The 144179-nt window shown below is 43.8% G+C and overlaps 4 protein-coding genes and 1 non-coding gene across 5 annotated transcripts; 2 read left to right on the top strand and 3 right to left on the bottom strand.

Moving 5' to 3' along the window:
- Positions 1–5500: 5500 nt before the first annotated feature.
- Positions 5501–36848, top strand: FHL2 (four and a half LIM domains 2). The gene is made up of 5 exons (XM_049784436.1): positions 5501–5674; positions 20017–20191; positions 33114–33283; positions 35396–35582; positions 36402–36848. Exons 1-5 carry the CDS (start codon positions 5519–5521, stop codon positions 36551–36553), a joined length of 840 nt encoding a protein of 279 aa, XP_049640393.1. The 5' UTR covers positions 5501–5518; the 3' UTR covers positions 36554–36848.
- Positions 19528–19660, bottom strand: LOC126025436 (small nucleolar RNA SNORA51). The gene has a single exon (XR_007501440.1). It is a non-coding gene; the product is annotated as a small nucleolar RNA SNORA51 (small nucleolar RNA).
- A 5802-nt stretch (positions 36849–42650) lies between the features above and the next one.
- On the bottom strand, positions 42651–52409 carry C12H2orf49 (chromosome 12 C2orf49 homolog). Its single transcript, XM_049784439.1, has 4 exons — positions 52287–52409; positions 50890–51056; positions 48644–49007; positions 42651–45353 (listed from the first exon to the last, which is right to left on the bottom strand). The coding sequence occupies exons 1-4, from the start codon at positions 52383–52385 to the stop codon at positions 45297–45299; spliced, it is 687 nt and encodes a 228-aa protein (XP_049640396.1). The 5' UTR covers positions 52386–52409; the 3' UTR covers positions 42651–45296.
- A 6853-nt stretch (positions 52410–59262) lies between these two features.
- Positions 59263–99130, top strand: TGFBRAP1 (transforming growth factor beta receptor associated protein 1). The gene is made up of 12 exons (XM_049784397.1): positions 59263–59293; positions 73127–73828; positions 75954–76148; positions 78957–79111; positions 86670–86752; positions 88265–88606; positions 90439–90496; positions 94595–94738; positions 96342–96488; positions 96914–97085; positions 97668–98086; positions 98459–99130. The coding sequence occupies exons 2-12, from the start codon at positions 73144–73146 to the stop codon at positions 98633–98635; spliced, it is 2577 nt and encodes an 858-aa protein (XP_049640354.1). The 5' UTR covers positions 59263–59293; positions 73127–73143; the 3' UTR covers positions 98636–99130.
- Positions 99131–130464: 31334 nt separating this feature from the next.
- On the bottom strand, positions 130465–132074 carry GPR45 (G protein-coupled receptor 45). Its single transcript, XM_049784409.1, has one exon. The coding sequence runs from the start codon at positions 131977–131979 to the stop codon at positions 130687–130689; it is 1293 nt and encodes a 430-aa protein (XP_049640366.1). The 5' UTR covers positions 131980–132074; the 3' UTR covers positions 130465–130686.
- Positions 132075–144179: the final 12105 nt, after the last annotated feature.

The following is a 144179-nucleotide window of genomic DNA, read 5'->3' as shown; positions in this document are numbered from 1 at the left end:
TCTAAATATTTGTTTCACAAAGAAAATAGATCAATAATGACATAGCTTTTGGAACAAAGGATTAAGCCAGCCAGTCCAGGAGGAAGCAGGCAGTGTGAGAGACTGCCAGGAGTGATTTCTGTGCCAGCCCTCTGCTCTGAAGGAGAAGGAAGAGGGAGAGAAACTGTGAAGGAGAAGGAAGAGGCGGTCTTTGTCTTTGTCTTTTGTGGAAGTTGGGGATTGCCAAAGGAAAAGGCCAGCTGTTGAGAAGGCAGCAGACAGAAGCAGCAGGAAGCTGCCTTTTGGGGGAGCAGGAATGGTTTGCTCAGTAATGGTAGGATCAGTTCCTAACCACAACTGCATCCAGGTGGTAGCAGAGAATTGTGGCAGGGCTCTCCCTCACTGGGCCCTAAAGCTGAGATTTATGAACCTGAGACAGCCTGTCCTTCAATATGTTGGTTTTGCTTCCATTGAACTGCCATGTTCTGACATTAAATAGTAAGATAATATCTCAGAAATGTTATGAATTCTAAATTCTTTGGAGCTGGACCTAGTCTGGAACATTCTCAGAGCAAGTAAGTTTTCTGTAACCTAGCACCCAAGAGGCCCTTGGAAAATAGGAGTTAGACTCCTTTGTTGTTGTTGTTGTTGTCCTCCTCATCTGTTTTTGGGTCACACCATACAATATTTAGGGGTTACTCCTGGCTCTTCACTCAAGCAAATGTCCTAGACACTCTACTATATAGATCTGGATCAGTGTTTACATTCACCAATGTAAAACAGGTTTCACTGTTCTTATACTTATGGTCAATAATAGTGTCAGAAACTTGGCATTTCTTATTTTTCCATTTCTCTTCATTATTCAGTATTTAAGGAACGATTTAGGCTGGCCTAGGTTGTATTTTGTTTGGGGCCAGAGTGATAGCACAGCGGTAGGGCATTTGCCTTGCACGAGGCCAACCTGGAACTCAGCGAGATTTGATCATGGCATCCAATATGGTCCCCCAAGTCTGCCTGGAGTTATTTCTGAGCACAGAGCCTGGAGTAACTCCTGAGTGCCCCTGGGTGTGGCCCCAAAACAAAATAAAACAAAAAAGTATCATTCTTTTTGTAGAAGACTACAGATGACATAATTTAAGCATTTGGTCTCCCACAAATCTAATCAGAACCAACAGTAAGGCATGACTTTAACCTGTCCCACCCACCCACTCCCCCAAAACATCTATCAGAGACAATGACAGATTTTTTTTAATCCTTGAAAGTTACCAGTTTTCAGACTGAGATTTAACTTACTCCTGTCCCTGCCTGTAGATGTTCCCATTAAATTATCTTTTAGACATGTCATATTGCAGTAGGCAGAGACAATATTATGTCTCACCAAAATTTTAAAAGTTCATTTTTGGCTTATGTACTAGAGTACAATCCTAAATTTGATCCCTGGCACTTCCTGGCCCCTGAGAACTGCCAGTTCTGATCTGGTGGCCCCAGAAGGAAACTATCAAGTCTGACAAGGGCTGAGATAGAGCCTGTCCAGAAGGGACCTCAGGTTCTCCCTGTCAGCCAAATTGACATCACTGCTGGGTGTGGCCACTATAAAAAAGTCAGAGGATATATATAATACACATATTATATATAATATATCTATATATAATATATAATTATATCATATGTATATAGAGAGATACAGAAGTAAGGCACTTGCTTTGCACACAAGTAACCTGGATTCAGTCCTTGGCACTAAGGTAGTTTTTCTTTCTCACTTCTGAGAGAGAAGAGAGAAAAGAGAAGAAAAGAAAACCAGCCAGATGTATGAACATCATAATTTTCACATTTGAGGAAGGAGGCCCCCCCCATTTCTGGGCTGAAGAGCAGGAAGTGGTGCTATTCAGAAACTGTGGTCTATATTCCTTCCCAGAGGATAGCATTAAATTTCATGTGCTACTGCCCTTGGATTTGGACTGATAGTTTGCCTTTTTTCTCAATTATTTGAGAAATCTTATATCAAACTTTTTTCATTCATATTCCTGTGTTCCATATCTTTTCATCCACAAAATAGGCTCAGTTCATAGAATTTCAGGAATAGTTTCCAGCTTATAATATTCTATGGTATATTAGTTCCATCTCCTTACTTAAAATTTTTCAATCACTGTAGTCTGTGTTTATAGACTAGATAGTAAGTCTCTAGTTCCACAAGTAAATGAAAACCTTTAATGGAAAAAAGAGGTGCTAGAAGATACTGACACATCAAAAAGAACAAGAACAAGAACAACCAGTGCTGGCATGGATGTGGGGAGAAAGAAACTCTCATTCACTGCTGGAGAAATGTCAACTGATCGAGACCTTTTGTTAAACAATATGGATATTCCTCAAAAAAATAGAAATTGAATTCCCATATGATCCAGCAATACTGCTCCTGCTAATATACCCTAGGGGCCCAAAAAACAACCCAAGTGCCCTAAAATAGATGAGTGGATAAAGAAATTGTGGAACATCAACACAATAGAATGTAACACAACTATTAGGAAAAATGAAGTCATGAAATTTTGTTATACATGAGTGGATATGGAGAGTGTTATGATGAGTGAAATGAGTCAGAGAGGGATAGAGATAGAATGATCACACTCATGTTTGGAATGTAAAAATAAGACAATAGAGACAAGGGCCAAAATCACCAGTCATGGTGGAAGCTTACCACAAATAGTGGGAGAATGCAGTTAGGATAGAGAGGGTCCACTATGATAATGGTAATGGGAACTGATCACTCTGGACAAGAAATAGTGATAAAAGAAAGTAAAGTGTTATACATGATATTCTGTCAATAACAATATTGAAAACCACAGTTCCTAAAAAGAAATAGGGAAGTGAGAAAGGAGATAGAGATAGAGAGAGAGAGAGAGAGAGAGAGAGAGAGAGAGAGAGAAGGAAAATGTCTGACATAGAACCATGAAGGTCGGGGAGGGGGAACAAGAGAAAAACTGGGGACATTACTGGTGGGAAACGGGCACTGGTAAAGAGTATTAGAACATTATATGACTGAAATGCAAGCATGAACAACTTTCTAATTGTATCTTATGGTGATTCAATTAAAATTATAAATTAAAATAAAAAGAGGTGCTAGTGGGGCTGGAGAGATAGCAGAGTGGTAGGGCATTTGCCTTGTATGCAGCTTACCAGGGAGAGACCTGTTTCAATTCCCAGCATCCCATGTCCCCAGCCTACCAGGGGCGATTTCTGATCTAGGAGTGACCTCTGAATGCCTCTAGATGTGGCCCAAAAACCAATCAATCAATCAAGTTAAAAAAAAAAAAAAGAGGTGCTAGCATGACATGTCATGGATAAACATTTGGGAATAAGGGGTTCAGAATGATGTTTTGAGTCACACTTGGCTGTGCTTAAAACTTACCTCTGACTCTGTATTCAGGGATAATTTCTGGTATTGCTTGGGGATCCATGTGTTTGTTACTTGGGATTCAAACCAGAATGAGCTATGTGCAAGATAAATGTCTTAAATCTTGTACTATCACTCGGGTCCTGGATAGACATTTTCAAGATCAAGCACTACATAGTTTCAAAAAAGTGTTGCATCTCTTGACAGTATATATGCTAGAGCCTGAGATGGCCTTACTACAAAGCATATTTGTATGTTGAGTTTTAGAATAATAATTCAAAAGCTCAAACACCTCATTTTATGGTGTTATTACAGGAATGTCCAGACAGTGTTTCTTTAACTCCTGCAAGAGCTATTGAAAAGAATGGATCTTGCCACATGACTTCAGCTCTGTGTTTCAATCTATTAGATTAAAGACATTTTCTATAAATACAGTCAGGTCCAAGAATGTAAAGTTGTTCATTTCTTTGCTTACAGTTGTTCAAGATCTTGTTTACACAGTTGAACAAAATTAATAAACACTCAAATGTGTTGTTTTGGTAAGTCAAATCATAACATTTAAATTACATCCTAAAATATTAGTCAGTGCTCGCTTCGGCAGCACTAAAATTGGAACAATGCAGAGAAAATTAGAATATTATCTAATTCACTCTTCACTGGGAAATTATTGAGGACTAAATCAAATTTAGAATTAATGAGACATTGCTTAGTAACACAGTTGGTCTCTCTATACTTAACAATTTCTAAAACTTTCACATTGAGCAAATGGCCACCTTCAAGAAACATTACTGAAGAATGACTCCAATTTTATGGCCACAAGAGACTCGTTCTTTTTGGATCCTTTTAACACATTTTTGTAGGAATGGCAGGTGAAGATGAAGAGAAATAAATTCCCATCCTTATCCTTACTGCTTATGCACACTCCTGCTCACCTAGAAAAAGAATGCAGTGTCACTGGCCCAGTGACACATTCTTGCTCCGTTTTGGAAGGAGCAAGGTGTTGCCTGGAGAAGCCGTTGACTGTGGACACTGCTTTCCGACTGAGTGATAATCTCTGTTCCTGAAAGCCAGCCTTCCCTTGATCCTACTCTCAATATCTGAGCCACAGAACAATGGGAAAAATGACTTGCCCTGAGGGACTGTCCTATTTTTACTAGGGAAAGTTGTGCCTCCAATGCCATAATAAGACCAAGGTCATGTTCTCTCACCAGCTCACCCTTGCTGCTGTGATTTCTTACTGTTCAAATTCTCAAGTTATATGTGAAGAGCTCATAGAAAACCATGTCAGGAAACTACCAGCTGCCATTTCTTTGCTTGCCTCTCTTTTTGAGGAGGGCATAGGAGGGAGGATGCAAGCAAAAGACACAATCTGTAATGCCTTGTAAGGATGAAGCCTCTGGTGCTGTCTTATTTGTATACACAATTGAGATACATTCAAAAATGGTACTTTTTAACAATAGAGATGAGGGCAGGAAGGAGCAGTCCAGAATATGAAGCTTACTGCAGAGTGGTGCGTGAAGTTAGAGAAATAACTACACTAACAGCTATCATGACAATGGTAGTGAGTGAAAGAAATAGAATGCCTGTCTCAAATACAGGCAGAGGGTGAGGAAAGAGGGAGATGAGGGACATTGGTGGTGGGAAGGTTGCACTGGTTGAAGGGGGATATTCTTTTTTCTATAACTGAACCCAACTACAAACGTGTTTGTAATAATGGTACTTAAATAAAGATATTATTCTTTAAAAATGGTACTTTTTGGAGAGGAGGATACAGTCAAGCCACCACCCCCAACTGATTAAGAGACTGCCATGAGAATTGTATCTTCAAACCCAGTTTCTCCCTTGCTTGTCTCTAAGTAACTTTGCCTGCCTATTTCCACTTTTGAGCATGTACCTTTTCTCATTCTCCTTCCCTGCCCACTCCTGTATCTTTCTAAATAAGTTTCATTTAGTAAAAACTCTCTTGTTTTTCCCCCAAATTTGTATATATTTGAAACCTGAGTTTCTGTGATTCACCTAGAGGACACAACCTCACCCTGGCTGACAGTGACACCAGTCCTTTCTGCATTTGTGTCCTGGCACTCAGGGCATGCTCACTGGACCTGACCTTTTTTTTCCTTTCAATTAGGTTATAAACAAGCCGGTGTCAAGATGACTGAGCGCTTTGATTGTCACCATTGCGAAGAGTCTCTCTTTGGCAAGAAGTACATCCTGCGAGAGGAGGATCCTTACTGTGTGGCATGCTTCGAGACCCTCTTTGCCAGCACTTGTGAGGAGTGTGGGAAGCCTATCGGATGTGACTGCAAGGTATCATACCCTTAACCCCTTTGCATCTTAAAAACACTACTGTACTCTGGATCTTGATAACCTATTGACACTCTTATCTCTAGAACAATTCAAAAAAAAAACCTCTCTATTCTGTTCTTGTTTTTTGAGACACACTTCAGGATTTACTCCTGGCTTTGTGCTCAGGGATCACTCCCAGTGGGGCTTAGGGAACCATATAGGTGCTAGGAATTGACTACAGGTCAGGCAAAGCAAGTGCCCTATCCACTATAGGCCCTCCCAAAAGCTTTTCTGAACCCTTTATGCCAGCTGGTTTCCCTTACCTGATTCCATCAGACTTTGGCAGTGCTTTCAAAAATATTGGTATTTAGCTTCTCTAAGAACATGTTTATATGGTCTGGCTAGGGCATTTGCTTTGCATGTGGCTGACCCAGGTTCAATTCTGGCATCCCATGTGGTCCCAATAGCACCGCCAGAAGTAATCACTGTGGGCAGTCAGGAATCACCCCTAATCACTGCCAGGTGTGGCACAAAAGAAATGTTTCTCAAAGTGGCCCTGCATTAGCACAGTGCACAGGGTACATTGGGATAACTAGCATATATCCTATGCCATACCCATTCTAAGAGTCCAGTTCTGCTCCTTGCTTTACAAATACCACTCTATCCAGTTCACCTGTAGTTCTTCCCTCTTCCTTTCTGGCGACCATTAGTCTTCATCTGTTTTATTGATTTCATTTGTTTGGTTTTCCTAGAGTATGCATATGAATGGAAAAAATAAAAGCATTTCATTTTTTTCTCTTGGTGGTGATGGATGGAGGTTCCCAAGCAGCATCCAAAGATTTCTGGCTCACATCCAAGTCAATACTTTGACTCAGTCATAGCCAGGAGACTGGGTTAGGAGGTGCTGAGATGGAACCCAGCATAGTGCTTGCATTGCCAGCTCTACCCTTTTGAGCTAACTCCCTTGCCCCAGAATTTCATCTCTATTTATAGCCAAGTAGTATTCCATTGTGTATATATAGAACATCTTCTTTATCCACTTTGTCCTTGACACTTAGGGCTAGTGCCAACTTTTGGCTCTTACAAGTAGTGCTGCTGTGATCACAGGATGTGTGTGTCTTTGAATTCATATTTTTGTGGTCTTTGAACAGATAATCAGGGGTAAGAAATAACTGGGCTTTGGAAACTTCTTTTGGGGGAGCAGAAATCACCAAGCTGCTTTGCATAATGGCCATAGTGGTTCACATTCTCCCCACCTTGGAAGCCACCTCTTGAGTTCTAGTCCTACTGTGTTTGCTTACCTCCACCCAGACCCCCACTCTGCAGCTGTCATGAGGGCACCTCAGTCTCTGTCCTGTCTGCTCACTTCACAGGAATTAGGTGCTGCTCTGTAAATATTTGATAAGTAAATGCATGCCTGGGTGAAACACAACTGCTTCACAGATGTGCAAACCCATGCAAACACCCAATCCAGTAACACAGCCAGAGCTCTTTAGCTCAGAATTTGCATTTCTCTTTGCTGGAGGGGAAAGACTCATGAAGAACCAATTGTCACCATTTATGATGGGGAGGGCACATCAGATTCCACCAGGCAACCCCGATAATCACGTTGGGCTCAGAGGTATATTGAGAATTCTGGCCTAAATTTCTCTGCACTTCCTCAGTCCATCTTGAACTCCTAAAGGAAACTTAGCCACCCCACTTGGGGTGGGGCAGAACTATCCACCCTTTGAAGATCTTTGATATCTTCATCTTCAGAATGGTAATTCAAACCTGCATACCCAATCCATACCCAATACAAAATGGGCCAGAGATAGAGTTAAGATGTTTGCCCTGTGTCCAGAGAGATAGCATGGAGGTAAAGCATTTGCCTTGCATATAGAAGGATGGTGGTTCAAATCACGGCATCCCATATGGTCCCCTTAGCCTTCCAGGAGTAATTTCTGAGCGTCAAGTCAGGAGTAACCCCTGAGCAATGCCGGGTGTGACCCAAAAACCAAAAAAATAAAAAATAGATGTTTGCCTTGCATACAGTTAACCCTAGTTCAGTCCCCAGCACCACATGATGCCCTGAGCACTACTCCTAGCACTTTCTAATATTCCCTGAGTACTGCTAGTCAAGCAGTGCTTGACTATACCAAAGACTAAGAATTGATAAAAACAATTTTACATGAAGCTTTCAAAGAGCTTCTTTAAAAGACAAAACATACTTCTTAGCACTTTGCCATTAACTATGGCATTTTTTCATGATTGCCTTCTACTCGATTAAGAAAGGTCTATTTACTCCTACTTATGGAGGGCTTTATGCTTTTTCAATAATGAACTAATGTGGGACCATACGGGATTATACATGGGTCTGCCATGTGCTAGGAAAATGCCCTACCTGCTGTGCAATCACTCCAACCCCATTTTTCATTTTAAAAATAAAGTTTTTAAAAGAACAATCAGTACCAAATGGGGTCACTTCAGAATCCCTCCAAGAACTCCACAGTACTCAGGGTTCATGCTCTTCTCACTGCTCTCCTTCTTTCAGGGTTTTGATCCCTCTCCTTGGTACTATAACTATCAGCCCATAGCTGCAGTCAGGCAGGCCACAGGCCACACTGAAGCATCCTCAGTGCAAATGTTCAGATTTTTCCTTCATTTCTCAAAAAGGCAGGAAGATGTACCGAGGCCCCTCTACTTCTCTTGCTAGGTTTTGGTGGTCAAGGCATGATTTCCATCTTGTATAGAATGAAGGCGTTGCCCTGTGCAGAGGTGAGAATATACCGTGCGACCACTTGAAGTCAAGTTCCAGTTGCATTGTGCAGCTTCTGTGCAGGCATGGTATGCCCCCACAAAGAGAGATGAAACTCCTCCATCGTCCTGTATAACTGTACTAAATGCATAGGCAGGGGCTAGAGCGATAGCACAGCAGTAGGGCATTTGTCTTGCATGCAGCCGACCTGGGATGAAACCGGGTTCAATTCCTGGCATCCCATACGGTCCCTCTGGACTGCCAGGAGTGATTTTTAAGCAAAGAGTCAGGAGTAACCCCTGAGCACTGCCGCAGGTGGCCTAAAAACAAACAAACAAACAAAAAGCACGAGCAGGTCTGGGGAGACTATGTAGAGGTTAAGGCACTTTTCTTGTAGTTGACCCCATTACCACATATGGTCCCCTGAGCACTGCTAAGAGTGATTCTGAACAGAGAACCAGGAGTAAGCCTGAGCACTACTATGTGTGGTCCTCCACCAACAAACAATTCAATGAGTAAAATAAAAAGAAAACAATTTAAAAAAGCCAGACATCCCGCTTCCAATGGCAAAATTATAGCTGTTCTTGTGAATATATTCCCATCCTTGTTTGATCTGCATTGCATCTTGCTGGTCCTAACGTGACTTTCTCAAGTCTCCATTAATTTATTATAGACTGAGCACATGAGCTCAGACACTTAAGTCCCTGGCTTCTTTCTATACCTGCCTCATCTTGTTGGTGTGGGCATTTGGGCAATTACCTGACCTCTCTGCAACCATCTCACATAGAAAATGAAGATAAAACGGGGTATCCATTTGGTCAGGTCATTGTGATGTGAACCTTTTGTACACCAAAAATCAGCTGACGGTTCATACTATAAACTCCAACTTTCCTTATTTATCTTTCCACACCCCTCTTTATCATTTTGAATTACAGAAATACCCCTAAAAACTTTAGTTTTGAGAAATAACAATAGGCTAAGAAAAGTAGAATTTTATGAAAGCTTTAGCTGGAAGAGATGTCAGTTGTGACACAGACTGAGACTGCTTTAAAGGAGACCCTGGGTTGGATGGTTTGTCACCCTGAACTGTTGTCTGAATTTAAAGCATGTGTGAGCATTTTTCCAATATGATTAAATGGAAAGACCCTTGAAACTTTTTCTCTGTCAGCACATACTTTATGAACAAATAAACAAGAATCCCCCAAATGGGGCCAAAATCAACAAGGCTGCTGCAAAGTCGGGAGTTAATCATGCTGAACTTTTCAACCTCAAGGCATGGTTTATGGTATGTGGCGGCATTATGCCATGTTATTTTCTGCCTTTTTGGAAGAAAAAGATGTTGACTTGAAGGGAGGCCTTGCCATTTGAGGCTTTTGACTCTTTGGAATGGTTTTCTTGAGTTTCAGAAATAATTGGGTCGTTGACTTTGTGGAGGGAAGCAGTGACAGAAAAAATGTTTGTTATTTCAGGAAATCAAGCCAAAGGCCTGGCAGGCAGGCTCTCTACAGAGTGGCTGAGTTATCAGATCTGGTGCCATTCTCTTTGCTGAAAATAGCTCTAGCTCAGGAAGTCAGTCCACCTCCTTGGAAGGACTCAGGTGAAGTTGGTGGGTGGCTTTGTCCATGCATGTCTGTGTGTGTGTGTGTTTGTATGTATGTGGATGCATGAGTGTGTTCAGTTTCCAGAAGTCTGTAGGAGTTAAGTTGTACAAACTTCTCAGAGACTAGACTGTAGGGCCTCACTCCACATTGAGAGTCATACTTTTGAATATCATGTCTATGCAGTTACTCAGTTTTGTTCTTTGTTTCTATTGAGTTACTTTGAGAAAGTGCCAGAATCTCTCCCAATGGGTGAAAGTCCTCCATTGTTAGGACCAACAGAACCGTTGAGAACAGTTTCTTCAAAAACCGTTTACATAATCACCTCTGACATTACACTGGTCCTCGAGTTTTTCTTGGACACTGGCTGAAGCAAGTAGAATTTTTGTTTTTAGATTGATTATAAACTATTGTTTTTTGAGTGGGTCAAGCTAAGTTCTGGGGTTTAAAAGGTCAAGAAACATGCAGTGTCCCAGCTCTTAAAGGTCAAGAAACTAAAGAAAACACAGGCCAACCAATGATTCCAGAGCCTGCTGGTGGCCCTTAGATTTAACAGATGGATGACATCAACAGCTCCAACCCTGGACCTCACTCGGACTCTGTGTTCCCATGCCTCTGAGCAGAGACTAGTGTGTGACAATCCACAGACTTCTCCCCTTTAGAGGAAGAAATAGCACTGAAAGAAGATCCAGCTGAAGTTCTGTGTGTGAGTCCTGTAGTCTCATGGAGAAAACTTTTGTCATTCCACATTGTGAAGAAGTTAGTGAGGCTTGGAGAGCACAAGGATCACACCCAGGGGCTGGGGATTAGGAGAAAGTCCAAGTTGGGTTTGAACATAAAGCGGGGGGCTCTTCACCAGCTAGAGATGCTCCCTGTGTGGCCTTAGATAGAAGCTATCTCCACCATTCTCAAGCCACATGCTTATGGGAAACACAAAACCTCTGCCTGGCTCTATACCCATGAGAAAAGATTCTTTGCTTCTCTGCTTCCTTCAGAGGCAGAGTCTCTGTTCACCACTGACGTCCAGTTTGCTTCTAGAACAAACTCTGGCTAACTTCCTAGTAAAACAGGGTACATCAAATGAAGGGTCTTGTTGAGATAAACTCACTCATCTAAGATTAATGCTTCACATTTTATCTTTGGAACATTTTACAGGACACAAAACTTGTTCTTAGAGGAAGCCAGGGAACAAAAAAATAGGAGAGTTCAGTTTTTCGTATGCTCGGTTTAAATCTGGAATTTTCTGTTATACTTTGAGAAGTTCCTCACCCAGATTAGTTCAGTGGTCCTAGGCTCACTTTCTTTGGTCCCAACCCCTCCTGCTCACCTCTGGGAAGAGTGAGACATAGTCTCACTCTAACACAGCAACTTCATGAGGTGATTTTTTTTTTTAATTTTTTTTTTATTTAAACACCTTGATTACATACATGATTGTGTTTGGGTTTCAGTCATAAAAGGAACACCACCCATCACCAGTGCAACATTCCCATCACCCAAGTCCCAAATCTCCCTCCTCCCCACCCAACCCCCGCCTGTACCCTAAACAGGCTCTACATTTCCCTCATACATTCTCAATATTAGGACAGTTCAAAATGTAGTTATTTCTCTAACTAAACTCATCACTCTTTGTGGTGAGCTTCCTGAGGTGAGCTGGAACTTCCAGCTCTTTTCTCTTTTGTGTCTGAAAATTATTATTACAAGGGTGTCTTTCATTTTTCTTAAAACCCCTAGATGAGTGAGACCATTCTGCGTTTTTCTCTCTCTCTCTGACTTATTTCACTCAGCATAATAGATTCCATGTACATCATGAGGTGATTTTTAAAGCTCTTAATAAGTATAATAAATCATACACAGTTTTAGAGTTTTGGAGTAATGTTCACAGTTTTTTTAATGGGCACTGAAAATATGTGTGTAGAGGGTGTGTTTCTGGTAGTTTGCAGGTCTGGGAAGTCCTTAAAGAACCACCAGGGGACCAAAGCCAGGCTATGGAAGGTCTGGAAGGTTTGTGAACATCTGCTGGAGCTATGCCTCAGCTTAAGTATATGAATTTACTTAGTTATAACAGAAGCCACTTAATCAATCACACTGAGATCATCTTAAGGTGATAAAGCAATATATTTTATTAATGTTTGGCCATAGCTAGACAAATCAGCCTGAAGCTACAGCCCCAAATAGAGACACTGAGCATCTTACATAGTTTTTCTGGCAACTAAGCAAATTTATGGGACAATGAAAAGAACAAAGGAATTCAGTTTCTTTATTGGTTGCATCATGGCAATATGTCAAAGGAGGGGATTAACAATGAGCCCCCATTTCTCGGTACCTTTGTGTTTAGTATATTCTGTTTATATTTTTATATGGTTTATAGTTTTTTCTATCAACTGTTTTTGTGGTCAATCCCTTGCCTAAATAACTGGGTAAATCTGGCTCTTCTGTTCTTGTCAGCTTTATGATGTATGACCTATTCATCTTTGCCCAGTTCCTAGAATGAGTTCCTGCCTCTAACTACCTGCTTGTGTTTCTAGCTATCCCACCACTACTCTACATCAGATAAGGCATTTCTTAATTCAAAGAGTATAAGGAGAGTAGAGAAAAGCAGCAATATGACCCATATATGTCCTAGTTTAGACATCCTCCAATAAGAGGAAAATATGGGGTTCCATAGCCCTAGGACAGTAGTGAGGCACTTGCCTTGTAGATAGCCACCCAAATTTAATTCCTGCATCCTATATGGTTTCCTAAGCCCACAAGGAGTGTAGAACCAGGAGTAACCATTAAGCATTGCTCAGTGTGGTCCAGAAACAAAAAAGAGGAAACTCTGTCTCTGAATGGGAATTTAATGGAAGAGGACCCTCAGAATTGGGAACAAAGCTAATTGGAGGGTAATAGAAGAAAAAAAATTTACCTAACAACAGTGAATTGAGAAGAGCTTTTACTGGGACCACAGAGAAAGATTTTGGGGTTAGACAATTTAGTATGCCCAGAGCCTGTAGTTGGTTTTATGCCAGGTGCTTCATGGGTAAGGTCTCCCTGTTTTTAGGCCAATGGCTTTTCCTTTCTATTTTCCCCATATTTTGCCTGTGCAACACACACACACACACACACACCTCTACCTGCCATGCACACACCTTTTTTAAAAAATTATTTATTGTATATTTTTATCTCTTATCTTTTAAATCGGGGCCCTTGCCTTTTTCAGAGAATCTTGGGACATGGATTACTTTATTTTACCATATATTCCAACATTTTTCTTTTGTCTATTTTTTTGGGTAACACCCAGCAGCATTCAAGGGTTACTTTGGGCTCTATGCTCAGAAATTGCTCTTGGCAGGCTTAGGGGACCATATGGGATGCCGGGATTCAGAACCACCATCCTTCTGCATGCATAGCAAACGCTCTACCTCCATGCTATGTCTCCGGCCCCAATTCCCACATTTTTCTATAAAACTAAGAGGAAAGGAATAAAGAAAGGCTGGGGGCCATGGGTCAAGTGGTCTCGTATGCACTGGCAGGGAAATCAATAAGGACAGAACTAAATATCCAAGCCAAAGTCATTAATAATAGAATCAAGGGACCTAAACTTTAACCATCTGAACTCAAAGGGGCCTGTTACACTGGCAGGCCATGGGGTAAAGGGTGGTGGGTTAGGATGCACTCTAGGTACATTGGTGGAGGGAGGTTGACACTGGTGGTGGGAAGGTCCCTGACTCATTGTGTATCTGAAATTCAACTATGAAAGACTCTGTAGATCACAATTATTTTTAATAAAACTAAATTAAAAAAGAACTTTGGTACCTATGAGGTAATAGAGCCCATTAAGAGCCCAAAGGTCAAAGGTATAATATGGGCTGTGCACCTTGTCCAGTAGGTAAGACTTGAACTGCCTTGCCTGGGTGCACCCGCAACCAGCTGTGAGATATGGACCAGTGATGTTCCACACACTCCCAGGAGTCCATGCAGATGGGGCAATGCCATGGAGTGAGGCTGCCATTTCTTCCTTTTTTTTTTTTTTTTTTTGGTTTTTTGAGTGACACCCAGCAGCGCTCAGGGGTTACTCCTGACTCTATGCTCAGAAATCGCTCCTGGCAGGCTTAGGGGACCATTTGGGATGCCAGGATTTGAACTACAAAAAAAAAAAAAAAAAAGGAAGAAATGGCAGCCTCACTCCATGGCACTGCCCCAACAACCTTCTGTATACAAGGCAAATGTCTTACCTTCATGCTATCTCTCCGGCCCCGAGGCTGCCATTTCTTCTATCCCTGTGTATCCTTGTCTTTTTTCTGAGGAATTGAAGGAGCAGATTGCTGAGAATACTCTGATTTAATATTCTCAGAGTGGCAAGTAAGGATGGCACTGAGAATCCATTTCTTCAGGGAAGTTTGGAAGTTTGGGGAAACCGAGCCAAGTGGATGAGCATGCCAGAGTGGGATAGCTGCCCAGCAGAGCCCATCAGCTGGAGAAAGTCAGGAGACATTAGCCATTTTCTCCATCCAGACTCACTCATTTCCCCACAGGGTCACCCTGGGGCCCACCGCCAATGTTGCATTAGGAATGTTTCTCGAATGGAAAAATAAAAAAACAGAAAGAAAGTATTGGGTCTTATCAGTCATTATCAACATTTTACTGAAATTTATGGCATTTCTGTGAGCACAAGATTAGCCTTGGAATTTGGGGTGGTGGGGGTGTTTTTTATGTGTTTTCTTCTTTATTTTCTTTTACTCTCCAGAGAGTTTTAAAACTGAGCTTGTTGACTGCCTTTCCAGAACTCAGACCTTTCTTAGTATCTCTGGCATCTGAGTGGAATCCTTGGGACCCACAATGGTGAGCCTACAAAACAGGATTAAACTAGACAAGACCAGCTTGGTACTAACAACCAAACTGAAAATATGTGTAGATTTGTGAAGGCCAAGTTGAAAAAAGCCACTGGTCACTAAGATTTCATAAATTCAGAATATGGTAAAGAGTCCCTATTCAGGCTCATGGTGTTTGTGTGTGTGTGTGTGTGTGTGTGTGTGTGTGTGTGTGTGTGTGTCCTAGTTTCTCAACTCAAGGAACTATGTACTTAAATATTTTTACACTGGGGGCTGGAGAGATAGTGCAGTATGTAAGGAGTTTCCCTTGAACATAGCTAGCCGAGAGTGTAGAGCCAGGAGTAAGCCCTAAGCATCACAGGCCATTGTCTCAAAACCAAAAATAATTAAATAAAAATCAAATGAATAAAACTAGATTCTCACATTGAGACTTGGAATATGTTTTTGGCCAACAACTTCAATGAAACCTCGGAAGAGCAAAGCTGGCAGCATTAATTGACTTTCTCTTGTCATAAGCCGAGTCTCACTCACCATGTGTTGTGGATTTCTTAAGAAACTAGTCCAGGAGGAAGCTGTACAATGAATTTATTAACTTAACCCAGACAGCTCAAGAGAGCCCGAGAAAGAATTACGGGAAACTCAAGAGCACGGTTGCTTAGATAAGAATTGCTGTATATGATTTCATGGGCTCGTTACAGTGAGAAAAGGGGACAGAAGCCTTTCCTGCTACCAGTATCATTTATGGTTGGAGAATGTTCAACAATTCTCAATTTCAGCAAGTGATGTCTTGAGGCAAGTGTTTTCATCAGGAGCTGTGATCTGAATCATGATTAATGCTAACGCAATACAGCTATGATGATATATACATATATTTTATATATCCTTGGTATTTATGCTTTCATATAAAACTCAGAATAGGGGCCGGAGAGATAGCATGGACGTAGGGCTTTTGCCTTGCATACAGAAGGACGGTGGTTTGAATCCCGGCATCCCATATGGTGCCTCGAGCCTGGCAAGAGCGATTTCTGAGTGTAGAAGTGCTGCCGAGTGTGACCCAAAAACCAAAAACCAAAAAAAAAAAAAAAAAAAGCTCAATAAAATGATATGAGGGGACAGGATTAGGTACCTTGCAAGGGGCTCAAGGGGTCTGGGGACCACTTAGCAATGCTTAACAACTGGCCTAGTGGTTCGATGCTAGGGCCCAAGGTGCTGCTCAGGCACTGTGAGGCCAAAGTGACACCTGGCCATGCTCAAGGGTCCATGTGGTGCTGGGGGTCAGACCTAAGTAGATCACAGCTGGCCATGTGCTATGCCCAAGCACTACTCCATAGCCCTGCCATGCATTCTTGACATATTATAGCTAACTCATGCATCCTGTCTTCACAGCCTGTGAATGGCCACTCCTCTTTTTCCTATTCTCAGCCTAAGCAGCCCAAGTGAAGTCAGGCCAAGGACCTGTCTACAGTCATGTCACTGATTCAACTTCAGAGGCCAGGCTTGAATCTTTCATTTGCATTGAGGGTGAAAGGTATCAGGTCTTTCGGAGTGTGTTTCTACAGCCTATAAGGCATCGCTGGGTTCAGGAAGCATGCCTGCGGCCACCAGTACAGTCATGCACACGTCACTGGCCTTGACAGTGTTATCTGAGACCAGAACAGACCAGTCCTCATAACACTGAGAGGCACCAACATTGATAATGCAAGCCTGTTTAGGGCCTTTTTGTTCACTGCACACTAGGAAATCTCAACCGTGGTCTTAGCTGAGATTTCTCTTCAAGGGAAAATAGTGCTGAAAGTTTTGAAAATGACCCAGACCTTTCAACAAGGTAGCTCTAGGATGATGCAAGAGTGTGTGGGTGCCAGAGTCAGAAGGAGGCAAGGGGAAGACAGCCCTTGCACCCAGCTCACTGATCTGGGGCACCAAGGAAGCTTTTCTTGGCCATGTTGTGGGAACTTCACCACACAGCAATGTTACATCTGATCTGACTGTCAGAGTTTCTCACAGGGACCAGTCTAGGTACCTGCAGTGACAGCTATGGGCAGCGGCCTTGGGAAGGTCAGAAGTCTTACATCAGTGCTTAAGGCCTAATTAGGCTATGTTAATCAAGGTCCAAGTTCAAGGGATGCTGATGCTGATACAGCAGCAGATGACTCTAACATATCTGAAAGTGAGCATGGACTCTCCTATTTTCCAGCAGAACTGGCTACCATGGGAGACCTGGATCTCAGTGGTGCTCTGGATTCAGTCAGTGAGATATGGTGATTCTGGGACTATCCGGCCACCTTGGCCACTCACCAGGCAACTCTAGCTAGGGTGGTCCATGGGCTGCTTTCTGGGGCTTTTCATTCTGCAGAAGGTCACCCACTTCTTTCCTTCTCTGTCCTTGACCATGTTAGCCTGAGGTCTTCCTGGAAGCAGTCACTGCCATTTCCTGTCCCTATCCAGCCTGCACTCTGTCACAGCCAGGTTGAGTCCCCCACAATGTGGGGAGGGAGGGATGGCAATTTGTCCACAGAGGCATCCTTGCCTTTTGATTTTTACTTTTCAATGTTTTATTTAAGTGCCATAATTTACAAAGGTGCCTACAACATACTTTCAGCCAATACAATGTCCCATTTCATTCCCACCCCCAGAGCCCTCAATTCTCCCCCAGTGCCCTCAGTTTTCCTCCCATTCTCTCTCCCTAGCTTGCCTCTATAACAAGCACATTTGAGCAAGGATTTCTAGGGGAGTTTTGTTTGTTTGTGGGTCACACTCTGCTGTGTTTAGTGTTACTCCTAGGTCTATACTCAAGGATCACTCTTAGCAGTGATCAGGGTTCTATATGTGGTGCAGGGAATTGAACTTGGATTAGCAGCATGCCTGGCCTATCTGGTCCTGGACAGGGTTTTTGTTGTTGTTTTGGGCTACACCTGGTGATGCTCACAAGTTATTCCTGACTCTACACACAAGAATTACTTTACTCCTGGTGGGGCTCAGGAGACCATATAGGGCACCCAGGATTAAATCCCAGTCAGTTACATGCAAAGCAAACACCTCACTTGCTCTATTATGACTCTGGCCCTCTAGACAGGTTTTTGAATGGTTTATGAAATTTTATTTAAAGTAAACCAGGGACTGGAGAGATAGCATGAAGGTAGGGAAATTGCCTTGCATGCAGAAGGACAGTGGTTTGAATCCCGGCATCCCATATGGTCTCCCGAGCCTGCCAGGAGCAATTTCTGAGCATAGAGCCAGGAGTAACCCCTGAGCGCAGCCGAGTGTGACCCAAAAACCAACAACAAAAAAAATAAACCAGAGCAATGGCACAGTGGGTAGGACTTTTGCCTTTTAAGGGACTGACCTGAGTTTGATCCCCACCATCCCATATGGTCCCCTGAACCTGTTAGGAATCATTGCTAAGTAACATCTGAGCATTTCCAGGTGTGGCTTCCTGCAAAAGTATTTTAAGTAAAAACAAAAGTAATGTTGAATAGTATTCATTTGTTCATCTGGATATAAAACATGCTATCACTTATAATTATTTTCAACTGGATATACACAATCCCATCAGGGCTACAGTTTTGGAAGCAAAAGGTAGCAAAGCCTAAACTGGAATTTTACCTTATATAGTTCACTGGAAGTAGCTTTCAACTTAGAGAAACTTGAACTTGAGCCCTCCTTGACTGCTAAGTAACATTGGCAAGTTATTAAACTTCTCCAAGCCTCAGTAATAACTTTTACCCTTCAGGAAAGCCCAGTGTCTTGAACCTACCACATGGAAATAATTTCTTCTTCATTCTGCAGGAAAGAGAAAAACAGTACAGGTTGCCATTCACAGTGAGTTTACACATGTGGTCATGAACTCAAAGCAGTTTTGTTTTATTCCACTGTAATAATAACCAGTAAAGCACAGGTGACTGATCCCTCAGATTTCTAAAACCATTAGGTCAGAAGGGGTGGTACAGGAACACGCTTCAGAGTTTGGGTTTGCACAGGATGGAGCTAGATGAGCCCCACTTGTTTTCCTATCACTTTCCCCTTCATAGCTGGTGTCCTCTAGAGACGAAGGGCCAGGAAGGCTTCCCAGGACTCTGCTACTCAGCTGTTATCTGTGTCCAAATGACTCAACTTTTCTATATTTCTGAATTTCCTATACTTAAATCGTGTTTAGAAAATTTCTAAAATCACTTGTGCTCACTGCTTCAAGGATCTAGGAAAACACACCCACCCACCCTGGTATTTATTTCAGCAAAAAGAACAGTCTGTTCTGCATGGGTTCTGGGTTTACCATGTCTCGGGAATCTATGAGCAAATCCAAGAAAGGAGCCAGGAAGGACTCGGACGTCCCACATTCAGCTCGATTCCAGCCACCACTTGGCAGAAAAGTTTCAGGAAGGATGTGGCTGATGCTTCAGACTGCCCATGATTTAGACAGTGACCCAAGAGAGGGCAACATGGTTTCTTACTCCAATTCTGCCTCATTGATAAGAGGATCACAGCTTTGGAGAGGAGCAGGAAATATAAAGGGTGGGAGACAGAGTCCAGAGGTTATGGCATTTGCCTTGCATATGGACAACTCAGGTTCAATCCTGCCTCCACAGAGAATCCCCTAAGCTCCACCAGGAATGATTCCTGAGTACAGAGCCAGGAGAAAGCCATGATCACAGCCAGATACAGCTCCAATATAAAACTAAACTAATATGAATCCCCTTTAATTTTTTTTTCATTAGTTGAATTTCTTTTTATTTTTGTCCCCCAATTCACAATACAGACCAGGCAAAGGGCCTAGGTTGAGGTGTATATGGGGTCCATTTACTGTACCTCCTCTTTCTAAACAGTCAGTGTAAAGAACACAGCCTGTGGTAAGAATTTGGAGGCCTTATCTTTTCTTTTTTTTATTTTGTTAATGTATATTATATAAATATATATACATATAAATTCTTCACCCAGATGGACATAAGGGTTGTGTTCACAGTGATGTCTCAGTTTCAGAACATGTATGCCCTCAGAAAGATCCATGATGAGTTTCCCATTATTTTCTTGGTAAGGCCAAAGGCAGTGAAGCATTCCCCCCATCCACCCCTCTCTCCCTCTTTCCCTCTCCCTCTCTCCCTCCCTCCCAGTCTCTCTCTCTCTCTCTCTCTCTCTCTCTCTCTCTCTCTCTCTCTCTCTCTCTCTCTCTCCCAGATCTTGTCTGTTGTGATCTGTCCTCACTGGGCTGTGTTCCTCCTACAGGATCTGTCCTACAAGGACCGGCACTGGCATGACACCTGTTTCCACTGCTCACGGTGCAAGAACTCGCTGGTGGACAAGCCCTTTGCTGCAAAAGCAGAGCAGCTGCTGTGCACCGACTGCTACTCCCATGAGTACTCATCTAAGTGCCATCAGTGCAGGAAGACCATCATGCCAGGTCAGAAGTGCCATCCTCCCCTCCACCCACCAAACCTGTTCTCTGGGCATGATAAGGGGAAAAGCATGGTGTCCTCCTGGGGTAACCATAAGGCTGTGTCTGCCCCCAGTTTCATGGAGTTTGCTCTTGACATATGGACAAGACACTGTTTATGGCTTATGTTTTCCCACATGGTTGTTGGGACCTAATACTGGATATTACTCAGGGCTTACTCCTGATTCTGCATTCAGAGATTATTTCTGGCAAGGACCAGGGAACAAGTGACAGGAATGAAATCCTACTAGACTGCAAGACAAACATCTTTAATCTCTGTACTATCTCTCTGGCTCAAAAACAGAATCTGAAAAGTGATTATGATATATGGAATTTGTAAATAAAGAATTTTCAAATAGAAAATTAAAAGCTAAATTTTCTTGGCCAGAGTATATATAGTAGGTAAGGTGCTTGCCTTGCATGTGCCCAACCCAGGTTTGATTCCCAGCACCCCATATGGTCCCCAAAGCCTCTGAGCCAGAAATCCTGAGCATAGAGTCAAGAGTATTGCCAGATGTGACTGAAAAACAAAGCACTAAATTTTTCTAGACACATGTAGAAATAAGGATGAGAAGAGCAACAATACAGAGAGGCTAAGTTATCTCCTGGGTAATGAGAGAAAGGTACATCTGTCACTGTCTCTGGAGGAGGAGCCCTCAGAAAACAGGGCCCTATCATGGGCTCTTTGATTGGCTGCATTGCAGGATAAAAGACTCAGAAGCTGTGACTAGAATTAAAGACACACTTCCTGAAGCTGCATCAGCAGCTAACATCCAGCTGCTACAAAATCTTCCCAGTGGGTCAGAGAGATACTATAGCAGGTGGGCACTCTCAGCACTGTATGGTGTCTTTTCCAAACTTGCCAGAAGCAATTCCTCAGCACAGAGCCAGGAGTCAACCAAGAGCACTTCTGGATGTGGCCACAAACAAAAAAAATTAATTGGGCTGGGAAGGTGTCACTGGGCAGCCCATACCCCTTGCTATGTAGGATCTGGTGGTATAGCTGCCTCTACACCACATACATTGTTAGCAAAGTCATTAATCCTCAAGACAGCATTCCTCATGACAAGCTTCCATGCCTGGATGGAAGGCAGAATCAAGACTAAGGGTGTTGGGAACTAATCATGTGACTAACATAATAAAGGTCCTGTCAAATATTAGATAAAACATGTCCTGAGGTTGGGAAAGCATTTGGCCTAAAGACTTTGTGATTCTGTATTTTTGAGTATGAAATACTCTTCTACAAATGGAATCTAAGTTTAAAATTTTCTGAAGTGATTCACTGCTTTGATGTTAAGACTGCCTTCTGATTCAACCCATCAGGGTCATTTATTTCAAGAATAATTACTTTAAAACATGATATGCAGTTTGGTAGCTAAGGTTGTTAAAAAGGATCTCAGGATAAGGCTGACTCTGCTGGGCCCCTTAAGCTCAGCAGATATTTTGAGGCTTCTCCTGGCCTGCTTCAACCTGGGAACTTTGATCTTCTCTGGCACTCATCCCCTGATGGCTTTCCCCAGCTGAGGTGAGTCTTTCTGGGCCAGAGTTGCAGATAAAGTAGACTCTGCTGGGACCCTTAGGCTTGGCAGACATTATGAGGCTTCCCCCGTCCTGCTTCAACCTGGAAACTTTGGTCTTCTCTGGCATTAATCCCCTGAGGGCGTGCCTCAGCTGAGGTGTGTCTTTCTGGGCTGGAGTTGTGGATAAGGCTAACTCTGCTGGGCCCCTTATGCTCGGCAGACATTTTGAGGCTTCTCCTGGCTTGCTTCATCCTGGAACTTTGATCTTCTCTGGCACTCATCCCCTGACGGCTTGCCTCAGCTGAGGTGAGTCTTTCCGGGCCGGAGTTGCAGATAAAGCTGACTCTGCTGGGCCTCTTAAGCCCACCTCTTAAGGGGGTGAAGCCGCTTTGCTTTGCGACTGCGCACTCCACCTAGCCAATGAATACCACCACAACACGTAGAAAAACCCACAACACAAGCTTGACAATGGAGAAACTATGCAGACCAACATCAGGCTTAGAGAATGAAGATGGAAACTCTGATGACCCAACAATGGCCAACCACCTAGGTAGTCTTTCAGATATGGAGTTTAGAGAAGAAATATGGAGGATGCTCACAGAACTCAAAGAAAGTATAGATCAGAACACTAATAAGAATCAAGAGAATATGAAGATAGAAATCAGAAAACTTCAAACTGAAATATCAGGTCAAATAACAGGTCGGAAAAACTCAGTAGACGAACTGAAGAACATAATGCATGAGCTTTCCCACAGGTTAACAGCAGCTGAAGATAGAATTAGTGCGCTGGAAGATGCGATGCATAACAACTCCACACAGCAGAAGAGATTGGAAAGAAAGCCTTAAATCAAATGATCAGACAATGGAAAAATTACTCAAAGAATATGAGCAGATGAAAATAGAAGTCTTTGATAAGCTCAACAGAAACAACCTCAGAATCATTGGAGTCCCAGAGTCCCAAGAAGAAAATCTCCAGGAAGAATCAGCAGTCAAGAACATCATCACAGAGAAACTACCAGAGCTAAAAAATATATGTGACCAAATCCTGCATGCCCGAAGAGTACCAGCTAAAAGAGACCCCAGGAAAAGCACCCCAAGATACATCCTAGTCACAATGATGAATTCCACAGATAAAGATAGAATACTGCAAGCAGAAAGATCAAAAAGGGAAATTACATTCAAGGGAGCATCCTTGAAATTTACAGCAGACCTGTCACCAGAAACACTCAAGGCCAGAAGGCAGTGGTGAGATATAATGACAAAACTCAATGAAATAAATGCTTCGCCAAGAATACTGCACCCAGCAAAACTTACTTTCAGGTTTGAAAGAAGTATACATGGCTTCTGTACAGATAAACAACTGCTCAAAAACTTTACAGACTCAAAACCAGCCTTAAAAGAAAACCTGAAAGATCTATTCTAAAGACAAGACAGACCAACCAACACACCAAACTTCTACACAAAGATGGCAATAAATCCCATGACAATTATCTCTCTCAATGTCAATGGACTAAATGCACCCGTTAAGAGGCAGAGAGTGGCGAAATGGATCAAAAAACTGAACCCAACCTTCTGCTGCCTAGAAGAAACACACCTGAATAATCAGAATAAACATAGACTCAAAATCAAAGGCTAGAGAAAAATCATCCAAAACAACACCCTTAAAAAATCTGGGGTGGCCATACTAATATCAGATGACACAAACTTTATACTCAGAAAAGTTGTAAGGGACAAAGATGGACATTATGTACTAATCAAGGGATATATACAGCAGGAAGAAATCACTCTCCTAAACATATATGCACCCAATGAGGGACCAGCAAAGTATTTAATGCAATTGTTGACAAATCTGAAAAAGGATATCAATAATAACACAATAATTGTGGGAGACCTCAACACAGGCCTGTCAACACTTGATAGGTTAACAAAATTGAAACCCAACAAAAAAATACTAGACCTGAAAAGAGAAATGGAAGAAAGAGGCCTAGTAGAGATATATATGGGACACTCTATCCTCAGAAACCTGGATACACATTCTTTTCCAATGTACATGGGTCATTCTCCCAGATAGATCACATGCTGGCACATAAAACATACCTCCGTAAAATCAAGAAGATAGAAATTTTGCAGGCTACTTTTGCTGACCACAGGGCTCTGAAGTTAGATGTGAACTACAAAGGGACACAGAAGAAAAATTTAACACCTGGAAATTAAACAGTCTACTACTGAACAACCAGTGGGTCCGAGATAAAAATCAAAGAAGAAATTAAAAAATATCCTGGAAACAAGCGACAATGAAAACACAAGCTATCAGAACCTATGAGACACAGCAAAAGCAGTACTGAGAGGAAAATTTATAGCTTTGCAAGCACACATCAGGAAGGAAGAAGGAGCATACATGAATACCTTAATGATGCAGCTTATAGAATTAGAAAAATGATCAACAAAAGAAACCAAAAATAGGGAGACAGAAGGAAATAACAAAGCTGAGAGCAGAAATCATGAAATAGAAACCCAAAAACAATCCAAAAGATCAATGAAAGCAGAAGTTGGTTCTTTGAAAAAATAAACAAGATTGATAGACCATTGTCAAAACTCACAAAGAAAAAAAGAGAGAAACTTGATAATGCATATTAGAAATGAAATGGGGTGGGGGCCGGTGAGGTGGTGCTAGAGGTAAGGTGTCTGCCTTGCAAGTGCTAGCCAAGGAAGGACTGCAGTTTGATCCCCGGGCATCCCATATGATCCCTCCAAGCCAGAGGCAATTTCTGAGTGCTTAGCCAGGAGTAACCCCTGAGCATCAAACGGGTGTCACCCCAAAAACCAAAAAAAAAAAAAAAAAAATGAAATGGGGTAGATCATTACAGATACTGCAGAGATTTAAAAGGTATTCAGAAGATACTTTGTGAAACTCTATGCCACTAAATATGAGAACCTGGACAAAATGAATAAATTTCTGAACTCATATAACCTTCCACAGTTGAATAAAGAAGATGTAGCATATCTAAACATCCCCATCACTATCGAGGAAATTAAAACTGTAATCAAAAATTTGCCCAAAAGCAAAAGCCCAGGCCCTGATGGATTCACGAATGAATTCTTTCAAACCTTTCAAGAGGAACTACTACCAATCCTGGCCAGGCTCTTTTATGAAATCGAAAAAACAGGAGCACTTCCAAATAGTTTTTATGAAGCCAACATCACCATAATACCAAAACCAGATAGAGATACTGCCAAAAAAGAAGATTATAGACCAATATCCCTGATGAACACAGATGCAAAGATCCTCAACAAAATCCTGGCAAACAGGATCCAATGCCTCATCAAGACCATTCACTATAATCAAGTAGGTTTCATCCCAGGAATGTAAGGCTGGTTTAACATCCATAAATCTATCAACATAATACACAACATCAACAACAAGAAAAATAAAAATCACATGGTCATATCAATAGACGCAGAAAAAGCATTTGATAAGGTTCAACACCCATTCTTGATGAAAACTCTCAGCAGGATAGGAATAAAAGGAACCTTTCTCAATCTAGTTAAGGCCATCTACCACAAGCCAATGGCAAATATTATCCTCAATTGAGAAAAACTAAAAGCCTTCCCTCTAAATTCTGGTACAAGACAAGGCTGTCCTCTCACACCACTTCTATTCAACATAGTACTGGAAGTACTTGCTATAGCGATTAGGCAAGAAAAAGATATCAAGGGAATCCAGATAGGAAAGGAAGAAGTCAAGCTCTCCCTGTTTGCAGATGACATGATACTTTACTTAGAAAACCCTAAAGACTCTACCAAAAAGCTTCTAGAAACAATAGACTCCTATATCAAGGTGGCAGGCTACAAAATTAACACTCAAAAATCAATGGCCTTTTTATACACCAATAATGATAAGGAAGAAATGGACATTAGGGCCCGGAGAGATAGCACAGTGGCATTTGCTTTGCAAGTAGCCGATCCAGGACCAAAGGTGGTTGGTTTGAATCCTGGTGTCCCATATGGTCCCCCGTGCCTGCCAAGAGCTATTTGTGAGCAGACAGCCAGGAGTAACCCCTGAGCAATGCCGGGTGTGGCCCAAAAACCAAAAATCAAAAAAAAAAAAAAAAAAAAGAAATGGACATTAAGAAAACAATCCCATTCACATTAGTACCACACAAACTCAAATATCTTGGAGTCAACCTGACTAAAGATGTGAAGGATCTATACAAAGAAAACTATAAAACACTGCTCCAAGAAATAAGAGAGAACATGCGGAAATCGAAGCACATATCCTGTTCATGGATTGGCAGGATCAACATCATTAAAATGGCAATACTTCCAAAAACATTGTACAGATTTAACGCGATTCCTCTAAAGATACCCATGATATTCTTCAAAGAAGTGGATCAAACACTTCTGAAATTCATTTGGAACAAGAAGCACCTTCGAATAGCTAAAACACTCCTTGGGAAAAGGAATATGGAAGGCATTACTTTTCCCAATTTTAAGCTGTATTACAAAGCAATAGTTATAAAAACAGCAGGGTATTGGAATAAAGACAGACCCTCAGATCAGTAGACTAGGCTTGAGTACTCAGAGAATGTTCCTCACACATATAACCACCTAGTTTTTGATAAAGAAGCAAGAAATCCTAAATGGAGCAAAGAAAGCCTATTCAACAAGTGGTGTTGGCACAACTGGTTAGTCACTTGCAAAAAAGCGAACTCAGACCCCATGTATAAAGGTAAACTCCAAATGTATTAAAGACCTTGATATCAGATCTGAAACTATAAGGTATATAGAACAACATGTAGGTAAAACACTCTATGACATTGAGACTAAAAGCATCTTTAAGGAGGAAACAGCACTCTCCAAACAAGTGGAAGAAGAGATAAACAGATGGGACTATATTAAGCTGAGAAGTTTCTGCATCTCAAAGGAGATAGTGCTCAAAATACAAAAGCCACCCACTGAGTGGGAGAAATTATTCACCCAATACTCATCAGATAAAGAACTCATATCCAAAATATACAAGGTACTGACAGAACTATACAAGAAAAAAACATCTAACCCCATCAAAAAATGGGGAGAAGAACTGAACAGACACTTTTTAAAAGAAGAAATGCAAATGGCCAAAAGACACATGAAAAGATGCTGAACATCGCTAATAGTCAGGGAGATGCAAATCAAAACTACTATGAGGTACCACCTCATGCCACTGAGATTGGCACACATCACAAAGAAGAACAAGCAGTGCTGGCGGGGATGTGGAGAGAAAGGAACTTTTTTCCACTGCTGGTGGGAATGCCATCTAGTCCAGCCTTTATGGAAATCGATATGGAGATTCCTCCACAAACTGGAAATTAAGCTCCTATATGATCCAGCTATACCACTCCTAGGAATATACCCGAGGAACACAAAAATACAATACAAAAATTTCTTCCTCACACCTATATTCATTGCAGTGCAATTTACAATAGCCAGACTCTGGAAACAACCAAGATGCCCTTCAACAGATGAGTGGCTAAAGAAACTGTGGTACATATACACAATGGAATACTATGCAGCCATCAGGAGAAATGAAGTCATGAAATTTTTCTATACATGAATGTACATGGAATCTATTATGCTGAATGAAGTAAGTCAGAGGAAGAGAGAAAAACATAGAATGGTTTCACTCATCTATGGGTTTTAAGAAACATGAAAGACATTTTAACAGTATCTCAGAGACAAGAGAGATGAGGGCTGGTAGGTGCAGCTCATGACATGAAGCTCACCACATAGAGTGATGAGTGCAGTTAGAGAAATAACTACACTGAAAACTATCATAACAATGTGAATGAATGAGGGAAGTAGAAAGCTTGTCTGGAGTACAGGTGTGGGTGGGATGGGGAGGAGGGAGATCTGGGAAATTGGTGGTGGGAATGTTGCACTGGTGAAGGGGGATGTTCTTTTCATGACTGTAATCATACAACTATAATCATATTTGTAATCACAGTGTTTAAATAAAGATAATTTAGAAAAAGGATCTCAAGTATATTAAGATTCCAAGTATAATTATAATTTGTTTTCTTGTTTTGTTTTAATTTTTAGTCATATCCAGCAGTGCTCAGGGACTATTCCAGGCTCTACCCCCAGGGATCATTTCTGGAAGGGCTCTGGCGACCATATGTTGTTTGGGGGATAGAATTCCCCATTGGCCTCATGCAAGAAAAAATGTCCTACCCACTGCATTATCATGCTGATCCTTTCAAATGTAGTTTTAAGTGGGCTCTAGTAAATAAAACCAAACTCATTTCTCTCTTACCAATAGTTTTCTAAGTCTGCTGTGTTCACAAGTGTAGTGAGAGATTAGAGGAGAAACATGAGAGGATGGTGTTGAGTCAAGTATTGTTTCTAAAGCAAGAATCCAGTGGTGGCTCAGGCCAATGTACTCCATGGGCACATGGTGGTAGGGATCAAACTTGGAGATCGCACATGTATGGTACGTGCTCTTCCCTGTGAACTAGTTTCCACTACTGATTGTTGTTAAAAATAACAAGTAGTCTTTCCCATTGATCCTGCAACTAAGATGATACCTGGTGGAATGCTGTGCAGAGAATCAAGATTAAAAAGAGAGGAACCTAGACAAGGACTCTGTGACTTAAAGACTTGCAAGTCTAGAGTTCAAACCTGTGGTGGCTGGAACCTCTTGAAAAGAACTAAAGAGGCCACTCAGAGTTAGACTCCAAACCTCCCAGAAGACATTGCCGAGCTCCAGCCTGTCTGTTTTGTCTGTTTGGTTTAGTTTGGTTTTGTCAAATAAAGAATTTTTGCGTGGGAGATTGGCATGTAGGAAATACTATATATAATATATATTATAAATATATATATAAATATATATATGAAGAAATAATCTTTTGGGCTGAGGATAGTACAATAAGTTAGGTACTTGACTTGCATGTAACCAACCTGCGTTTGATACCAGGCATCATATAGGATCTCTGAGAAGAAAGGAAGGAAAGAAAGAAGGAAAAAAAAAGTAAAAGAAAAAAAAGTAAAGAAATAATTAGGACTTCAACCAAATATTTTTAAATCCTATTTGACATGATGCATTTACACGGAAGTTGATACTTACGGTCTGATGCAGTTCCTCTTCCCACCACCAATATGCCCCCAACCTAGAGGTCTCAGTTTGGATTCCAGCACCCAATGTTTGTGTTTCTCACTGCAATGCTCTAGTATAGATGTGGTATATTCTCAGTGTATCCAGAAACATTATATCAGCAGCATAATGAATAGAAAGAAACTTGGTTTGCAAATAAAGCTGATGCTAAGTACCAGCCACATGTGCATTTGGTGACAGGGAGGCAACAAGGCAACAGAACACAGCAATTGGCACAGCCTTGGGTCCTGACTAAGCCAATTGGTGACCAACACTGGGAGACCCAGAGGCAGGGTCTGGGGAGGGGGAACCAGGCCAGCCTCTCCCATGGGGACTCACAGGCAAGAGTGGTTTGGGAACTCTTTCCCCTTCCACTCTCTTCTTCTCCCCACTCTCCATTCTCTCCTATCCCTCCACTCCATCCTGCCCCTTTCTCCCGGTGGGTTCCTGCCCTGCCCTCCCCCTTCCCCACTCCTGCTTTCTATATATAATGGCTCCACCTTCTGCTTGTCTGACTTGTCCTCTTTGCTCTCTTCACACCATCCAGCCAACTTCTCTGCCTTTGCAGTTTTTCTTCCTTCTTGACACTCCCGTTCACTGGTCCAGGCTATGGAGTCGAGTGTGGAAGACAGGGGGCACCAAGGCTGGAGCTCTGGGGCACAGGGGGAAAAAGGGTCCACAGGGAGACCTAGGCTGGTTCATAAGTGTGCTGCTCCTTCTACTATGGCCCAGATCCATGTTAGATGATGCCTAGCTCAGGCACTCCCAATGACAATAAAGCTAAGTCATGGCAGGGCAATAGAAGACTGATGATGTTCAACTTAAAAGAACTTAAAATGTACCTCTTTCCTCTCAACAGTGAAGAAATCAGCTTCACTGATGAAGATGTCCTAATGGGCCAGAGAGATAGGCCTGGGGATAAGCCTCCTGCTTTGAGTGCAGTCAGGCCAGCTTTTATCCCTGGCACTGCATATGGTCCCCCGAGCATCACTAGGAGTGATCCTGGAGCACAGAGGCCAGAGTCAGCTCTGATCACAGCCAGATATGGTCCAACCATGCCCCCTAAAATAAAATAAAATAAAATAAAATAAATAATAATGACAGAGTAAAGGCCACATGATAACTCTTTCCTTGCTTTGTTCTGGCTCTTGAAAGCCCTGAGGCCCAAGGAGAAACACAGCACACCAGCCTAGCTTTTGCTGTAGCTTTTCCGTGCAGAACAAGAGTTGCATTTTAAGTGAAGTACTTACTGGCTCCCACACTGACAGGATCCTTCTCTGGGCCAGGTCAGAAACGTAGAACTTGATCTCCCCTTGGTGCTCAAGGGCTTGAGGCTGGTCGGCTGCTCTGTGCTGAGGTTATTCACAGAGGTTTTTGGCAGATGCAGCAATGTGTGTTCAAGCTCCCTACCCACAGGTGTTGCAGGCACACCTGTCCCTATCCCTGCCGGAGTATTGGGGTCCTTGCTAGCTTATCTGTTGATGAAGACACCATTGCAGAGGCCTCCTTCAGCGAGATTGTCTCTCGGGCAGCTTTAGTGGGTAAGCACTTTGCTGCCACCTGCTGACAGTGGCCTACCCCCGCACGGTCCTCCAGAGCTGGGCTGTCTCCCAACTAAAACAGGAAAATTCCCCAACTTCCATCAACCTCACTCCTCACCTGCACCATGCTTCCCATCCACTCCTCCCCATTTAGGCCCAACAGCTCCCCTGAGCACTAGGGTAGTCTTTATTATTCCAGAACATACCAGCTCAGAAGGTTTCGTTTGGGATTTTTAGAGCAAATCTCTTTTGCTCTTTTTTTCAATAAAATCCTTTGGCTCCTATCCTGAACTCTCAGAGGGAGATCAGAGATAAAAAAGAGTGTGTGATGAAATTGTGTGTGGAAAAATTAATTTTTTTCTTCCTTGGTGATCAGGGAAACTCATAGCGATTCCTAAATTGTCACCAGAAATTCAAGTAAAGCAACTGCTTTGTTTCAGGATTGATTTCCCCCATGGTTGAACTCCTTGGTTTTGAGGATGACTGTGTGCAACGCCCACACCCCAACTTCACTGCCCTATTAATCTGATCTAGGTGTTTGATATAGGACACCCATGAGTGACTTAGCAGAAGCACCCAGCTCTCCCGTCCCAGAGGTCTAAAATCCTCATTTAACCTTTAGGTCTCCCCAAATTTTATAAACAGCCTCCAGCTGACGGGCAGCTGTGCTGATTCCACAAGTGGTCAGTCTATTTATCTGTCATGCACATATTATTTGCCATATTCTTTCTGGGGGCACACTCCTTAATGTTCGGGGCTTACTACTGGCTTTGTGCTCAAGTGTCCCTCCTAGTGGGCTCAGTAGACCAGATGGGGTGCTGGGACTCTAAGTGGAGTTGGGTGCCTGCAAGGGTTTCCTTAACCCTTGTACTATTTCTGCAGCTCTTATTCACCATAATCTTACAATGAAAGAAAGACATTAGGGAACAGGTGAGAGAAAAACACTTGTGCTACTGGCTTGTATTAATGTAAGCCTTATTTCTCTGCTTAATCAAAATATCTACACATAAGCACACCCCCACAGCTCAAATGCTGGTACTGTATGTAACAGCAGATATTGGAGGGGGATTAGGATCCCTAGTGTCTGCTCTCAAGGGAAAGGAAACTGAAAATGTGACTCAAAAGTGACCTCAGGATATAATCTAGTGATGACTCCCCTATGCACATCCTGTCAGCAATCTCCATATATGAAACACCCATATATTAGGGCCTTGATATTGCATTGGGTTTACAGCTGAAGTGGGTGTGAAGACCTGTGGCCCTAAGACCCCTTTGTCCCTGGTCCCAATTTAAAGTCTGGTTTCCAAGTCCATCTTCCTTCAGCCAGTCCCTGCCCAGTAAATGAGTCTCTCTCCATTAGGAACCAGAGCTGTCATGTTGGTTCTGCAGGCTGGGCAGTCCTGATAACAACCACACCATCCTGCCACTGTAGCTAAGGCAGCCACAAATCAGAGTGGATGGCAGCTCTGTGTACCCCCACCCCACCATTTGTGTGTGTATGGAAGGTGGTATGGGACTGGCTAGGGACTGGACCCAGTGTGGTAGGAACAGTTTTCTACCTTTTCATGCTTCTTCCCCCTAATCCTTTACTTTAGCTTCACACAAAAGGTGCATATGGACCTGTCTTCTCAAACCACCTCTTTGTTACAAACACCCTTTTCCTGGTAATTGAGAAGAAAAGACATGCATCAACAGATACTAAAGATAGTAAACATGTGCTGTGAATGAGGCTTGGGTTGGTAGATGTTGGGAGCTAGTGAGAAGGAAGACTAAGACTTATTAACCTATTTAAAGAAATTATGTTCCTTTATACAGTGATAATACTTATTGAGAGATGTGATGCCATAAGAATAGGAAATTTCTGAATTGGATGTACAAGGAATACGTGGGGATCTTAATGATTTATGCAGTGTGTGAGGTCACTACAATTCCTCACCCCAGCTCAGTTTACAAGATCATTGATAAAAACTAAGCGACGCAAGACTCCTCACAAAACCATCCTTGAGATATTGGTTTAGCACACTGACCATTTCCATCCTACTGAGACACCAAGGGTCCACGAGTACCTGCCTGAGCAGTCATTATACTTTACACTTTGCAGTGCTGAGAGAGGCAGAGTTTTTCTTTTTTACATTTTTTACATTTAGTTTGTAAGCCTGTTGTGGGTGTGTGCTGATGTGGTTCCAGAAGCCTGGGTGCACAGCATTGAACTAAGACAGAACCCCTGCTTCCAGAAAATAGGAATTGTCCCCATTTCACGGAGCTTCCTAGCACTGTGATTAGTCTGCTTTCAAAAATAGATGGTGAGAGAGGCTCCATGCAGGTTTCCCAGATGCTAGGCCAGTCATTTCATTTTTCGTTTGCTTAGGGGAACACAAACAGCAGTGTTCAAGCTTATTTCTGACTCTATGATCAGGGATCACTCCTGGCATTGCTCCAGGACAATATGGCACCTGGTATGGAACCAGGGTTCTGTGTCCTTACCCTTTATGCTACTCTCTGGTCCCCTAAGCCCATTTGTTGTTTTTCACTTTTTGGACCACACCTCATAATGCTTAGGGCTTATGAATGGCTTTGCACTCACAAAAGTCACTCCTGGTAAGAATCAGGCAAGTATATGCAGTAGAGGGATTGAGCCTATGAATGCTGCATGCAAGTCAAGCCTCTTACCCCATATGCTCTCTCTGGTTTTTGGACAGGTACCCGCAAGATGGAATACAAGGGCAGTAGCTGGCATGAGACATGCTTCATCTGTCATCACTGCCAGCAGCCGATTGGAACCAAGAGCTTCATCCCAAAAGACAACGAGAACTTCTGTGTGCCCTGCTATGAGAAACAGTATGCCCTGCAGTGTGTCCAGTGCAATAAGGTAGCTCATTCCTGGGAGTTCACACTGGCCCTTAACCTTCTCCTTTCCAGAGGAGATTCTCTGTAGTCTTTATGGTCTAGCACAGTGTGGCAGGAAGGGGGACTATATCATTCACAGGTGCTCTAGCACATGGTATACCAGGGGCTCCTTTCAGGAATAGATGCTCAATTTTGACTTGATATCAGTCCCTTTATGTGTCCTTCTTTGAAGTTGCTTCCAAGTCTTGTTGATGATGGGGAACAGAAGAAGGGAGGACACAACATCCTGGAAATGAACTGTCTGTGCTCTCCTAAAATACCAAAGCACTTATAAGCATAGTGAGGGTGGAGAGGGGATGGTAGAAGCTAAGTGACAGGGAAGAATTTCCCCAAGATGAGGACAGACCTTCCACAGAGATCATATACAGTTCCTGCAGAGTTCACTCCTGCCTCCTCCTGGTACCCAGCTCCACCCCTTAGAATTTGTCACTCAGTTTGGGACCTCTCTCCTCTGCTGGCTCTTTTCCACTGGTTCTTCTCAAGAGTCAAGGCAATGAGTTGCTCCTTCTGACTTGTAAAACTCACAATCTGCTGGCCAGCCTTGAGGGTTCATCAATAAATGCTCTGGAGCAGAGCAGTGAGGACCAAGGACATAGGTGGAGCGGAATGGCTAAGGGGCTAGCAGTGATGGTAGCATTTAGGAAGATTCTCAAAGAAAACACCCCCAGATGGGAGCAGGTCTGAGTTAGCTGGGTGATGGCTGGGTTTCAGGCCCTGGAATCCTGGGAAGAGAGATGAAGAAGCATAGTCCACAGAGAGTAAAGATCCTACACCAGTAGATCATTGTCCAGCCCAATATATTGCACATAAGTTCAACCTTTAGGGAGGCAATAGGGAGATTATTATTAGCACATGTGTTAGTGGCAAAAATGCAGATTCAAAGGAAGTCCTGGATGCTAGCTCATTTTTGTTTCAGTTTGAGTTTGAGTTTGGGGGCCACACCTATACTGGTGAGACTTACTTCTGGCTCTGTTCTCAGGAATCACTCTTGGTGGGGTTCAGAGGACCATATAGGTGCCAGAGATTGAACCATGTGAGTCGTGTACAAAGCAAGTGCCCTACCCACTGTACTGTTTCTAGCTGCTAGAAACTATCTGATCTGTTGTGAACTAGTCTTGAGTGTTCCGATAGCATTACATTTGTCTGAGTCTCAGTTTACTCACCTACACAGTCTGTGTCCTTAGAGGACCTTCCTAGTTTATAACCTCTAGGAGGGCCTGGCAGATGTAGCAGTGCTGGAAAGGAAAATGCAGAGTTGAGGGCTTTCTCTACTTCACTTTCTATCTGGCTGAGATGCTCCAGGATGCCTCCCATATCTCATTTCATCCAAATAAAAAAAGTGACAGCATCAGAAGTGCAGGCTGAGGGCCCGGAGAGATAGCACAGCGGCGTTTGCCTTGCAAGCAGCCGATCCAGGACCAAAGGTGGTTGGTTCGAATCCCGGTGTCCCATATGTCCCCCGTGCCTGCCAGGAGCTATTTCTGAGCAGACAGCCAGGAGTAACCCCTGAGCACCGCTGGGTGTGGCCCAAAAACCAAAAAAAAAAAAAAGAAGTGCAGGCTGAGCAAGGGGCAGCAACCAGTTCAGCCCCCCGACTTCAACAGCTGCCTGTGGAAGGACAGGATGCGGCCTTCCCGAGTATCCACTGGGTCTGTCTATCCTGCAAGGTCTTTGGGGCCCACTCACTCTTCTTCCTTCCACACATAGCTATGTAAATCGAGTTGTAAGTGGTATTTGTAAGGCAGCTTCATAAAATCCACAAAAGCCCTTTACCCGGGCCTCACTCACCACTCCCGTGTCACAGTGAACAGGAACTGAGAGCTAGACAAAATTGCTGTCCGCAGGCCTTGGCACAGCCAGGAGCAGGGTGGGGTTCCAGCCTCCACCTGGAGTGGCCTGACAGTCCCCAACATTCGAGTCCTGTCTGTGAAGGATCAGGGCTGAGTGGCCTTGGAAACCAGCTCTGCCTTCTGGGCTGGAGACCTGGCGTTTAAGGATACGGTGCAGGGGGAACCTCAGAGAGTCAAGAATTGGGTTGTCCTTATCTCTGTCCTCTGGCTCCGCCGGTCCACAGCCCATCACTACTGGCGGCGTCACATACCGTGAGCAGCCCTGGCACAAGGAGTGCTTCGTTTGCGCGGCCTGCGGGAAGCTGCTCTCAGGTCAGCGCTTCACATCCCGGGATGATTCCGCCTACTGCCTCAACTGCTTCTGCGACCTGCACGCCAAAAAGTGTGCTGGGTGCACCCATCCCATCAGCGGTGAGTCTCAGGGACCGCTATCCCTTTGCATGTGGTGGGTGGAGGAGGTCCAGGGAGTGCCTGAGGAAACTCACGCTGGCCAAAAAAAAAAAAAGTTTTAAAAAAGGGGCTGGAGAGATAGCATGGAGGTAAGGTGTTTGTCTTGTATGCAGAAGGTCAGTGGTTCGAATCCCGGCATCCCATATGGTGCCCCGAGCCTGCCAGGAGCGATTTCTGAGCGTAGAGCCAGGAGTAACCCCTGAGCACTGCGTGGTGGACTCCAAGCCTCAGACAGAACCCATTTCCCCACTTCCTCACTTCCCCATAAATGTGAGATGAACTTCCTGCCCCCAGTGTGGCTCATGGACTCCCCTCTCAGCAGCTGTGTCTTCCGCCCCCCTGGCCCTCAACTAAATTCATGTTTCCATAGTTTGTCTCAGGCCATCTCCCCACCCTCATATGCAAGACCTTTTATGGCCCAGTCCAAAAAAAAAAAAAAAATCATCCTGGTAACTTCCCTCACTAGTCACAAAACATGCAAGCAGTGGACATCAGATGCCAAGAACAGGAGAAACCAAATGTGTATCTCCTGTGTTTTCACACATCCTAAATAACTACATGCAATAGGAGATTCAATGTGAGACCACTGATATGAGCATAGCTTTTCTGCCAGAATTCTCAAGTGTTTCTAGATATTTGCACCCTGGAATTTCTGTATAGAAAACTGGTGCCCAGCCCCAAACACATAATTCCTGTCGCCCACTCTGGGGCTTTGAGAGAGATCCTGCTCAAAGTCCTTTTTCAGTACCAGCTTTTCATCCATCTTATTCTCTGCTGTAGGACTCGGTGGCACCAAGTACATCTGCTTTGAGGACCGGCAGTGGCACGACGACTGCTTTAACTGCAAGAAATGCTCCCTTTCGTTGGTGGGACGGGGCTTCCTCACAGAGCGTGATGACATCCTGTGTCCCGACTGTGGCAAGGACATCTGAGAGTCGAGGCCTGTGAGCAGGCAGGGCCTGGTCCTCTGACTCTGCTCCCGGGTTCGTGACTTGCACTCAAGTCCTTTTCCTCTAGTGCTGTCCCCAGAAAGCACTAGAAAACCCTGCTGTAGGCCTTTAGGCAAGATGCTGATTCTAAATTCTCATAATCAACCCAGCAAAACCCTTTCAAATATTCTTTCTGAATGTCTCTCTTCCACTGTGTATTTAATTTTTAAGTGCAATGAACATGCCATGAACTTGAAAGGCAAGTGTGGATGTTGTCAATTGTGTGACTTCCTGAGAGTAGGCCCGAAGGCAAGATTTATGTCTCTTACAATAAAGTTTTTTTGGGCAAAACCTTTGCCAGGCATGGCATGTGAAGTCAGTCATGATTCAACATAGAATTCCTAGTAGTCACACTTTCTGGCCTGTGCTCTGATCATGGTATGGCTGGCAGTTCTGGTATGATTTGAATGTTCACTGGAGCCATGTCCCACCTTCTACTGGAAGATTCCAGTCCAGTTGGCTAAGTCTCACTGCTTTACCATTTTAGCCACAAACCAGGTTTCAGATCTCCAGCTGTCCCTTGGCAGAAAAGTTGCCAAGCAGCCCTAAGGGAACCAGCATTATCATTCTTGCCTCTTGCTCTCCATCCCCGCCCCTCATCCTTTTCCTCTTAACATTTTGCTTCTGGTGCAGTAATCTGAGCACCAGTGTGAGCAGGAACAGGCTGAGGATAATGGAGTCTGCTCCAGCCACTTTTCATCTTCCAGAACTAGAGCTCAGCATCGCCCTTGTTGGGATCCATAGATTCTCCTTTCCTCCCTAAAAAATGAATGTCAAAGGGGAGCACAAGCACCTGGGGGAGGATGGAGCTCCAGAGTGCTCCTAGCTTTGTAGGAGCCTGTTAGCCTGTAAAATCATCTTGGAGAGCATATTGCACAGTTAGGATGCACTGAGTTTTCTTTTTTAAAGGACAGAACACTTTTCTCCAATTGACCAGTTTGCTAAGCCTGTTACATGTTGATGAGAAAGTCAAAGTTAAGAAGTCTTTTTTTGTTTAGTTTTGTTTGGGGGCTACATCCAGTGATGCTTAAGTTACTCCTGGTAGGAGGCTCAGGGGACCATATGGGATGCTGTGGATCAGAGCTGGGTTGGCCAGGTACAATGCAAATGCCCTCTTCACTGTGCTATCACTCTGGCCCCAAGGAGAGGAATCTTGAAATACACAGACTTGAGATTCAAGAGAAGATGAAGGCTCAGTGCAACCACATAGAACTTGGCCCTGGCTCTGACACTGACACCCCCCAACTTTCCCTACATCTGTGGAAATCCCAGCAGTGAGCCAAGTTTCTTCCTGGCTCTACAAGAGTTCTGTGAGAAAATCTTTTATTGAGCAAAGCTTCTTCATAGACTAAAATAAAAATACATATATAAGGACCAGAGAGATCATACAGGAGCTCAGGTTCTTGTCTTGCACACATCCAATCATAGTATGATCCCTGAGCACAGAGCCAGCAATCAGCCCTGGGCATAAGGCTCTGGAGTGTTTACCTTGCAAGCATGAGGCTGTGAGGGTACAAGTTTACTCCTCAACACCACCCCATATACAGGGGCAGGGGATGGAGGAAGAATGCTGGGACACTGCCTATAGAGGTCCCATGGAGCTGAGTATCAGCACAAGTACCATGTCCTTCAGCGAAGAGATGGCGGTGCTGGTGAGCATAACAAAGTGTGCAGCCCCACCACCCAAGAAGAGAAGCAAAGCCTTTGGCCAGGACCTTCACCAGAGAAAAGGGGCCTGGAGAGAGAAAGGAAACTAAAATAAGGTTGGGAAGAGAATGCAAAAGGCTGGAGCGCAAGTTTTCCCTGCAACAGGTGCAGGTTTGATCCCTTGAACACGGAGCTGGGAGTAGTTCCCGAGCACTCTAGGTGTGGCTCCAAAATCACACCACACACCCATCTCAGATAATTCCTGAAAATGTATTCTTTGCTGAGGAGACAAGAGTCCTTGGAGGGTGACATTTTTAAAACAAGTGAAGGCATCAGGCAAAGACCTGAGCATGCTTCTCTGCACTCTCCTTTCCTTTAAAATCAAGATGGCAGTGGCACACCACTTGCAGAGCTCAGGAAACATCCTGGCTGCGCATGAAAATTGAATGTGATGTCAGGGATCAAATCCAGGTCAGCTATACGCAAAGCAACCTCCCTCCTCCTGTGCTCTCCAGTCCCTCTTCTCTCCATCCATTCATTTTTGTTGCTGCCACTGCTGCAGTGACTGGGGTAGTTCAGGCACCTGGCTGAGGGGCTCACCTGGATGTGCACTGGGTTAAGGTCTAAGTTATGGTGGGTGGTGCTCTCTGGGGGCTGCAACCACCTCTTTGCAGAGTCAGACTTCTGGCCGTGGCATTCAGTGTCTAGCTGCAGAAACTCACCAATAGACCAAACCTTTCTTGTGTGTGGTATGTCTAGAGATGGCTTAGGATGCCAGGGATCTCACCTCACCCAAGTGGAACCCCAGAGATTGGAATTCTCAACCATATAGATGGACCAAAGTAGGTGTTCTAAGACCCTCAGCTCATCATCTGGGTCCTCATTCTGCTTTCTTAAAAATCAGCCTGAGGGGCCATCGCTGTAGCTCAATGATAAGGGCTCAGGCCATGTATGAGTAGAACCCTGGACTCAAGCCTCAACACTGCAAGAAAAACTTTAACTTTTGGCCAGGGAGAGTTAAAAAACGAGTTGGCATCAGGATACTCGATCTTCCATTCAGTGTTGCTTCTTTGTATGTTTGGGTGATTTTGGTATCTGGGCCTGGCACCAAGTACCCGAACACTCCAGGGACAGGTGTATAGCCCCTCAGCACTGCTGGGCCAGTGCAATATGACACAACCTGACTGAATCCCTCAGACTGTGTCCAGGACTGGTCCAGAGTATGGACTGGAGGGCCCTACCCCAAGAAGCGCCTTCCCTTACACAGCCATGCCCACTCATGCCCACACTGTAGAGTCCATCAGGCTTAGACTGGTACTTTCAGATCTTTAATATTTGCCAAATCTTGTTCTGTTCCTTAGGATTGAGGTTACATGTCTTAACTGAAAATACTAACTATACTGACTTTTGAATTATAGTATATGTTAGGACACACATGTTATAGATATGTTATATGTGTGTATATATATTCACATATGTTATAGTGTATGTTACAACACAGTAAAGAATAAACCTAAGTGTATGCTCCACTGTAGTAAATCATTGCAAATTTTCTTTCTTCCTTTGGCACTGCAAGCAAACTTCCTTCATCTCCACTGCTTGCATTCCTTCAAATTTTCCATTTATGTTGTTCCTTTTGATGCCTGAGTAAATTTGATTCATTCTAGACACTGCCTTGATAATAATTTCCAGGCTGTATCACTGCACTGTCAGCACACTGGGTCCAGCCTCTGTTCCCTGCCCCTCAACTCTGCTCGGAGACTTTTTCCCTGCCTCCCTCAGCAGAGCAAATTCACTGTGTGATCCACCTCAGTGATGTGATGAAGCTCTGGGATAGCAGCAGTGTGGCTTACACTTCTTTGAAGAAGGTGGTTGGGTAGACAGATCAGGTTGACAAGTAGAGGCAGGTGAAGAAAATACTCTTTTTAGACTAGACAACCATGATATTTAAGCTCCTATGCTCGCTGAAATAGCCCTGCTTTTCTCCCCCTTTCCTCCATGTACTAGGGGGTAGATATACTGACATTTTCCAATTTTCTTCCCTTTTTTTTTTTTTACTGGGGGTGGAGAGTTGGGGGCCACATCCAGCAATGCAAAGGGGTTACTCAGGGAGTATTCCTGGGACTACTTGGGTTATCATTTGGTGCCAGAGGGTGAACCCAGGGCTATCACATATAAAGTATGGGCTGAAGCACGTTGGGCCATCTCCCTAACCCTTTTCAGATTCTTAAGAAAATCTTAAGTCTCTTTTTTTGGGGGGTGGGGGGGAATAGGAGACCTATGTTTGTACCACACCCAGAGTTTGTCAGGACTTACTCCTGGCTCTGCACTTGGGACACTCCTAATGGGGCTGGGAAGCTCATATGAATGCCAGCGATCAAACCTGGGTCAGCCACACAAGGCAAGTGTGTGGCATCCGCACTCTGCCCCATCCTACTTCTCCAGCCCTCTAACCACTTCTTTAAAGTAGCTCGCATTCTTCCTTCTGTAGCTCACTGTCCTTTCTGTATTTAACTCTATCAAATTTCACTGCTCACTCATCTTTCTTCTCTATAGGTCAACCATTAATACACACCTTTATTTTTTCCGCCTCTTAGAGAAGACAATGACTGTAATAACAACTGGCAGAATAGACCACTTTTCTTAGTAAAAAGTAGCTGTGAAAACAATCTAAATGGAAATAAGCCTTTTTTGTTCTGTCCAGACCAAAGGAGGGGAGAGGTGGAGGGAAAATATCTAGCTTCTCAAATTTAAGGCAGAATGCTACTTACCTAAGACTTTTCCAATTTAGTCGACTTAGAGCTGCATTATCCACTGTTAAGGTAACAGTTAAGAAATGAATTGAGGGGGCCGGGCGGTGGCGCTAGAGGTAAGGTGCCTGCCTTGCCTGTGCTAGCCTTGGACGAACCGCGGTTTGAGCCCTCAGTGTCCCATATGGTCCCCCAAGCCAGGAGCAACTTCTGAGCGCATAGCCAGGAGTAACCCCTGAGCGGTACCGGGTGTGGCCCAAAAACCAAAAAAAAAAAAGAAAAAAAGAAATGAATTGAAGGGGCCGGGCCATGGCGCTAGAGGTACAGTGCCTGCCTTGCCTGCGCTAGCCTTGGACAGACGGACCGCGGTTCGATCCCCTGGTGTCCCATATGGTCCCCCAAGCCAGGAGGGACTTCTGAGCGCATAGCCAGGAGTAACCCCTGAGCATCACTGGGTGTAGCCCAAAAACAAAAAACAAAACAAAAAAAAAGAAATGAATTGAAGATCACCCCTTTCACCAAACCTTGGTCGGTCCCAGTTAGGAAGTTCATAAAGGGAAGAGTTTGGTACAGCACTAGAAGCCAGTTGAAGTCATGGCAGCCCAAGGGCATCTTAGAGGGGCTGAACTCTTATCCATCATGATCTCAACCAATCTGGGCACAAAAGAGCTTTAAGGAATATATAATACTCTTAAGGAAAATACAATTTTCATACTGCTTATTTGAATTTAAAAAAAAGAGAACAAGTAATTATTTTTCCTACTTTATTTTATGAATGACAGACCTACTCAATTATTTGTATTCAGTTTATTTAAATAAGGATAAAGCTACTGAAGAGTTTTTACATATAAAATGTACAAGGCTTAATAACCTTTTTGTACCAAATTATAAAACCTACACAAGCATTTAATAAAAGAGCACACTTAAAAAAACACTTGACCTTTTGTAGCCTCAAAAAATTACTGAAGTTCTACAGTAGTAAATAGAGAGCACTCTTACATACAATTTAATCTACTGGCAGTTTTACTTAATGTAAGTTTTTTTTAAGGTCATTGCTATTGAATGAGTCTCTAGATCAGTTTTAGAATCTTCTCTCAAAATTTAAGTCAATCAAAATATTTTCTCAAATTACTAATACTGAAGAATTTCAATACTAGTCAAAAGTACTATGGTCTGCTTCAATGTTCCAAAGTGCCTGGGAGCTGTCTAAATTAGTAGAGCTATTCTGACCAACTGTGCTGCCTTCACACCATATGCAGTGCTCTCCTGTGACAGGGTCCCAAGGTCTTCCAGAATCCACAATGCAGTCAATGACCCTTCAAATTTAAGAGGATGGGAGCCAGCCTCTCTGCACTGTACAGTGAACAGGTGAGACCAAGCAACATAATTCTGAAGCTTGGGATCCACAGAAAGGAAGAAAGAAACAGAAGCAACAGAAGTAAAAATGAGGGACAGAGAGTAAGAAGAAAACAAGACACAAGGAGAAGAGAACCACAAAAACTGCTGGCAGTGGCAAGAGGTGGGAAGTGAGTGACTGCTAACCACACCTCTGAGGGGTGCCAAGGCCATGTATCTACCTACCACATTAATAAAAGCTGGTTGAACTAAAAAAAGAGAACCAATCAAGAGGCAGAATTTTCATGGTAAGAAGTAGTATTTCAAAATTTTCACCTTTCCAGTCAAGTCCTTCTAAACTTTATAAGAATACCAAAGCCACATCATCATGTGAGATTCCCTCATTACTATTCAGATTCCCAGCTATACTGAGAAACATGAGGGATATCTATATACCAGGAGAAAACACAACACCCCAGGGTCATGATATACATGGTACACTTTCTCACTGCTCCACACCTCAAACTCAAAATAGCTCACTCAGTAATATGCTGCTATATGAGTACTGATTCTGAATGTTTGTGATAAACTTCAATTTGAAGCAACAATGTTACACAGTTCAGCTGTTATTATCAACCTACTCTGTAGTTAAAGATACAAATTAAAAATTAATTTTGAGTAACTAAAAATAAGTCTCCACTGACTTAAGAATTGTCAAATGGTTAACCTCTCCCTAAACTAAGAGAGAAAATACAGATGAATGCAGAGGGGACAACTGAATATAAATATAAAATAGAACTCATCATTCCAACCCAAAAATCTGCACTTCAAAAAACATCTCTTAACATAGTTACATATAGAATCACAGTGTCCTTCAACAGTATTACATACATCAGCCCTGCAAATAACTACATATTTACAAATTGACATTACAAATTGACAAATTACAATTGATGTAATATTTATTAGGTATCCATTTTGTCTTATATATACAGATTTATAGTCTGAATAAAGGCATAATGGCTTAAAGCTATATGATCTATAGGATTAAATTTTTAATACAATATATAGTACTTACCTGCAAGGCTGAATGAGTTTTTTGCAAAGCTATTCAATAGCAAATGAAAATGTTGGGTGCTTTTTTTGTTGGTTTTTTAGGGGGGTTTGAGGGTTAGGGACTGACCCCACAGCCTGATGCATGCAAAGACTGCATCCTACCACTAAGCTACAACCATGGCCTACATGCTGTTTTAACAAATCAAAAGAGGATCTAAGACTCCTCTAAACTACTAAAAAGGCAAACCCCAACTTGAAAATCCATCACACAAGGCATAAAGTATCCTCTGTACTTGGTTAGAACAAAGAGCAGAAAGACAGAACTCAAGAATGTCAGGGATACCTTATTTCCCAGGGAAACATCTTCCAATACATGGCTGGAATGATAATACCTCTAGGACAAAACTGCAGGCACCAGAGTGGATGCAGTGTGGTAGCATGACCCAAAGTATCCTCAGCAGGAACAACAGCCCTCAAGGGAGCTCTGGCCTTTACTACTGGAGAGAATCAGCCCCACAGCACCTCTCACCTCAGGCCACATCCAGTTTCCCTGCTTGATGATTCTACTTTCTGAACTCTGTCTCAAAATTCTACCCTCCTCTTCCTACCCTCAACTTTCAGCCAATACTTATTAACTTTGATAATGATTACCTTACCTGACAATTTTATATCAGCTTCATTTTTTATATATTAAGCTCCTAGGAAGGAGACCCAAGATCACAGAGTAAGATCACAGATGCTCAGAGGCAACTCCATGGAAAAAGAATAGGACAGGCCAAGTACAAAACTAACCAATCAGCTCAAAAACCACTTTTTTTTCAGTCACACCCACTGACACTCAGGGGTTACTCCTGGCTATGCACTCAGAAATCACTCCTGGCTTGGGGGACAATATGGACAACATTGAACAGTGGTCAGTCCTAGGTCAGCAAGGCAAATGCCCTACCGCTGTGCCACCGCAGCTCTGGCCCTCAAAAAACAATTCTGTTAAGAGTTGAAGGAGGCCAAAAGAAGCAGATGACTTCCCTTTTGGTTCTGATGGGAAGCAATGGAAGCAATTAAAGCACAGCAACTTTGTGTATTTTCGATCATTTTTCTGCCTGTACTACAAACAACCTTTCTTGGTACACCGTTAGGGTCAGTGGGGCCACACCTACTAAAATACTAAATCTAACCATGAAGTGTTAGATTATAAACTAATACAGGAACGTAAAAATTGTGAACTGCTAAAAACTTGAGTTTAAAAGAAAATCTCAAATCTCCCCTAATGACTGAAGCTGACTAATGAAAATTCCTAAAATTCACTGGGTGTTTTACACCAGCGTTTTTCAACCACTGTGCCGCAGCACACTAGTGTTCCGTGAGATATTGTCTGGTGTGCCGTGGGAAAAATTCCAATTTCATCCGTAACATGCGGCTTCGGCTCACAAATAGACCAATCATTAGATTATTTCATTATAAAGTAATTATAAAATAATTTCTTTGTGTTTATTTTATTCTTATTCAAGAGAATTACTTTAAATATAGTCAATATAGGCACAAAGTTAATTTTTTTTTAACATTTTCTAATGGTGGTGTGCCTGGTGATTATTTTTTTCATGAAAAAAGTGTGCCTTTGCACAAAAAGGTTGAAAAACACTGCTTATATTATACTTGCAGCCGTTTGTTTACAAAATAAATTCTAGATCAGGGCAGAAAAGATGAGTATTGGGGGGAGATAAAAAGAGCAAGTAAAGGAAAACTTTTGGGGCCTAATTTTACACTTAAGAAAATTCCACCAAAATCAAGATATTTGTAAATACTGTTAGTATATATGAATTTGTCTGAAAAACTACAATTATATATATGCATATATATACTATACATATACATATATATACACTTTTAGAAACTTTCCTTCATGGCCATGTAACATGCTGTATCTTCCTCTTAGCTTCTGGGGGCTTCAGGTTGCTCTGTAAAATAAAAACAGATATCAGTTCATGACTGTAGAAACATCAGGGGAAAAAAAATCAAACAATGATTTTAACTGTCCCCAAAACACTAGCCTATGACTAGCAAGACAGTGCTGCCACCTAGTGGGGAAGGATTTTTAGATTTGGTTGGCAAGGAGAATCAGTGGAGTTCATGGATTTTTTTCCCCCCTTTTCAGTACGGAGGTTTTAATCCTCAGCAAAGAACCCAGAGCCAGTTTTGAACAAAATCTAGGCCAGAAAGTAAGACTTGATGCTGCATGGGCCCAGCGGAACTGGGAGGCCACCAAGGCCACAGCTAGCAGTCTTGGAGACCTGTTGGGTGCCAGAAATGGAATTCAGGCCACACACTAGGAGGCATGTATTCCAGCTCGAGTCATCTCTCCAGCCACATTCTAACTATAGCTGTCAAGTGTTTCCTTCTCATAAGATATAAGTGCCTATGGCATATGCAAATATGCAGGCTCTGAATCTTATCCCAGAACCAATAAAATAAATCCACAGGCAAGTGGGAGAAATGTTGACTTTTGTTTAGTTTTCAGTTTACTCATAGCTGAGAGCCACTCACAGCTCCAGATTTACCTCCTTCCCCCCACAGCTCATCATCCAAATCTTAATATATAATAAAAAGTTATGATATATCATAAAGAGTTATGATTTATCTTGGATTTACCCCCAAAGGTGCTCAGAGCTTACTCCTGGCTCTGTGCTCAGGAATCACTCTTGGCAGGACTCAGGAGATGATGTGTGATCATAGGTATCAAATCTGGGTTGTCTGTGTACAAAGCACCTTAACCCACTACCTCTCTGGCCCATTCCACATGCTTGTAATCTCCTTCTCCTCTCTCCCAGAAGTGACCGAATAGAGAAAGCCCCTATTATAAGCAATGCATGAGACAGTGTCAAACAGACTTAAATTCAGGCTACAATCTGGCCACTTACTAACTGTGGAACCCTAACACAAGTTTTTCTTCATTTTCTAAGCTTCTCTATTTCCTTATCTGTGAAATGGGAGTAAAAATTATCATGCCAAAATCATGAGGTTGGTTGGTGAAAGGATACAATTAACCAATAAAGATAAAGCTTGAAGGTCAAGGATTTAGTTCAATGGTAGAATGCCATGGCTTGTTGAATAAGACCCAGCCTCCCCTGACAGACATAGGGATACAGACACACACAGACAAGACACACACACACAAGGACAGATACATAAACACACACACAGACAGATACATAAACACACACACACACACACACAGCTGGTCAACTAATTAGCAACTTTATTTTGACCCCTTTGGCATAATCTGCAATTAAAAAGTCAAAGCATTCCACAGGAATAGTATAGACTGTGCCCTTCAAAGTCACAAAGTGGAGGCTGGGGGGTGCAGTGGGTGGTACAGCAACATAGCAAAGAAAATGATCTACTGGGGCCAGAGAGATAGCATAGAGGTAGGCGTTTGCCTTGCATGCAGAAGGACGGTGGTTCAAATCCCAGCATCCCATATGGTCCCCTGAGCCTGCCAGGAGCAATTTCTGAGCGTAGAGACAGGCCACTGCCAGGTGTGACTCAAAAAAAAAAAAAAAAACACAAAAACAAAAACAAAGAAAATGATCTACTGACATCAGGGATCTGAGGCCCAAGAGAGGAGATTCCTTCAGGAAGGAGGCAAAGCTGGAATGAAAGGAACCGGGGTCCATCGGGAGAAAACAAGAGCACCCTACCCCTTCTATTATTAGGGTTCCCAGTTAGTAGAAGTTGACCTAGTCCTGGCAGCAGAAGGCCCTCAGCAGACTATGAGAACACCAGTGTTGGCCCCAGTACTTCCCAGCCTCCTGAACTGAAGATGTGTACACCTTTCATCTGAGTACCCATTCAAAGTGAAGAAGCCATTCACTTCATTCAAAGTGAACAGATAAAGAGGAAGAAAGACCAAAAAGTGAACATATCACTTTTCTAAAAAGCCTTAGAAAGATTATAGCCACATCTATCCATCAGTCTATATCACAGTGTCTATAAACCATCTCTTCATTTAACTACCAAATTGGCCAGCATATAAAATCCATATATGTAAATGCTTACATGGAGTAGGGCACACTTTGGGAGATAGTATAAAACATATATATAACATATATACTAACATATATAATTTAGTAGATGCCCTCTCCTAACTTACTCCAGCCTGCCAAGACAGAAACATTGGTGGGTAGGTTCAGGAAACAGTAGATCCTCAAGATTAGGAAGTGATTTAAAGTCCAAAACAGAGTTACAGTCAAAATTTTAAATGGAGATAGTACAGTAGATAAGGTATTTTGCCTTGTACACAGTGAACATGTGTTAGGTCTCTGGCATCTCAGATGGTCCCCCAAGACAACCAGGAATAATTCTGAGTACAGAGCCAGGAGTACTCCCTGAACACCACTCAATATTGCATAAAAACCAAATAAATAAAATACTACTTAATAAGTGTCTGTACAGAAATAAAGCAGGATCCACAAAACTATTGCACATCAGTAGATTGTAAACATCAGGCCCCCTGCTCAAGGTGCATAAAAACAGCTCAAAGTGCATAAAAACCATCCTGGCAGTTTCCAGCACTAACTGGGAGTCAGGTCAAATAAGCATCAGGTTGTACAAGTGTCTGGTTGTTTATGCCAGGATGTATAAAAATTATACACACAGAAATATATATACACACATATGCATACATACATATGATGCTGTTCTGTATTCTTTTCCATCATTTCTCCCCCCATATTCCCCCTTCGGTTCTTTGGCAAATCTCTCCAAGGCAATGGTATTGCAAGCTGAATATAAAGATCAGTAAGATCGTCCTTGTTTATTCTTATATACATATATGTGTGTATAGATGTATACATATGTATGTATGTATGTATATATGTATATGTTAGTCTGCACATACATCAGATTATATCCACATCAGGTTATACAACTGGGCCTGTGTTGCAAGAGCAACACAGCTCCAGAGCACTGCTAGAAAGAGACCCCCAAAGAAATGACAATGTCCAAAACATTCACAAGCATGACCCCAGATAAATTTCTTAATATTCTGACCCTGCTGGAGTCTCTTTACACTTTCGAAGCTAAAATAAACAAAGTGCACTTTTAAAAGAATGAGCTCATCACCATGGATCTTAAACACCATAAAACGAGATATAAAACCCCAGATAAATTATCCAAAGCTCCCCAAACAGCCGTCCCTTCAAGTGAGGTCAAGTGCTTCATGAGACCCCCACCCCAGAACAGCACTTACCACTGTCTCGGCTTCCTCTTTCGGAGCCACTCTCTTCAACTTCACTGGAGTCGTTCCAACTGGGGACAAAGGTGGCGACTTTACAGGGCCTGATGGACTTTTCCTATGTGTTAAGTCATGGTTCTGTCTACTGTCATTATCATGTTCCATCTTATTGTTCATAGGCAAATTGGAAGACAAAATTGAGGATGAGGAGGAATTGACCAGTTTTCGAAAGGCATTATTGGTAAAGTTTGCTTGAGGAGGGGGTCTGAGTCGGTCGTTATCTCCATTCTCAGTCTTTTTCACTTTTATACTTGTACTGGTTGAACTGCCATCAAATACAATCAGGGGTCTTTTCCTTAACCCATCCACAGTGCTGTTCCTAAAACCAAAGAAAGGTTTTCTTGAAAAATAGTTGTTGATGAAGAACAAATTTGCTGGAACTCAAAACAACAACCTGGGCAGGAGACAGAGATCTGTAGAGAAAAACCTTGCAGGTATGAGGCTTGATCCCCAGTGCCCCAAATAAAACAATAAAACAGAAGAATGACCAAAAGAATGACCAAATAGTATTTATTTATTAATAATTCATCTATTATAAGCAGAACTACCTAAAATAAAAGTTTCTATGTGCATCTGAAATAATGCAATAATCTCATGTTTTAGATTTTTAAGTATTTGCTGACAAGAAACTTAGTTACCTATGATGTATGTATCACTTTCTCTTTAAAATATCTAATTCTGTTTATGTGGGGAGGGGTGTCAGTCATATCTGGCAGTGTCTGGGGGGGGGCATGTAGTGCAAGTGGGATCCATTCCTTGGTGCATTATCAAGATGTAGATACCAGCTAATTGGAGAGCTTAACCTAATTTCTAGCAATAAATTTTGGGGAAGGGGAAAACATCCACCAGTGCTCAGAGTTCAGTCCTGGAGGTGTGCCGGTTATCAAGCCCAGGCCAACACCTAGTAATATCTTTTATTAATTCACCATCTAATTGATAAGTTTATCTTGACTGAATCACTGACTATCTAGGCACCAGAGAGATTATACAGCAGATCTGAGATCAATCCCCAGCATCCCGTATGGCCCACAGAGCTCAGCAGGAATGATTCCTACAGCAGAGCTGAGAGTAACCCCCAAGCACTGCTGGGTATGACCAAAACACAGAAAACAAAAAGTAAACATTTTTTACTTGAAAGCACCGTGATTTACATTGTATTGGGCTTCAAGCATATAATTTTCCAATCCCATTATCTCCACCAGAGTCCATTTCCCACCACTATCTCAGAGACCCACCTTCAAACCCCACCCTTCATCTCTGCAATCCTCCCAGCAATAGCTGGGGTCCTTTCCCACTATCGCTTAATCCCAATCTTAAGGTTTTTCTTAATAACTCAGCTGGTTCCAAAGAAAATGTACTCTCAAATATATTCTCATCAATCTGCCCAAATCTTCTAATTGCTCTGAGCTGAGGCCACCTCCTTGACTATTAGCCTCTAGATGCAAAGTCAGAATTCTTATATATACAATATTGCCCCCATTTCAACTTGTAATTCAACTTCAAAACAACTAATCTCTTGTCCTCATAGGTGTCTCCACTCTTCTCCCCACCCCTCTACAAGTGAAGTCCTAAGGCTTGATTTGGGGAGAAAGGTGTGAAGAGGGGGTGGTCTGCATTCTACCCGATGGTAGATGACTATACCCTCAGCAGGCTGCAGGTTTGTTTTATTCAGCTCTTCTAGTTCCTACCAGATCTGTTCTCCTACTGCTAAATATTATCCGCTTATTTCTTTAACCGTTACAATGTTTCTCTCAAAACATTAGCAAGATATTCCATGTTTTACAATGATACTATCAACAGCTGCTAAGTAAACATTTTAAAATATAACTTTGCTTGAGGAAACAAAATAACCAAAACTACTGTTAGGGGCTAAGGTAATAGTACAAAGTATAGGGTATTCTTGCACATAACAGAATTCTATGCCCAGGAACTTAAGTTTCCTAAGTCCTGCCAGGAGTAAACCGTGATGTGATGTGATGTGATGTGATGTGATGTGATGTGATGTGATGTGATGTGATGTGATGTGATGTGATGTGATGTGATGTGATGTGATGTGGTGATGTGATGTGATGTGATGTGATGTGATGTGATGTGATGCCAGTAGTAAACACTACTGATGTGGCCCAAAAATAATTCCAGGAAAAAAACCCCAAAACTTATTCAGTCTATGTAAGGTGAAAGCCCAATCCACTCATGATTACCTTTTAGTATCATTTTTTATCTCATGCTGTTCTCTCTTCTTTTCCATCATTTTCCCCCATCGGTTCTTTGGCAATTCTCTCCGAGGCAACGGTATTGCGTGCTGGACATAAAGATCAGTAAGATCGTCCTTGTTTATTCTTACATCATTTTCAACAGCTATGTTCTTCTGTGGGACAGAAAACAACGAAGACTTCAAAACAGCATCCTTCCTTCAAGGACCCACCACCTGCCTAACAGGGCCCAGGTCATGGGCAACCACACACCTTACAGTCTTCAGCCCTGTAAGATTCTGGGAAAGCTGTGAATGCTGCCTAGACAGTTTGAGGTAAAAGAAAGGGAACCTTTCCTCCCGGATCAATATAGGAAATAACAAGATGAATTTGGCAAAGACATCAGAATGGCTTGTAGGGCTGTGGGGATGGAGTAGGGAGGATAGAGATCGCCTACAGTAACTTACAGATCCCTAAAGTAGTTCCATAAGGAAGGAGCAGGGGCAAGAATCCCAGGGTGGACCTATGGCCTCTCACTTGAATTCAAACTTCTTACTGTACCCCTGGCCTCCATCTTTCTAGAGCTTCCAGCATCACCCAGACCTTCCTATTGTAACTCCTCATAGTCAGCTCAGATAAGAGTTGGGAGCGCTGGCACTGTAGGCAAGGGAGCTGGGCACTGACTGTCACAGTCTCTAGCACAAACCTGAAACCTTTGCATTGAGTTGAATCAAGTAGGACCCCACCCAATCACACACCCACGATTTTTCCAGGGTGACTTGTCATTAAAGGATTCATACCAGATCTCCACAACATGCCCTGGAAAAGGCTGGAAACCATAGATGGGCGGCGACAATAAGTACTGAGCCATAAGCCCGAAAAAGGGACGCCAGGACCAGTGAGCCAAGCACAGCACCCTCAACCCAAACCCCAGAGCAGCCAGCTAGCTGCCCAGGGGATAGAGGGGGTGGAGGGGGCGGGCACATCACACTCACCCACTCCTGGGGGCGCATAGTTGGGGTGCCTCAAATAGTAACTCCTTTCCTTCCTGCGGCCCTGTGCAACCCCAAGGCCAGACCAGGCCCCGTGGTCCTGCAACAAGCCTCCCCGGTGCCTAAGAGCTAGGTAACGGGCAACATAAATCCCCGCCCGCTTCAGGCCTTTCCTACAGACTGTGTCTCCCCAAGATTCCTTTTTCGAAGCCCTGCAGGTCAGTCAGTATAGGACTCGGACCCAGGAGATTCTGCAGATGACTATCCCAAAGCAGCAGCTGCAGGCACAAGGAGCGGGGCGCGCGGCCCGGCTGAGCGGTGCACAGCTGGGGGTCCCAGCCCACCCCGGGAGGACACAGCTCGGGGCGACCTCAAGTCCCCAAACCTCCACCGAGGACTCCCACTCCGACCCACCTGCTCGAGCGTGAGGAGCAAGAACTCCTGGGACAGCAGCTCCGGGTGCAGCAGCAGCTCCGAGTCGGTGCAACTGCGAACGCCTGCATCCCCCGCCATGGTCCTCTCCAGGAGACCCGGGCCGGCTACCCACAAGGCTCCGCGCGGGAAGACTTCCGGAAGTGACGTTTAAAAACGGCGCCGGAGTCGTTGATGAAGGTCTGGAAAGGAGCAAGTGGTACACGCAACACGTCCAAGCTCATTTCCTCTGCATTCTAACCAAATGGAAACAGTTTTGGGGCCAGAGAGAGGGCATGGAGGCATGCAGAAGGATGGTGGTTCGAATCCCTGCATCCCATATGGTCCCCCGAGCCTGCCAGAAGCGATTTCTGAGCGCAAAGCCAGGAGTAACCCCTGAGCGCTACTGGGTGTGATCCAAAAACCCCAAAAAAGAGGGAGACAAAGGGAGGGAGGGAGGGAGGGAAGGAAGGAAGGAAGGAAGGAAGGAAGGAAGGAAGGAAGGAAGGAAGGAAGGAAGGAAGGAAGGAAGGAAGGAAGGAAGGAAGGAAGGAAGGAAGGAAGGGAGGAAAAAGTTTTAAACAGTAGTTGTCTATTGGCATATAATCCCTGTAATTGCTTTTTTTTGTTTGTTTGGTTTGAGGATTATGTCTGTTAGGATATAATCACTGCAATTGACTTTTTTTTTTTTTTTGGTTTGGTTTTGACATCTTGGGTATCAAGATGCTAGGGGTGCTTGGGACAGGGGACATGGTGCTCAGGATACCCAGGGGACATGGAACCCAAGACTTCTGCATAGAGAGCCTGCACATAAGCCATGGGCTGTCTCTCCAGCCCCTTATAGTTAACTTACTCTGTCATCCTTTGTGGAAGAGATATACACCTCCAAATACTTAAGAACAGGTTAAATAAGCTGTTAGAAAGGACTTGAGGATCTCCAGCCTCTGAAAACTAACTTTGTAGTTAAGTTAAGGCCACTGTCTATATACAAGGAAATAATTAAAATTTATAGCAATATGGGAATGGGATAGCATAGCAATAGGGTGTTTGCCTTGCACACGGCTGCCCAGGACAGACCTCGATTTAATCCCCAGCACCCCATATGGCCACCCAAAGCCAGGAGTGATTTCTAAGCGCATAGCCAGGAGTAACCCCTGAGCATCACTGGGTGTGGCCCTAAAACCAAAAAGGGGGGGGGATGCTGGAGCCGTGGCACAGCAATAGGGCGTTTGCCTTGCATGAGTCTAACCAAGAAAGGACCTCGGTTGGATCCCCAGCATCCCATATGGTCCCATGAGCCAGGAGCATAGCCAGGAGTAACCTCTGAGCGTCACCGGATGTGCCCCTCCAAAATAAACCAAAACTTACAACAATATGAAATAAGTGTTCCTAGTATTATTTTCCTTATTCGTCACACCAGAAAGTACTGTTTTTAGTGGTAGAAGTAGCTGCTTTGGAAGGAGCCTGACATTTTGTTTTGCACAGAGACCTGGGCAGAGTACTTACTCAGTTTTCTCAGCCTATCTTATCAGAGGAAAGACACTGCTAACAACCTTCTTTGTGGTTTTGGGACCAAACTCAGGGCCTCACACATGCAAGGACTATACTTTACCACCAAGCTCTATCCACAGCACAGTGCTAACATCTTTTCGTTTGTGGGCTGTACCTGTTGGGGTTCAGGACTTTCTTCTGACTCTGCACTCGTATTCTACTGGGGCTTCTGAGACCATCTGGGGTGCCAGAACTTGGATTAGCTGCACGGAAGACATTCAGTACACGCTGCACTACTGCTCCATCCCTTATGAGGTTTTATTTACTAACCATACTAACATGGTTCCGTAGACAAAAACAGGTAAGGGAGATATAAATACTACTCTATCTGGTGTCCTCTCTGCCCCAGCCTAATAAGTTTTCAGGCAGGGCCCAGCCATTGCCTTTAAGTTTCCCAACTGCTCATGTTCACATTACTAGCACTAAGGAGGTAAGTGCTCAATGTTTACTGAATAAATGTACATACTGAGAACTGAGACTGTTGATGTCTCTGGTAGTGTAATGTTTGAGATATTTATGTTATCCGTATTTTGTTATTAGTTGAGCATATATAAAAGATCTTAACAGTGCCAAAGTAATAGTACAGTGGGTAGAGCATTGGCCTTGCATACACCAATCTGGGTTCTATACCTAGTATCCCATATGGTACCCTGTGCCTGCCAGGAGTAACCCGTGAATGCTGGTGGGTATGGTCCAAACCCCCACTCCCCAAAATGAAATAAAAGAGCTTTCTGGGCTTAATAACACTGAAAACATGAGATCCAAGATGCAACCACCAAGCTTTGTAATGTGCCTATCAAAGTGAGGGATGGATGTCAAAGTGGAGGGATGGGTGTTACTGAGTATGGAAACACTGTTGATAAAAGTTGACACTGATTATGGGGTTGGTGATGAAATATATGCCTAAAACTCAACTATCAATAACATTGTAAATCACAGGGTTTTTTTTTAACTAAATAAAAATTACTTTGAAGTGCCAAAAGTAAAAATGTTTGGACCCACATTTTAGCAGTGTAGAATGATTTCTACTTTGCATTTCCAATAACTACCTTCAAAGGCCAGAGCAATAGACAGGATGTGGGTCTCTTGCCTTACACACAGATAACCTGGGTTCAATCCCCAGCACCCTATATGGAACCCTGAGTACAGAGCCAGGAGTAAGCCCTGAGCAGTATTATGAGTTGTGGCTCAAAAAACAAAATTTAAACCAAAATTAATGTGCTAGATGTGAGGTCATAACAATAAAGATTACAAATTTAAAATAAAAGAATTGGGACCAGAGTAATAGCACAGTGGGTAGGACATTTGCCTTGCAATCAACTGACCTGGGTTTGACCCCCAGCATCTCATGTAGTCCCCTAACTTGCCAGGAGTTATTTCTGAGTGTATATCCAGGAGTAGCCCCTGGAAACCACTGTGTGTGGCCCAAAAAACCAACAATTAAAATAAAAACAGTCTTAAACATTTATTCTAGAGATAATCTGGTTTAATGAATATCAGTACATTTTTTAAAATGGGTCAAGAGATCAGAGAGATAGTACAGTGGCTAGGGTGCTTGCCTTGTGTTGAACTTGGGTTCAATTCCCAGTACCCTATATGGTACTCTGAGCCTATGAACAGTGTTCTCTGAGTTCAGAGTCAGAAGAAAGCCCTGACTACAGCCAAATGGGACCCCAAAATTAAAAAAGATTTTTTTAATGGTTTGAATGTTTGCTCTTTGCATAGACACTGCAAGGTCTTGATGGAAAGGGCTGCCCTTGGAGGCTTTATGTCCAGTAAAAACTTAAGAAGCCCATGATTCATTTGACAATGTTAATTCTGAGACATACATGATTACTATTATGGCATAAAACTTTATTCACATGTTTAGTTTCCTAAGCACCGCCAGGAGTAATTCTTGAGGACAGAGCCAGGAGTAATCCGTGAGCATCACTAGGTATGGCCCCCAAACAAAACAATATTCTGTGGTAAACTCTTACTGAGGTAGTTATTTCTGAATATTTTTTTTTACTCCCTTTCACATTTTCACTCCAAAAATTTTAAAGCAGTAGCCTTTAACCAGAGGTCCATAAATTGGTACCAGTCCACAGTTACAAAAAGGGCGGAATCTCTGGTTTCCCCCCTTAGTTAGAACTGCCAGTCCCTGGCTGGGTTGCAAGGCAGGTGCTAGCTAACAGGTGTAAAGTGGATGAAGAAGGCTGATTGAGAGCGGAACATCAATGTTGTTCTATAAATTATGCAATTTGTAGACTTAATTTTCTATCTAACCATCTGATGCATAAATTCCTAATGCCTAGTTACATCTTAGACCTTTTAATGTACCATTTGAAGGCATCCACAGTCTCTTGGGTCTCACTTTTACTGAGTTTCTTGATAGTATCATTTCCCTTATGTTTTATTTAATCTCATGTTCCTTTGTGTAAGACTACTGAAGCAAAAAATCCATATCACCTTCCCAGAACAACACAGTCACTATGATCCCTACTTTGTGTAAGAGAATTCAGTTAATTATGGTTTTCTGACACATCCCTCTCCTTTCTACATGGAATTTTAGATAAATTACTTATGTGTCTCTAGTTCTGGCACCTAAATTGTAAAATGGAGAAGTCAACATTCCCTATTTCATAAAGACATTGGAAACATCTCTGTAAGGTCCTGAGCCCACTGTCTGGCTATCAGTAGATGTCACCTTTGTATCTTGTCTTATGTTGCCCTAAAATGGAAAATTTAGTGATAGAAATAGAATGCCTGTCCCAAATATAGGCAGGGGGTGGGGGAGTAGGAAAATGAGGGGCATTAGTGGTAGGAATATTGCACTGGTGAAGGGGTGTCCATTTTTTTTTGTGGTTTTTGGATCACACCCGGCAGTGCTCAGGGGTTATTTCTGGCTCCATGCTCAGAAATTGCTCCTGGCAGGCACGGGGGACCATATGGGACACCGGGATTCGAACCGATGACCTTCTGCATGAAAGGCAAACGCCTTACCTCCATGCTATCTCTCCGGGCCCAGGGGTGTCCTTTTTTTATAATGAAACCCAACTACACACATGTTGTAATCATGGTGCTTAAATAAAAATATTGATTTAAAATAAAGTTAAAAAAATAGGGGGCCGGGCGGTGGCGCTAAAGGTAAGGTGTTCCTGCCTTGCCTGCGCTAGCCTTGGACGGACCGCGGTTCGATCCCCCGGTGTCCCATATGGTCCCCCAAGCCAGGAGCAACTTCTGAGCACATAGCCAGGAGTAACCCCTGATCGTTACCGGGTGTGGCCCAAAAACCAAAAAAAAAAAAAAGTTAAAAAAATAAATAAAATGGAAAACTGCCCAGTGTGGATTCTAGGCCAGGACAGGCAACAAGTAGCTGATTACATGATTCTGAGCAAAATTAAGGAAAGCTGATGGGATTGGCTTTGTGCTTTTTTTGCTGGCTCTCAGGGCTGCTGGGCTGCTATAAACTGGAGACCTCATTCACTCTTGTTTCTTTGTCACTGTTATTTTTTTTTGCTATTGAATGCCTTGGTTAGTTTTATTTGGGGGCCATATCTGGTTGTATTAAGGAATTACTCTGGCTCTATGCTCAAAGGTCTCTCTTGAAGGGGTACAGGTGATCATAATGTGGTGCCTGGGATTATTAAATTTGTGTTGGCCATGTGCATAGCAAATACCTTACCACTCACTGTACTATCTCTTGAGGCTTCAAGCTTGCCTTGGGCAATTATGGTTTTCAAGCTTGCCTGCAAGCACTGTTGTTGCTCATAAGTCTACTCTCCTGGGAAAACTTACATTGATCCCTGAGACTGACACCAAGACACCTTGGTTCCTCAATACTATCTGGTCATAGAGCATGTGCATGGTCCTGAAATTTCTCTAGGGGAGAAACTACACAGAAATCTCATTCACATTTTCTCATAAGTGTACAAGATCATAACATTTCAGAGTGAGGAGATTCATTCTTCTTAATGGTTATTTCCTTCATTTAACTTTTTTGGGGGGAGTTATTTGCTTTTTTTCATTTGAAATCCAAAGGCCACACACAGACTGTAAACTGACTTCTGCCTCCTTGCTTTGTTCTCAGTCTCCAGGAGGGAAAATGAGGGGGATGGTCACTTGTCCTTGGTGAGTTCTAAAGGCAGGGAAAACCATGGACACACTTAGGCTTTTTATGTGCTCACAATGAGTGCTGACAACCAGGGGATAAGGCTTTAAGCCTTTCATCATGACATTGGATCTTGGCTAGGCATTGAAAAGAAGGTGGGTTCCTAGTAATGTTGTGGTGTATTGACCCATAAGGTACAGCAATGGATGGGCTTTTGCTAAAGGGACAAAATCGGCTCATAAGTAACTTTCCTCTTCAAGTACGGGGGATCAGGGAGCACTTTCCCAGCCCAGACCACTGATTAGTGGCGGTTTGGCCAAGAGTCCCCTAGGATTCATGGGTTCTTTCACCCATCCACTTACCATTTGTCTGTTCATCCACCCACCCATCCACCTATCCATCCATCTACACTCATTCACCCTTCTACCCACCCACCCATCCATCCACCATTCATTTGTCCATCCGTCCATCCATACCCTAGGATTCGTGGATTCTTTCATCCACTCACCCACCATTCGTTTGTCCGTTCGTCCATCTGTCCGTTCATCCATCCATCCATCCATCCCCCAGGATTCATGGATTCTTTCATCAACCCACCTACCAACCCACCCATCCATCATCCATCTTCGGACTCATTCACTCTTCCATCCATCTATCCACCATTCATTTGTCTGTTCACCCACCCATTCATCCATCCACTAGGATTCTTGGATTCTTTCATTCACCTACCCACCCACCAATCCATCCATCCATCCATCCATCCATCCATCCATCCATCCATCCATCCGTCCATCTACGGACTCATTCATCCACCCATCCATCCACCATTCATTTGTCCGTCCGTCCGTCCGTCCATCCATCTATCCATCCATCCATCCATCCATCCATCCATCCATCCATCCATCCATCCATCCATCCATCCATCCAACCATCCACCCCAGCAGTAGGTAACTCCCCTAGTACGCACTCATTCACCCTACCATCCACCCCCTCAGCAGGTAACCCCCAGAGTGAGCCCCAGTGGAGTCGTGTTGGGGGCTGCAGTAGGGAGCCAAAGAGGCGAGGCTGAATTGGGGTGGGGGGCTGCAGAGACGGCCGCAGCTGCGTCCCTGCTGCTCCCCGATCACCCAGCCCGCCCCAGCGGTCCCGGGCCCCGCCGACACCTAGGCTCCCAGCTCGCTGGACGCCGGCGGCCCCGGCTCCCGATTGCGGCGGGCGGGCGGGCGGGCGCGGGGACCCGGCAGCTCCCGCCCTTGCCGGCGCTCCGGCCCCACGTGACGGGAAGCGGCTGCGCAGCCGGGAGAGCCGCGGCGGAGCGCGGGGCGGCGGGGCCCAGGCCGCGGGGCGGCGCGGGGCGCGGGCGCCGGTGAGTGGGGCGGGCGCGGGGTTGGGGGGCGCGGACCGTGTTGACGCTGCGGCACGTGCGCGCGAGTCGGGGTGCCCGGGAGGGACCCCGAGACCCCGCTCTGGGTTTGGGGAGGACCGGGGTGGGGGTTCCGGCACCCCGCCTGGAGGGTCCGCTGGTCTCTGCAGGTTCCTGGGACACCGGACCCCGAGTTGGGCAGCCCCGGGGCCGGGTGGTGGCAGGGCTCTGGTGGTGCCTGCCGAGGTGCGGGGACTCTGCCTGCTCCCGGCTTGGTTCTCAGCTTGGCCTCGCCCGCCCCGACCATCGCTCCTGTCCCGGGGTGCTGCTATTCCGGATCCCCGAAAAAGTGGGGGTTCGCCCAGCGTGGAGGGAGTGACAGCAAAGGCCGCGAGTGCAGTGCGCTTTGCAAGCCCAGTTGCGGGACCACCCTGGGAGCCACCACGACAGCCCCAGAGGCCTGCGCAGACAGACAGACGGACGGACGATGGACAGACAGGCGCTCCTGGCTTCCCCTTCCTGCCGCCTCCCATTCCTGCCACCCAAGTCACTCACTCACTGAGTAGCCTTGGCCTATCCCTGGAGAGAAACCGTGGCGCACTTTTGGGACCTGCACCCCCCACCCCCACCCCTCTGTACCCCTGTACTCTGGGGCTGATACCAACCAAGCCTTGGAGCCAGCCCTGGATCTGCCCTCCGAACAGCTCAGGCATTCTGCATCCTCCCTTGCTTCAGTCCCAAGAGAGCAGTTCTCCTAGAGAAAATGCCTGCACATTTTGTTGTTCTTTTGGGGCCACACCAGGTGTTACTGACAGGCTTACCCCTGTCTCTAAACTCGGATCACTCCTGGTGTGCTTCTGGGGATCTTATGGGGTGCTGGGGTTGGAATCCAGGTTGGCTCCATGGGTAGGTAAGGCATGTGCCCCACCCGCTATACTATCACTGAGGCCCACTGGGTGCAGCCTGATGGGAAAATATGTATTTGGCACTCAGTGGGTACTTGATAAATATGGGGGGTGGTGTTTGAGTGTCTAGCCACACTCTGGGGACCATATGGAACTGGCGTTGGCCGCATGCAAAGCAAAGGTTTTAACCCCAGTACTGCCTCTCCGACTTGACAGATGATAAATAAATCAAGGAAAGGTGGTAGGGTTCTCTCAACTCTGAACATTAATGACTTGATGCTCAGAGTAAATTTGTGACTCCAGAAACTTGGCTCTGGAGTTAATCATCCTTGGTTCTGAGGATCTTAACCCACTCTCCCTCCCCCCCCCCCACCACTTGTGGCCTGTTTTCTCTGCTCTTGGAGTTCGGAGAGTGACTCCCCAGCATTGCTTTCTACCTCTGCTCTGCTCCCTAGCTACAGAAATAGGGCCTAGTCTACCATCAGGCCGTGCCAGGTGACAAACTGGAAGAGTACAGAGCTCATGGTTTTAAAAATGCTACACATTTAGGGGTTGGAGTACTACTACAGTGGGTAGGACACTTGCCTTACAGGTGACTGTCTCAGGTTTGATCCCCAGCATCATCTGATCCCTGCCAACAGTGATCCCTGAGTGCCGAGCCAGGAGTGACCCCCATTAACACAAATGCTACATTTATCTAGATTCAATTTGCAGTTAATGTTTCTCTTAAAACAAAAAAGTGGGGGCCGGCGAGGTGGCGCTAGAGGTAAGGTGTCTGCCTTGCAAGCGCTAGCCAAGGAAGGATCGTGGTTCGATCCCCCGGTGTCCCATATGGTCACCCCAAGCCAGGGGCAATTTCTGAGCGCTTAGCCAGGAGTAAGCCCTGAGCATCAAATGGGTGTGGCCCAAAAAACCAAAAAGAAAAAAATACATTTGGTGTGGCATATTTTATGCTAATATTACAATTTTGTATAAAACTGTAAGGAAGGTTTACTTATTGGATTTAAAATTGAAGTAATTTACTTATTACTTATTTACTTCTTCATCTTGGTCTAAATCCAGATCTCATTAGAAATACATTAAATCATCATTTGTGGCAGCCAGGTGTTTGGATGCTCAGATAATTTGGTGCATTCTGCACAACTCGCCTTGTTTGTGGTAACCCTGACCCCCCTTTTTTATTTAAATTAAAACTTGCATAGCTACTAAAGGAATATTTAGAAATAATGATTTTATTTGGGACTACCCAGAGTAATGGGTGTTTTAGCTATTGAGCTATGAGTTGTGAAAACTTGAAAATGGTCCAGAGGCAGAGGTAATGGATCTGGGCCACACCCAGCTCAGAGTTCACTCCAAACTGCACTCAGGGATCACTTCTGGCAATGCTTGAACTCTTTGTGGTGCTGCAGACCAAACAGGGATCAGCCACAGGCAAAACAAACACTATACCTCCTGTACTGTTACTGTCTCTCAGATCCTTAAACTTGCTGATGATTCGAAATAAAAATCTTACCTTGATAATCAAGATGCTTTTGAGAAAATGGAAGATGCAAGAAAAGTAATGTTTATTAAAGCGGACACTTGCTTAGCCGCTAGTAGATACTTGAAAATTCTTTATGCCTGTTTGAGGGTCCAGTATTGAGATGTTAGAAAGGAGGTGTCTGGGGCCGGGCGGTGGCGCTAGAGGTAAGGTGCCTGCCTTGCCTGCGCTAGCCTTGGATGGACCACGGTTCGATCCCCCGGTGTCCCATATGGTCCCCCAAGCCAGGAGCGACTTCTGAGCGCACAGCCAGGAGTAACCCCTGAGCATCACCAGGTGTGGCCCAAAAACCAAAAAAAAAAAAAAAGAAAGGAGGTGTCTAAGGCCTCAAAGTTCCATTCTGTTCCTCTTCCACCTCCCTTGCCCTCTCCAGATCTCTTCAGTTGAGGATATTGCTGTTACAGGATATATATGGTTGAACATAGATTATACAAACATATATATATATATATATACACATACCTTGTATATGAATGTATATACATAACATTGCATATAGCTTACAAGTATTATGTATATACATGCATGTATATTTGAAGAACTTTGATTAGTTTGCACTGGAAATATTTATCAACAATGAATAGTTACATATAGGTATGCACCAGCATACTACTGAGCTGATAAATTAGATGTTAGGTCTTAGCTCTATTAATTTTTTTACACCCCTCCCCATATGTTTAAGGCTGCTGACACAGATTAGTACTATTCATGCGCTATCTCTACTACATTTGTGGGCAATGACAGCACCCCTTAAGAGGGCTGGAAAGTAGTGCCCTCTTTCTCTGACAGGAAAGTCTGAGTTTGGTCTTGCTCTGGCAGGACTTAGATGGAGCAAGTGGCCGTGCAAGTTGAGAGACACCATGAGGGTCATGTCACTATGCAGTTTCACTCGATGTCACAGAGATGGGTATATCCTGTTTTGATAAGATTACTGGATTAATAGAGAAATATGTAAACAAATGACTTGGCATCAGATTTTGCAAGGCAGTGTTGGCCTGAATCCTATTTGGGCATTTTTTTTAAAAAGAAAGTTTCCTGGCAGATATGCTTTGGGACAGTGCAGTAGCAGAGAAGCTGGGATATGGGATGGGCTTCCTCTTGCATCTTGCATCAGTGGGAATGAAGGTCCTGCATGACTGGGGCCTGAGGAGGAGCCTGTAGGGCCACTGGCCCCAGGCCTCATGCTGGAAGCTGTCTTTTCTTTCAGACTAATTCTAGCAGAGGACCTCAGGCCACACTTGCCTGCTTCAGTGGAACAGTCCCCCTCCCCCAATGATGTCTAAGATAAGGAGACTTCTTTCCTAAGGCCATGTGTGTCTGTGGCCAAAGAAAACTGTGTCAGTTTGTGGTTCTAGAATGATGATTACTGGGTTGAGTGGTGGCACACATTACTGGGTTTTTGGTGAGCCCAACTTCCTTTTTCAGTACCACACACCATCCCACCCCTCCAGGTGTGACCTTCCATCTGCACACACATGCATGTGGGTCTACATCTAGAGGTCAACAACCATCACTGGTGATGATTCCATTTTAATAATTGCCACTTGCTCTGAGTCTTCTAGAAAAATCTAGTTCATTTTTTCCTCAGGTCAGAAATATCTGTGCATGTTTCTCTGATCTCACACTGTGGATCTGTGTGTCTATAACAGATAAGTTTCTGCTTGAAACTAGTCAATAAGTGACAGTAAGATTGTCACTGTGTTTTTGACTACTGGTTTTGTTGCTGTTGTTTGTTTGTTTTTGTAAAGGCCTTGCTGAGGTTTGGTATAGAAAATATGACAGTGGGATGAAGATAATGACTAAAAATGCCAGAATTGATTAGTATTTTGGGTGCCACATCTGGTTGTGCTCAGGGATCATTCCTGGAGGGGCTTAAGGGACTGTAATTGGTGCCAGAGATCAGGCTGCGAAGGCCGCATACAAGGCAATCACCTTCCCTGTTGCATTTCTGGCTTACCCCACACCTGAATGGATCGAAAAATAAGAGTGGTGAGCTTCATGGAAGCTGAGGAAGAAGAGGGGCTAGGGGTAAAGCTTGATCCTAAGGGTTAGGCCCAGCTCCTAAAGGCCACTTTCTATACCATCCCTTACCTGGTGTCTCCAAGTCATGCACATGGAGGTGGAGGTTGGAGGAATCCGATAGAATGCCCTCTCTGTCCAGCTATGTAAATATGGATACATGTTGGCTAGTAGGAGAGTTAAATAAGAAATTACAAGCAGATAGCTTAATTATATAATCAGCTTTCCTCTCAGTGATACTTTCAATGGGACCCTTTGTTTTGAGATTCCTATACCAAGTTTATTCAGCTGAGATTCAGCACCCTCTCTAGAGTAAGCTGGTCTAGGTAAATGGTAGTGTTTTATATGCACACTATATTTGAAACTAGTATATATACATGTTTATAAGTGATATTATGTAGTCTACTAAAAACAGTAATAGAAGTAAAACAACCCCAGTTTAAGAAATGCTACATAATTAATCTTTGAAATTTAGTGTATGCCTGCTCTGTGTCTGTCTTTCCTGGATTTATGCAGATTATTTCCTTACTTCTCTATACTATCTTCCTATCCATGGTTGCAACCCTGATGGTCATGTTAGTTGGGTTTTCATACTTTGAGGTCTTACAAGTCCTTATGTGTCCTTCAGCATTTGAATTCTGCCACTTTCAGCACTTGTCTTTGGGAGCAGTTTGGCTGCTGATAATGCTATGTCCTCTTGAGGAAGTTTGAATTGTTTCCAGTTTCCCTGTTTTGAACAAGATTGCTGTACCCTTTCTTGCTTACGCTCCTTTGAATGTAAATTCTGTAGAAGTAGAATCACTGGCTTAGTCATGCCAAGGGCTTCCTCATTCAACTTCTCCTGTTGGCAGAATTCAGTGCATGAATGGTTTTTGGCAGTTTTAAGGCTTTTACCAGTGGACAATTTTCACTATTCTATGATCTAGTAAACACATGTTCTTAGCAGCCTTCTGATGTTTTGTCAATGAAGACTCATTATTTATCATTTGCGATTCCAGCTTATTAATCAGGTTAAACATTCTTTCTAGTCCTGGCCTGTTCCCTTCTCTGATAAGCTTGCACATCTATTACTCATTCTTCTATTAGATTACTTGTTAGTTTCTTACCTTAAACATTCCCCTACATCACCTAATTATTTTTTTGTTTTCACCCCCCTCCAGACTTGGGCTTTTTAATATCTATATAAATTCTTTCCTGCTGTGGTAATAAATCTTTTTTTCTCATATTTTCTTAAGAATTTTTCTCTATTCAGGGCCAGAGCAGTAGCACAGTGGTAGGGCATTTTCTATGCCACGAGACTGACCCAGGACGGACCTGGGTTCAATCACTGGTGTCCCAGATGGTTCCTTGAGCCAGGAGTGATTTTTGAGTGCACAGCCAGGACTAACCCCTTGTTGTGTATGTAAATATTTTATGGGATTATTATGTTACTGACCCTCCCCTGATCCAATGATTGTGCCCTACCCTAGGGTGTGAACTGGCATTCTACCTCCACCCTAGGGTGGTACCTGATTCTGCTTCCACCATTGGGTGGTATCTGATCCCACCATTGGGTGGTACCTGATTCTGGGGGATAAAAAAAGGATCTGTGGAAGGTGAGAGACCTTTTGCTGGAACTGATGCTGAGGCTTTGGCCTTCAGTCTTGTCCACCGAATAAAGCTAATATTTCCACAAGCCTGACTGTCTGCGAGCTGTTTACCCACCATTTCACCTCAGAACCGTCGGCTGGACGGGGGGCAGACGCGTTCTTCGAGCTGGAGGGGAAAGACCTCATCCTCCATCCCTCTATCAGTCAACCTCTTCAGGGGCTGACCTGCAACAACCCTTGAATATTCCAATCCAAACACAGCCTCCCCCAAAAACCCCAATATTCATCTTTATTCCTAGTTTTTATATGTAAGTTTTACACTTCTATAAGTGTTTCTCTAAAGTGTTTTTAGTATTGTTTTAATTTTTTGCTTTGTGATGGACGTAGACCTTGTCCAGAGGTGCTTGTGAGGTACTTTGGGACTTGTGCTAACCTGGGGGTGGGGAGGTGACTCGTGCTGGGACCGTGCTCAGATGATCATGTGGTGTCACAGGTGGCACCTTTCTCTTGCCAGGCATCAGCTCAGCTCTTGGATTTAAGATTCTTTTTGTCTTTTGTGGGGTAGTGTGTGATAGGTTGGGCCATACCCTATGGTGCTCAGGGCTCTGATACTGTACTCAGGGATCACTCCTGGCAGGGATTGGAGAGCCATTTGTGGTACTTAATTTTGAACTTTGGCTGATAGTTGATTGCAAGGCAAGCGCTCTAATAGCTGTACTATTACGTTGATTTTATTTATTTTTTGATTACTCCTGGCTAGACTTGAGGGAACCATATGTGATTCCCAGGGATTTAAACTGGGGCCAACCACATGCAAAGCAAGGATCTTAAGCCCAGTACTCTATCCAGCTCTATATATTCTTAATATGGTGAATAGGAATTACTAGGATCCTTTTTTTTTTTTCTTTTTGGGTCACACCCAGTGGCACTCAGGGGTTACTCCTGGCTCTACGCTCAGATATCGCTCCTGGCAGACTTGGGAACCATATGCGATGCCGGGATTTGAACCACTGTCTTTCTGCATGCAAGGCAAATGCCTTACCTCCATGCTATCTCTCTGCCCCATATTGCTAGGATTTTTATTTGAGTCCTAGAAAATATTGTTTTGTGTTAATGGTTGTTTATTTTTCAGGTCTTATTACCTTAAAGAGATTGGAAGACTCTTAGGAGATAAAGTTTCTCTAACATGTTTTCATGTTTATTACATTTATAGTATTATATTTGTTTATGTTATAAATAATAGTAATAATATAAATAATAGTAAACAGAGTTTACTAAGATTGTATGCATTTGGAAGTTTTGATAAAATATTGAAGTGTTAATTTTCAAATGATAAGCCATGCTTCTTAATTATAAAGAATTTTTAACTTTAATGAATTTTTGTCCTGTTATCAGAGTTCCAGGTATAGCCATATATTTTTAAATGCAGATCTATATTTTAAATTGATTTTGTTTTGCTCTTTGTATGCTAGCCTGTTGGTACCTTGATGATTTGTTTGTTTTGAACTATATACTCTGTGGTGCTAGGGCTTATTCTTGACTCTGAATTTAGGGATCACTTCTGATAAATATTTGGGCACCATATGTGGTGCTGGGTTTTTAACACTTGTCAGTGGTGGGTTTTGGGGTACCCAGCAGTACCCAGGGGTTGTTACTGGCATGATGCACTGTACAAGGTACATGTACAAGGACTGTACATGGTACTGGCTGTTGAACCCAGAGCCCCACTGCATATAAGCTTTTACTTCTTTTACTTCTGCTGTGTCTCCAACTTACTAGATTAGTTTGAAATCATAGATACCATATGAATTGTGCAGTAAAAGATATTTAAAATTTTGGGGGCCAGAGCAGGTAGGACAGGTTCAGGAATGCCTAGCACAAGGCCAATACAGGTTCCATCACTGGTATCCATGTCCTCCAAGTCTTCCTGATCCCTGAGATCAGGGATAAATATTCCTGAGAACCAGGAATAAATCCTGGACACTGTTGGGTATGTCCCCAAAACCAAAAAAAAGAAAAATCCTTAAGTTTTATACTAATTTTATTTATTTATTGGCCACCCCCAGCAGTGCTTGGAGTCTATTCTAGCTCTGTGCTTGGTGCTTGCTCTTTTTTTTTTTTTTTTTTTTTTTTTTGGTTTTTGGGCCATATCCAGCAGGGCTTAGGGCTATTCCTGGCTCTGTGTTCAGAAATTTATCTTAGCAGGCTCAGGGGACCATATGGGATGCCTAGGATCAAACCCAAGTCTGTCCCTGGAAGGCCATGTGCAAGGCAAACACCCTACCACTGTGCTATCACTCTGACCCTACTCCTTTAGGCACTTGCACAATGTGGTGCCAGAACTTGAGTTGGGGTTGACCAAGGGCAAAGAAAGTGTATTTTACCTTATACTTTCTCTCTGGCTCCTAAAACTTGATTACTATTTTTGGTGGTTTGGGGGTGATTTAAGGACATACCCAGCAATGTTCAGGACTTTCTCTGGGTTCTATGCTCAGTAGTCACTTCTGGGAGCTAACTGGATTAGCTGTACTCAAAGCATGCACCTTACCCTCTGTGCTGTCTCTTTAGCCCATGTTACTATTTCAGGACTTTTGTTTTTGTTTTTGTTTTTTGGTCATACCCAGCGGTACTAAGGGCTTACTCCTGGCTCTGCACTCAGAGATCACTCCTGGCAGGCACAGGGGACCATATGGGATGCTGGGATTCGAACCACCATCTGTCCTGGATCAGCTGTGTGCAAGGCAGACATACTACCACTGTGCTAATCTCTTTGGCCCATTCAGCATTTTTTTTAATTCAGACCTTTGGTATTTGTATTTGTTCTTTTTAGGAATTCCTTTGGAACACATTGGCTGTCCTTGCTTTTTTTTAAAAAATTATTTTCCTTAGTTTTTCTTTGACTTTCATTTCAAAAATCCTATCTAACTTACTTTATTTTTCATTTGTTTACTTTATATGTTCTATGTTGTTTATTTTTATTGTGTTTTGTTTTTTAATTATTATTTGATTTTGTTTTGAGGCCACACCAGGCAATACTTGGGTTACTCCTGCCTTTGCACTGAGAAATTACTTTTGGTTGGGCCAGAGAGATAGCACAATGGTAGGGTGTTTGCCTTGCATGCAGCCAACCCAGGACGGACGGTGGTTCGAATCCAGGCATCCCATATGGTCTCCTGAGCCTGCCAGGAGTGATTTCTAAGTGAAGAGCCAGAAATAACCCTTGAGTGCTACCGGGTGTGGCTGAACACCCCCCCCCCCAAAAAAAAGACGAAGATGAAGAAGAAAAGAAAAAGTTACTCCTGGCAGTGCTCTGGGGACCACCTGGGATACGGAGATTTAACCCAGGTCAGCATGCAAGGCAAGTGCCCTCCCTATCCAGTGTACTGTCTCTCCAGCCCCTAGTTATTATTAGTTTTGTCTCTTAGTTGAGAATTTTATTTTGGCTGGTATATTTTTCAAATGTTGTTGAATTTTTTTTGTTTTTCTTATTTTTTAATTTTCTTTTAGTTTATTGAGTTACTTTAAAATATCTGTTTCGAGGGGCCAGAGAGGTGCCACTAGAGGTAAAGTGTGTGCCTTGCAAGCACTAGCCAAGGAAGGACCGTGCTTCGATCCCCCGGCGTCCCATATGGTCCTGCCAAGCCAAGGGCAATTTCTGAGCGCTTAGCCAGGAGTAACCCCTGAGCATCAAATGGGTGTGCCCCCCCCCCAAAAAAAAACCTAAAAAATAAAATATCTCTTTTGAGGTGCCAGAGCAATAACACGGCAGGTAGGGCGTTTGCCTTGCACGCGACTGACCCAGGACAGATGTGGGTTTGATCCTCAGCATTCCATATGGTCCCATGAGTCAGCAGAGATTTCTGAGCACAGGGCCAAGAGTAACCTCTGAGCACCACCGGGTTTGGCTCCCCCCCCCCCCCAATACCTAAAATACCTGCTTTGAATTCTTTTCTTTTTTGTTTTGTTTTTGTCTTTTGGGCCAAACCCGGAGGCGCTCAGGAATTACTCCTGATTCTGGGCTCAGAAATCACTCCTGGCTTGGGGGACCATATGGGATCGCAGGGATAGAACTCACGTCTGTCCTGGGTCAACTGCATGCAAGGCAAACGCTTTACCGCTGTGCTACCACTCCAGACCCTGCTTTGAATTCTTTTTTTTTTTTTTTTTTTTTGCTTTTTATTTCGAGGGTCACACCCGGCAGCACTCAGGGGTTACTCCTGACTCTACGCTCAGAAATCGCTCCTGGCAGGCTCGAGGCACCATATGGGATACCGGGATTCGAACCACCGTCCTTCTGTATGCACGGCAAATGCCCCACCTCCATGCTATCTCTCCGGCCCCTGCTTTGAATTATCAGTTAGATCATATGTCTCATGTCTTTGAACTTGGTCTTTGAGAATTGTTTTTTCTCTCTGTGATATCCTAGTCCTTGGCTCATGTTCCTGCTATAGCATTTACTGTAACAGACATGCCATGTAGTCCCTGTTAGTTGTCTTTGGTTGAGACAGTTGTTTGACAGTGTCATGTTGTATTGGGCACACTTGTTCCACCTATTTACTCCCTCTGGTGGCAGAGTTTAAAAGCTTTTATGTTGTCACTGTGATCTCATCTCACCTGGAAGCTTCTCTTTTGTTTTCCAGAAGGTGGTGCTGTTGCTTTAGCTTGAGCTTCACACACTGCGTGCTCCTTGTAGCCTGCTTTTTACCTGTAGGAACATTCTGTAAGCGTCCGTGTAGGGCAGTGGTTCTCAAATAGTGGGGCTCGCCCCCCATGGGGGGGCGCGTTTGACCTCAGCAAACACTGTCATAACATGCTAAGCCCCGTGTTTATGTCTCTGGACTATAAGCTGTGTCCTGCTTCAAACCCCACTTCAAAGAAGCTATGCATTGCAAAACATGCTCATTGTAGCCATTAATCCAGACATCACCTCTGATGAAAAAATCAGCTCAAATTATTTTATATATTTTTGTCTTGCAAGTTAAAGTGTTTTTTAATAAAGATACTATTTACAGTCACGTGGCGGTGGGTGCAAAAATGTTTTCTTCTTCCTAAGAGGGCATGACAGAAAATAATTGAGAAGCACTGATGTAGGGCCATGTGCACAGAGCCCGTGGGCTAGTATGGGCTTCACACTCGGAGTGGGTATGCAGGGCACTGCCTGAGACTTTTCAGTGCTTTTTTGCAGCACTGACCCCATTGGAGTTCTTTGCTAGTCTGAGCTGCTTCTTTCCCAGTCTGCCCCTGCAACCTGTATGCTTGTGGCACTGCTCCAGCAGCAAGATAAGCCCTCTGCGTGGCTGGCATCTTGCCTGCACACTGCCATCCTTGTTCCCCAAGGAGAGGTCCACACTTTAGCCACATGCCCCATCTTCTTCAAGTTCTATCACTCATGACCAGACTTAATGTTTTGGTGGGTTTCTCCAGCGATCTACTGAGATCGCCCTCGCCTCCCCCCCCCCCCCCCCAGGAACTGAGGGCCCTTCAGATTCGTCTCTGGGCCGCTCTGTCTGGGTTCCTTCCCACAACAATAGATGCATGTAGGGAGCTTTGCTGGCCTCCAGGCTCTGTGGCCCATACCAAGGTCTATGTACCAGCAGCTGGGCCCAGTAGACAGAATGTTCTCCTATTTCCTTTAGCATGTGACACTAGATGCTAACGTGTTCAGGGAGGGACGTCTGATATGCTTTGTGGAGAGCCAGACAGGCAAAGGAGGATTGGCTGAAGCCTTGGTGATGTGAATGTACTTTATGCTTCTCATTGACTGCTGATGAGGTATGAGAGCGGGTCCTTCACCGAAAGGCCTCTACTAGCAGATTTTTCTTAAAGCATCAGTAGCTGTAGATAATGTACCTGGTGGTAATGAAATGATGCTGTATTTCTTTTGAAATTTTTTCTCCCTCTCTGCCCACCCCAATACTTATTATGTGAGGTGTTTGGTTTTTCCTCACAACACCAGTATGTTCATTTATTTATTTTTCCTGTACAAAATGAAGAACAAGGCTAGGATCATAAATACTATACATTGAAAAAGGCAAATAAGGGGCCAGAGTGCTGGCACAGTGGTTGGATGTTTGCCTCGCACGTAGCCGAACTGGATTTGATCCACAGCATCCCATATGGTCCCCTGAGCCTGCCAGGAATAATTTCTGAGAACAGAGCCAGGGGTAACCACTGAAGTGTGTGGTCCAAAAAACCAAAGCCAAAAAAAAGGAAGTTGAATGATTTTGACATTGAGTGCCCAAAACTTGCTTTTCCAAGCATTCTGCAAGGGGTGAGAAACAACTGATTTTTATTTTTTTGGTTTTGGACATGGGGTTCCCCACATCCTGCTGTGCCTTGTCCTTGCTCTGTACTCAGGGATAACTTCTGGTAGGTTCAGGGGAGCCATATTTCTGGGGATTAAACCCAAGTTGGTGACATGCAACGTAAATGCCACACCTATTAGACTAAGTCTGTGACCCTGATACACATTTTAAAAAACAGAATCACTTGCTTCTGCCATTTCAAAAGATAACCTTGCCTGATGCATGAAGGAAGAGGCATATCATGAGTTTTTCTTTTATAGACTCAGGCGTTTCTAAGCTTCCCTTTCCCTATGTGGGTTTTAGCTGGTGGCATTTAAAGGGAAAGCATAGCTTCTCAGTTGGGGTCAGTGAATTAGATGCCCTGCCGATGAGATGGCCATGTTTTGAGAATGGTTTGTGTCTCAGATCAAAGAGAACACTTCTTCTTGTGTCTCCCTGAGTCCTCAATGCTTTTCAAGCAATCTTGGAGAAATTGGGAGTGTGATTCCCAGTCTGAGTCTGGAGTCCACACCTCACTCTCCTAATACCAGACATAGCTCGATATCTGAGGTTTGTGAATGGACCTAGCACCCATGGACTCCTACCAAATGTCCGTGGCTCATATTTTTTGTGCTCTGGGGAAATAAGGGGCTGGCGCACCTGAGAGCCCTCAGTATTGTTGCCTCTCTCCAGACCCAGGCTGGCAAGTCAGACCTGAGCCAGCCTTGGGGTCCTGATTGAGAGGCTTTTAGATTCCCTGTCACTCGAAGCTATCAGGAGTATTTTCTTTGTCCAGTTGTCTGGAGAATGGAAACCAGAATGGATGATCTTTTCTTCCTTTGCTTTGTATTGATCATGACAGTGACAACTTAATCTCCCCCATTCCCCGCCCTTTCATGCTGCTGCTGATGGCTGGATGCACACGCTTCTGTGCAGGGTGGGGGTCCATATGCCTGGGGGAAATGCTTGCTCACTAGCTCGCTCCCACCTGTAGTGTCGGTTCCCTCTGGGGTCCACATGTGCTATTTGCAGTAGATGTGTGTACATACATACTGGGAACACCTAAAAGTAGCTGCAGGGACACTCTGAGCACATGAGGGTAGGGAGTACTGGGAGTTGAATTTGTGCTTTGGGTTTACAGGACTGCCGTTTTCGACTCATCCATTCTTGGGCTCCTCCCTTACTCTCTGTTATTTTAATTTTAACTTTATTTTCAGGCCATACCTAGTGGTGCTCAGTGCTTACTCCTAGCTCTGCTAGGGGGTCACTCCTGGAGGGGGCTCAGGGGACCATATGGGATTCTGAGGATCAAATCCTGGCTGGCTACAAGCAAGCACTTTAACCACTGCACTATCACTCTGGCCCCCTTGGCACTTAGGCTTCCCATGTCAGGTGTGCCTTGATGCTGACATTTTGGCTGTGGAACTTACGCGTGCTCATAGCAACCACAGGGATGTCTGTTTCCACCTGGCTGACACCTTTTCTTCCTTTGGCCACAGATCTCCAAGCAGGCAGGATGAGCATCAAGGCCTTCACACTGGTCCCTGCGGTGGAACAGGAACTGCTCATGGGCGACAAGGAGCGGGTCAGCATAGAGTGCGTGGAGTGCTGCGGCAAGAACCTCTACGTGGGCACCAGTGATGGCTCCATCATCCACTTCCTGCTGGAGGAGCAGCCTCTGCCCGCTGGCACGGTCACTTTCTCGGCCTCCAGGCAACTGCGCAGGCACCTGGGCTCGAGGAAGCCCGTGGAGGAGCTGCGGGCGGCATCAGCCCTCAGCCGGCTGCTGGTGCTATGTGACAGCTGCATCACGCTGCTGCACATGACCAGCCTGGAGCCTGTGCCCTCAGGAGCCCGTATCAAGGGGGCCGTGGCCTTCTCCCTCAATGAGAACCCCGTCAGCGGGGACCCCTTCTGCGTGGAGGTCTGCATCATATCCGCCAAGCGCAGGACCCTCCAGCTCTTCCTGGTGTATGAGGACCGCGTGCAGATCGTCAGGGAGGTGTCCACGCCCGAGCAGCCCCTGGCCGTGGCCCTGGATGGCCATTTCCTGTGCCTGGCCCTGACCACTCAGTACATCATCCTCAACTACAGCACCGGCACCTCCCAGGACCTGTTCCCTTACTGCAGCGAGGAAAAGCGTCCCATTGTCAAGAGGATAGGGCGACAGGAGTTCCTGCTGGCAGGCCCCGGAGGGTTAGGTGAGCAGGAGGCCTCAGGTCACTGTCAGGTTGTGGAGATGGCAATAGCTTGCTTTGTTTGTACATGAAAGAGATCATGACACAAAAATAGAAGTTTGATTTGGGGCCAAAGATAGGTCATGGAAAAAAACAGGTAAATACCTACATGTGAGCAGAATTTTCTTTGGGTGGGTGAGGTGGATTGGGATCATACCCAAAAGTACTCAGGGCTTACACATGGCTCTGTGCTCAGGGATCATACCTGGTGGTGGTCAGGTGTCCATATGTGCCACCCACATGCAAGGCAAAGTTCCCTGCCATGCTGTCTCCCTCGTCTGCTCTGATTCACTACAACTTCCTCCACCAAAATGCTCACTTACAACCTCCCTGCATACTCTGACTGGTTCTGAATGCCTTGACAGGCTTTCATCTTTACTATGATGCTCTTTAACCTTGGGCAGTTTAAGTGTGAGCATCTCTTTTTCAGGGGTACTTCTGAGTCATTGTAGGTGGGTGGCCCAGAAACCTCATGGTGATTCTTTTTGTTGTTATTGTTTTGTTTTTTTTTTTTTTTTTTTTTTTTTTTTGTCAGACCCAGCAGCACCCAGGAGTTACTCCTAGCTCTATGCTCAGAAACTGCTCCTGGCAGGCTCAGGGGACCATATGGGATGCCGGGATTTGAACCACCATCCTTCTGCATGCAAGGCAAACGCCTTGCCTCCATGCTATCTCTCTGGCCCCATCTCATGGTGATTCTTTCCTAAGGGCACCTTGATGGAAGGTGAGGCCTGAGGATTTGCTGCCAGGGCTTATCAGGGCCACCCTGGTAGCATAGTCCTCAATGTTCAGGGGACTGTGTGGTGCTGGGAATGGAACTGGAATTGTGTAAACGCAGGGCAAACAGTTTAATCTTTGTACGACCCTCCCCATCTTCTACATGTTCCTCCTCCACATTTTCCTCCCAGTACAGGGATCAAATCCAGAATCTTCTACATATAAAGCAAGCACTGTCCCTATTGAGTTACAGTCCTGACATCTCATTTTAAAATCATGAGTGCAAACAAATTGTCTTGTGATAAAAATTTATAGTGCACTTTTTTTGATATTCATTTACTCTTTTGTTTTTAATGGGGTAAGGGTCACGTGAACCCAGCAATGTTCAGAGGCCACTCTGGCTTTGAGCTCAAAAGTCACTCTAAGCCATGCTTGGGATCATACGGGGTAGCAGGGATTGAACCTAAGTCAACCATGTGCAAGGCAAATACCCTATCCACCGTACTATTGTTCCATGCTCTTACACCCAGTTTTCTTAATACTCCTATTTGTGATTTTGGATGCTTGTAAGTCAATTGAAGGATTAGGTGTCAATGCTCTCATATGTTGTCTATATGCAATAATCACCATCATCATTTCCATTGCCACGGAAATAAAGGAAGGCCACAAAAAAAAATAAGCTGAAAGCCAGTGTACCTGAACCACTAAATCTGTGTAGTTAGACTGTGTTCAGTTCATTTGTCCCCACCCCTTGTGTCGTGAGAAGTCGTGCTTATCTTTTGCTATTCACGGTTTCCTTTTATAAGCAGTACTTTATATTACTGTCGACCCCGATGACTTTAATCTCTGAGACCAAGCAGTCCTTACTCAGGCAACTTGTGTCATTTGGCAGGGCCATACTGTGGGCATGTAGCAGATATCTGAACCGCTGAATAAGAGCTGTCAAATAGGGTTGTAAGGACTGACCAAGAAAGAGCTTATACAGCTTAGTCCCTTGAATGCATACAATAAACCCTTCAGTGGGCATATGCCAATATTCTTTAAACCTCATTTTGGGGGCTCAGGAAACTTAGAGCCCAGAGGGTCAGAGGCTTGTCCAATGGCTCTTGCCAGCCAAGTTGAGCAGCTTACTGCTTTGAGATGGTGTTGGTCTGACCCCATAAGGCAAGTGCTGAACTGAACCCCAAACACCTGCACTCCTTTTACCTGATTCTTGCTGGGTTCTTACAGCAAAGCCCACTCTGGGAAGATGCTAGTACTCTTCACAAAACCTGACTCACTCCCTGAGGCCTCTTCACCAGCCTAGTGCCATCGAGGGGGGGGGGGGGACAGAGTTACAGAAGGCAGCCCGCTCACCATAGTGTGTTTGTAGGCATGTTTGCCACCGTGGCCGGGATCTCTCAGCGCGCACCTGTGCACTGGTCAGAGAGCGTGATCGGGGCCGCTCTCTGTTTCCCGTACGTGCTTGCCCTCGACGACCAGTTCATCACGGTGCACAGCATGCTCGACCAGCAGCAGAAACAGACCCTGCCCTTTAAGGAAGGCCACAGTCTACAGGATTTTGAAGGTACTGATTTATGCACCGTTTAGTTTGTGGAGTTTTTGGGTTTTGTTTGTTTGTTTTTAAATAATATTTTATTTAAACACCTTGATTACAAACATGATTGTGGTTGAGTTTCAGTCATGTAAAGAACACCCCCTCATTTAACAAAGATATTTTTTGTGTATTGAGGGCCCTCTTTTCAAAGCTGGGCTTTATGCTTAACATGGAAAGAAGACTCAAAGGTTGGCTGGGGATGTGGCTCAGCAATGGATGGCAGACTTTGCATGTGTGAGACCTGGGTTTGCTCTTCTGCTCGGGAGGGGTAGGATAGAAAAGAAGATTATAATGATAATACATTCTGTGGCTTTGGGCGCTCAAGGTTAATGGGGAGATAGACCTTTAAAGAAATATCTACAGCAATTTAAGGGTTGGAGTGATGTACAATAAAGTCACTTGAAAAAGTAGAAGGAAATATATTTTCTAGAACTATTCTGCAGGACTTATTGAGGTGGTGGTATTTGAGCCAGTTTTTTAAGGTGTAGGAGTTGGCGCAACAGGTGAAATGTGAAAACCATCAGGGAGGAGGAAAGGTTCTTTCTGTTATGCTCAGAGGAGACCCTGGACTTCAGCCACAGAGTGATTTCAATGCAACTATAGGGTGTAGTTTCTATGTCCATATGCATCTGTACATGCACATGTGCATGTCACGTGTACCCTGTGTTTATATGGAGCTTATGTGCATGTATGTCTGCTTGTGTGAGGTGACATGAATGAGACTACTGCAGACCAGGGCAGGGCAGCAGACTCCCTCTTGTGTTCTGCAGCAAACCAGTCAAGGAATTCATTTTATCTTTTCTGGATTTTACTGTGATCATTTTCCAATATATTAAGAAGTTAAAAGAAAACCAAAGTAAGCCACAGTGCTCCCTCCAGCCCATTCAGCACTTGTTGGCTGAGCCTTTGTTTTGCTGAGTTATTTGTAACTAGAAGACAGGACACTCAATCTGAAATTTTAAGAATAAGAGTGATTTTTGTTTTTTTTTTTTTTTGGGGGGGGGGGTTGGTGGTGGCTTTTGCGCCATACTTAGTAGTGCTCAGCTCTTACTCTTGTTTTTGTGCTCAGAAATCACACCTGGCAAGTTTGAGGAATCATATGGAATACCAGGAATGAAACCTGGGTTGGCCACTTGCAAGGCAAATGCCCTACCGCTGTGTTATTCTTCTGGTCTCAGGGTAGATATTTTTAATTTAAAAAAGTTGGGGAGGGCAACACCCAACGTAGGATCAATTTTGGCAGGGTTTGGAGGCTATATAGGGTATTTTAGGAATTGATTCCCAGTTGGCTGCATGCAACGCACTCTACCTGCTGTGCTATCTCTCTGACCCTAATAAGGGTATTTTCCTCAAATCACTCACATCTTTTTCATATCTTAGACAAGGAATTCAAATATCTTGCCCCTGTTTGGATTTGCTTAGTGGTCCCAAGAATACTGCGTGGAATAGGATCAATACTCGATCTGTGCTCTGTATTGGCCCTTTATATACTTCAGGTCACTGGACATTGCCTTCCTGCTTCAATGGGCTCAGGCTTACCCAAACCTTGTGCTATCACTTCAGCCCGAGACTTTTATTAAAAAATAAATTACTTGGGCCCGGAGAGATAGCACAGCAGCGTTTGCCTTGCAAGCAGCCGATCCAGGACCAAAGGTGGTTGGTTCGAATCCCGGTGTCCCATATGGTCCCCCATGCCTGCCAGGAGCTACTTCTGAGCAGACAGCCAGGAGTAACCCCTGAGCACTGCCGGGTGTGGCCCAAAAACCAAAATAAATAAATAAGTAAATAAATAAATAAATGAATGAATTACTTAAATAAATTACTTAACTTAATCAACATGAGATACACAGTTATAAAGTTGTTCATGATTGAGATTCAGTCATACAATGTACAACATTCTTCACAGGTACACAGTCATTACTGTGTGCTCTGATGAGCCCTGACTCAGATGTTGGGGAGAATAATTAGTTACTGCAGGGTCAGGGTTCTGTGAACATTAGGTGCTAGCAAAACACAGTGTGGGCTGGTGGCATGTGCCCTGCTTACTGGGGTGGGGCAGAGACTTCCTCAAAAGGGGACTCCAGTGCTGCTCAGGGACATGGTTTCATCTGGAAAGGGGAGAGAAACCACTTTGCTTTGATCTATAGGATCATGTACTCAAAAGAGAGGAAGGGGAAAGATGCAACTGTGCCTCTAACAAGGAAGATGTTTGGGGTGTGTTTTTTTTTTAAGGTTTTTAATTTTTGGACCACATCTGGCAACACTCTGGGTTTATTCCTGGCTTTGCACTCAGAACTTGCTCCTGGCAGACTCAGGGAACTATATGGGTTGCTGGGGATCAAACTCGGGTTTGTCCATGTGTCCATGAGGGGGAGGGGGGGAGAGAGACTTGCTTTGCGTGGAGAGAGAGAGAGAGAGAGAGAGAGAGAGAGAGAGAGAGAGAGAGAGAGAGAGAGAGAGAGAGAGAGAGAGAGAGAGAGAGAGAGATGTGTGGCTGTTTAAGGCATTCACATCCACTTTTTAGTGGTAAGTTCATCTGTTTCAGTAAGTATAACATATATAATATTCTCTAGAAATACTAGAAATGCTTTCTAGAAAGTATTCTGTACTTTGGAAATAGAAGTACTTAAGTGAACTGCCATTTCCAATTGGAGGGAGTCTGGTCACATGTAATCTCTGGGGAATGGCTGTTGAGCCCACCCACAGATCAGGTGACCATCTTCCTTGGGGTCAGCATGTGTCTTTCCCCCTTGCTAATGGTGATGGATCTCTCCTTAGGAAGAGTGATTGTCGCCACAGGCAAAGGAGTTTACATCTTGGTTCCGTTACCTCTGGAAAAGCAAATCCAGGATCTCCTTGCCAACCGGAGAGTGGAGGAGGCGCTGGTTTTAGCCAAAGGAGCCCGGAGGAACATTCCAAAAGAGAAGTTTCAGGTATGCAGCCTGTTCGCCCAGGAATGGCCTGTAGTCACCAGATAGAAACCCATAGGTCCACCGCCATATTGGCACTTCCAAATCTCTCTGTTTGTCACTGACACATGTTCTCTGCACATCCCCACAGCACAGAGAGGTGAGCATTGTAGAGCAGCAGAGCAACAGGGTTGCTGTAAAGACTTGCCAAGACGGGCAGATAAGAAACCATTAATCTTCCACTCTAAAGTTGTGGTTTTTGCTTTTTGTTTCTGGGCCAGAGAGCAATGCTCAGGGGTTACTCGGTTAACTATATACATGTTCTGGAGACCACATGGGGTGTCTGGGATCAAACCAAGGCAAACACCCTACCCCCTGTACTATTGCTCCTCCTCCCAAAAATGTGTTTTGAATGTATTTCAGAGACATATCTGGGTATAATGCTTATAAGCAAAAAGAAGGGCATTAAGTTCATCTTTTTCTTAGATTTTGTTTTTGCTGAGGAGTTGAATAGTAAAATATCATAATATGTATCTGATTTATAGTCATGAAAATCTTTGCTTATAGGCTTCCTGATATTATAGGATTCTCATCTGTTTTTCCATTAGAAACAAATTTTTGGTTTTGTTTTGGGATCACACCCAGAGATAGTCAGGAGTTGCTTCTGGCTCTGCACTCAGGGATTACTCCTGGTAGTACTCAGGGTATCAATTAAAACTAGGAATTAAAACCATGTCGGCATGTGCAAGGCAAATACCTTACCCACTGGACTATTACTTCAGCCCAGGAGACTTGTTTTGTTTTTGGTTTTAGGCCACACCTGGCAGTGCTCAAGGGTTACTTCTAGCTCTGCACTCAGAAATTGCTCCTGGCAGGCTCGAAGGACCATATGGGATGCTGGGGATTGAACCTGAATTGGCTGTATTCAAGGCAAACACCTTACCACTGTGCTATCACTTCAGCCTGAGACTTTTATTAAAAAATAAATTACTTAACTGAATCAACATGAGATACACAGTTATAAAGTTGTTCACGATTGAGATTCAGTCATACAATGTACAACATCCTTCACAGGTACACATTTCTTGCCACCAGTGTCCCCAGTCTCCTTCCTACCTTCTGTCTGTGGCAGACATTTTTCTTCTCTCTCTCTTGCTCACTCACTCTCAGTATCTCTCTTCTCCTCTTTCTTTTTTTTTTTTTCTTTTAGACACCGGTTTGCAATATAGTTCTTGAAGGAGTATCATGCATATCACTTTATCTTCTTTCAGCACCCAGTTCTTGTCCAGAATGATCATTTCCAACTGTCACTGTCATAGTGGTTTTTTCTTTGTCCAAACTATCCTGTCCTGCTATTTGTAACTAGCTTCCTTCTATAGACTGGTCTTCTGGCCCTCTGCCCCTCGAGGAGATAAATTTTAATGCACTTCAGAAACAGTAATTGACATGGTTGGTGTAATAGGTATAGTTGATGTAATGAGTTGTATGTCTAGTGAAGTCAGGTCCCTTAAAAATTTCTACATGATGTTATTAGATTAGTTTCTATTGCTCTGTGTATTGGAGAGATATGATATTAGGTCTATTGTGCTTCTTATAAGTACCTAAAAGTTGTCATTGAGCAGTCAGAGAGATTTTATGGCAGATCAGATGTTTTCCTTGCATATTGCTGTTCAGGTTTGATATGCAGAATCCTATGTGGCTCCCTAAACTCCACCAGGAGTGATCCCTGAACATAGAGCCTGGACGGAGTAAGCCCTAAGTACCACTGGGTGTGAACAAACAAATAAATAAACAAACAAATAAAAGTTGTCAGAATTAAGGATTCTGCTGATTCTTTTTTGGAAACTCATATTCACAGGCTTACATGATTGTCATGGAAGAAAAATTATGCTTTTTTTAAAACCCTCACAGCAGATTTTGAAGGTGGGAGAGACAGGAGGGGTTACCTGTATTTATGTATATTATGGTGTTTCTGCACCAATCTAAGGGCTGGCCTTTCTGTGGGTAGTCAGCAGGGGGCAGCAAAGACAAAAAGAAGAAAGCGCCTTCTTGGTGGTTCAGGGACTCTTATGAGCCAAGCTCCAATTTCTTTGAGGCTTTGCCTGCACTCTGATGCCTGGCCATGCGGGCAAGGTCACAGGCTAGCAGTTTCAATTCCCACACTCTGCTCTTTCTCCACTCATGGAAAGCAGCCTCCTCTGCACCCCTGTAGACATGGTAGCTACATTCAGAGCCTCATATTGCTTGGGAGATCATTGCTATCAGATGTTTTTTTCTTGTCCACTTTCAGCTTTCACTCCCAGATCTTAATCTTGCCTTTTCTTCTCTTTCCGTCAAGAGCAGCAATACACAGTTGTATTAGTCACCATCTTTTGCTTTTACCACGGCTCTCATTTCTTGCTGTATGCTTTTCTTTCCTGACATGCTTTCTCCTTCTCCTTGTTGTTCTGACCTCAGTAGGAACCTGGAAATCTGTCCTCTGAAGGACTTTCAGTCTGGCCCCTCCAGCCTGGCTCTTAGCTCCTGCAATTGCTGCTCATGTGTGCAGAGCCCTCTCCTGTTGGCCCCTGAGGTTCCAACAGCCCCTCAACACCTGATCCTTTGACAGGGAACTGGAGTCCACACTCCATACTGATGTAGGGTTTTGCATTTAAGTTCCATAAAACACCCATAAATGCCATAAAATCTTCCCATCTCCAATTCTGTCCTCGCCTCTGCCTTTTGTGGGACACAGGCCCCAACCTGCAGCCCTCAGAAGGCGGGCAGAAATAGCTGGGCACATGGGTACACAGACTCTCTGTGGAGCCCTGTAAAGTGCATTTCATTCTCCAAACAGTCCATAAAGAATCAAAGCGGGGGCCGGAGAGGTGGCGCTAGATATAAGGTGTCTTGGGCCCGGAGAGATAGCACAGCGGTGTTTGTCTTGCAAGCAGCCGATCCAGGACCAAAGGTGGTTGGTTCGAATCCCGGTGTCCCATATGGTCCCCCGTGCCTGCCAGGAGCTATTTCTGAGCAGACAGCCAGGAGTAACCCCTGAGCATCGCCAGGTGTGGCCCAAAACCCCAAAAAACAAACAAACAAACAAACAGAAAAAAAGATGTAAGGTGTCTGCCTTGCAAGCACTAGCCAAGGAAGGACCGCGGTTCAATCCCCCGGCATCCCATATGGTTCCCCAAGCCAGGGGCAATTTCTGAGCACTTAGCAGGAATAACCCCTGAGCATCAAACAGGTGTGGCACAAAAAAAAAAAAAAAAAAAAAAAGAATCAAAGCAGGGGAGACTCCAAGGCTCAGATCCTTTGTTTTTGGACACATGGCCCACTGAGGGCCAGTTCTCTCTGCTTGTGGGACCTGCCTGCAAGCCATGACCTGCTCCCTCTCTTACTTCCTTTTTTTGGATAGGAGTGCTTCCATGCTCAAAAAGATTGCTGCTTTGACTCATTGCTTAAATGCGTCTCTTACTGTCAGTCCTTCCCTGTTTTCTTTGACACTCCGAGACATTAATATTTTACACAGAAAGTTTGGTAACCTGGTCCCCAAATGTGTGAATGGTTTTTTGATGCTTTTCTTTGAAAAAAAGCTGTTCGGTGCATGTTTCCATACCACAACTGCCAACAGTGCCATTATTACTAACACTGGTCCTTGAACCTCTCCACACACCTTTGACTCTCCCTTGACCCTTTGAAAGCCTCCATTCTCTGGTCAGAGATCAGCAGTCTGTCTTCTTTGGGCACCATCTCTTTTACTGTGTTTATATCACACAGGTGTGAGGTCATCTGATATTTTTCTCTCTCCTTCCAACTTATTTCTCAGCATGACATGCCTAGTTCCATCTATATTGTTGCCACTGGCAACACCTTTCTCCTAGCTAAGTGGTATTCCCTTGTTCATGCTAGCTGGTGTACTTATATTTTTAAGGACTTAATGTGAGGCTTAGATGGATAATAGATAGGAAAACAAGAGCAGGTCAACAGATGTTTCTTTTTCTTCTCACTTCATTACAAAAGTGCGAGCTTGGCACTAGTTTTGCTCTCACACTTATATAATAGTTGCTCCAGGGAGAATTTTCTTAAGAAGCTTCATCGGGCATCTAGGATGAAGGGAATGTGTCTTCAGTGTCAGAGGGTTGAGGTTAGAGAAATGGGGCAGTAGATAAACTGTGTGTCTTGCAAGTTGCTGACCTGTTTTCAATCCTTGGCACCACATGACCCCCTGAGCACTGCCAAAGTTGATCCCTATGCACAGAGGTTGGAGTTAAGCTCTGAGCATGATCTGGTTGTAGCCTCCCAAAAGAAGACAGAAAAATGTGTGAAATGATTGTTTAGAACTTTAAGTACAAAAAATACGTTAAGGTATAAGGATACACGGAGACAAAGTGATCATGCAGTAAGTAGGGCACTTGCCTTGTATGTGGCCAACCTGGGCTTTATCTCTAACGATATTGTCTCCTGAGTGCAGAGCCAAGAATAATCCCTGTGCACTGCTGGGTATGGCCCCTAAAGAAATAAGTTAATTGAAGTCCCAAGATTCATAAAGGAAAACAATTTAATTAATTTTATAAAAATTTATATATAAATCCTGCTTTGTTTAACCTACTATGAATTAAAAGACAAATAAAAAATTAGGAAAAATATATATAGTGCAGAGATTTCCTGAGCCACACCAAGGTGAGCCCTAAGCACTGCCAGGTATGTTCCCCAAGGAAAGAAAAACAAAGAAACGATATCATATGAAATTTACCTTCCTCTTTTTAAATTTTTTGGCTTTTGGGTGCAAGGGCATTTCAAAGTCTGTGGTCCAGGCATCACATGCAGTGTTAGGAATAGAACCAGAGTGGGGAGCAAGGTCAGCAGCCTTAACCCTTATACTGCCTCTTCAGCCTCCAAGGTCTCCTTCTTAGCCATTTTTGAGTTTGAGTTAATAGTGTGAAGTAAAAGCTCAGTGTAGTATAAGCTGCGCCACCATCATTTCTAGAACTTTCTCATCCCCCAATTGGAAACTTGTGCCACTGACTTCCATTCACTGCTCCCTATCTTCTTAAGGTGGTGTGGATTATGGATGCATTATAAAACCAGCAAGCTTTGAACTTAGTGTTAAAATTAGATGGATTCTTATCTCCAGAAACTCTTGTGCCATTGAACTGAGTATAGCCTATAGCCTGGGAGGCAGTTAGAGGAATCTTTAGACTCTTTCATGAAAGTTCCAGTTCAGTAGATCAGAAATGCTGGCTGTCCTGATCAGAAGCCCTTAGCTCAGACATGGATTTGCTCTGCTTGTTTTATCTTGCTCGCAGGGCACTCTTATGCCAAACTTGTGTTGACATAAATCCCGGGCTTTGTACAGAGCCAGTCTGGAACAGCCCATGTAAAGGTCTTTGTGCTAACTGACTCTTTGCCTGCATGTCTGAGAGCTGCCTCATACTGAAGAGAGCAGTAAGGTGAGAAGAAAACTGGAAGTCCAGTGCCAACTCCCAAGTGGGAAGGTTGGTTTTCTTTTCCCCTGTCCCCTGCCTGTTCATATGGTCATGTTTTCCCTTTGCTGCTGCCCTCTTGCTTCCAGGACTCCAGGCTTGTTGTTGAGCATTCTGCAAGGAGGTCAAGGCAGAGGAAATCGTTAGAAGACATGAGACAGTCGGGGGCTGTGGGTTAGATTTGGGGACTGTGGGACAAGGACCACTGTAGTAGTAGGCCGGATAGAAGAAGGTACCTAAGAGCCACAAGGCTGCATTGGAATATCTCTATGGGATTGGGTTTATTAGATCCCCTTTGGGGCTGTTTTCTGTCATCCAGGATGCCCACATGCACTAGATTTAGGTGAGGGAGTCTGCCTGCATCACCAGGTCTCCAAAGTGTCTTCAGACTAGAAACCAAAGAGCCCGTGTACCCTTGGAGATGGGGAGCATGGCCTGCAACTGTCCTTAAATGGAGTCACTGTAGATGATAGTTAAAACTCAGGGTCATGGGGATGAGACCTTGTTAACAAGCCCGAGGGTGCCTAGGATTCTTCTTGGATCCTCTTGACTCAGTGGGGTTCTTTGCTACTTGTGCTCTCAGAAGTAGTTTCAGTAACATGGCCTGCAGGACTTGACCACTGCTCCTTGCTTACTGTCAGACAGTGGAAATAGGCCCAGTGTGAGGGCAGACATGGTAGGTGTTAGGGGGAAGATGAAGGCAGCTTGTGAGAACCAAATGAACCTCACCTCTCTTGAACTCTCTGAGGAGTGGGTTTGATGCTTTTAGACGTCTTCATGTCCCAAGCCCCTCTGAAAGCTGGTCTGAAAACAGATATGGGGGCCTTCTTGCCTCGTTTCCTCATCAAAGTCATAACTCCCCTAGTAGTTGCAGAGAGTTGGGGTCTAGATTCAGGAAGATCTGGTTTTAAATCCAGATCCTAGTGCCTGTTACTTTTGTAGCTTCAGGCAAGAACATGGTGCAGGATGTTCTCACATATAAAGCAGAGCTGGTGAATGGCCCTGAAAGTTATTCCGTGAAAATTGATGAGGTGGTCCTTCTGATCAGTGAGCACGCAGTGACAGATGTTAGACGGGGGGTGGGGGTGGGTGGGGGGGGGGAGGTAAGAAGGTGGGGGTGGATATGGAGAAAGACTGTGTGTGTTCTACCACCCAGAAATTTCTGGCATATAGAGTATGGGCTGAAAGGAAGAGGAATTGAGAAGTAAAAGATTCTTGAAGATATTTAATCTTAATTGTGAATTAATGAAGGCTGGAGCTGAAATGAACAGACAGGATTAAAAGTGATTTCAAGCCCAGGAGAGATAAAACCCTTGAAAACCAACCAGGTTGAGACAATGGTTGGGGATTGGTGAGAACTGTATCAGTGCTTTGTTGGGGCCAGAAGAGTGGAGAATGCACAGGGCTCCTCCAGATTGGTCTGGAAATTTCTGCTTAGGGTCAGTACTGTGGTGCTCACTCGGGAATGTTTATGTGACGTGCCATTACCACTAGAGTAGCAGAAAAAAGGGGCAGCTTGTAGGACAGAGCTTCTGTAGAGCAATCAGGCCTAGAAGCAATTGCAAGTTAATGAAGAAAAGGAAAGATTTGGGAAGGACTGAGAGTTTGGGGATAGGGAAGAGGAAAGGGGTACTGACAATGAGAAGATGAAGTAGGAGTAAATAGAAAACTTAATTTCAAGCACAAGGAGGACATTGTCTGTTCTTGGGAAAAACATTTTTTAAATTTTATTTATTGATTGATTAATTGATTGGTTGTTGGACCATACCCAGTGGTGCTCAGGGGTTACTCCTGGCTTTGCATTCAGAAATTGTTCTTTGGCAGGATTGGGGACCATATGGGTACTGGGAATTGAACCAGGTCCCTCCCAACTTTTTTTTTTTTTTTAACCTTGCTCTCTTGTGTCTTTCTTGTGGTGTTGAATTGAAACCCAGGCATGGCAGGTGTGATCCCTGGCACCTGTGCCCCTCGCCCTCATGCCTAGTTCTCCCTTTTTTCTTTAAAGACCCCAGATGGTGACCTCATAGTGTGGTTTAGAAATCCCAGTCCAGTTTCTCCTTGCCTTGCTGGCTCTGAGGTGTCTCTGGTGAACTCAAGCCTGTCTTTTCTTGCAGGTGATGTACAAGCGGATCCTGCAGCAGGCAGGATTCATACAGTTTGCACAACTTCAGTTCCTAGAAGCAAAAGAGCTCTTCAGGTAATTGGAGGTGTGGCCAGCAGAACATGGCTGGTGCTGCCCTGGGATGGGCTCCATTGGGGTGAGAACAGGAGGCATGTTCCCAGCAATGGATGCCACCCATGCTCACCATGGCCTAATTCCCCACTCTGAAGAAAGTGGGGCAGAGACCTGAGCCTTATAAAAAGAAAGGTGGGCTTCAGGGACTGTCTGTCCTGGAGGGAACCGGGAAAGGCAGGTTTCCTAGCAGTGACACTTTCTGGGGAGAATATGGCTGTAGTTCTTCCCAGCGTCTCTGAGCTCAGGTTTGAAAACACAGGTGTTTCTGGGAGGGCCTTGTCAACGGATCCTTCTGAGACATCTGCAGTGGCACATGCTTAGCTAGCACATTCTCAGAGAAAGCCTGTTTTACTTTCTGTTTTCTTTTTTTTTTTCTTTTTTCTTTTTTTTTTTTGGTGGGGAAGGATGTTGTGGCCACACCTGGCAGTGTCCAGGAATTACTCCTGGCTCTGTGCTCAGGAATCACTCCTGGTGGTGCCCCAGGGACCATCTGGTATGTCAGGACTGATTTCAGATCGGCCGGCTGTGTGCAAATAGGTGCCTTTCCTGATATATTCTCCCTAGCTCCAAAAGCCCTTTTTTTTTTTTTTTTTTTTAATGCAGGTCCTCCTGGCACAATGATTATTCTTGTATCTGTGGCGTGGCTCCCCTCTTTTTTAAATTTTATATACAATAAAATATCAAATAGTAAAGAGCACTATATGGCATATGCATACATATCCTTATATAATTTTTGCTTAAGTAAAAGTCATTTGTTTTATTCTCCCCTTTTCTTCGAAGAATCAGTAGCTTTTGTGCTTAACTGAATTAGGTCATTTTTTATTCTCCTTTGTTTCACTCCTGCCGTGCCAGAGTGCCTCCCTTCTTTAGTACACCTGAGCTACTCAACATTGGGCCACTCAACATCTTTTTCTCTCTTTTTTCTTTCCCTTTTTTTTTAGCAAGAAAATTTCTATTTGGAACTTACTTAGAAACTATGGGGTGAGAAAGAGGAGTTCATGGGAGAATTAGGCTTCTCCAGAATGGAAATAAGCAAAAGAACATAGAGACAGGCAAGTGAGATACTTGTTCAAATGAGCTTTCGAGGTTGAAAAGGAGGAGCAAGCCACCATCACATCGTTTTCTAATGGGGTGCCTTGGAAACATTTGGTGGATGACAGTAGATGCCATCCTGGAAAGCTCTCAGATTTTATCAGCGACTAAACAGAAGGGAGCCCTGTACTGACCTGAGGAAGCTCAGCTTGTTTCTGGGTGTCACAGTCCATGCTGCCCCTTGTCATCTCCCTTCCTCCCATTTCTGGGGGCTGGTGAATGGTGCAGCCTGAAGTGACTCACTCCTGCCTTAGAGCATGTGCTGCCCGGCGGCCTGTGTGGTGACATCTAAGCTGCATTGGGTGCCTATGTTCTATGTTCCTGTCTCTTTCTTTCTCTTTCTTTCTCTCTGCTTCATCTAGTTTAACCCTGTAATTGCAGAAGCGGCCAGCTCGACGTCCGGGAGCTAATCTCACTCTACCCCTTCCTGCTGCCCACCTCATCTTCATTTACGCGGTCTCACCCCCCTCTCCACGAATATGCGGACCTCAACCAGCTGACCCAAGGAGACCAGGAGAAGATGGCCAAATGTAAGAGATTCCTCATGAGCTACCTGAATGAAATACGCAGCACAGAGAGCTCCAATGGCTACAAGGAGGACGTGGACACAGCGCTGCTGAAGCTGTATGCAGAGGCTGACCACGACAGCCTGCTGGATCTGCTGGTCACCGAGAACTCCTGCCTGCTGAGTGACAGCGCCGCCTGGCTAGAGAAGCACAACAAGTGAGTGTTGTCCCACATCTGTGCTGTTCCCAGAGAACCAGAGATTGCCGAACCAGAGATTGTGCTCAGCTGTAGACCTTGGGGGACATCCAGGCCTACTCACCAGCCTGCACTCTTGCAGTTAGGTTTTGCCATGAGCACAGAGCTGCTTCCGTTCCTTAGGGATTCTTCCAGGAACAGATGTGCACACTCAGCGTTCTCCCTTGTTCGCTGCCCCCTTCAGTAATGGGTGCTGAGGACCCAAAGGAATGGTTGTGTAGACATAGGAGTAAATTGGCAGAAGGGAAGCTTCTCAGTGGTGCTCAGAAGTTAGGGCTTAACCTCTGCTTCTTCATGTGCCTGAGTGAGCGAAATTCTCCTCTGCACAGGGCCAGACCCATGGAGCCATGGCCTTATAAAGGTCATCTGGTGACCAGATCTTTGGAGCTGGAAGATCCCTAGAGTCCCCTGGGCACTGAGGTCCTTTGTCTATAATTTGTCTATGGTCAGGGCATTGAGTGCTGCTGAGTCCCACAGAGCCTCTGGCAGTTTGGCTACTAGATCCCCTTCACCTGCCTCAGTGACACTGGCTGGGAAGGCACTGTGGGGAGTGCTGATTGTTCAGCAGTTTCTTCTGGCCTTTCCAGTACACCAGGGAGGAGGCATTATATTGTTTTGGAACCAGAAAATACAGAGGCTCATGGTCCTACAGGGAATGATTTGTGTGTGGCAGTCAGTGAATCCTTGTCACTTTGTCAAAGAGGGGGGCTTCCAGAGAACACGTAGGCTGCTTGGAGTCTGCTTTTGTTTGCTTAGTTGATTTGTTTTTAGACCACACCTGGCAGTGCTCAGGGGTTACTCCTGGTGGTTCTCAGGAGACCATATGGGATGCCCAGGATCAAACCATGTCAACTGCATGCAAGCCAAGCACCCTACCCACTGTACTATCTCTTTGGCCCTGAGACCAGCTGTTTTGGGGGGAAGGAATCTGACCTTTCCTCTGGAGTTGATACATCTATATCTGCAAGCCAGCTGGGTGGAACCAAGAATTTCCCGGCTAGTACCCAGTGTGTGTGGGTGTGTGTGTGTATAGAGGAGTGTTAAGAACCTCCCTGCTAGTACCCAGTGTGTGTGTGTGTGTGTGTGTGTGTGTGTGTGTGTGTGTGTGTGTGTGTGTGTGTGTTAGGTACCCAGTGTGTGTGTATGTGTTAGGTACCCAGTGTGTGTGTATGTGTTAGGTCCCAGTGTGTGTGTGTGTGTGTGTGTGTGTGTTAGGTACCCAGTGTGTGTGTGTTAGGTACCCAGTGTGTGTGTGTGTGTGTGTGTATGTTAGGTCCTGAATTGCTTGTGGTCATTTGTGGGGAGAAGATGGGAGTATTCAGGAAGCAGAGGCCCAAGGTCCTATTGTCTGTACCAATGAAACCTGGACTTTTAACTTCAGGCTTTGAACCCTGGAGGCTGTCCTCAACTCCCCAGCCCTTTTTCCCCCAGTTCCCAGACGCTGCTGACTTTTACAGTTTCTCCGTTCAGATTCTTTCTCTTCTATCAGCAGTCACTGAGCTGCACTCCTGTCCAGCATCCTTGAAATACCTCACCTCAGTGGCAGGAGAGGACATTGAATTAATATTTATAGCAAGTTATGAAGGGATTCCAAATGTGATTCTTCATATTAAGATTAGAGTTATAATTCTTGTCTTATTTGGAAGTAGGTTTTTCACACCATGTTATAAGTATGGAGAAAGAAGAGACTTTCTTGTTGCTTGAAAACTGGCATGGAAAAGACTAGCAGGGGCGCCTTGGACACACAGGGGTATAGGAGGCGAGAGTGTGCTTACTACGCTGTTCTCTTGCAGGTATTTCGCCCTGGGGCTGCTCTATCACTATAATAAACAAGACTCCAAGGCTGTCCAGGTGAGTTCTTGAGCTCTCCATCATCAGGCTGTGCCACTTCTGTAGTCTGGGGAAATCAAATCACTAGTTTGCTCAAGGCCACTTTCTGTCTTATCTATAACTTTTACTACAAAAGGAAATGAAGACCCAGTTCAGAAAGCATGTTCCTTGAAAATGTGGGATAAGAGCTTTCTTTGTCCTTGTGTTCTTTTGAAGGAACATTACCCAAGATCAAGTTTTTGAAAATCTGAGGCATAGTTAGGGACAGAGTACATAGGTTGTTTGCCTTGGACTCATCTGGCCCAGGTTCAATCCCTGGCTCCCCATGTTGTTGCCTGAGCCTGCCATGAGTAATCCCTGAGTGCAGAGCAATACCTGAGCACCTCTGAGTGTAGCCCCAAAACAAAACAAAAGTTTAAAACATAGAACCTTGTCTCAAATATGTTTCTATGATGCTCATTGGAAAATATGATTTCTAATGGAGCCACATGAGTTGTTTAGTGTTACTGCCTCCCAAAATTTGAGGTGTGAGTTGCAGTTTGTGATTGCCTCTGTCTGCTCTCACCACTCTTTTACACCCTTAGTATTCATAATAGAATAAGCTGACCAAGGTCACCCATTTGCCCATCTGTACTCAGTGGTGAAAGCAGGACTTGAGCCTAGGGTGATGAGCCCAGAATGGTGGCAACCAAGGCACTAATTCCTGGTATTGGATCTCCTGCTTGGGACTGAGCACATTTCAGCTCCAAAAGATGCCTCCCTTCCTGACAGGGGACTCTCTCTCTCTCCGAAGGGCATTTCTTTACCCTGCTTTTGTAGGCCCAGAGTGCCACTTTTCAAGCTAAGGTCAACATCTTGCTTTTGGCAAAGCTGCCCTTTTCTTCGGTTGCTTAGAGAAACAGCAACTGCTAACCCTAACATGACTGTGATGGAAAGTTAGAAAAAGGGGTATGGGAGTTCTGAATACACACACCTAATGACTAAGAACCAATATGAATATCAAAGAGTTAAAAAGTCATTTTCTAGGAGTTGCAGTTTGGTCTGAGTGTGGTAGTAATATTAGCAGAGCTCTGCAGAGAGGGGCTAGGAAAGCTGACCTCAGTCCCCCAGGAACACACAAGTCTGTTCATTAGATGGCATGTTTCAGGGCAGGTCCCTTTAGCTTGTTTGGTTGATAGGAGCTAGAGTTATCAATGCTGGATTCCTAACACCGCTGCTCTCACATTGATGGGATGAGACTGTGGGACCCGCTTCTTAGCCTTGTTTGCTGCAGCCCCAAGTTCAGCAAGGTTACTGTCAACACAGGGTGTGTAGAGTTGACTCTGGGGAGCCTCCAGGGCTCGGGGCAGCCCACACTCATTCTGGAAGTCAGGTTCAATATACCCAGCAGGTAAACTGAGGGCTGTGAAATAGTAGACTTTTATTACTAAAGAAATAAAATGCATTCTTAGAATACCTGTATTCTAATTATGAATATATTCCTATTACTAGAGTAATCTTGACTTTAGGGCAAAAGGCAAGGCTGGATACCAGAGGACAGACTAGGCCAAGTCTGGGGTGGATGCTGGATGTGAGGCTGGGCACTTCTGCCGTGGAGGACAGAGCTGTGTTTCTCCTGTGGGAAAAACACACCACGGTCTTTTTGTTCCTTTTGCTTTTTCCCAGGCCTTGTATTTAACATTTATTTTGCTGGGAGTGATTACACAAAAGGAAAGAAAAATAACTTGGTATTTCATTCTTCTTGATGCCCTAGACCACACCTTGTACATTATCTTTCTGAAAGAATTAAAGAATTAAATTAAGCATTTAAATTTTTTCCTATTTATATATTTGCTTTTGATTTATTTTTGGTTTGGGGCCACACTTGGCAGTACTCAGGATATATTTCTAGCGCTGCTCTCAGGGATCACCTCTAGCAAGTCTCTGGGGGATCTGGGGCTCCAGGGATTAATTCCGGGTCTTCCCTAGCTGCTGTACTATCTCCAGCCCTTACTTCTATATAACATTTTTTTTGTGGGGGGGGGGGTGTTTTGGGCCATACCCAATGATGCTCAGGACTCACTCCTTGTGGTGCCCAGGGAACCATATGGGATGTTGCAAATTGAACCGCATGCAAGACAAATGTCCTACATACTATACTATTGGCCTGTCTCCCATTTCTATTTACTTTATATCTAGTTTATTCCTGGGCAGAGGTGTTTGCTTCTTCAGATTCTTCTGTGAAGTTTTTTTTTTTCTGTGTACCTTCCTTTTTGGGTTGAAGATCAAACTGCTCTTTTTCAGTAAGGATCTTCTCCATGTGGCAAGAGAACCATGAGGATTGGGTCTTGCCACAAGCCCTGTAAGCTATGCTCAGTGACCAGAGGCTCTTCCTTTAAACCCTGCTTTCCTTCTTTCTTTCTTTCTTTCTTTCTTTCTTTCTTTCTTTCTTTCTTTCTTTCTTTCTTTCTTTCTTTCTTTCTTTCTTTCTTTCTTTCTTTCTTTCTTTCTTTCTTTCTTTCTTTCTTTCTTTCTTTCTTTCTTCCTTCCTTCCTTCCTTCCTTCCTTCCTTCCTTCCTTCCTTCCTTCCTTCCTTTCTTTCTTTCTGTCCTTCCTTCCTTCCTTCCTTCTTCCTTCCTTCCTTCCTTCCTTCCTTCCTTCCTTCCTTCCTTCCTTCCTTCCTTCCTTCCTTCCTTCCTTCCTTCCTTCCTTCCTTCCTTCCTTCCTTCCTTCCTTCCTTCCCTCTCTCTCTCTCTCTCTCTCTCTCTTTGTTTATTTGTTTCTTTCTTTATTTCTTTGTTTGTTTGTTTCTTTCTTTATTTCTTTCTGTCTTTGTTTCTTTCTTTATTTTTTTTTGTTTTTTTTTTTGCTTTTTGGGTCACGCCTGGCAGCACTCAGGAGTTACTCCTGGCTCTAAGCTCAGAAATCGCTCCAGGCAGGCTCAGGGGACCATATGGGATGCCGGGATTCGAACCATCGACCTTCTGCATGCAAGGCAAATGCCTTACCTCCATGCTATCTCTCCGGCCCCAAACCCTGCATTTTTTAATTATTAAATTATGACATCTTTATTAACTTTCACATATCTAAATACAAATGTTTAATTCTAGAATCTAGATGAATGGATTTCCTTACTAATATTTTACTTACCACATTTCTACTTTTGTTCTTTTGCTTTAAACCTCTCCAACTGGCTGGTAGTTGTTCCTGTTTATTAATCAAAACCAGCCTGGCTTACACTGAGTCTGTGTTTTTCAGCATGTGCAGCACTCCTTTTGGGCCTCTGATCCCCGCCAGTGCCACCATTGTCATACAAGATGAGCACACATGGCTTCTGCAGAATGACAGCCCTCAGAAACTTGGTGGCTTTTCATATATGCACAGTCTTGTCCCAAGCACTTTCCCAAGTGTCCTTAAAGAGAACATAAAAGTTTGAGTCTCGGGGCCGGAGAGATAGCATGGAAGTAGGGTGTTTGCCTTGCATGCAGAGGTATGGTGGTTCGAATCCTGGCATCCCATATGGTTCCCCATCCTGCCAGGAGCAATTTCTCTGCGTAGAACCAGAGCGTTTTTGGGTGTGACCCAAAAATCAATTGGCCTGATTTCACAGGATTTTTCAAGTTAAGCAAATAATGCAGCATCTTGGGACCACTTAGGATTGCTATAACTTTTAAGTGTGGTCAGACCCTCTCACCACAATTCCCCATCAGTATACCCAGGTGCATGCTGTCAGCACCACCACACATACAAAGCCTGAGGTTCCTCAATGCCATCTATGAAATGCTGTGGTCATTGCATTTGTCTTATACACATTCCGTCCTCTGCTTTAGTTTGACTGTAGGTTATGTGAAATGCTAAACACAGTATACATGCAATGTGGAGAGGAGTAATGCCCTATTATATTAGTGTAGAACCATAAGAAAACCAATACATGTTTAGTGTAGATACGACCACTGCAGGCCCAAGTCTGGAATATGGATTTTCCGCCTGGGTTGATTAGATCTGCAGGAGCAGAAATCTGGGACACAGAGACAGAGCTTCACCTCTTATGAAAAGGCCAGTTAGGAAGCGGTTCTTTCTCTCAGCTGAATTTCCAAAGTGTGTGATGTTCATCTCTTTTTTGTTTCTGCCCCTCGTCAGCTGTGGGTGAACATCGTGAACGGGGATGTGCAAGATGCCACCCGCTCGGACTTGTACGAGTATGTCATTGATTTTCTCACCTATACCTCGGACCAGGAGCTTGTGTGGAAGTATGCCGACTGGGTCTTACAGAAGAGCCAGGAGGTGAGTGCGCTATGAGCATGTCCTTACCGGGGGCATGAGCAGGCAGCTGGCGAGGACAGACAGGGACTGGAACTTCAGTGGAAAGTCTGGCCGTGCTATAGCTCCCTGCCTCCTCTGACTCCTCTGAGCACTCCTTCCCCTCCCCCCATGCTCCCCACCCCCATGCTCTTCCATTCTGGCTCTCAGCATTTCTCTGTTTCAGTGCTTATTATTGGGCATTCATTGTCAGGGGCACAGAACTTTGGCCCTTTGGTTTTCTTCAAACTGGAACCAGGTTGTTCAATTGTTGAAGACTCTTCCTACTCTTCCATAATGTCTGCAAATGGAAGTTGTGGGGCCCAGAGGAAGAAAGGAGCTAAGGGCTGATTCAGGCCCCTGTGGGAGACTGGGCAGTGTTAGGTATAGGGGCAGCATGCCTAGGCAGAGGGACAGGATATTTGTTAAAACCTTGATGAGAACAGAAGGAAAAAGTTCTCACTGCTGAGAATAGCTGCTTTCCCTAGCAGTCCTCAGGAAAGCCAGGCTCAGCTTTCTGATGCAGGCCCATCGTAATGTCAGAGTTCTGAGGCTCTGAATGTCTTTCTAAAGATGGTTCTCAGTGGAGGAGCATCTCTGTCCTTCTAAAGATGGCTCTAGTGCAAGTGTACCTCTGCCCTTCTGAAGATGGCTCTCATTGCAGTTACCTCTGCCCTTCTTGAGAGGGCTCTTAGTGTGGTGCCATTTCTTCTTGAAGGTCAAGGCTGAGTGCCTTCTGTGCCTTTTATGGACTCATGGCGTTGACTCTGGGCACATATACATAAGCATGTGCTGCCAGGCCTCCACATGCTGGTAACATATAGGCAGGCTGGGCTCTTCCCAGTACCAGTCACTCAGATGTGCTCCCTCTGAAATGTTACAGTAGCCCACAAGTTGGGTGCTGTTTGGAGAGGAGGTAATAGGCCCAGAAAATTTAAGAGAGTTGTCCAAGCTTGTATGGTTGGAAGAGCTAAGTCACTACCTCTCCGGGCACTTGGAACAAAAATCTATTGTATGAGCTGGGCTTTTTTTCTCATCACGGGGCTGGTTAATGAGCACATGAGTGTGTTGTGTGTTCATAGAATGTGGCACATATGTGCCTAGAGGAAAGACAGTGGGGACTTGGGAGAGGACCTTCAACTCTCTTTGGCATGGGAGCAATGCCTGGAAGGTTATTCAGGGACTGGTTTGGGGGGTCTTGTTCAGATCATCCACAAAATCAATGTTAGTGCCCAGAGAATTGAGTTTATCCAGTTTTTTCATTGTTCACTTCATATAACTTGTGTTTCATTGACCATCCACTTTCTTAGGTGAGTAGTTGCTTTGGTGGTCTGATAAAAAACTTCCTGCTAGCAAACCTTCCATCTGCTAATTTCTGGTCCTTTTAAGAGAAAAGCCTCATGGATGTGTGAAGAGGGTGCTTGCAGTTTAATCTGCTTTTGCTGCGCTTTGGTCTTTGTCTGTGCTTCTCACAGTGCTGCATTTCTCTGTCATTACAAGATTTTGACAGCTTTCTTTTCCTAGCTCATGAATGTGCAGTCAGCAGTGACTTAAATGCTTAATGATGAGCTTGCTGCTTTTCTTTCAGGTTGGAGTTAAAGTGTTTACCGGGCGACCCTTGGATGAAGGGCAGAAGAACAGTTTCAATCCCAACGATATCATTACTTGCCTTAACAAATACCCCAAAGCTCTTGTTAAATATCTGGAACATCTAGTCATGGACCAGAGATTGCAGGTGAATATATAGCACAGATGTGGTACCTCGATGCCAAAGGGAAGGGGAGAAACTTCAGAGATGGAGCCAGCTGGCAGTGGATGATAAGGGGGGGGGGGATGTTTAATGGGAAATCAGGATTTGTGGAAGGGACAACAGAGCTTTTCACTCTGTCCTGGTCCATACTGCTTGGGTTTTGTTGTTTTTTTTTTTTTTCTCCTTTCCATCACCTTAAGAGATGAGAGAAGCTGCACCTTCTTTTTGGAGGATGATGCCTAAGTTCTTGGTTGTCCCCTCTTAAAAACAAGATGGGCCCCTTTCCAGTTTTTTGGCTTGTGGAGTTTCCGATTGATTCCCTGAGAAGTGCCGACTGGCCTCGCACAGTTAGATGGCAGGAGCTCCTGCTGCCGGGGCAAACGCTGTGTGTGTGCTTGGGTCTCCTGCAGAGGGAAGAGTTCCACACGCGCCTCGCGCTCCTCTACCTAGATCAGGTTCTGCAGCTCCGGCTCCCGGAGGGCAGCCCCGATGGTAGCCCTGGGGCAGAGGTCCCCGAAGTGCAGAAGAAGCTCCGCCTCCTGCTCCAGAGATCCGACCTCTACAGAGTCCACTATCTGCTTGGTGAGGGGGCACTCTGTGGGGGAGGAGCTGGGAAGAAGGGAGGTCTGAGAACCAGGTTGTGTCCATGGGAGTGGACCACAGTGGCCTGGAGTAGGGCATGCAGCTTCTTGGAAACGCTCTCTGCAAAGGCCTTTCACCAATGGCCCAGCACGATGCTTGTCTGAAGCTAAGAAGCTTGTGTGAGTTTGTGTGTGTATGCATGGACTCTTGAGTGTGTTACTAAGTGCGTGTATGTGTGGTTATAAGTGTGTGTGCAACTATGCCTAACAGTGTGTGAGGGCAACTGCATTTGTAGATTGTTACTCAGTGTATGTGAAGCTGTGAGTGTGTGACTGTATGAATAGTGTAAGGGTAAGTGTAAGTGTACATATAAATGGCTGTGACCGACTATGAGTAAGTGTGTGACTATTTGAGTGTGTGACTAAGTGTGTGTTTGGCTGCAGAGTGGGGCTCGAATTCAGACTGGGAAGGCGAATGTTGTGCCAGCTTGAGTGGGTTGGGTGACGGCCCCTGGGGGCCAGCATGGGGTGAAACTGGTGGGCCCCCAAACCAGGCACGCCTCTAACAGGCCTGTGTACGCAGATCGGGTGCGCGGGGCCGGGCTGCCGCTGGAGCGTGCCATCCTGCACGGAAAACTGGAGGAGCACGACGAGGCTCTGCGCATCCTGGTGCTGGAGCTGCAGGACTTCGCAGCGGCCGAGGACTACTGCATGTGGCGCTCCGAGGGCCGCGACCCAGCCTACCGCCGCCGCCTCTTCCACTCCCTGCTCAGCCTCTACCTGAGCTCCGAGCTGCCTGTGGCTGCCACCGACCTCCTGAACCGCCACGCGGCCGAGTTCGACGCGGCGCAGGTGCTGCCGCTGCTGCCGGGAGCCTGGTCGGTGCAGTTGCTCTGCCCGTTCCTCACGGGCGCTGTCAGGGACAGCGTGCATGGCGGCAGGAGTGCGCAGGTCGCTGTGGGCCTCGCCCGCTCCGAAAACCGACTCTACAAGTACGAGAAGGTGAGGGGCACCTTGCTGGGAACATGTTCTTTCTCAATTGCTTTCAGCGAGGCCTCAGGAGTGCCGAATGAATATCCCAGCTCCCCATGGAGACCAAGGGCACAGACTAATATGTGCCATCTTTTGACCTTTCTCTTTGCACTTCAAACGACATACACGTGGCCAGAGTAGCCCCAACCACTCACCCAGGTGTTCCCTCCCCTCCACCATTGTCCGAGGGTCTCTCCGCACCCTCCTCGCCCTATTGTAGGCTCCTCCTGAAGATCAGCTCTCAGTTTCTGTTGCCTTTGGGCCTTCATTCCTGCCCTGTTCTGTTTCTTTATGGCCCCATATCAGAGAGATCATCTGTTTCTTTTTTTTTTTTTTTTGCAGATGAAGCTGAAAGGAAGCTCAGTGTGGCTCTCAGACAAAAAGCTTTGCCAGCTGTGCCAGAATCCTTTTTGTGAGCCCGTGTTTGTTAGATACCCAAATGGTGGCCTCGTACATATGCACTGTGCAGCCAGCAGACACAGGAGCCCCAGTCCCCCCACCCCTGGCCCTCGGACTTGAAGAGGCCCACCAAGGTGCCAAGGGGTCCCACATTCTTCACCGAGCCAACAGGGTGCCGGGAGCAAAGAGTCAGGGTAGGCTGGGCCTGCCAGGATGGAGACATGACACATCCGGGTGCTGGGGACACCCCCAGGACTTGTGTGCTGCTCCACATTGAATGTAAACGTACAGCCCCCAGGGAGACAGCAAGAGCCAAGCCACGGAGCGGAGCCCACTGCTGCCCAGCAGGACATGAACGCTGCTGACCACCCAGGCTCTGCCTCCAGGAGCCCGTTTGTTTGCACTGGAAACATTGGTGGCTAGAGACAAGGCCTCTTCTGGGTGCCTGCCCCCTCCAAGGCTGCCTCTCCCACCAGCCCTGCCTTGCCCATTACATTACACTTTCCTCTGGGAAGTGTTTCACCCCTGTCCTGTACCCAGCTCTCCCCAGTGGGCTGTGGTGCATCTGGCCACCTTGCAGGTGTCCCTGGGGTGGGGACTTGGGAGAACAGCTCCTCTACCGAAGGGAAAGGAAGGGACAAGAACCCTGCTGTCTTGGGCATGGCTGTCCTTCCTCCACCGCCTCATCTACTGACCCCAAACTCCACAGCGAACATGTCTACTCGACATCCTCTCTGTCATCTGTCCTAGTTAGGGAATTAACGTGTTATGTTCTGGAGGGAGGGACTTTTCCTCTTCGTTCAAATCATACCTCCTGTTCCACACTCGGGGAATGAAAAGGGAAATGTTTCGAGCACAAGCACGTGGATCTCAGGAGCATCATGAGCAGGGCACAGGGTAGGGGACAGCTCCCTGGGTCTGTTCCCAAGGCCATCCTGCCCAGCAACCACCATCTGCCCTTTTAGGGAGCCCAGCCTGCAGCCTTACCTCCCAGCACTTTACATGCCTGTTCCCATGGCTCCTGAGGACACAGGAAAATGCCTTTTTGTGCATGCCTGTCCAGGGATTGATTTGTGTTTGTTCAGAAGCCGAAGCTGTCGTTACTTCACTGCCCTCTGAATTTCTTCATTGCGACTTTTGTTTCTATTGGGAACTATTGAGAAAGACGCTGTGTCGTCTGAGTTCATGTTCTCCACCCCACCCCACCCCAACACCCCAGCCTTGGCAAATGAGTGTGGGTTATACAGCGGTGGATGGAATATCCTCTTCATCAGCCTAAGCCTTACTGAGGGGGAAGCACATTATCTATTCTTTGAAAAATGTGTTCCTGTACCAACAATGGTCAACATTCTTCCTTTGGAGACTAAACGGGCCAAGAAGGCAGAGCCATCCATGCGTCCTTTGGTGACCATGTCTCAGTTGTCTGGAGAAGGAATGAAGAAGATTCCCTAGTCTTGACCCACCTGCCCTGTCAGTTGGGCTGACCTTATAAGCTTACTCCAGAATTATCTGTACCCTGTGAATGACTGGGAATGATCGTGTGTTGGTATCCATAATCATTCCAACTTGTGAGTTTGACTTTACACCTCAAAGAACAAAGTAATGCAATATTGCACTTTTTAAGGCACTGTTTCTCTGTCTACGAAATGGGTAAAAATCTTTTAAAAGCCTTGTGATTGCTCATTCCTAACTTGCAGACACAAGTCTTTTTTTTTCCTTCTGAACATTTATCAAATTTTGAAATATTTGTTATCCTTTAAAATAATGGGAATTAAAACTGAACAATTTTCCATCTGTACTGAATCTTACTAACATAAAGAGCAGAATGACACTGGAGAACTGGCGCTTCTGTTCCAAAACCATACCTTTCTCCGACTCCTACTAAATATAAACCTTTTCTCAAATATTTTTGAAGAAATACATGTTTCTTTCTAAAGCCTGCTGTTTTGTGACTGTGCCGTTGAATAAAGCAATTAGAACCATTACTCAGCCCTTTTCCCCCCTCTTTGGCTTCAGTATAACCATTCTCATTAAAACAGCATGAACTGAACTCATCGACATTGATATTCTTGGGCAATAACTGTTTAATTTTCCAAACTGTTCTCCTGCTACTGCCTGTGTGGTATTAGTGGAGGCAGGGACTGCTGGCCTGAGCTCGCAGAGGCCAGCTCGTGCCCATGAACTTGGTGCATTCCCTGCTGACCTCAGGGTCATGGGCTGGACTGCAGTGCTGAAACAATCTGCCTCCCTAACTTTTTTGCTCACTCTCCTACAGAAACTTTTGTCCTTGTAACTTGACTCTTTGCCCCTGGTTGGGTCCCAGATATACAAAATGTACAGATGTAAACATGATGGTTTTATTAAAATTCTTTTAATTATTTGTTTTCTGTCATTTTTCACATATAATCTTGGTAAGACCCCTGGTTTTAACCAAGTTCAAGTTAAACTTAGTTTAAAAGTTTAACTTTTTAAGGTTTAAAGTTAAAAGTTTATAAAATTAAACCTTGACTTCAAGAACCTAATCTAACAGGTTCTAGAACTTGGTCCCTGAACCAACACTTACAAAGGTGACCCCTGGAAGTGCTTTGTTGGCTCTTTTATTGACTGTCTACTTCTGATTTATGGCCCACTGTTTTTCTAAGATTCTAAGACCTGCCATTGGTCACTTCCACCAGTCATGCCCTGAGAATTGGACAAAAAGGATTTCAGATTACTCCAGGCTTTGCCTTTTAGCTAAATAAATACTCCTCCTTGAGACTCTAAGGAATCATTTTGTCCTATTAGTCTCACCTTTTACATTGTACTTCATTTTTTAGAGCCATGTTCAGAACAGATTGTTAAGAAATTTCATCCTGTGGAATGGAGTTCATGGGTCTTATGTTGTTTTGGTCCAGCCTATGTCCCAGCCATGAAAAGCTGTGCATTCCCATAACCAACCCCACTTCTGATCTGTGCTGCTTCTGGCCTGGCTGGTTCTGCTGATTGTGTGTGGGGATCAGGAATAATAGCAGGAGGTTCCATGAGCCTATTTAGGAAGACACGGAAGCGCTGTCTCTTGAGTGATGAGTCCCAGCAAGCCACAGACATCCCTGGCTGGTGCCTCACCAGCCACAAGTGAGAGGAAGCCAGACACCAACTCAACAGGCTGTTCTCAGACTGTGATGTTGCTACTTTCAAAGGATCCTAAAACAGCAGCGCAAATATCTTTATTTCCGTATCATTGTTATCTTTGGTCCATTCGAGGTTAGAAGCAGGCGTGGTTAGACTTGCAAACCTGATTGGAATGGAAGACCCTGGCTTCCATGTGGTGGAGAGGGGAAGGGAGTTCATGGCTGCATTTCCTGTGTGGGTCGGGAGAGATGGGCGCCTGACTTGGTGAAATGAACTGTGATTTGTGGAGGAATAATTAGATATTAACTAACACCCCATTTGCTTGTTGCAGACCTGTCAGCCTTAGCGTTTGAAATGAAAATGTACAAGACTAGACCATATGGACTTGAGGCCCTTTCACCTTCTCCAAAGAACTAAATGCCCGCAGCATCTCTCAGCTTGTTAATACCTTGTTCGGAGATGAGCACTGGAATTAATGAGGCCTGCTTTTCTTTGGCTTGTCGCTGGGGAAAGGCAACAAATAGCTGTAATAAAGTCTGCAGTACAGAGTTGTAAATTAGTTCAATGAGACACATGGCAGGGAGGGCTGAGAAAGCAACATGGAACTCGGCGATTACTTGAGAGGTAAAAGTGTCCACTGAGTCTATGCACAGAAACCAGGTAAGTCCTGTTTTTAGGTCAGTGTGTTGTCCAAGCTGCAGAGGGGTGGTGGTGACACTGAGGGACCTTCTGGCCTTCTAAGAAAGTAGTCTTATGCCAATGATCTACCTGCTCATTAATTTTTTTTTATGAATTTGAAACCTCACCCAGCAGTGTTCAGAGATGAGTCCTGGCTCTATGCTCAGGAGTGACCCTGGCAAGAATCAAGAGACCATGCTGTGCCAAAGATTTGAATCAGAATGGTACTCAGGAATCAGAGAGATAGCATGGAGGTAGGGCATTTGCCTTGCATGCAGAAGGATGGTGGTTCGAATCCCGGCATCCCATATGGTCCCCAGAGCCTCCCAGGAGAGATCTGAATGTAGAGTCAGGAGTAACCCCTGAGCGCTGCCAGGTGTAACCCAAAAACCAAGAAGAAAAAAAAAGGATGCTACCCAGCCTCTTGTACTGTCTCCCACCTCTTGTACTGTCTCCCACCTCCTGTTTATCCCTGGAGCTTGAGGGCAGCATACTTTAAGGCAACTTTGCTCCAGTGATGTGCCTCAGTACCCCTTGAATCACAATCCTGCATCCTGTGCCTTGTTAAATGAGTAGAGCCATCCTGAGCACTGCCCAGTGCATGGGGAGACACCTGGTGCTCTGAGTCCTCAGCAGTGGCCACTTGACCACCAGCCCTGCCTATCGTGTTTCTGACCATGGTGTAGTTTTATTCTCCTGTACCATGGCTGTCCACCTTTCACATCCTCTCTTTCTTGACAGCATGTTATGATTGGTCTCACTGAATTCGGCGCCTGGCAGCAAGAGAGGTAGATCAGCAGCCAATAGGCAGGAAGAAGGGTGTCACCTGGACCAACTGTCTGCCTGCCCCTCATCTCAGCCCCTTTTTAACTCACATGCTCAGGATTTGCCTGTGCCAAGTGGGAGCTCAGCACCCCTCATCTCTGTGGTCACAAATCTCTCATCTGTTTCTCAATATGTTGCTGATTCAAAATTGTTGGCTTATGCTCATGAATAATCTAAAGTGCTAAGCATCTCAGATTAGGATACAAGAGTTGCCACCACCCCCAATTTGTTTGAATTTCTATAGATTATGTCTTTGGTTTCAGTTAATTTACAAGAATATATTCATCGTGGGGCCAGAGAGATAGCATGGAGGTAGTCATTTGCCTTACATGCAGAAGGACGGTGGTTCAAATCCGGGCATTCCATATGGTACCCTGAGCCTGCCAGGAGCGATTTCTGAGCATAGAGCCAGGAGTAACCCCTGAGCGCTGCCAGGTGTGCCCCCCCAAAAAAAGAATATATTAATCGTGTGTGAATAATCATGATTTTCATGGTTTTCTCCCTTCTCTCCACAATTGTGGCTCTATGTAAATATATATTCCTTGTATGTTAGTCTTTTTAGAAGTTCCAGGGAAGTCCTTTTCAACACCTACAAAGCACCAAGTCTTTGGTGTCAGTTTCTGGGATGGTGAGGATTGCCATTCCGAACTTAATGACTGAAACACCAGGAGCAAGAACTAGCCCCTTGGGCCGGGCGGTGGCGCTAAAGGTAAGGTGCCTGCCTTGCCTGCGCAAGCCTTGGACAGACCAAGGTTCGATCCCCCGGTGTCCCATATGGTCCCCCAAGCCAGGAGCAACTTCTGAGCACATAGCCAGGAGTAACCCCTCAGCGTTACCGGGTCTGGCCCAAAAACCAAAAAAAAAAAAAAAAAAAAAGAACTAGCCCCTTTCCACTGGTTCTGAAGCTTCCTCACAGCTCAGAGGGATCTTGATGCTGTTAATTTCTAACATGGCCCTCTCAGTGAGAAGTCCTAGTAATCCTCAGCCAGGGAGATCTCGATATTTGCTGTATTTTGGGGCCACACTTAATGATGGTCAGAGGTGCTCGGGACCTGTGAGATCAAACTGGGTTCAGCTGTATGCAAGGTAAGTGCCTTAAAACCTGTTCTGTGTCTGGTAATAGCCATAGCTACCATGTCAGAGGGAAGAGGGATGTTCTGATACTTGGAATGTCTGTGCACCTTGTGGCCATCACCATCTCTGTTCCTCAATTGCAGTTTCATGTTGCTAATCATTGGAAAATCCTCCCACCCATTTTGTTGTTCATTAGGCGACATCTGGCAGTGCTCAGAACTTATTCCATCTCTGAGGAATCACTTCCCATATGAGGTACTAGGAATAGAATTGGGGTTGGTGTAAACTTTTTATTTTATTTATTTATTTATTTGTTTATTTTGGGGTTTGGGGTCACACCCGGCAGCAGCAGCTCTCAGGAGTTAGTTGTTTCTGGCTCTGCGCTCAGAAGTCACTCCAGGGGGCCAGTGTGGTGGTGCTAGAGGTAAAGTGTCTGCCTTGCCAGCGCTAGCCTAGACAGACCGCCGTTCGATTCCCTGGCGTCCCATATGGTCCCCCAAGGCAGGAGCGACTTCTGAGCGCATAGCCAGGAGTAATCCCTGAGTGTCACCGGGTGTGGCCCAAAAACCAAAAAAAAAAAAAAAAAAAGTCACTCCTGGCAGACTTGGAAGACCAAATAGGATGCCGGGATTCAAACTGGGGTCCATCCCATGTTGGCCACATGCAAGGCAAACACCTTATTGCTGTGCTATTGCTCTGGCCCCAATTTTTTATTTTAAAGTCAATTCATTCTGGCATCAAGCCTTATCAATTTCATTGATATTCATGAAGGGCTGCTTACTTTAGCATTAAAAGTAGTGATTTTTAAAATAAAATTCTTTAATTGAATCATCATGAGATTCATTTACAAAGTTGTTCATTAGTGAGTTTCAGTCATACAATGTCCAACACTCATACTTTCACCAGTGCACATTTCCCACCACTAGTGTCCCATTTTTCTCCCACCCTCCTGCCTTGACTGTGGCAGACATTAATTATTATTCTCTTTTTCTTTTAGACACTAAATTGTTAAGTGACTTTTTTAAAACCTTGATTACTATGTAGAAAAGCTGCTTACGATAGCATTAATAATAGTGATAAATAATATAGCACAGTAGCTAGGATATTTTCCTAGCATGTGGCCCACCTTGGTTCAATCCCCAGCATCCCAAATTATCCCCCCAAGCCTGCCAGGAGTGACTTCTGAGCATAGAGCCAGGAATAACACCTGAGTGCTGCCAGATGTTGCCCAGAAAAGCAAGCAAAAAAGTGACAAATAGAAAACAATAAAAACAGTATTTAAGTAACTTAACTTGTTGTTGAGCCACAAAAATGGAATGCTTTTAAGCCATCAGAAATTAAAACTTTAAATAAAAATAACTAAATTAGGGGCCAGAGAGATAGCAAGGTGGTAAGGCGTTTGCCTTGCATGCAGAAAGATTGTGGTTCGAATCCTGGCATCCCATATGGTCCCCCAAGCCTGCCAAAAGCAATTTCTGAGCATAGAACCAGGAGTAACCCCCTGAGCACTGCTGGGTGTGACCCAAAAACCAAAATAATAATAATAACAATAATAATAATAATAATTAAGCTTAAAGTTCTAGTATAGCCAAATGTGGTCCCCAATAATCAACAAAACTGATAAAAATGATGAACACACACATGGCCAAAGAAATATACTGATGGTAAGGCAGTTTTCTTGTACATAGTGCAGGTTCAGTCCCTGCCATTGCATTTGGTCCACCTAAGTCCCAGCAGGAGTGATTCAGGAGCATAGAGTAGGAGTCAACCCTGAGAACCATAAGATGTGGCCCAGCCAGTAAAACATGTACAATGATATGATTGTCTTAAAAGGATGTCTATAGATTTGTACATAATCAAAAATCTAGAAATTCTTTCATTTTCTTTCTGCCTCTGGATCTCAAAAATATCCAGTTTATTTTGGAAGGTTATAGTGTCCAACGATTTGTCCAATACAAGGTGCATTAAGTATTGAATGCACAATTTTTACCCTCATTTTTATAAGAAGCAGATTACATCTAGTATTGGAGGAAAATAAACTCAAAAGATCTCTCTGGCCCTCTAAAACATTTTTTGTTGTTGTTTTTTGTTTTGGGGGGCCACATCCAGTGATGCTCAGGGGTTACTCCTGGCTATGCACTCAGAAATCGCTCTTGGCTTGAGGGACCATATGGGATGCCAGGGGATTGAACCTTGGTTCATCCTAGGTTAGCGCCGGCAAGGCAGAAAGCTTACCACTCCATGCCACCGCTTCGGCCGCTCTAAAACTTTTTTAAAGATTTTATTCACAAGGATAGAATATTACCATCCTGGGGCTGAAGTCAGCATAGTAAATAAGGCATTTGCTTTGCATGCAGCTGACCTAGGTTCGATTTTGAGCATCTTATATGGTCCCCCAAACCTGCCTGGAGTGATTTCTGAGCACAGAGCCAAAGTGAACCCCTGAGCACCACCAGATGTGGCAAAAAACAATTATATATATATATATATATATATATATATGTATACATATATATATACCATTCTTTTACAGCATCTAAATCTAAACTTTAATTTTTAAATCCTAACTTTAATCTTTTTGCTATTTAGTAATAGTACCTGCTTGTCATGTTGGTTTAGGAATCAGAGAGGAGATGAAGGCAGGAGACCCATAGGCATACCAGAAGGTAAGGTGAAGGTCACATTCAAGGTGATCAAAATGTCTCGTGGTCTTCACCATGAGGGAGGAGCCAAGGGTGCTCGGCAGCCCTGGCCAAGAAGCTCAGCAATGCTCACAGCCCTGAAGGGCAGCTTCTTGATCTCTCTAGTAGACTGGAAAGTCCTAGAGTGGAAGCCCTGGGGAGAAAAACTTTGCTGTTTCTCATCACATTTATCTCTTAATTCTCTTCATGCTCTGAAAGAAAATTAAGCTTTCCACTTTGTCACATGCATTTAGAATTGATCCAGTCTTATTTGTCTCATGTGGTGACTTTAGCAACCCTCTCTTTAGGGTTAAATATAAAACGCAAAGTCTTCGTGACATTACTGTACAATTCTGTCTCGGGGAAAGATGATGGCAGCATTTCAATGAAGGAAGACAGGAGAGCAGTCACTGAAGGGGGTAGAGAATAAAGAGCAGCAAATCGAGGTTTTACATAATGCTTCCAAGGACTGGAAGGCAAACCCGGAAGACTGACACACATGCATGGAGTGTATGTGATTCCAAATTGGAACCCCATGCACTGCCTCTCTCCTCCAGCACTAATGGCTCCAATTCTGCAGGATAACAGCACAACAGCCTCTGGCATTTAAAAGTACACTCTACACTGCTAGGAATGGCTGCAGATCTGCACACAAACTAAGAAATCCTGTTATCTCGCACACACAAATACACAAACCCACACACAAAATCATCCTAAAAGAAATGCTTCTGAAGTCTTGCCTATTTTTCCTCTCCCAAGTTCTTGAAAAAGTCATCGAATGCCAGTGGCAGCGGAGAAAGGCCAGAGGAGCTATAAAATGCAGATCTAGGGAGGAATTTCTTTTACACATGGGCCTTAGGGGCATCTTCTGGCCTTCATATCAGGCTGAAGGTGCATGTCAGCACCCTCCGGTTTGTAATTGCAGACATAGTTCTGGTGTCATCAATGAGTTTATCATGGAGATTACTCAAGGGCAGTGCATGTGATTTCCAGGCAGGAGCCCCAGATTGAGCACCAAGACCTATGAAGCCTGGAGTAGAAGGGACTCCATTTGTCGACCTAAAGTAGTTTCGATTTAAGGCTAACAAGGTTAAGTTTCATGGGAGGGCTAAGTTTCTATCCCAACAATAATAACACAGATCCCAAGGCCCTATAAACCATAATATACTACATTAGATTTCTAGCCATATAAAAGACATGATGAAACACCCTAGAAATACTCCATAGCCATCAACTTAAAGGTCAAGACTTCCTGTCTCTAAGCCCCCGCCCCCTTGGTGGTTGGTGGGGTCACCTCTGGGAGGTGGCCCTCATTGGTTAGTTTGTAGCTTGCTGGTAGATAGAATAAAGCTTTTGCTTTGCTTTATTTTAATTGTATGGTCTAGTCTTTTGACTCAGAACCCTAACAGACCATACACTTCCTGAATTCGAAGATCAAAGGGAAACCCTTGAGAACCAAGCCAGTAGGATCTTCCAAACACCACTGATTGTAATTATCTCAAAAAAGAATCTCGAAGAAAACCCAAAATAAAATTAAACGAAAAACAAAAAATAAAATTAAAAACAAAACCATTTATACATGTGTTAGGATTTATTTATTGACACTGACGTGTCTGGCAGGCACTGCTGGGACCCCACCAACTCCCTTTCTTCCATGCTCACAAAGACACAGTGGGCACCTAGCAGTGATCTCAAGACTCAGTTTCCCCCTGACTCAGGTCTTCATCTGAGAAGACGAAATGGACTTTATCTCACTTGTGCAGACTCACAGGAGTGAGAATACAGTCCTGCTGCAGGGGACACTGATGTCAAGGACGCGGACAATGACTGAGGAGAGACTGAGAAACTAAGTGGAAGTATTCTGAATCCTAAGTAGCCACAGAAAAGGATAGTGGCCTTCCAATTTGGGCTTTTCCTGAGAAGCAAATAAGCTGATTTTTGTTTCTAAAGTTGCTGTGCACGTTACATATCTTCTATGGCAGCCTTAACCCTTTGCCACAGCCACACTGTTTTCCCTTCCTGACTCCTGCATTTTTCATGCTCTCAACCCATTACAGAACCTGGAACAAAGCACAGAGTGGGGTGGCACACCTGGGGCTGAACCCCTCCAAACCAAACTATTCCTCTAGCATCCCTGCAAGGGAATTACAGAGCACAGTGTCTTTCAATTGGAATGCAATGTCTCTTTCACATCATTAATAATTTTGCTTGCTATTTTTACTTATTTCCTAGGTGAGGGTGACCACACTAGCAATGCTAAGGTTATTCCCAGTTCTGAGTTCAGGGATCACTCCTGGCAGGGCTTAGGGAACCCTGTGCAGTGGACAAGATATAATGCAGATGAATTGTGTGCCAGCAAGTGCCTACCTTATCTGCTGTACTTTCTTTCTGGCACCAACTTTACTCTTTATTAGTTTGTTGTTATTGTTGTTGCTGTTTAAGCCAGACCTGAATGTGTTCAGGCTTACTTCTACTGGGGCTCCAGGACCATATGCAATGCTGAGGGCAGGAATCTAATCTGGGTTAATGCTTGCAAGGCAAGCATCTTAACCCCTTTGCTATTTCTCTAGTCTCAGTTTTGCTGTGAAGTCAAAGCTCTTAGCTGTAGTGGCACATCTTGTTACTCTGTCACCCTCAGCCCACAGGAGTTGATAAAAGGGATGAAGGAGCCAGATCCTATGTGATTTCTGCTTTGCCCCAAAGGGACACATCTTGGCAGTATAACTCCTTGATGCTGAACTGCCCTGATTAGTGCCATCTACAAAATCCATCAGGGCCCAAATCCATCATTCATTTGGTCCCTCATAAGGACCTGTAGTAGTGACTGGGCCACTCTGCAAATGAGAAATCTGGGCATGAAATCTCCCACCTAGAGTCTTTAGAAATACAGGGTTAGACTCAAAGCCCTTCTGTGCTTTCTACACTCACCCTCAGTCCCTGTCCCTGTCCCTGTCTCTGTGCCTTCTGGTTTCTGTGCACTCCTGCCCCTGTGCCCTTTTATATCTGAGCACTCCCAGGAAATCAAGGGCTCTGTGTGCCAGGTTGATGACTGCCTGGACAAAGGAAGCCAAGCACTGAATAGTCATAATACATGGGCCTTTATTGCCTAAATTTCATGTGTCATAGCCATAATGGTAGCTGAAATATGAAATCACCCTCAAGATCTGGTAAAATGCTGTACTTTCTTTCAACTCCTTGTTGAGCCCTTACACTAATCTGCAGTTTATAGAATAATATGGAAAAGGAATGGAAAATACCAAATGTGAATAAAACATTGGCTCTAAATGATAGAACATCTAAGAGAGGAGAGAACTGAGGTGGGGAATGAGAAAAGGAGTTGTAGAAGTATCTTCGAGGTGAGGGTATCTGGGGTATATATCTGTATAGACCTATGTATGTATCTAAGTCACCAGATCAGGCACCTCTGTTGGGACCACTGTGAATCCAAATGGCAATCATTGCTTTTTAAAATGTGTCTATCATCGGTTGGAGTGGTAGCACAATGGTAAGGCCTTTGCCTTGCACACGGCTGACACAGGACGGACACAGGTACAGTCCCCTGGCATCTCGTATGGTCCCCTGAGCCTGTCAGGAGTGATTTCTGAGCACAGAATCAGGAGTAACCCTTGAGCACTGCTGGGTGTGGCCCAAAGAAAACAAAAGTGTCAGATGGGAACAATAGCACAGGTAGGTCACTTGCCTTGGAAGTGGTCAACTTAGTTTTAATCCTATCATTCCATCTGGTTTTCTGAGCACCACCAGGAGTAATCCCTGAGTGCAGAGCCAGGCTCTCCAGTTCCCTCATTCATTCACATGATTATGGTAGTTCTCTGTGTAGTTATTTATATAACTGCACTCACCACTCTTTGTGGTGGGCTTCATGAAGTGAGCTGGAAGTTCCAGACCTCCTCTAATTGTCTCTGAGGATTGTTACAAAAATGACTTATTTTTCTTAAAACGCATAGATGAATGAGACTATTCTGTGTTTCTCTCTCCCTCTGACTTATTTCACTTAGCATAATAGATTCCATGTACATCCATGTATAGGAAAATTTCATTACTTCATCTCTCCTGACGGCTGCATAATATTCCATTGTGTATATGTACCACAGTTTCTTTAGCCATTCATCTGTTGAAGGGCATCTTGTTGTTTCCAGAGCCTGGCTATTGTGAATAGTGCTGCAATAAATATAAGGTGTGAGAAAGGGGTTTTTGTATTGTATTCTTGTGTTCTTAGGGTATATCCCTGAGAGTGAAATAGCTGGGTCGAATGGGAGTTCAATTTCCAGATTTTGGAGGAATCTCCATATCGCTTTCCATAGAGGTTGGACTAGACGGCATTCCCACCAGCAGTGGATAAGAGTTCCTTTCTCTCCACATCCCCGCCAGCACTGATTATTCTCATTCTTTGTGATGTATGCCAATCTCTGTGGTGTGAGATGGTATCTCATCATTGTTTTGATTTGCATCTCCCTGATGGTTAGTGATGAGGAGCATTTTTTCATGTGCTTTTTGGCCATTTGTATTTCTTTTTTATCAAGTGTCTGTTCATGTCTTCTTCCCATTTTTTTGATGGGATTAGATGTTTTTTTCTTGTAAAGTTCTGTCAGTGCCCTGTATATTTTGGATATTAGCCCCTTATCTGAAGGATGTTGGGTGAATAGTTTCTCCCATTCGGTGGGTGGCTCTTGTATCCTGGGCACTATTTCTTTTGAGGTGCAGAAGCTTCTCAGCTTAATGTATTCCCATCTGTTGATCTCTGCTTCCACTTGTTTGGAAAGTGCAGTTTCCTCCTTGAAGATGCCTTTAGTCTCAATGTATGGAGTGTTTTACCGACGTGTTGTTCTATATACCTTATGGTATCAAGTCTGAATCAAGGTCTTTTATCCATTTGGATTTTACCTTCGTACATGACGTTAACTGGGGGGGGGGTCTATGTTCGCTTTTTTGCAAGTGGCTAACCAGTTCTGCCAGCACCACTCGTTGAAGAGGTTTACCCTGCTCCACTTAGGATTTCTTGCTCCTTTGACAAAATTAGGTGATTGTCTGGGGAACATTCTCTGAGAACTCAAGCCTATTCCACTGATCTGAGGGTCTGTCTTTATTCCAATACCATGCTGTTTTGATAACTATTGCTTTGTAGTACAGTTTAAAGTTGGGGAAAGTAATGCCTCCCATTTTCCTTTTCCCTAGGAGTGCTTTAGCTATTCGAGGGTGTTTATTGTTTCAGATGAACTTCATAAGTGTTTGATTCACTTCTTTGAATAATGTCATGGGTATTTTAAGGGGATCGCATTAAATCTGTATAATGCTTTGGGGAGTATTGCCATTTTAATTATGTTAATCCTGCCAATCCATGAGCAGGGTATGTGTTTCCATTTCCATGTGTCCTCTCTTATTTCTTGGGGCAGGACTTTATAGTTTTCTTTGTATAGGTCCTTCACATCATTGGTCAAGTTGACTTCAAGGTATTTGAGTTTGTGTAGCACTACTGTGAATGGGATTGCCTTCTTGACGTCCTTCTCTTCCCTATCATTATTGGTGCATAAAAAGGCCATTGATTTCTGTGTGTTAATTTTGTGGCCTGCCACCTTGCTATATGAGTCTATTGTTTCTAGAAGCTTTTAGGTAGACTCTTTGGGGTTTTCTAAGTAGAGTATCATGTCATCTGCAAACAATGAGAGCTTGAATTCTTCCTTTTCTATCTGGATTCCCTTGATATCTTTTTCTTGCCTGATTGCTATAGCAGGCACTTCCAGTACTATGTTGAAGAGGAGTGGTGAGAGCAGACAGCCTTGTCTTGTACAAAATTTAGAGGAAAGGCTTTTAGTTTTTCTCCATTGAGGATAATATTTGCCATTGGCTTGTGGTAGATGGCTTCAACTAGATTGAGAAAGGTTCCTTTCATTCCCATCTTGCTGAGAGTTTTGATTAAGAATGGGTGTTGGACCTTATCAAATGCTTTTTCTGCATCTATTGATATGATCGTGTGATTTTTATTTTTCTTGTTGTTGATGTTGTGTATGATGTTGATAGATTTACGGATGTTAAACCATCCTTGCATTCCTGGGATGAAGCTCACTTGGTCCTAGTGATCTTCTTGATGATGCATTGGATCCTGTTTGTCAGGATTTTGTTGAAGATCTTTGCATCTGCATTTATCAGGAATATTGGTCTGTAATTTTCTTTTTTGGCAGCATCTCTGTCTGACTTTGGTTCAAGGTGATGTTGAATTCAGAAAAGCTGTTTGGGAGTGTTCCCGTTTTTTCACTTTCATGGAAGAGCCTGGCTAGGATTGGTAGTAGCTCCTCTTGAGAGATTTGAAAAAGTTCATTAGGAAATCCATCTGGGCCTGGGCTTTTCTTTTTGGGTAGGTGTTTGATTACTGTTTCAATTTCCTCAGTAGTAATGGGGGTGTTTAGATATGCTACATCCTACTTACTTAACTGTGGAAGGTTATAAGTGTCCAAGAATTTTTCCATTTCTTCTAGGTTCTCATGTTTAGTAGCATAAAGTTTCTCAAAGTAGTCTCTGATTACCCTTTGGATCTCTGCAATATCTGTTGTAATCTCCCCCTTTTCATTTCTAATATGGGTTATCAGATTCCTCTCTCTCTCTCTCTCTCTCTTTCTTTGTGAGTTTTGCCAATGGTCTATCAATATTGTTTATTTTTTCAAAGAACCAACTTCTGCTTTCGTTGATCTTTCGGATTGTTTTTTGGATTTCCACTTCCTTGATTTCTGCTTTCAGCTTTGCTATTTCCTCTGTCTCCCTATTTTTGGTTCTTTTTGTTGGTCATTTTCTAATTTTTTGAGCTGCATCATTAAGTTATTCAGGTATGCCCCTTCTTCCTGATGTGTGCTTGTAGAGCTATAAATTTTCCTCTCAGGACCGCTTTTGCTGTGTCCAATAGATTCTGGCATTTGTTTTCAGGAAAGTTTTGATTTCTTTTTTGATTTCATCTCGGACCCACTGGTTGTTCAGTAGCAGGCTGTTTAATTTTCAATTGTTAAAGTTTTTCTTTTGTGTGCCTTTGTAGTTCACATCTCATTTCAGAGCCTTGTGGTCAGCAAAGATATCCTGCAAGATTTCTATCCTCTTGATTTTATGGAGGTATGTTTTATGTGTCAGCATGTAGTCTATCCTGGAGAATGACCCATGTATATTGGAGAAGAATGTGTATCCAGGTTTTTTGGGATGGAGTGTCCTATATATATTTACTAGTCCTCTTTCTTCCATTACTCTTTTCAGGGCTAGTATGTTTTTGTTGGGTTTCAGTCTGGTTGACCTATCAAGTGTTGATAGGGCAGTGTTGAGGTCTACCAAAATTATTTTGTTATTATTGATGTCTTCTTTCAGATTTGCCAGTAACTGTATTAGATAATTTGCTGGTCTCTCATTGGGTGCATATATGTTTAATAGTTTGATTTCTTCCTGTTGCACATATCCCTTGATTAGTACATAGTGTCCATCTTTGTCCCTTACCACTTTTCTGAGTATAAGGTTGGTGTCATCAGATATTAATATGGCCACCCCAGCTTTTTTGAGTGTGTTATTTGCTTGGATGATTTTCCTACAGCCTTTGACTTTGAATCTGTGTTTGTTCTGACTATTCAGATGTGTTTCTTGTAGGCAGCAGAAGGTTGGATTCATCTTTTTTGACCCATTTTGCCACTCTGTGTCTTTTATTTGTTTGTTTGTTTGTTTTGGGGTCACACCCAGCGGTGCTCAGGGGTTACTCCTGGCTGTCTGCTCAGAAATAGCTCCTGGCAGGCATAGGGGACCATATGGGACACCGGGGATTCGAACCAACAACCTTTGGTACTGGATCGGCTGCTTGCAAGGCAAATGCTGCTGTGCTATCTCTCCGGGCCCCACTCTGTGTCTTTTAATTGGTAAATTTAGTCCATTGACATTGAGGGAGATGATTGTCATAGGATTTAATGTCATCTTTGTAGATAAGTTTGCTGTGTTTGTTGGTCTCTCTTGTCTTAAAGTAGACCTGTCAGTTTTTCCTTTAAGGCTGGTTTTTCATTTGTGAAGTTTCTGAGCTGTTGTTTATCCATGAAACTATGTATTCTTCCTTCAAACCTGAACGTAAGTCGGGCTGGGTGCAGTATTCTCGGTGAGGCATTCATTTCATTCAGTCTTGTCACAATATATTACCACTGTCTTCTGGCCTTGAGAGTTTCTTGTGACATGTCTGCTGTAAGTCTTAGGGATGTTCCTTTGAATGTAATTTCCCTTTTTTATCTTGCTGCTTTTAGAATTCTATCTCTATCTGTGGGATTTGTCATTGTAACGAGGATGTGTCTTGGGGTGTTTTTCTTTGGGTCTCTTTTAGCTGGTACTCTTCGGGCATGCAAGATTTGATTGCATGTAGTCTTTAACTCTGGGAGTATCTCTTTGATGATGTCTTTGACAGTTGATTCATCCTGGAGATCTCCTACCTGGGTCTCTGGGACTCCAATGATTCTTATGCTGTTTCTGTTGAGTTTATCAAAGACTTCTATTTTCTTTTTTTTTTTTTCGCCTGGCAGTGTTCAGGAGTTACTCCTGACTCTGTGCTCAGAAATATCTCTTGGGCCCGGAGAGATAGCACAGCGGCGTTTGCCTTGCAAGCAGCCGATCTAGGACAAAGACTTCTATTTTCATCTGTTCGCATTTCTTGAGTACTTTTTCCATTGCCTGATCGTTTGTCTTAAGGTTCTTTTCCAATTTCTTTTTTTTTTTTTTTTTTTGACTTTTGGGCCACACCCGGTAACGCTCAGGGGTTACTCCTGGCTATGTGCTCAGAAGTTGCTCCTGGCTTGGGGGACCATATGGGACACCGGGGGATCGAACCGTTGTCCATCCAAGGCTAGCGCAAGCAAGGCAGGCACCTTACCTTTAGCGCCACCGCCCGGCCCCCTTTTCCCATTTCTTCTGCTGTGTTAATTTTTTCTCCATCTCATCTTCCAGTACTCTGATTCTATCCTCAGCTGCTGTTACCCTGCTGGCGAGGTCATCCATTGAGGTTTTAAGTTGAGCTACCGTGTTTTTTAGATCTATTATTTCAGTTTGGAGTTTTCTGATTTCTGTCTTTGTGCTCTATTCATATTGATCTGTGCTTTCTTTGAATTCTACAAACATCTTCCATATTGCTATTTTAAGTTCCTAATCTGAGAGGCTAATCAGATGGTTGGAATTTTTTAGGTCATCCGAGCTATCATCTTCATTTTCTGTGTATGGTGTTTGCCTGCGAGGTTTCCCCATTGTCACGCTTGTAGTGTGGTTTTTCCTGCATGTTGTGTTGGGGTTCATTGGTTAGAAAGAGTGTACGGCCACGAAGCAAAGCAGAGCACTCTTCTGCTGCCTCTAGTTGATAGTTTTTTTGGAGATGCACTCCCTAGGCCTCTGAGGAGACCTTCAGGTATTCAAGAAACACAGAAAAGGCACAGGAGAGATTTCCCTTGAAGTCCTCAGAGTGATCAAAGGCACACTAGGGTGGAGCCTCCACAGGCTAGAGAGCTCAGCTTATTGGTTGGCAACCCCCACAGCCAGACTTTACTCACTGGGCAGCTTCAAAGTACAGATTTTTGGGGTGCACTCCCTAGGCCTCTGAGGAGACCTTCAGGTATTCAAGAAACATAGACAGGTACAGGAGATATTCCCTTGAAGTCCTCAGAGTGATCAAAGGCACAGCAGGGCGGAGCCTCCGCAGGCCACAGAGCTCAGCTTATTGGTTGGTGACCCCCACAACCAGACTTAACTCACTGGGCAGCTTCAAAGTGCACTTTTTGGGGGGTGCGCTCCCTAGGCCTCTGAGGAGACCTTCAGGTATTCAAGAAACACAGACAAGCACAGGACAGATTTCCCTTGAAGTCATCAGAGTGATCAAAGGCCTCTTTTTTTTTTTTTTTTAATTCCCATGACAGTATGCTTTAAGGGAAGAGAAACCCTGTATCCTTTAGGCCAAGGGACTTCTCTTCCTATTTTTCCCAATATTTACTATGCCTATACAAAAAAATAAAAAATAAAAACAATAAACAAAAATCCTTGCCATACCAGCCCTCCCCCCCTTTTTCTTTTCTTTATTTTTTTTCCCTCTTTCTTTTGGTCTCATGGTTATTGTTGGTTGTTGTATTTGTTGATGTGGTGTTTTTTTTGTAGTTGCTGGTTTTGGTCTTTTGTTTGATTTTTGCTTCTTTTTGGTGTTTTATCTATTTGGTTGTTGTGGTTTTTGTGTTTATTTTGCTCTATTTTGTTATGCTTTTCTTCTTTTTTTCCCTTATTTTAAAATTGATATTTATAACCTCTAGACTGACTCCTCCCAGTTTTTTGTTTGTTGGTTTTGTTTCAGATATTTTTGTTTTTGTTTTTTCTTTTTTCATCTTTTTTTCTTTTCCAAACAGAACCACATAACTTGAATCTTGTTCCACCTTATAAATTAAAGGGAAAAAATGGGTGATACCAGAATCAAACAGTCATATGAACATTGAGTAGAAATAAAAAAAAAATCAGACTTAAACACCAAACCCAAAGTCAGTGACAACAGAATCAATACCCAATCTTCAACAAGCTATACACAGAGGGAACCAGTTATCTTAACAGTCTGGGGACAAAGGAGGGGGATGCTGGGAATAGGGCTGGAGGGAGGGCAACACTGGTGGTAGGAATACCCCTGATGCAATGCCACTATGTACTTTAAATATTACTGTGAAAGACTTGTAATTCACATTGATCACTAAAAATTATTGTTGTGACCAACATGAATTACAAGTCTTTCACAGAAATATTTAATATTTAATTTTATTTAAATATTAATTTAATTTAATATTTAATATTTACATAGTGACATTGAATCAGGGGTATTCCCACCACCAGTGTTGTCTTCCCTCCAACCCTGTTCCCAGACTCTCCATCCTTTGCCCCCCAGACTGCTAGCATAACTGCTCCCCTTTGTGTATAGCTTGTTGAAGATTGGGTATAAATTCTGTTGTCATTGACTTTGGGTTCGGTGTTTAAGTCTGATCATTTTTTAGTTCTACCCAATGTTCATACGACTGATTCTGGTACCATCCATTTTTCCTCCTTAATTTATGAGGTCCAAGATGATTCAATTTATATTGTTCTGTTTGAAAAAAAAGAAAAGAAAAGAAAAGAAAGAAAAAAAGAAAACAAACAAAAAAAAAACATGGAGGAGTCTGTCTAGAGCAGGGGTCTTCAAACTACGGCCTGCAGGCCACATATTGTATTTATTTCCATTTTGTTTCTTCACTTCTAAATAAGATATATGCAGTGTGCATAGAAATTTGTTCATAATTTTTGTTTTTACTATAATCTGACCCTCCAACAGTCTGAAGGACAGTGAACTGGACCCCTGTTTAAAAAGTTTGAGGACCCCCTGGGAGGTTATAAATATCAATTTAAAAAGAAGGGGAAAGAAGTAGAAAATCGTAACAAAAAAGGCAAAAAAAGAAACCCACAAAAAACAAGAAACTTTTCTTTCTAATTTACTGTGCCTATGGAAAACAAAACAAAACAAACAAAAAACCTGGCCACACCAACCCTCCTTCCTTTTTACTTTTCTTTCTTTTTTCTTTCTTTCGGTCTTGTGGCTGTTGTTTGGTTGTTGTATTTGTTGCTGTGAATTTTTTCTATTCTTACACAACATCGTGTTAGGAGTCCAAGCAACAGCAATCAGCAAAGAGAAGGAAATCAAAGGGATACAAACTGGAAAAGAGGAAGTCAAACTATCTCTATTTATACATATACATGAGGATATACATTGAAGACCCCAGATCCTAGAAACAATAAATCAGTACATCAAAATGGCTTGCTTCAAAGTCAATACAGAAAAATTAGTTGCATTCCAGAAAAAAATTAGAGTCTGTACTACTTAAAATAGAGCAAACAACAACAACAACAAACAAACAAACCAAAACCCATCAAGTACCTTTGAATCAACTTAATAAAAGAGGTGAGACACCTATATTAAGAAAACTACAAAATGCTCAAGAAAGAAATTGAAGAAGACCTAAGGAAATGGAAAAACATTTCATGCATAGGAAGAATCAGCATTATCAAAATGACCATATTCCCTAAACTACTAATTGTATTTAATGCAATTCTTATCTAAATTCAGATAGTATTATTTAAAGACTTAGAACAGCCAACTGTACAGTTTGTGTGGAACTAAAAAAGACTCCAGGTAGCCAAAACCATTTTGAAAGCAAGAAATTGGGCGAAATTTTATTACCTAACTTAAAGCTGTACTAAAAGCCACAGTAATCAAAACAGCATGGTATTGAAACAAAGACAAAAGTTCATATCAATGGAATACAATATCCAGTGATTAACCCCCAAGTATATGATTAGCTAATCTTTGACAATTGATTCAAGAAAATGAAATAAAATAAAGACAACCTCTTTGCAAATGGTGCAACAATTGGATAAATATGTGTAGGATTAAACATATTAAATTAATATTAAAATTAAATATAAATATAAAATAAATTAAATATAATTTAAATTTAATATTTAATTGAATTAAATCCAGGATTAAACCTGGATTCATACCCTACACTTTACACCAATGCCAACTCAAAGCAGAATAAAACCCCTTGATATCAAACTTAAATCCATAAACCACACAGAGAAAACGAGCAAAATACACCAAGATCGAGACCACAAAGAATCTTCAGCAATACAATGCCAATGGAAAGGGCTATAGAGTCAGGTCTGAATATATGACTACATCAAACTAAAAAGTTTCTGTATGGCAAAAGAAACAAAGGCTAAAACTATAAGACAGCTGAGTGGGAGAAAAAAGTCCACTGAACAATCAGATAAAGGGTTGATATCTAGGATATACAACATACCCACAAAATCTCAAACCCCATTAAAAAGGGGAGGGAAATGAACAGACACCTCTCTGAGGAAAACCAACAGATGTCCAACAGGCATATGAAAAAATTCTCCTCACTTATAATTAGTAAAATACAAATCAAGATGAAATAACTATCATCTTACACCATAGTCTTATCTGTTGTGATAAGTGAATCATGAAGATTTGCTACATATATACAAGGGAACACTACATAGCTATAAGGAATGATGCCATTATGTAATTCACAGGACATGGATTGAACTGAAACATGCTAAATGAAGTAAGCTGAAGAGGAAAGATAAATACAGGCTAAATATCACTTACCTTACATATTTAGAATAGCTATATGAAGAAATACAATGCTTATAATGGGGTTTGTCAAGAATGCTCTAGGACCCAGAGTATAGTGAAGAGAAGAGATTGAGTAGACAAGAAAAAAGACAAACATGAAATGATGCGGAACAGTTGATAAGAATTTTCAAGTGCATTGGTGGTGTTAAGGACAGGAACTAGGGGGCTTTGTGATATCACAGTAGATAGAGCATGGGCCTTGAACATTGCCAAACCAGGATCCCCTCGTATCCTATGTGGTCCTTTGAACCTTCCAGGAGTAATTTCGGAGCCAGAAGTATCTCCCAAGTGACACCTGTTGTGGCCTAAAAAGAAAAAATTAAAGGAAGACAGAACTACCAACTATCTAAGCTACAGTCAACAACAATGAAACTCATGAAACTCAAACATTCACAACCAAATTTGAAAAGATGCCTCTTATGGTCAGCTGGAGGCAGGGGGTTGGTGGCATTAAATTAAATTAAATTAATTTAATTTGTTTACAAATTTGTTTACAAATTTGGTGGCATTAAATTAAATTAAATTAATTTGTTTACAAATTTGTTTACAAATTTGTAATTTGTTTACAAATTTGTTCACAGAGTCTACTCTGTGAACATTGGTGGAGGGAGGTGGTGGGATTGGTCTTGAAATATTGGATCTTTAAAACCAAGATATGATTATATATTTTAAATAATGATGGTTTAAATTAAAAAATTAAAGAAGAAACCAAAGAGATTACATAACGGTAGGGCATTTGCCTTGCATGTGGCTGATCCAGGATGGACAGTGGTTTGAATCCCGGCCTCCTATATGATCCCCTATGCCTGCCAGGGGCGATTTCCAAGTGCAGAGCCAAGAGTAACCCCTGAGAGCTGCTGGGTGTGACCCAAAAACCAAAAAAAAAAAAAATTAAAGAGATTATATTTCAATTAAATTTAAAATATTTCTAACTATGTAAATACATAATTTCAAATATAATATATATCACATAATGATTTTATTTTATTATGTAAATATGTTAATGAAAACATTAATTTGGGTAATTGTATAAGTAATTAATAAGTTTAATTAATAAACATATGTAAGCTCATTAATTTAATTAATAGGATTTCCCTAACAGAAAAGCTCAAGGAAAGTAGGACTGTTATATGGGATTTGTATGATTACATCTCCCTACATCTCAGCCTGCTTCATTTTGTCTCTCTACCCTACCTGGTCATCTCATTGAGAATTGAACCTCCATATTGGCTAGCCCCTACCTCTAAACTGCCTACTATGACATCATTCTCCCACCAAACCAACCACCATCTGGTAGAATCTTGGGGTTCCCATGGATTTGTCTGTAAACAAATTTGAATCATTCCCAATGACCAGTGACCAATGAGAAATGACCAGTGACCGGTAGTCTGTACTGGACATACTCAGTCTTCTGACTCAGTGCTCAGACATCCTCGAGATTGTCTCCTCATCCCTTGAACCTGTAGCTGATATTTTTTCTCTTTTCTGATCATGTCAGGTAAGGAAAGAATCATTTCAGGTTGTTTGTTAGGTTTCTTTTTTTTTTTTTTTTTTTTTTGGTTTTTTTTTTTGGGCCACACCCTGTGACGCTCAGGGGTTACTCCTGGCTATGCGCTCAGAAGTTGCTCCTGGCTTCTTGGGGGACCATATGGGACGCCGGGGGATCGAACCACGGTCCGTCCTAGGCTAGCGCAGGCAAGGCAGGCACCTTACCTCCAGCGCCACCGCCCGGCCCCCTTTTTTTTTTTTTTTTTTTTTTTTTTATAATTCTTTATTATGAATTATGACAACAAAAGATGCAAAGAAAGAGGATAAGGTAAAGTTACAGTGGAAGGACAATCACCCATAACATAATTATCAGAAGAAGTCCCGTTGCTGATATCTTAACTTTGAATTTTCACCAAAGAAAGTTAAGATAAATAAAACAGAATCCATGTGCAATTACTTTTTCCCTCAAGTCCCCAGATTGTAGCACATTATAATATTTCTTAACAGCACACAAGGCAATCTAAAGCCATCAAACTTACGTAACTCCTTAAACATTAGAGGCATAGTATTTTTTACATTTCCATGTACATGCATATTACCTTAAGTTAACCTCAAATTTTAAGTGGGTGTGTTTTAAGGATTAGAGTCAAAGGAGCACAGTAAAAACGGTGTTAGAGTGGCAATTGTTGTTTGCATAGGCCCACCAAAATATGAGAGGCATGGAAAGGAATAGCCTTGGCCTAAATACAAAGAGATCCTACCCCTGAAGTTTCCTGGCATAAGACCAGCTCTAGGCCTCAGGAAAGTTATCGTTCGCTCCAAGACATTGTCCGTAGCGCCAACACACTTATCACACAGTCTCTGTTGTTGGTCTCATGTTTCTGTATTAAAGATTCTGGAATCTCCATGTCCTACATTGAAGTCATGATGTGGAGTGCCTTTTCGTTTCACCTCACCATGAAAGGGGAATGCAGGAAGCCCTGTCCTGTAAGCAAGTTGTTGTTGTTAAGTCTTCTCAGTGTTAAGGGAAGTCTCTTTTGAGCAGGACGATGTCTGAGCAGTGGTAGGGTCTTCCGTGGTAGAGGATTGCTTCCAGGTGATGTTATAGACAAACCTCACCATAAAGGGGCAATACAGCAAGCCCTGTCCAGTAAACAGGTCATTGTTCTTGTTGTCTTCTCAGTGTTAAGGGATGTCTCTTTTGAGTAGATCGATGTCTGAGCAGCTGTAGGGTCGTCCCTGGTACAGGGTGATGTTATATACAACCTTGGATGTTTTGTAAATGTCTTCTGTAGATCAAGGGGTAAATGGAGAATGCCCATTCTTCTGAGGCCTGTGCCAGGTCTTTATGTCAATGTTCAGGGTGTAAGGTCTCATTGTACTACAAGATTTGTGTGTTCCCATTTCTATTAGATAAGAACTTATTGGTGTGTATAGTATTTTCCCATGTTAGTGTGCCTACGCAAACAAGATATAAAGCCACGTGGTGCTATCAGATATATGGGGGCATAAGAACATTTCCAACAAGACCCATGACTTGGTTCAAACAAAAGTATTAAACTGAGGGATTCTTTCACACCAAATTCCATATTGAGCAGTTCATAAAGAGAAGATAAAAAACATGGGGGGGGATCATCACTGTATAAGAAAGTATTTAGCAAAAGTTATAGCCGTCAAAGAAAACACCCATAAAATGTTGAAAAGATATGTGTCCTTTTTATGCCTTTTAAAATAGTTGGGTGGGTGTTAACTCTAGGGCACCACTTTGGTCTGTGAATTAGGACTCAACAGTACTTAAGTTAGAAAGGGTAAAAAAGGAGTAATGATGATAGGAGTTAAAGAAGTTAAAGAGAAATATGAACTTATGAAGGGGTATGCAAAAGGGCAGAGTACAAAATGGACATTCTGCATACATAAAAAACATAATTCAATGATAGTGAGTACTATTAATGTTTCTTGTGAGAGTACTATTAATGTTTCTTGAAAATGTAGACTGAACAGAGATTACCAGTGCCAGCCAAACCTCCTCCTGCTAGACTCCCAGCTCCCAGGAAGGAGAGATCCTTCAAGAAGCTGGGAGAACAGAAGTTCAGAGCCCCACCCAGACCCTCCCTAAGGAGCCGCATGGATAGTGGGGGAAGGCCTAGGGTACCTTCAAACTCCACCAAGGGACCCAACTCACCGGCTTGCCCAGGGGTGTGGCCCGGGGAAGCCCTGGAGATCTGGAGCAAGGCGGCAGAGGGGTGCTGGGGTTACCCAAATCCCGCACCCCCCCCCCCCTAGGCCTGGCCAAGCAGGCCTCCGGCATGGCGTGGGCCTGCCAAACCTCTTCCTGCTAGACTCCCGGCTCCCAGGAGGGAGAGATCCTTCAAGAAGCTGGGAGAACAGAAGTTCAGAGCCCCACCCAGACCCTCCCTAAGGAGCCGCATGGATAGTGGGGGAAGGCCTAGGGTACCTTCAAACTCCACCAAAGGACCCAACTCACCGGCTTGCCCAGGGGTGTGGCCTGGGGAAGCCCTGGAGATCTGGAGCAAGGCGGCAGAGGGGTGCTGGGGTTACCCAAATCCCGCACCCCCCCCTAGGCCTGGCCAAGCAGGCCTCCGGCATGGCGTGGGCCTGCCAAACCTCTTCCTGCTAGACTCCCGGCTCCCAGGAAGGAGTGTTTGTTAGGTTTCTTATCTTAAATTCAGTAGTCAAGTCAAAATAGCTTGGAATAATGGAGAAAAATATTAACCTATAACTTGATAGGCCTTATTTTAGTTTTTAATTTGACATTTGCAGCTGTATGATAATATAATTACTTTTATAATTATTTCTCTTTCACACAGCATTTTTCTTGTTTTAATATTATATATTAACACAATTTTATACATTGTACATAGGTTTATGTGTTTTCATATATGTTTATATATTAGAGAGTGTTCATTCTCTGTAGTTCCTTTCTTTTCTAATAGTGATTTTCCCATGGTATTCATGTAAAAACTTAAATCAGAGACAGGAGTATTTCAACAGAAACAGACAATGTAGATATAGTAGAAAAGAAGTAATATATACCAGGATATTGTGTCTGTAATGGTCTTTCCACTTGCATTTACAATCTATTTTAAATTCAATACTGCTCCCAAAAGTATCCACATGTCTTAGAGTTTTTTATTTAAAGTAAGTGAAAAGAGAAAAATTGGGAGGTGGGAATGAGTGTGGAGTGCTCAGCTGTAAAGAGGCAAGGGTAAGGAAGTTTAGGATAACTGTCATTAAGCATTGACCAATCTGAACCAAGAAGGAGAGACTATATTTGGGACAATAAACTAAAAATGTCATTCCAATAGCCTTTTTTGTAACAAACAATATGAAGCAAATTTATTTGTATCTGTAAAGGGGCAGATTAGGGAGGGGGGTAAGAAACTGGGGACAATAGTGGAGGGAAGGTCACACTGGGGTGGGATTGGTGTTTGAACATTTAATGGCTGAAACAACTGTATCATGAAGAACTTGGTAAAGCATGGCAACATTAAAACTTTTAAATTGTGAAAAAATTACCGGATTGTGAACCCTAGGCTTACAGTAACTCCACAAGCAAAATAAGCAACTGAAGATTGCAATGGTAAGAGTTTATTGCTCTCATATGGACCACAAATACTTATATTAATATGTTCTCTTTCTCCTGATTTCTGGCATTGTAATGCTTAAAGCAGAGACCTGGCAAGAAAGTCCACATGTCTAGGTTCTGTAACCTGGTAATAAAAATTAACATGGAGGCCAGAGAAATAGTTGAGGGAAAAAGGCACTTAACTGCCTTGCATTCAGGAAGATCAGGAAGAGCTAGCACAAACTACCTGTATACAAGAAAACCAGGTACAAAGCCAACCCGGTCTTTGCTAGCTGTGCTTCCTAGAAGCACAGTGCCACATACACAAAGTGCCTAAATGTTCCAGCCCTTGAACCACCCAAAATCATTTGACTTTTGGTATCTCAGTGAGTGTTAGTATAAGAAGCTTTCTTTTGCCTACAAGCTTATGGTAATATTAATCCTGTCATAGTGAGAGATCATCAGGCTCATGTATGTTTTCATCACTCTCTTATTCTCCACAGAAAATTTCCAACATCCACCTGCATTGGGAACTGCAAATTCTTGGCAGGTTTTTCTTCCTGTAGAAAGCAATGCAGCTTCCCTTGCAGGAAGTGCCTGCAACTTCTCCACAACAACTGTTCCAGCTGTTAGCTCTGCCTGGTTTCTACCACCAGCCTCTGGCATCCCTTATCAACCACTTATGGTTAGTGCCTACCCTTACCAACAAATTAACACAGGAATGCTGTCTGGAGTGTCTGGCCAGAACCGGACAATCATTTTAGCTGCTTCCTACCACACTATTATTCAGTGGGATATTACTAAAAATGCTCAAAAGAAGTCCTCTACCCCTGGAGGCTTCACTATGACTGTCACTGACCAAGACACAGCTGTCTCTTCCATGGCAGTGGCAGCTCAGTACCCTAACACCCCACATACCAACAGCACAGTGCCTCTGTACATGTACCCGTCCCTTTCAGGCAGACTTGTCAAGAAGACACCACCTCAGGGTCCACATCACAGTCAGAGCCTGTTGCTTCCCTACCAGGTGCATTATTATAATCAGGACACCCTGAGGTCTCTACTGTCTGAAGAACTTGGTCCCTTTTTGCAGTCCTATGACTCCATGTCATATATAGGAGATAGGGGCTTTGCCCTCCAAACTTACAACTCATTCCCCGAAATGGCTACAGAACTAAAGGAGGTCCAGCCCACAGATAACTCACCGCTGGCCTCCACCTCTGGATTCTACAACTCTGCGTCTGCTCAGCCCATCACAGAATCGAGATTTCAAGGTGAGTAAAAACAAAGGTGAAAGCCAGCAATCTAAACTGTCAAATCTGCCCATAGGAAGTAATCCAGACAAGTGGTATTTAAGCCCTTAAATTTAATAACTTCTCTGATCACTTCTGATGACATTCTATTTTCAACCTACATAGAAGGATATCTTCTACCAGATAGGGAGGTACAATAGGAGAATGACCATTTATGTTCTATACTTGTAAACTTCCAGCACACCAAGGATGCCCTAGTTGTCCTAGTTATCTCCAACTACGACCACACTGATATTAAGCTCTCTGCCCTATTATTTTTATTTTTTTCTGAAGACATTCAGGACTGTTAGTGGGATGGAACTAATTTAATTTTCCCTAGCTGGAATTTATACCAGGATGTCGAATATACTTTGTATTCAGAGGTTCTGCCCAATGTCATCAAACTTACAATTGTATTGAGCATACTTTTCATGTGAAGCACTTCATCCTATCTCTGTCTTGATGACAAGAGTCTTTTCCATATGAAATGGAGAAATTGAGAGTACTCTATATCTCTGAATTGCACTAAATATTTTATAAATATAGTATTTGCAGGAGGCAGGGTGATTTTTTTCTCTCTGAAAATTAGAGAAATTGAGAGTACTCTATAGCTCTACATAGATAGGGGAGACAGGGTATGTGCCATGCACTCCTGTCTCTGTGTTTTTGAATCAGGAGATTGGGCATAAGCACAGCATTATATCCTAAGCCCGCCCAAATCTTGTCACTTTTATGTAATTTATGGAAAGTTTTATAAAATATGAGAAAGAAGCAAGAAACAGTGGTACCACATGAACCCCAGTAAGATCTACAACAGTTACTTCCAATCTTTAGCACAAGGCCTTAGCCAGGATTTTTAGAATAGCTGGTAGCAATGACTTCCCACTGCTGGAAGGTGTACAATTTATGCACTGGTATCTGGGGGGAGTTTCTCACTTCCTGGGGACTGATTTCTTCCTTGATTCCTTCTTAGTGATGGATTCCCTGAGAACCCAGGCTTCCCTAGGGTTGCAACCAACAAGTCAGACATTTTGTCAGACACAGAATCCAGAATTCTCCAAGTCAAGCAGAAATGAGATAGAACTTTATGAGAGCATCCCACCACCTGAGGTTGAGGATAGTTCTATGATAGCTCCAGTGCAAAGTAACCTGGCACTGTCTCCTGAACCACCTGAGAACCACAATTTAGATAAAATCAATATTGAAGATTCAGAATCTCTGGACTTGTACCCAAACCCAATAGCAAACAAAGATCCTTTGCTTTGCCCTGTCGAAAGCCCTGATCTACACCAATTCCTGACCTGCAGGCACGCACAGTTTGGGTGAGAGCAGATGAAAACAAGCTGGCAGAAGAAGGAGACTGTTGCTCCACAAGTCTTGGGGAAGAAACAGTTCTCAGTAGTTAGTAATAAAACGTGTTTTTATTTGTTAAGGGCTCAGCAGACCAGAGAGAAGTATGGAATTGGCATGACATCAGAGCTCAAGGCTCACTGGTTTTACTTAGAATAAATTTTTAGCCACATCACCAAATGTGAGGACCCTGCCCTGTTTCCTTTTCTTCTCCTCCCCTCCCTTCCCTTCCCTCCTCTCATTCCCTCCTCCTCCTTTCCTTCTTACCTTCCTCCCTTTCCCCTTCCTTCTTCCTACCTACCTTTATTTCTTCCCTCCTTCCTTTCTTCCTTTCTTTCTTCTTTCTTCTTCCTCCTTTCTTCCTTCCTTCCTTTCCTTTCTTTTGTTTTTCTCTCTTTTTTGCCACATCTAAAGATATTTAGGGCTGATTCCTGGTTCTGTTTCAGGGATAATTTCTGATGGTGCTCAGGGTTTATAGAAATTATCAGAAATCTGGGCCCGGAGAGATAGCACAGCGGTGTTTGCCTTGCAAGCAGCCGATCCAGGACCAAAGGTGGTTGGTTCGAATCCGGTGTCCATATGGTCCCCCGTGCCTGCCAGGAGCTATTTCTGAGCAGACAGCCAGGAGTAACCCCTGAGCACCGCTGGGTGTGGCCCAAAAACCAAAAAAAAAAAAAAAAAGAAATTATCAGAAATCTAACCAGAGTTGGACGTGTGCAAGGCATGCAATGCGATCCCTGATTCTATATGTTCTGAAGTTGTGTTTTTGAAGAGGTGAACATAGACTTGTTGGTTTACTATCATAGCTTTTGTGCATTAATGTTGGCAAGAACAGTCTCATACACAGTAAGAACAATAATACTTTATTTAAAATATATACAAAAGTATTACTTTGTAACATGGATATCACTGTTCAACATACATCATGTAACACTGACTGGTATGCGCATTTTGGTGTCTTCACTCATTGACGTCTGTACTTTTTGTTTTATTCAAGCCCCTAAACTATGTTCTCGGAAGTGCCTGCAGCAGGGGTTCCTGCTGATTTAGTTCCCTGCAAGGTTGGGCTGTGTAGCTTGCCCTCAATCTTTTTCTTTCTCATCTAGGTAGGTGAACAGATGAGATATGGGTGTTTTTAAGTTCTTTTCTTTTCCTTTTTTGAGGGGGAGAGGATGAGTTTGAACCATACCTGCCTGTGCTCAGGGCTTACTCTTGGCTCTGAATTCAGCAATCACTCCTAGCAGGAATTGGGGAGCATCCTAGGGATTGAATTAAGGATGGCTGCATGCAAGACAAGTACCCTACTATGTCTTCTCTCATCAGCCCACTGGATGTGTTGTGTCAAATTCTCCTCTAGGCTTAAACTCTTATCAATATCCCCTTGGCCCTGCTTCCTTCCCTGCATGCATCTCCCGGACCCCAGAATGAGAGAATGAGTAGGAAAATGACTACATTAGGGACATTCTCGGAAAGGAAACAAAAGAGAATAGGGGAGCACCTGAGCTTTATGCCACATTTGTATCACTGTTATCCTGAGAGAAGGTTCAGACCAACTTTGGGGCACAGCTGCACCCACATTCACTACCTATCCCATGGCACTGTGCATACAGTAGAACTTTAATAAATCTCCCTGCATGAATGGATGAATAGACCTGGGCACTGGGTCTGGGGCACCAGCAGAAAACACCCTTTTAGAATCAGTGTTTGGGAGAGGGATGGGGAACTGAGCATCTCCCTTTCTCGGGTAAACAAGGAATGAGGGACTGGGAGACATAGACACAGTCAGACAATGGTTCCTGATGGTTAGAGTTGGAACCAGACTTTAAAAGTGTCTCCTAGATTCCCACTCGTTTTGGATCAGGAACTCTGAGGAGAGCTTCAGACATCGAGGACACAGCCACAGGAGGGGCACCCCAGCTGAGGCCTCCTGGTTGCCTATACGTTACTTCAGCACTGTGGCCTCCATAGCACAAGTGGAAGCTCCTAAGTGGTTCCAGTTCGGCCTGGGCCCAGGGCTGCCAGGCAAAGAGGTTGCAAGTCCATCACAATCCGTCATATTCTTGTGGATTTGTATGAGGTAGGAGAGATGCAGAGATCCATGGCCACTGTCACCCCTGCCACAGCCTTAGAGCTGAAGGCCTCTGGTGGCACATGCGCCCTGGACCTCAGGGTGACCTGGGGGCAATGTAAACAAGGCCCAGAGCCTCTTGCAGTGAGTTTAGCTCTGCAGTGCCAGAATAAACAAGGTGAGCATGAGAAAGGGAGCATATGCCTATGTGCTGGGGCCTGGAGGGGGCATGCGAGGGAGAGGCGGCAGGAGCTCCAAAGGATGGGCCGGACAGGGAGCACAGACAACAGCGTGTACACTGGGGGATTTGATGCTACCAAGCCCTCTGCATAGTGCCCACCAGGCGCTAAGAACTCAGGGCCTCACTCTGCTCCCAGCCGACTTTGGTTTCAAGAATGGTTGATTTGGCACAATCCAAAAGGCATTCCTGAGCTATAGGAAGGAACGCCCACACCTGCCCTGTGCCACCCGCATGCAGCCCTTGGGAGCAGACTGGCATCAGGGAGCAGGATAGCGCCAGAAGAGGAGCCCGACCTGGGTGTGACCTCCACGCGTGACACACTGAGTTTTTTTTATAAGCATATTCACCCCAAGCTGTTTCTCCTCCCTTGATTTTTCTGTTCTTCCCCTTCCCCACCCCACTTCTGCTCCTCTTCCAGCCCCACTCGGTCCTCACCATCCCTGACCCATCACAGCTGTTCCTAAGTCGCTGCACATTCGGGACTTGTGTGGCCACAGCCCATGCTGACAGGGAGGGACGTGGCAGCCAGAGGGGCAGGGGTGCAAAAACAGTCCCCTACACGGCAGACTGGTTCTCGCTGCACACGTAGATGGTGCCGGGCTGGATTCTCCTCCGGATGCGCTCAGGCACTTTGGGGAGGAATTGGAAGGTGGGAGGCAGCAGGTCGAGACAGGCCTCGCGGAACTTCTTGATCCTCCAGCAGTAGACGATGGGGTTGAAGACGGACTTGAGGTAGCTGAGCCACAACACGCAGGAGCTGGCAGTGTAGAAGGAGGAGCTGCAGTAGAAGCTCCGGTTGAACACAGACAGGAGGCTGTAGATGGTGTGCGGCAGCCAGCAGAGCGAGAAGCCCACGAAGAGGATGAGGATGGTGGTGAAGGCCTTAGTCTTGAAGCTCAGATCCAGGCTGGCCTGCTGCTGCCGCTGCAGACGCCGCAGGCCGGCCCGGGGCAAGTGCCGCAAATCCAGGCTGTCAGATTGGTTGTGCACGCGCAGGGCGTTTCTGCGCACCGTGTGCAGGATGCACAGGTAGGCGCAGAGCATGACGCCGAAGGGCACGAAGAACACGGCCACGGCCAAGGTCACCACGTAGGCACGGCCTGCCCGGGACTCGGAGTAGCCCAGCACGCACTGGGGCGCCCGTGCCGGCACCTCCACCAGGGTCCAGCCAGCCAGCGACGGGGCCGACAGGCAGAAGGACAGAGCCCAGGACACGGCGATGATGACCTTGGCTCTGCGCGGGTTCAGCTTGTCTTGGCGCTGCACGATAATGAGGAAGCGGTCCACGCTGATGATGAGCAGCACGGCCACTCCCTCGAGCACGAAGAACCAGTACAAGGTGGCAGACAGGCGGCAGAAGCGGTCCCCGAAGCGCCACTGGACGGTAAGCAAAGTGACGGCCGTGAAGGGCAGGCAGCACAGGGACAGCATGATGTCCGAGAAGGCCAGTGTGGCCAGCAGCAGGTTAATGGCCGAACGCATAGCCGGCCTCTGGTACACTATGACGCACACCACGGTGTTGCCCAGGAACCCTACCACCATCATCAGCAACATGAGCACAGCCAGTGAGATCCTCAGTGGGGCCGAGGGGGTGGTCACCTCGGAGTCTGACCCGTTGGGGCCATTCAGCAGCAGGGCTTCATAGGTTTCCAGGGCTGTACCGTTACAGGCCATTGCAGACAGACGCTGGGAGCTCGTCCAGATGTTCCAGAAAGGCTCCGACAGCGCCCCGGGGGTTAGGGACTGCTCCCTGCATCCCCCCGCCCACAGGCTCCTGTGGTTCCTGCACACTAGGCAGCCCAGAGAAGTGTCTGTCTTGAGGGCTCTAGCCCAGATGGGAAGTTTCATCCATCACAGGCTCACAGGCTCTGGGAAACCCCGCTGCATCCACAGCTTCGTCCAATCATGCTTGGTAGCCTAGAGCCAAGAAAAGCATCAAAGAGAAGGAAATGAGACAATCTGAGCAGGTGTCAGCTTTATGGGTAGTCTCAGCACCAAAGCAGACAGAAAGAATGAAACTTCCTCATTGACCATTTGGGGACAATGTTGGTACCCGCAAAAGTCAGCCTGGGTAGGTAACCTGGGGAAACTTAATCACACCTCATAAGGAAGCAAATACCTCATAATCAATATTTATGCAATAGGCATGTGTTTGTTTTTAAAAATGGACACAATAGAGCTTTGGATAAGTCAAATTCCATTATTAGAATGATGGCTTCCTAGAGGCAGAGATTTTTGTTTGTCCCAATATTTGGGACAGTGACTGGTACAGAGAAGATGCCCAATCTACATGTCAATATGTCTATAGATGTGTATGTATGTTGGTTTGGGATCCACACCTGGCAGTGCTGGGGATACTTACAGAGCTTTGTGCTCAGGAGACCAGATGGTACTGGGGTTCAAAGCTAAGTCTCATGTTTTTGCACCAAATAATGTTAGAGTCCTCTCTCTTCTCCAGATTATCCAGTTATTTTCAGTGCTATAAATTAAACCCAGGTCCTCAAACGTGCAAGGCAATTAATTTTCCACTGAACTACATTCTTAGCACTCTGTTGCAAGAAATAATTCTTTAAGATTCTATATATCCTTTCCCAGTTTCCTCAAATAGTAAGATCTTGTATAACTATAGTGATGCTATATTAGTTTTGGAAATGCTGGTGCAAATGAGGAAATTCCTCCTCAAATGTTTGTATTGATTATTATTTTGTTTCTCACAGATATGGCAAGAACAGGGACCAGAACCTGTTGATCTGATGTCAAGAATGAGTGAAATCTGGTCTCTATATTTATCTATTTCGAACAGAGGCTGCTTTACCTCTTGTCTGTAATGACTAATAACCAGGCTAAAGTACAAAAACTCCAGAAAGAGTAGTCATAATACCCAGACAATAGGTTTACCTTGTCTGGCTCCTATAGTTCAGGGCTTAAGACACTTGCATCTTGTCAGTCCCATTTGAATCCCTAGTATTGCATATGTTTCCAAAGCACCATCAGGTGTCACTCTTGATCACAGAGCTAGCAATAACTGCCAACCAGCATTGGGTGAAACCCAATCAAAATCAATGAACTGAAATGGATAAAAAAATATAATTTGAGATGTGACCCATGTCTATTACAATGTTACAATGGCAAATACTTTCATGGAAGTGCTCTATATCAGCACAATTGCCTCTATATTGAGTTGCCCACAGAAAAGGCAGCTGCTGTATAGGCTGCTTAATTTAATGGCCATTTGGCAAATGTTTACCAATTTTATGATGGTGCAGATTTGTAATGTGTCCAGTAGAAGTCATATTTCAAATTTCAGTCTCATGTTGGTGGAATATGGCAGAATGGGATGAATCTTAGCTGCATAATCAGCCACAACAGAAAAAACCATGCACAGAATATCTTATTTTGTATTTTTGCATCCCAATGTGTTCTCAAAAACCCATCTCCTGAGATCATCAACTTTTTTTTTTTGGTTTTTGGGTCACACCAAGCAGTGCTCAGGGGTTACTCCTGGCTAAATGCTCAGAAATCGCACCTGGCAGGCTTGGGGGACCATATGGGATGCTGGAATTTGAACCAATGACCTTCTGCATGAAAGGCAAATGCCTTACCGCCATGCTATCTCTCTGGCCCCAACATTTTTTTTTAATTATAAAGTGGGTTTTGTGTTGGGACAATTTTGCCAGTTACTAGATGGGATAAGCATTATGAGCACCTATAATGCGCATTATTAGGCAAAACTCTGATGTTCAGCAGGTCAGGTTATTAAATGCACTTATTTTCTTTTGGGGCCACATCCAGTGGTGCTCAGGAGTTATTCCTGGCTCTGTGCTCAGACACCACACTGACAGGCTCAGAATATCATATGGGATACCAGGAATTGAATCTAGGTGGGCCGCATACAAGGCAAATGCCCTACCTGCTCACTATTGCTCTGACCTCTTAAATGTATTTTTGACCTACACTGTTTTCAACTTACAATAAGCTTATTGGAGTGTAACTACATACTAGGTCAAGGAAAAGGTGCACCTTCCCTGTCTATATTTTTATCCTCAACTATTTCTGACATAAGTGTTAGAAATAGGAACTAGTTCCATAGCATCTTAATCTAGAGCCTGCCCAAATGATGGTGGTACTTAAAGACTTTCACTCACTTGCCAGAAAGTCTGAACTAAGAAATGCTAGTGACAAAAGTGACTATATAAGACAGAATAATAGGTGTAACGAAGACCATAAGAATGCATTGGACACTGTTTTCCTCTCATACTATCATGCTACTGTGCAAAAATCTGGGCCCCAGAGGGAGGAGAGAAGTAAAGTCTGCCTTGCTAGACCTTTCCTATGTGCACCCCAACTAATACAAGGGGTACTGACAAACTGAAGCTCTGGGCAAGCAGAAACTTATAGTAAGCAGGCATAAGGAGATCCAGAAGTGTTAGGACTAGAAATATAGGGAAATCTCCTTCAATTTCTGTCAGAGTTGACTTTCCATTGTGTTTTCACAATGCTTACTCTTGTCTTTGTTTCTGATCAAATTTTTCGTGTATCTATTATTATTTTTTTTGGGAGGGTGAGGGTGAGTGGTGAGGTTACTCAGGCTGGGACCTTTTCCAGATCTTTTGGTATCAACACTCTGACTTAGCAGTGCTGCCTCCCTCCAAGGGTTAACTCTGAAGGTTTATGGAGTAGCCATATGTTGCTTGAGCTGAGACTTAGGTACATGCCAGGAACAAGCATGTGGTGCCAATCTTTACTTATCAGTATCTAGCTCAGCTTTTGTTCACATGTCTCAAAGGTCATCTCCTTTTTTTGTTTTGTTTTGTTTTGTTTTTTGGGTCACACCTGCTGGTGCTCAAATGTTACTCCTGGCTCTGTGCTCAGAAATCACCCCTAGGCCGGGCGGTGGCGCTGGAGGTAAGGTGCCTGTCTTGCCTGCGCTAGCCTAGGACGGACCGCGGTTCGATCCCCCGGCGTCCCATATGGTCCCCCAAGAAGCCAGGAGCAACTTCTGAGCGCGCATAGCCAGGAGTAACCCCTGAGCGGCACAGGGTGTGGCCCAAAAACCAAAAAAAAAAAAAAAAAAAAAAAAAGAAATCACCCCTGGCAGGTTTGGGGACCATATGGGATTCCAGGATTTGAACTGCCATCCATCCTGTGTTGGTTGTGTGCAAGGCAAATGCCTCAGTGCTGTGCTATCGTTCCAGCCCCTCATCTCCTTTTTTTTTTTTTTTTTTTAAAGAAACATTTTATGGGGCTGGAATGATAGCATAGCCAGTAGGGTGTTGCATTGCATGCAACCAACCCAGGGACAATCCTTGAAACCAAATATGGTACCCTGAGCCTTCCAGGAGTGATTCCTGAGCACAGAGCCAGGAAGTAATCCCTGAGCACTGCCAGGTGTGTCCCAAAACCAAAAGAAAAATAAAAGATTTTCTCATGTTGAATTGCTTTCCACACAGGTCCTGCGATGCTGCCCTCAAAATGTGTAATGTGTGTCAGGGTAGTTGAGGGGGAAACTGAACATGGTAAAAGGGACCTCAGAAATAGCCACTGCAAGCTGAAGTTCATAAAATTAGGAGAAGGAAAGCTAAGACCAGAAAGCAGCATATCCAAAATTATGGAAGGTTTTGGTTAGGGTTATAAAAAGAGGGAGGTGAGAAGGGCTTCACCTCTCTGACAATTATGAGCCTGGAGAGATGATTAAACAACCCTCCCACCTCAAACACCCAAGCTGAAATAAATAACACTCAAGATGAAATCACACCCTGTTCTCCTTTCTTGCAGGGGAATAACAGACACTGCAAGTATAAGCTTCGGTGATTGACAATCTGGGAAGAAAACAATCTTTTTCTAAATCTTCTAAAATGACATTTCTACATACGACCACTTGGGTGGTTACCTGATGGGGACAGCAGTGGGTTGAGAAATAATCTTGTGACCTTCCTCCCTCACTCCTTCCCTGCCCTCCCTCTCTCCTTTACCTTTGCTTTCCTCCCTCCCTCATTCCTTCTTTCCTTCCTCCTTCCCTCCCTCCCTCTTTCTCTTCCTACCTTCCTTTTATCCTTCCTTTTTCCCTCTTTTTTATTTTCTCTCCCTCTCCATCCTTCCTTCCTTCTCTCTTTTACTGACGCTGGAAGCTCTCTGCTTCTTCTCCCAAATATTTTCCAGGACTGATAATTTTCCAGGCCATGAGTTTAGTGCCCTGAGAGATAGGAAGTATTGCACTACTATGGTAGGGTGCTCCCCAGAAGGTACCCTGCTCAGGGAGTTATCCTAGGGTGAAAGCCAAAGAACAAAAGTCTCATGGTTCATGCCAATGGCTAAGTAGTTCTTTTGGATTTTTTAAAAACATTCTTTTTTTTAAAGTCAAATACTCACTATCACAATATATCCATTTGAATTAATAAGTGTATGCACACTTATTAATACACACACACTCACTAATCCAGGGATCTGGTAAACTATGATGTGTTTTGCTGGTTCTAATGTGGCTGACTGGTGGGAAAGAAGGTGGATCCTGTCACCTTAATAGAAGTCATTAATATTGCTTCAGGCAACCAATTGGTGTTTATCATATCAGGCTTTTAATTCTTACTCTAAAGAACATATTGGTTTCCAAATGCCAAGTCTAAGAAGGGAGGACAATTCTGGCAGATGGAGAAGTTTGCTGTGGAAGCAGCTTGAGTCTGTCATTACCTGCAACTGTGTCACCTGTCTTTTTGATATAAACTCTCAAACAGATGGTATATTTCAATGTAATAACTTTATTGGAGATGAAAAAAATATGCAAGCACTGCCAAAAGTAATACATCAAGTCACTGTGTTTAGAAACAGGTGTTACGCCACGTGTTTCAACTTCTAAGAAAAGTGAAGCGAGAAAGATGAGGTTTTTAAAAATTCTCCACTCAGGCAAAACTCTTGGAAGGAAATTTCTGAAAGAGAACAGATCGGAAATATTTTACATGACGAAAATCTTTTGTTTAGCTGGCTGTTTGTTTTGTGACCATACCTGGTGGTACTCAGGGTTTACTTCTGGCTCTCTACTCAAGGATCACTCCTGGTAGGGTTCAGGGGACCACATGTAGAATATGGTGCTGGGATCAGTTGCATATAAGCCAGCATGATTACCCCCTGGACTACGTCTCTAGTTCAACAGAGGAAATAGTTATCCACGGCCCTTCTAGAGCCTAAGATACCTTTTGTTCTTATTATGTACTAGGCTAAGTCTTTTCTATAGTTCAGCAGCTGTCTGTGCATTCAGTAGAGAAAATTCACCATAATATTTGTTAGAAATGCAGATTATCAGCACCAACCTCAAACTAGGATGGGATGCAAGAGATCTGTGTTTTAAGTAATAATCTATAGGGTCTCAATTGATGGTCTCAATTCTAGGACTACTGACACAGTGATCATTGACTGCCATTTAAAGAGGAAGAGACTAAAGAATATCTTTGACTTAGAAGATTAAGATCCAACACAGCATGGTCCCAGAGCACTGCTGGGCATGACTCCTGAGCACAGAGCCAAACCTCTGATGGAGCAAGCCCAGCAAATCCAAACCCAAGAGAAAGAAGAGTCAACAGCATTAGAAATTCTAGACTATGACTTCACCCTCTGCTTCTTTTATCCCTCACAGAGAGAGGGATGTTCACATCAGATCTCCACATATGCAGTGAGTTCACAACACAGCAATAAGCCCTATGAGTTGGAAGAAAGAAGCAAGAGTACAGGGACTGTGTAGGCCCAGTAGAGAATGTGGTGGGTATGAGAGCTAATTGGGCTCTGATGCCCTCAAAGCTCAGGCTTAACCAACCCTGTCTGTAACCAACGAGTGATTTCTCCAGGATGCTTTTGTGGGTTTTTTTGTTTTGCTTTTAGGCCACACCCATCAGTGCTTGAGGGTTACTTCTGGATTTGTGCCCAGAAATCACCAGAAATCACTCCAGGGATGCCAGGAATTGAACCAGGGTCTGTTCTGGGTCAACTGCATGCAAGGTAAAAATGCCATACCGCTATGCTATTTCTCCAGCCCTGATTTCTCCAGGATGCTTCTGTAGCAAATGGGGATGTGTCCTCTTAATGCCCTCAAATGTCAATCTGCTTACTAGAGAAAATGTAGGGCCAGGACTCCAGGAGACACAGGCTATCATGGGGGATTGGCAACTGTCCACAATCTTCTTCAATCCTGAACAATATCATTTCTCCCAGACGTACCAAAAGTGTTGGCATTATGGACTCATGTTCCAGGTCTCAGGAAACTCAGTTCATGTTTTGGACACACCAGTTGTCCAGTGCTATTTTAGGGTCATGCACTTTAGGCAGGAAACTTGGAACAGCCCATGTACAGCCAGTGGTACAGTCTCTGATGTAGGCTAAATTTTGTTTTCTGGGGTCACACTTGGGATTGTCTATTCCTGGCTCTGTTATCAGGGATCACTAATGGGGAGGGTTTGTAGGGGGGCTTTATGTGGTTCCAGAGATTGAACCCAGGTATGCAAGGCAGGCAGGTGCTTTCACAGTTGTATACTCTTTCTGGCCCCTCAGGCTGAACTTTTGCTTGAACAACAACAGACAACAGGAATAATATCTAGTATTTGGAAAAGATCTTAAAAATGCAGAATGAGGGGCCGGAGAGATAGCATGGAAGTAGGGCATTTGCCTTTCATGAAGAAGGATGGTGTTCAAATCCCGGCATCCCATATGGTCCCCCGAGCCTGCCAGGAGAGATTTCTGAGTGTAGAGCCAGGAGTAAGCCCTGAATGATGCCGGGTGTGACCCAAAAACAAACAAACAAACAAACAAAATGCAGAATGCTCAAAAAACGTTTTCCTACTTCTCTCTCATCATGCTATAGAAACATCCCCAGTTACAGATGTGGAAGTGGTAAAATTAGTGATGAGCTAAGGGTGGTCCAAGATTCAAAAGAGGAAGCGAATGCAGCCTCTCCCCCATATCTTGGATTTCTGTTTCCTTTCTTTGCCTGGTGAGTCTTGGGCTACTTTTTAGAGAGGATGGTTAGTAAAACCTGCAGGAGTGAAAGATTGATGGTGAGTAGAGGACATCCCTGGGGACAGGATTTTCTGTTGAAAGAATTCTCTTGACAGGCAGCACTGCACTTGCTGGAAGATTTGCTTATGCAACCTTTGGAGATACTCTAGGACACAGCCTGGGAGAGGGTCCAACAGGCTCTCCCTTCAGCTTTCAAGTCTTTAGAGAGTACTATCTCTTTGCAGTGATATTTCTTTCTAGCTGCTTCTGATTATCTGGGATGAATTCTTTCCCTGGAGAGGCAAGGGCTGAGGCTCATCATACAGAGCCCACCTTCTGAGAACATCAGAATCCAAACTCATAAGAATCCAAAACCACTTGTATAAGTGGGTTTCACTATGTGGACTGTTCCTTTCAAAAACTTCATGATTCAGAATGACTAACTGCTTACATTTGTTCTACTTACAGGAAAGAACAATTGGTATTTCAAGTATTTCTGAAAGTGCCAAAGGATTTACCCAATATTCCTCAAATACCCTTTTACATATCTTACTATCACCACCCTATTTCAGTGGAGAATGAAGTACTGGATGTATTGAGGAACAATGGTTTCTGAGCAAAGCCTTACCATCTTCCTTTGTGCATTTAACAGTTGAGAGGCATTTTAACTGTAAGTCTGTGACATTTTAATATATCTGCTGCTGGGTGAAGGGTGAGCAATAAACGAGAGACAGTAGGTGGTGGAGAAAGAGCTGGACTCTTTCTGAAAGTACAGTCCTTGCTCAGTACTTCTGTCCTCAAAGCAGCCACCTTGTCTGCATGCATGTGTGGCCACAAGAAACAATCTATATAGGGAAAGAAAACCAGGAAGCATACTTATTTAATACAATTTTATTTTGTTTTTGGGCCACAATTATTAGTGCTCAGGGATAACTCCTAGCAGTTTAGGGGATTCATGTAGTTCCAGGGTTAATAGGACCTGGGCACACTCCCTGTTAGGCAAGAGCCTTATCTTCTGTACTATTTCTCCAGCCCTAGGGAAGCACATTATTAAGAAGGAAGGTAGGTTATAGGCTAGTGAGTGCCAGAGGGAATAATCAATTCTCCAGGGCTCACTCCCCTGAGGTTCCCCATCGGACTGCCTATCTTTATTTCTATTGAGGAGTTTCCCCTCTTGTGATAAAAGAAGATGAGGAGGGCATTCTCAGTGCTTACTACCATCCCTGACAGACAGGTTTTGAGGTTTCTAATATAAATTCAGCTCCTGACTTTTTGGGGGGCAGCTTCATCCTCCCCTTCTTCCCTCACCTTTCTCAAGAAGTGAAGTGCTGCTGCATCTCAGTTAAGGTTGATAAGTCCCTGAACTGTGTGTGAAGACTTTGCTAGAAACAAACAAAAAAAAACATATGGTGCGTGTTGAAAATGAATAGAGCTTGATATTTTAATAAAATCTGAGACATTTAGCACTTCTTCAAGATGCTAAAAAAATGAGTTCTGCCACGGCCACGTTTCTCCAGGTGGAGCGAGTGGTGTCACAACTAACCTGCACAGGGGCCCATGGACAGATGCAGTTTCTCCCAGTCCAGAAACCCCACTGCTGGCACCTCCAGTCTCTGAGCTGCAGCAGTTGCTTCAACGTTCTCCCTCTTCCAAAATCACATCTGCCTGCCCCATCACCCACTTTCCTTGGCTTTCACAGCAATATAAAATTTTTGAGTACACATCTGATTTTCAAACACTGCATGCTCCTACTTTGAAAGAAAATCCTAGGTCTGAGATATGTATCCTTTACCTGGGACTGATTGGTGAACTCAGCACTGAGGACTCTAGTTTGCTCCCAATTTCTCTACCTCCACCAGGGTTAGCCGTGCAGGCATCAAGCACACAGGGTGACCTGGTGGGTCCCAGCTTCACAGGACCTTGAGTAGCTCCATATTGGTAGATATGAGCATTAAATCATCTGGAACCCTCTGATTGGGTTGTCTGAGTACTGCTGGGAGTGGCTCCCTATATTGTTGAGATGTCTTCCCATTCTCAGCATGTTTTTCCTATGTAATAGGTACAGAAAATAGTCTGTGAACTCAATCAATATTATTTAATGCTATTTCAATTTTTACAGCTTTATTGACAATTATATTATATATTATAACATGTTATAAGTAATACTTATATAATTGATAACAATTAATTGTATATTCTATGTTAATTATATGTAATATCAACTATATGTTATTTATAGTTATATATAAAACAGATTACACATAATCTGTCTTCTGTAGAAGTTGCCTATTATAAGTTCTCTGACTTATTTCATTTGTAATGTTGAATAGTGGTCACCCATGATCTATCTTTTGGAACAATTCATTATGTCTCCTCACATTTCCACCTTCCCCCAAATCACTCATATTTGTTTACAATCAACTGACTAAATTATCATCAGCAGCATCATCATTATTTTGTTTTTGGAACATACCTGACTGTGCTCAGGGCTTTACTATTTCTTCTGTGTTCAGGGATTAAGTCTGGGTCAGCTGGATGCAAGGCAAGTGCCCAGTGCACCATACTATCTCATCCTTGACTGATTTTTTTTTTTTTTTTTTTTTAGTTTTGGGGTCACACCCGGCAGTGCTCAGGGGTTACTGCTGGCTGTCTGCTCAGAAATAGCTCCTGGCAGGCACAGGGGACCATATGGGACACCGGGATTCGAACCAACCACCTTTGGTCCTGTATCAGCTGCTTGCAAGGCAAACGCCGCTGTGCTATCTCTCCGGGCCCCCTGACTGAATTTTTAATAGTGATTTTAATGTATCTTCAAAAAAACATTCTATATATAAAGAACTTGACAGTTATAAGCAAGTCCTACTCTTTCCATTTTTACTTGGAGTCCAAGACATATGGAAAAATGTTGAGTAGGGTGCCTTCCTAAAAAAAAGATGGAAATGCTTGAAAATATTTTAGCTTTCAGTGTTTTCTAATAAGTGATAAATGATATATACATGTTGCCTCAATAAAATATATGTTTTAAAAAGGATACAGCTGCTTGTTGAAAGAGCATATACTGGGTGTTGGGGAAATAGTACAACAGGTATGGCATTGGCCTTGCATAGGGCCAACTCTGGTTTCATCACAAGTACCTAACATGCTTCCTTGAGCCCCACCAGGAAGGATTCTTGGGTGCAGAACCAGGAGTAAGTACTGAATACTGCCAGGGGTGCCCCCCCAATGTAATAAAAGGAACAGAAAGGGCAAATTCTGAGGTTCAGCTTCAAATACATGGAATTAAAATCTCACATTGGAGGGGTCAGAATTGGCTCATTCACTGGTCTACCTCACGAGCAGAGAAAAAAATTTAATTAAATCACTATGAGGTAAGTGTTAAAAAGTTGGTGACAGTTGATTTCAGTTATACAATGTTCCACACTCACCCCTTCACCAGTGTTCACTTCTGAGCACCTATTTCTCCATTTACCTTTCTGTCCCCTCCCAAACCAACCACTCCAGCCTGAAGACAGACAATGGCAGACTCTTTTCCTCTCCTCTCTCTCTTTTTCTCTCTCTTTCACTCCTCTCTCTCTCTCTCTCTCTCTCTCTCTCTTTCTCACACACACTTTTTTTGTCTCTTTTTCCTTTTAGGCACAAGAGTTGAGCAGAGAAAATTTTTAGTCTATGAAACAATAATATTCTAGTGTCAAGATCCTGAGGAAATAGAGACAGGATTCTGTGTCTCACAAGGTCTCACAGGGAATCACACACTCTTTTGTATGGAGAGCATCATGCAGATTCTGCTATGAACCCCATTACTTTTTAGAGAGACTATTTTACCAGAAAGTGCTCATGTTAGCTGGGAAGAGGGGTGGTATCTGGGTGGGAGGGCATTGAGGTATGTAGCAGCATCGGGCAATTCTTCTATCTGAGTGCTGAACATACTCTAGTTGTGATCCAGCACATTCATCCGTCACCTGAATGATGACCTTTGTTATCTGGCTTCCTTCTCAAAGACACAGCCTACAGTGAGAGTGAGATTAGTGGTCTGGAGCTCAGTCTAAAGTAGCAGGTTAAAGAGATTTGTAAAATTATGTATGCTCTACCTGTGTTTATGCAAAATACAGCCACATTTGTTAGAGGTAAACTTAATTTGTGATCATCATTAACAGATTAGCAATGAAGTGAACTTCAGATTTGTGATTATCATCAGCAGATTAGCAATGGTGAATTTCAGGTTCTGGTTTGCAATTATTTCCTTGCAGTGTCTGCTAATTAATTGGAATGAACTAACTTTTTCTTATATATAGCATTCTAAACTTTGTGTTTCCAGTCGTTTCTAGTTGGCTTATATTAATGAACAATTCATACAGTTCTCTTCTAAACACCTGGAAGATATCGAATTCTCTATATTCATTTCTCCAGCTCCTGTAATCTGGAAATGGACAATTTGAAATAGACTGGAGATATTACCACAGCGATTATGCTATTTTTCTGAATACCTGAGGACATCAAAGGCTGGCAAGCCAGGAAGACCTGCCATCTGAAAATGCTTTGAGGATGCTTTGATGGGGTACGGAACCTCAAGTTCTTGCCTGCATTTCCCATTTATTTCCAGTTTAAATAGTTCTCTCTTTTTTCCAAGGATTTAGGCACGACTCCATACACTTATTGAGGGACTGGCTGTCTGAAATAATTGGACAAAATAATGTCTGTGTTATGTAACTTCTTCAGAAGTTTCATCATTGGAATTGAAAAGGAGCAAGACTCAGACACCCCCAAATAGGTCTTAAATAAGAGATTACTTAATTGGGAGGTTGAAGGTAGAACATAGTTATAGGAACATCCTTATAGGAATATTTCCCCTACCAGTTCAGTTAGTTTTGTTAGTTTAGATAGGTTAGTTTGTTCTAGTCCACCATTCCCTTCCCCACTCCATAAAATGCCCCTACTGAGCAGGAAAGGATCAGATCTGAATCAGAGCTCCATTTCTTTTTCTTTTTTGAAAAGTGGGGGGTGGGAGGTAGGCATATCCAATTCTGCTCAGCACTTACACAATATTCCTGGCTCTGTACTCTAAGATATTC

The sequence above is a fragment of the Suncus etruscus genome, chromosome 12 (genome assembly GCF_024139225.1).
Source record: "Suncus etruscus isolate mSunEtr1 chromosome 12, mSunEtr1.pri.cur, whole genome shotgun sequence".
Taxonomy (NCBI): domain Eukaryota; kingdom Metazoa; phylum Chordata; class Mammalia; order Eulipotyphla; family Soricidae; genus Suncus; species Suncus etruscus.
This window is presented reverse-complemented; position numbering and strand designations above follow the sequence as displayed.

Coding starts and splice junctions, on each gene's coding strand:
- FHL2 (XM_049784436.1), top strand. CDS start 5,519: ATGACTGAGCGCTTTGATTGTCACCATTGCGAAGAGTCTCTCTTTGGC. Junction 5,675..20,016: donor CTATCGGATGTGACTGCAAG/GTATCATACCCT, acceptor TTCCTCCTACAG/GATCTGTCCTACAAGGACCG. Junction 33,284..35,395: donor AGTGTGTCCAGTGCAATAAG/GTAGCTCATTCC, acceptor GCCGGTCCACAG/CCCATCACTACTGGCGGCGT.
- C12H2orf49 (XM_049784439.1), bottom strand. CDS start 52,385: ATGGCGGGGGATGCAGGCGTTCGCAGTTGCACCGACTCGGAGCTGCTG. Junction 51,057..52,286: donor TGCTCCTCACGCTCGAGCAG/GTGGGTCGGAGT, acceptor TCTGTCCCACAG/AAGAACATAGCTGTTGAAAA. Junction 45,354..48,643: donor AAGAGGAAGCCGAGACAGTG/GTAAGTGCTGTT, acceptor TTTATTTTACAG/AGCAACCTGAAGCCCCCAGA.
- TGFBRAP1 (XM_049784397.1), top strand. CDS start 73,144: ATGAGCATCAAGGCCTTCACACTGGTCCCTGCGGTGGAACAGGAACTG. Junction 79,112..86,669: donor TTCCAAAAGAGAAGTTTCAG/GTATGCAGCCTG, acceptor CTTTTCTTGCAG/GTGATGTACAAGCGGATCCT. Junction 96,489..96,913: donor TCATGGACCAGAGATTGCAG/GTGAATATATAG, acceptor GGTCTCCTGCAG/AGGGAAGAGTTCCACACGCG.
- GPR45 (XM_049784409.1), bottom strand. CDS start 131,979: ATGAAACTTCCCATCTGGGCTAGAGCCCTCAAGACAGACACTTCTCTG.